General features: G+C 41.8%; 2 protein-coding genes across 6 annotated transcripts; one reads left to right on the forward strand and one right to left on the reverse strand.

The window, feature by feature from the left end:
- The first annotated feature begins 7,977 nt into the window (after positions 1–7,977).
- Positions 7,978–32,747, forward strand: MDM2 (MDM2 proto-oncogene). 2 transcript variants are annotated; one of them, XM_063447023.1, is made up of 11 exons: positions 7,978–8,085; positions 14,846–14,927; positions 15,060–15,134; positions 16,042–16,175; positions 16,398–16,447; positions 24,625–24,692; positions 25,431–25,524; positions 26,688–26,848; positions 28,119–28,283; positions 29,460–29,537; positions 29,945–32,747. In XM_063447023.1, the coding sequence occupies exons 1-11, from the start codon at positions 8,054–8,056 to the stop codon at positions 30,494–30,496; spliced, it is 1,491 nt and encodes a 496-aa protein (XP_063303093.1). In that variant the 5' UTR covers positions 7,978–8,053; the 3' UTR covers positions 30,497–32,747. The 2 variants fall into 2 exon arrangements, with proteins under 2 accessions (XP_063303093.1, XP_063303094.1); XM_063447024.1 differs by lacking the exon at positions 7,978–8,085 and adding an exon at positions 14,512–14,614.
- A 6,933-nt stretch (positions 32,748–39,680) lies between these two features.
- On the reverse strand, positions 39,681–119,784 carry CPM (carboxypeptidase M). Of its 4 annotated transcripts, XM_063447026.1 has the most exons (9): positions 119,705–119,784; positions 112,425–112,587; positions 47,350–47,447; positions 45,008–45,177; positions 44,252–44,436; positions 43,602–43,754; positions 42,349–42,501; positions 40,795–40,943; positions 39,681–40,383 (listed from the first exon to the last, which is right to left on the reverse strand). In XM_063447026.1, exons 1-9 carry the CDS (start codon positions 119,711–119,713, stop codon positions 40,126–40,128), a joined length of 1,338 nt encoding a protein of 445 aa, XP_063303096.1. In that variant the 5' UTR covers positions 119,714–119,784; the 3' UTR covers positions 39,681–40,125. The 4 variants fall into 4 exon arrangements, with proteins under 4 accessions (XP_063303096.1, XP_063303099.1, XP_063303098.1 ...); XM_063447029.1 differs by lacking the exon at positions 119,705–119,784 and having other exon boundaries at positions 47,350–47,443; positions 112,425–112,501; XM_063447028.1 differs by lacking the exons at positions 112,425–112,587; positions 119,705–119,784 and adding an exon at positions 62,787–62,852.
- Positions 119,785–144,179: the final 24,395 nt, after the last annotated feature.

Below are 144,179 nucleotides of genomic sequence, written 5' to 3' on the forward strand. Positions count from 1 at the left end.
GCATAAACAAACAAAATTGAATTAACGCTTAAATGGCAGAGAAAAGAATAGTAAGACTGCAGGGACATTATCTATACACCAAACCTGTTTGGGTGTTTAAAGTGTCCCTTCAAGGCCAAAGAAACTGAACTGGAAGAACTGCTGGAAAATGTTTACAATCTGGGTAGTGTGGCCTTACCTTTGAAATTCCTAGATTTTACTAGTAACATGACGTAAAGTCATGATTTTATTAAAGACACGGAGGCGAGTATTATGCATATCTCTTTCTTTATTTCCTCAGCAGCAAAGATAGAGGAATATAAATATTATCAAAATGAAAGAAAAAACTGTACAGGCATAACGAGTAGCCAATCACATAACAGAGGAAGTAGCTATATAAGTCCTGTGTCTCCCACAATCCCCCTCTTTCTTGCGCAACCGAAGACCAGGTAAGATAAACGATGTCCCACTTGATCCAAACAGGAAACGGGAAACAAAACGAGAACTTCAAGCTAAAAAAGATAGAAAAATATGGTAATTTCCAAACTCAAACTGTAGACTTACCAAACATAAACGTGAGGGATCTACATGAAACATGATTCTGAAATAGAATATACACATGATTAAAAATCAATATAAAACTGTCAAATCATCTAAGCATGATAAAAACTGCACAGTACAAAAAACATGAACTCAATACAGACCCAATTGCCCACGTACTTGTATTGCATCGAAGCATCTCCAATCCCAAATCCACACCGGGAGGGTGGGAGGGAATAATACTCGCCTCCGTGTCTTTAATAAAATCATGACTTTACGTCATGTTACTAGTAAAATCTAGGAATTTTATTAAAGACACGGAGGCTCCTATTATGCAAGTTTAAAGCTGTGCTATCACCTGAGATGCGACGTGTTCAATTGGTCTGAAATAGAAGTCTCTGAAGGTCGACTCTCGGGACCAGTCCGCTGCGCGCATGATGTCCTCTAGGCGGCAACCAACTGTGGATGCCTTCGAGGCCATAGCACCCCTTACAGAATGAGGCGTAAACACAGATGTGTCTATACCCGCTAGGGATAAAAGCCAACGAATCCAACGCGCCAGCGTCGGAGTCGATACTGGGCGATGAGGAGCCTTAAACGAAATGAATAGGGGATGGCGTTCAGATGAGCGCACCGCACGTGTAGCCTCTAGATAGGCCTTTAAACAATCCACCGGGCAGAGCGCCGGACACAACGGGAATCTAGGATATACGAAGGATTTGGACGCCGACTTAGTTCTCCTAGATATGGTGAAAGTAACGCCATCCGGCGTAAACACAAAGGCACCCCAGTCAAGAGCCCTAACATCGGAGACTCTCTTACAAGAGACCAGGCAAAACAGCATAACCATCTTGGAGGATAGTTGTTTAAGAGTCAAGTCCTGGTTAGGGTACCAATCCGACAGAAAACGCAACACAATGTTGACGTCCCAAAATGTCGAGAACCGCGACCTAGGCGGACGGACGAAGCGAATACCCTTGAGAAGACGGCATACAAAAGGATGTTTGCCGATGGGTGCACCTTCCAAACCACCATGACCGGCCGATAAGGCCGATCGAAAAACATTGATAGTCCTGTACGCCTTGCCTGAGTCGAACAGGTCTGTAAGAAACCCCAGTATCAAATGGAGAGGGGCAGATATGGGATCCACTGCCCGTTCCATGCACCAATCAGACCAAGATTTCCATGCAGCTCGGTAAGCTGATCGTGTGCCCGGAGCCCAGGCGTTATCGAGGAGCAAGAGAGTCGACTGTGGAACGTCAGGGACAAGCCAGCGTCCCCTGAAAGGAACCATGCTACCAGGGGCAACTGGTGCTGGAGCACCAATTCGTGCGAGTTCCCATCCGGATCCAGAAGGAGGTCCTGGAAGTTCGGCAACAGACGAGGGAAGTCTATGGACAACTCCATCAGACGAGGGAACCACGGCCGTGATCTCCACAGAGGGGTGATCAGGGTCAGACAACAGTCGTGACGAACCAGCTTCGAGATCGTACGAGCGATCATGTTGAATGGGGGAAAGGCATACAGGTGGCCTGGAGGCCATTCTTGAAGAAAGGCATCCGTCGCCACTGCCGCCGGGTCCGGTCTCCAACTGAAGAACCTCGGTAACTGAGTGTTCAGTCGGGATGCGAACAGGTCCATCTCGAACCGACCCCACAGCCTGTTTAAGCTTTGGAAGACCGAGGCGTGCAAATGCCAGTCTCCCGAGTCTCTCAAATGTCTGGAGTTCCAATCCGCACCTGAATTGTCCAGACCCGGAATGTGTTCCGCCGTCACCGAGACGTTGTTTAGGAGGCAGAACTGCCAAAAGTCCTTCGCCAGCAGAGCCAACATTTTGGACTTGGTTCCGCCCAAGTGATTTATGTATCGGACTGCCGATACGTTGTCCAATTTGAGGAGAACACAACAGTTCGCCTTTCCAGGGGTAAGGCTGCGAATCGCAAAGGCCCCCGCCAGGAGTTCTAGGCAGTTGATGTGTAACGACTTCTCTGCGTCGGACCATCTGCCCCCCGTGGAGATATCGCCACAACGAGCCCCCCAGCCGTGCAAGCTGGCATCTGATTCTATGACCACGTCCGGAACGGAACCGAAAATTGCTTTTCCGTTCCAAGCTTCCATGTGTGCCAACCACCATACCAGTTCGTCTCTGGACTCCTCGTCCAGACAAAGTCGGGATTCGTACGATCGACCCGAACGTAGGTGTGACCCCTTGAGCCGTTGGAGGGCCCGGTAATGTAAGGGGCCTGGGAATATTGCCTGAATGGAGGAGGCCAGTAGGCCGATGATCCTCGCCAACTGCCGGACTGACAAGTCCGAAGCGCGAAGAGCTCGACGGAGCTCTTTCTGGATGGCTTTTATCTTGGATTCTGGTAAGTACAGGAATTGCCGCACGGAATCCACCTGGAACCCCAGGAATTCCATAGACTGGGCGGGTGTCAGGACCGACTTGTCCCAATTTACCAGAAAACCTAGGTTCTGTAAGAGGTTGATCGTCCAGTCTAAATGCAGCTTCAGGCATTCCAACGACTGTGACATGATCAGGATGTCGTCCAGGTAAATAATTAGTCGAACCCCTCGGGTACGGAGGAACGACACCACCGGCTTCATAACCTTGGTGAAACACCAAGGAGCCGAGGAGAGGCCGAACGGAAGGCATGTAAAACGCCACCGTCGTCCGTGCCAGGTGAAGTGCAAGTAGTCCCTGGATTCTATCGCTATTGGAACCGTGAAGTACGCATCCTTCAGGTCCAATTTGGCCATCCAATCCGACTGTCTCAGAAGGTCTCTGAGACAATGGATGCCTTCCATCTGGAAATGTTGGTAGCGTAGGAAGGCGTTGAGAGGGCGAAGGTTTATCACTGGGCGGACACCGCCCCCTTTCTTGGGTACAAGGAAGAGATTGCTCGTAAAGCCTGGAGTGGCGAACGGCAATTCTTCGATGGCGCCCTTTGAGAACATCTCCGCGACTTCCGCGGAGATCATCGCGTCCTGCTCCCGTGGGAGGGACAATTCCCTGGGGGTATACGTTTGGAACGGCAGGGAAACAAAATCTAGTTGGTAACCCTTTACGCATTGCAGAACCCAAGCATCTGAGGTAATAACTGCCCACCTTGGGTAAAATAAGGCTAGCCTCCCCGCCACCCGAGCCTGATCGAGAAGGGAAGAAGGGGTACTCACCATAAGGGCGTCTGCCCGACGACCCACCACGGGGGTATCTAGAGCCCCACGATCTCCCTCTAGCCGGGAAGAAAGGAGGCGTTTTCGGGTCCTGGAGCCCTCGAGAGGGGAAAAAGGAACCTCTGTTGGCCCTGAATGAGCCTCGGAAACCACGGCCGGGAGGACGGTTCCTGCTACGCCCGGCCCCACCGAAAACCTTGGGCGCGAAGACGCGCTTCATATTAGCCTGCGCCTTGTCAATAGCCGTAAAGGTTTTTACATAGGACCCCATGTCCTTCACAAAGGATGTGCCGAACAACATCCCCTCATCGGCTGAGTCAGGTTCAGCTACGGTCATAGCAGCCAGTTTAGGGTCTATTTTCAAGAGAATAGCCTTGCGTCTCTCGGAAGACATAGCCGTGTTGGCATTTCCCACAAGGCATATAGCTCGCTGGACCCACCCGATGGCCACATCCATATCTAGAACTGAGTCGCCATTACGGGCTGCCTCAAGGAGCTCGTACAGCTTAGACAGGGGGCCCAGCGTATCCAGAATTTTATCCTGGCACCCTTTTAGGGAGTGATCCAGACCCTTTTTAGGTTTCCACCCAGACTTATTAAGAAATTGGGCAATCTGAGGGTCCACTTCAGGGGTCTTACAGGCAGCGCCAGGGAGGGAAGGTCGTGGGCATTCGGCACGCAATTTATTGCGGCCTTCCTTTGACAGAGGTGTGCGAATCCTCTTAGCCACATACTGGGCGATATGGTCCGGAGGGACCCATTCGGCAGACCGCGGGTGACGCAGGTCGTCCGGGTCAAACAGGGGGTTCCCCTGTGGGTCTAAAAGCCCTTTTCCATTATCCCCAGCGGGGTCTGGCACTTTTCTACGGGGGACGGCAGAGGACCCAGAAGGGGTTACACCCGCAAGGGGTTGATCCTCGCCAGACTCGTCCTCCCCATAGGAGTCATATTCCATAACATCGGAATCATTGTCCACACTCCGGTCGGTATCCGACCCATCATCCAGGGCTCTAGCCCGTTTCCACAATCTAGCCTTTTTAGCCCGGCCAGGGGCTCTTGTGCGCGTGGGATGCGCGCTATCTGCGACCGCCAGAGGCGTGTCAATCATGACAGGCAAAGCCTGCATCGAGGAGTGGGACCCGATATGTCTAGCTTTTGCCTTTGCCTTACGGGCACCCGGCACAGTTAGGGCAGGGGAGGGGGACCCCACACTCAGAGGGTTAGGGGCAGTCATAGAAGGCAAGAGCACAGACTGAAGGGACTGGGCAAAAGAGGATGAGACAGTCCCCATAGCGGAGGCAATAGCCTTTTCAAGGGAGGAAGCCATAGTAGCTTCTAACAGGGCCTGGAGCTCCTGGGAGGCCATAGCGCCCTCAGGATTATCTACTGGAAAATCCCCAGAGGGGACGGTAGGCCCATCCTTGCTATCCTGCATAATGAGGTCTAAGGGAAGCAAACCGAATACTAGAAATGGGTTGATTAACCCAGCAGAACAGAGAAAAAGCTAAACCTGATCGTTGGTGTAGTAAGGGGGCCCGTAGTAAAGGGACCGACCGCACGGCACAGCAGGGTGAAACGAATGAACGCCCAAAATGGCCGCCGCACGTGTCAGGGTGTGCCCGTGGACCGGCTCCAGGCGGGGGAAGGGGCGCGTGCACCTACCCGCGTGGGCAGCCTGTGAGAGGGGAAAACGAGCACACTCAGTCGCGTCCACAGAGAAAGGGGCACGCGGCTGAGATAGCGCCGAGAAGCGGCAACAGGGGCGGTATGGGGAAAAACAGCCCGCGGCGGCGGGTAAAGCCCCTAGGGGAAACCCCTAATACACCAACGATGTAGGTACTAGATAGTAATCAACAATAAATAAAAACGACAATAATGAAACAAGCATAAGCAAAACATGAATCACAAGTAAACAAAATGCAATGAGTAGGAGAGCTCAAGTAAAATACTTAGCTGTCTGAGGAAGCAGCAAAGAAAGAGGGGGATTGTGGGAGACACAGGACTTATATAGCTACTTCCTCTGTTATGTGATTGGCTACTCGTTATGCCTGTACAGTTTTTTCTTTCATTTTGATAATATTTATATTCCTCTATCTTTGCTGCTGAGGAAATAAAGAAAGAGATATGCATAATAGGAGCCTCCGTGTCTTTAATAAAATTCACATTGAATTACTGATAATTCTCCCTTGAATAACAATGCAAGTGCTTTATCCAGTTGAAAATGGACAAAATCAGCAATACATCAAAGTTCTAGGACGGTGTCAGGTCTAGCCAAATATTTGGTCAATACGCTTTAGATTGAGCAATAATAATAATAAAAAAAAAAGATATACCTGCCTTGCATCAGAACCAAAAATAACCATTTTCTTTTCACTTGCATCTCAATCCAAAAGTAACAGTTCCTTTAGAACTTGATTAAAAACGGAACCGATTCCACTTTAATTCAAGGTTTTATTTATTTTTATTTATTTTTTTAAGTCTTAGTCCTTTGATTAAGGAAAAGCTTATAGGCAAATTAACGTGTACTGTTCTGTGACTTCATTGTGTCACGCCACTATTAATTACACATCCATTAATCAGTGAATTTAGATAAAAAGATATAATTCACTATAATACTGAGATACCTAGAATATGGTCTTGGTTTTGACAAGTTTGAAATTTTCGATGTTCAATATTTGTATTATAATTACAAGTCTTTCACTGTAATCCATATTAGGGCATTTTGAAATTCCTTTTCATTTGTGGCCCAATGACGCCATACTGACTGACTGAAACTCTGACACTGCCACTGACTCAAGGAGGGCATGCTTCTTCAGCAGAAACCAAAATCTACCAGGTGTGGCCAATCCACGTCTCACAACACACTGCTCTATATTGATGGTATATTTGAAGCGGCAGAGATCTTTCACCAGTAGTTCACCATCAGTCACCAGTAGTTTCTCAATTTGCCGGATGGGGGAGCCTCCTATAGCGTTCACACTGAAGGCGCAGTTCCTAGAGATGGCCGCATGGGGCAGTGCGTTCACATTGATGGTGCAATAACCTAAGATCGCCACATGATGGATCCTACATAATGCTATGTCTGGCAGTGCACGCATATTGATGGGGCAGTTCCCCGAGTTGGCCAGGTGGGGGAGCCTGTGATAATGTGCGGCATGGCGATGTATTTATATTGATAGGTGCAGTTCCCCGAGTTGGCCGAGTGGGGGAGCCAGTGATATTGATAGGTGCAGTTTCCGAGTTGGCCGGGTGGGGGAGGCAGTGATAATGTGCGTCCTGGCGATGTATTTTTATTGATAGGTGCAGTTCCCGAGTTGGCCAGGTGGGGGAGCCTGTGACGTGTGGCCTGGCGATGTATTTATATTGATAGGTGCACTTCCCCAAGTTGGCCAGGTGGGGGAGCCAGTGATAACGTGCGGCCTGGCGATGTATTTATATTGATAGGTGTAGTTCCCCGAGTTTGCCGGGTGGGGGAGCCCGTGATAACGTGCGGCCTGGCGATGTATTTATATTGATGGTGCAGTTCCCGAGTTGGCCGGGTGGGGGAGCCAGTGATATTGATAGGTGCAGTTCCCGAGTTGGCCGGGTGGGGAGCCAGTGATAACGTGCGGCCTGGCGATGTATTTATATTGATAGGTGCAGTTCCCGAGTTGGCCGGGTGGGGGAGCCAGTGATATTGATAGGTGCAGTTCCCGAGTTGGCCGGGTGGGGGAGCCAGTGATAACGTGCGGCCTGGCGATGTATTTATATTGATAGGTGCAGTTCCCGAGTTGGCCGGGTGGGGGAGCCAGTGATAACGTGCGGCCTGGCGATGTATTTATATTGATAGGTGCAGTTCCCGAGTTGGCCGGGTGGGGGAGCCAGTGATATTGATAGGTGCAGTTCCCGAGTTGGCCGGGTGGGGGAGGGGAGCCAGTGATAACGTGCGGCCTGGCGATGTATTTATATTGATAGGTGCAGTTCCCCGAGTTGGCCAGGTGGGGAGCCAGTGATACTGATAGGTGCAGTTACCGAGTTGGCCGGGTGGGGGAGCCAGTGATAACGTGCGGCCTGGCGATGTATTTATATTGATAGGTGCAGTTCCCCGAGTTGGCCAGGTGGGGAGCCAGTGATACTGATAGGTGCAGTTACCGAGTTGGCCGGGTGGGGGAGCCAGTGATAACGTGCGGCCTGGCGATGTATTTATATTGATAGGTGCAGTTCCCCGAGTTGGCCAGGTGGGGAGCCAGTGATACTGATAGGTGCAGTTACCGAGTTGGCCGGGTGGGGGAGCCAGTGATAACGTGCGGCCTGGCGATGTGCTCACATTGATGATGTCTCCATTACAGGCGGAATAAAGGATTAGGCGGTTTACAAGATGGAGGAGGATGAGGGCTTCGCTGAACCGAGGTGAGTAGAGAGCTCGCGCTGAGCGACGCAGGAACGAGGGCCAGGATGGACGAGCATGAGGCCCCCAGTCAGAGCGAGGGGGGCCCGAGGTGCTGTGTCTGCATTGGAGGCTTCTATAATATTCCTAGTGATTTGCCCCTGGGGAGAGTGTAAGATGCCCCTGTTACCCCTCTCACCCCTCTCACCGTCTCAGCTCCCCGTTGCCGGGGGCCCCTGTAGTCCATGCTCGGGGCCGGGGTGGTTGTGGTAGTTGTAGTCCATGCTCGGGGCCGGGGTGGTTGTGGTGGTTGTAGTCCATGCTCGGGGCCGGGGTGGTTGTGGTGGTTGTAGTCCATGCTCGGGGCCGGGGTGGTTGTGGTGGTTGTAGTCCATGCTCGGGGCCGGGGTGGTTGTGGTGGTTGTAGTCCATGCTCGGGGCCGGGGTGGTTGTGGTGGTTGTAGTCCATGCTCGGGGCCGGGGTGGTTGTGGTGGTTGTAGTCCATGCTCGGGGCCGGGGTGGTTGTGGTGGTTGTAGTCCATGCTCGGGGCCGGGGTGGTTGTGGTGGTTGTAGTCCATGCTCGGGGCCGGGGTGGTTGTGGTGGTTGTAGTCCATGCTCGGGGCCGGGGTGGTTGTGGTGGTTGTAGTCCATGCTCGGGGCCGGGGTGGTTGTGGTGGTTGTAGTCCATGCTCGGGGCCGGGGTGGTTGTGGTGGTTGTAGTCCATGCTCGGGGCCGGGGTGGTTGTGGTGGTTGTAGTCCATGCTCGGGGCCGGGGTGGTTGTGGTGGTTGTAGTCCATGCTCGGGGCCGGGGTGGTTGTGGTGGTTGTAGTCCATGCTCGGGGCCGGGGTGGTTGTGGTGGTTGTAGTCCATGCTCGGGGCCGGGGTGGTTGTGGGGGTTGTAGTCCATGCTCGGGGCCGGGGTGGTTGTGGTGGTTGTAGTCCATGCTCGGGGCCGGGGTGGTTGTGGTAGTTGTAGCCCATGCTCGGTGCCGGGGTGGTTGTGGTAGTTGTAGTCCATGCTCGGGGCCGGGGCCCCTGTTGGCCCTATAGGTCTATCTGATCTCCTGTAAGGCAGGTTCATGGGGAATGAAGTTGTGCCATCAGGCCCTGGTAATGTGTTCATTCCTAGAATTTACTACACTGTGTTATTATACAAATTGTTACAAAGGTTTTCAGGCCAGGCTCTCTGTGTATTGTGCATATAATACAGGTTATTACAGTACCTTTACTGGATCTCTGTGTATTGTGCATATAATACAGGTTATTACAGTACCTTTACTGGACCTCTGTGTATTGTGCATATAATACAGGTTATTACAGTACCTGTACTGGATCTCTGTGTATTGTGCATATTATACAGGTTATTACAGTACCTGTACTGGATCTCTGTGTATTGTGCATACAGTATAATACAGGATATTACTTTACTGGATCTCTGTGTAATGTGCATATAATACAGGTTATTACAGTACCTGTACTGGATCTCTGTGTATTGTGCATGCAGTATAATACAGGTTATTACAGTCCCTTTACTGGATCTCTGTGTATTGTACATACAGTATAATAAAGGTTATTACAGTACCATTACTGGATCTCTGTGTATTGTGCATACAGTATAATACAGGTTATTACAGTACCTGTACTGGATCTCTGTGTATTGTGCATACAGTATAATACAGGTTATCACAGTACCTTTACTGGATCTCTGTGTATTGTGATTATAATACAGGTTATTACAGTCCCTTTACTGGGTCTCTGTGTATTGTGCATATAATACAGGTTATTACAGTACCTGTACTGGATCTGTGTATTGTGCATACAGTATAATACAGGTTATTACAGTAATTGTACTAGATCTCTGTGTATTGTACATACAGTATAATACAGGTCATTACAGTACAATTACTGGATCTCTGTGTATTGTGCATACAGTATAATACAGGTTATCACAGTACCTTTACTGGATCTGTGTATTGTGCATACAGTATAATACAGGTTATTACAGTAATTGTACTAGATCTCTGTGTATTGTACATACAGTATAATAAAGGTTATTACAGTACCATTACTGGATCTCTGTGTATTGTGCATACAGTATAATACAGGTTATTACAGTACCTTTACTGGATCTCTGTGTATTGTACATTAAGTATAATAAAGGTTATTACAGTACCTTTACTGGATCTCTGTGTATTGTACATACAGTATAATAAAGGTTATTACAGTACCATTACTGGATCTCTGTGTATTGTGCATACAGTATAATACAGGTTATTACAGTACCTTTACTGGATCTCTGTGTATTGTGCATATAATACAGGTTATTGCAGTACCTTTACTGGATCTCTGTGTATTGTGCATATAATACAGGTTATTACAGTACCTTTACTGGATCTCTGTGTATTGTGCATATAATGCAGAGTTTTACAGTACCTTTACTGGATCTCTGTGTATTGTGCATATAATGCAGAGTTTTACAGTACCTTTACTGGATCTCTGTGTATTGTGCATGCAGTATAATGCAGGTTATTACAGTACCTTTACTGGATCTCTGTGTATTGTGCATATAATGCAGAGTTTTACAGTACCATTACTGGATCTCTGTGTATTGTGCATATAATGCAGAGTTTTACAGTACCATTACTGGATCTCTGTGTATTGTGCATATAATACAGGTTATTACAGTACCTTTACTGGATCTCTGTGTATTGTGCATATAATGCAGAGTTTTACAGTACCTTTACTGGATCTCTGTGTATTGTGCATATAATGCAGAGTTTTACAGTACCTTTACTGGATCTCTGTGTATTGTGCATGCAGTATAATACAGGTTATTACAGTACATTTACTGGATCTCTGTGTATTGTGCATGCAGTATAATACAGGTTATTACAGTACATTTACTGGATCTCTGTGTATTGTGCATGCAGTATAATACAGGTTATTACAGTACCTTTACTGGATCTCTGTGTATTGTGCATATAATGCAGAGTTTTACAGTACCATTACTGGATCTCTGTGTATTGTGCATATAATACAGGTTATTACAGTGCCATTACTGGATCTCTGTGTATTGTGCATATAATACAGGTTATTACAGTACATTTACTGGATCTCTGTGTATTGTGCATATAATACAGGTTATTACAGTACCATTACTGGATCTCTGTGTATTGTGCATATAATACAGGTTATTACAGTACATTTACTGGATCTCTGTGTATAGTGCATATAATGCAGAGTTTTACAGTACCTTTACTGGCCAGCTCTCTGTGTATTCTACTTATAGAGTATCACAGTACCTTTACAGGATTATTTAGGCACTGACCTTGCATGCATGTGTTATTTATTTCTACAGTATTATTCACAAAACTCTGAAATGTAGGAAATGAAAGTAGATTTACAAAATTAAGACAAATTTAGTGGATTTTAAGAAATTCATTAGCTCTGCTATAATCTCCACTTGGTTAATTTATTCTACATTTAGTGAATAATGCCCAGTGTTGCTGTGCTTTACTTGTCACACCCCATGAGGGTATTTTTATTTATTTTTTGCATGTTTTGTGCTCCTGCTCCATTTTCTTATTTATAAAACAGATGGGCAACATTAAAAAAAAAATTCCATCGGTTTTTATTCCTTTTTTCGATTTTGATTCCTTTTTTGCTATTTTTTTATTCCTGATTTTACTGTTAATTACGTTTACAAAACATGACATATGTTTAAAGGGACACTATAGTCACCTGAACAACTTTAGCTTAATGAAGCAGTTTTGGTGTATAGAACATGCCCCTGCAGCCTCACTGCTCAATCCTCTGCCATTTAGGAGTTAAATCCCTTTGTTTGTGAACCCTAGTCACACCTCCCTGCATGTGACTTGCACAGCCTTCCATAAACACTTCCTGTAAAGAGAGCCCTATTTAGGCTTTCTTTATTGCAAGTTCTGTTTAATTAAGATTTTCTTATCCCTTGCTATGTTAATAGCTTACTAGACCCTGCAAGAGCCTCCTGTATGTGATTAAAGTTCAATTTAGAGATTGAGATACAATTATTTAAGGTAAATTACATCTGTTTGAAAGTGAAACCAGTTTTTTTCATGTAGGCTCAGTCAATCATAGCCAGGGGAGGTGTGGCTAGGGCTGCATAAACAGAAACAAAGTGATTTAACTCCTAAATGACAGTGAATTGAGCAGTGAAATTGCAAGGGAATGATCTATACACTAAAACTGCTTTATTTAGCTAAAGTAATTTAGGTGACTATAGTGTTCCTTTAATATGACTAGGAGAACACCTTTTGTAATTAAATCCTTTTTTTTTTTTCCTCCGCTTAAAGGAACACTATGGTGTTAGGAACCCCTTTCCCGCGCCCCCTCCCTCTCCATAGTGTCCCTTTAAACTGGGTTATCAGCCAGAACTGGGACACTATAGGCACTCAGACCATTTCATCTCATTGACATGGTCTGGGGACAGTGCCCCTGTCTTCTTAACCCTGCCAATAGATGCGCTTCCAGCATGTTCACAGGGTTTAACTCTGTGAAACAACATTGGACGTCCTCAGGCGGTGTACGAGGACGTTCAGCATCTTCAAAATGCAGATTGGAAAGTAATGCTTTCCTATTGGGAAGGTCTAATGCGCGGAGCCAGTTAGGTTCTCCCGTTACTGTGACGTCGCTGGAATAGGAGACAGAGACAGATCCAGATCCCTTAGCACTGGAATCATGTAAGTGGGGAGGGAAGGGTTATTTAACCCTTTCAAGTAAGGGGGCAGGCAGTTACATTATAGCGTTAGGAATAGTTTTGTTCCTTTAAACGTTACTCCCCTCTGCAGGCCTGAAAGGTTAATGTCACGCTCACCAGGGATACATTTCTGTTTGTAAGGGCTAAATTTTCACTCTCCAATGCCTAGTGTCAAAGGGAGATTTTGTGCCTGCCTGAAAGCAGATATTTGAGTTTTAGGGGGCCTTTGCAAAATGTGATACCTCCATTTAGGTACCAGTGGCCTTGGGGTGCTGTCAAAGGTACCTGAAGCTGCCCTTCACATCCACCACCATGTTCATCAGGGGAGCTCTCTTAATCTCTTGGTGCTTCATCTGTGGTGTACTCACAGAAGCCTCAAAGATGACATTTTGTGATGATAATGCTAGCTAGACCATGCCTGAATCCAACAACCAGCACTTGGACAAAAGTTGGTTATGTTGGAGCTCAGCCCTTTGTTAACATTAGACTTGTCCATAAGACAAAGGAATCCCTACTTTGTTATATGGAATATTTTTATTGCAATTGAAATCTCAATTAAACTCAACTCTGTCAGGATCCGGTGTTTATAAAAATGATATAATTATGGAATACTAAAAAGTAACAGAGCCGCTTTAAACATTGAGGAAACTTGTGGAAAATGTGGCTGAAATATTTACACACAAACTTCCCCGTGTATATTGTACTTTACATTGTGAGAGCAATGTGTTCATCCTTATCGACATTAGCCATGTACTGGATCACTTCCAGTTTCTGTATTGGTGTGACTAGTGGGGGGTTGGGGGAGATAATGAAGGTATATTCTGGAGTATTCCGGGAAGTGAGTAATTCCCAGGTCTTGTGATGGTTTGTTTTACCAGCTCATGGTGAGTCAGTCTGTCTGTCTGGTTACAGTGACACATGGCACAGCTCTGTATTACACCACAGATAGCTCTGCCACAGGGCAGGGTCCCCAGTGAGCTCGGCACTGAGCATGTGCAGTACACATTGGTAAACATCCCCGAGGGCAGGGCACAGCCTGCAGGCAGCCTTCCAGCTAGTGTAGGACTCCTGCTCCCAGGATGCTTTGCCAGCCAATAGGATGTCCAAGCAGCGTGGGAGGAATACTTACTGCTTGATCTTACTTTTAAGAGTGTACATTCGCTCCTGTTGTCCGCTTCTCCCCCCGGATCCCGTATTAACCCTTTAATGACAACTTATTCCCCTATCGTGCATTCCGAGCAAGTGGTCCCTTTATTATGTTAGGACATCGGTGTGTGAATAAATCTCCCGAGACTGAGAAATCACGACACCTCTCATTGACTTATGGCTGCCTGTGTATGATGGGAGTTGTAATGTATCAGAGGGGGTAGTTGAGGGGCGCTTGGTCCTGGTCATATTATAATCCTATAGAATAAATAGATCAAGGATTTATATTCCACACCTGCTGTCTGGTTACAATGTGTCAGCGTAGAACGTTGGTGACAGGTGAGGGTCTTTCTCTGTGGGGGGTTGCAGTGCCCCCTGGCTGCAGGGTGCAGTAGCTGCTGCCTGTGTCCGAGGTGTTCTAGCGGCTACAGGGTGATCCTGTAGAGCCGGCTCAGGCAGATTAGATGAGAGAGAGACAGGTGGTGAGTCAGCTTTACAGCCCGGTCATGCTCAGACATGCACCGTACTTGCTGAGGATCTAGCCTCGACTTGTCTGTCAGCTCTCATTTAAAGGGACTGGGAGCTGCAGAGCTGCACTTTAGGCAGGGAGCTGGGGAAGGCTCCTGGACAAAAGCACTTTATCATATTCTCTGTATTTAGTAAAGGTAAGATATATTGATGCTCAGCTACCCTCCTGTCAGTCTGACATGTCATTTCAGGATGATTTCTTACAGGGAGCTCTTGTTACTTATTATCAATGTTATTTCCAAGTATTTTATGTCTTGGCTTTTATTTGTGATTTGTCTGTATCCTAATACATTTAATGCATGTTTTATAATAATTTTTAACCTAAAAAAAATTGTAAGTTGATTGTAATAAACTGATGTCTGTTACAGGCAAACGTGCAATATGAATATTTCGTCCACTACAGATTGTTTAGAAAGCACTCAGATAATGGCTTCAGAGCAAGAAACATTGGTAAGTGTTATACTGACTTGTTTATCAGTTGACAGACCTGCATGCTTTATTTTTGTTTTTAAGGCCATCTTATGTCACTTTGTTGTCAGGAAAACCACCAGTCATCCTATAATAAATGCATTTTTCCCCTAGGTAAAACCAACACCACTTCTGCTAAAACTATTGAAATCTGCAGGTGCACAAACTGAGATATTTACAATGAAGGAGGTGAGCATTAGTACACATTTTATTAAAATCCTTAGTAATGCAACATACACCAGTGGTTCCCAGCCTGGAGCCCCAGCCCCTTGGGTTCACCAGTTAGTTCCCAAGTGTCAGGACATGTTGGGGGCTCTGATCTGATGAAAGATCTCTTCTGGCGAGCCATCTCAGGTAAGTGCTGTAAGGTAGTGAGCAGTGTTTCCCTTCTCTATTGGCAAATACTATTTTCATTCATCCTCTTCTAATTTGGCATTTGTGTCAGGTCATGAGCAATTGGTACACTATGACATCCCATCATTAACCCACACAGGAGTGTAGAACTGCCCAATGATAAGTTAAAACTTTCACTGCAAATAGCCCACTATTATAAATATCAAGCATGACACCATCTTTCTGAGCCTGAATTGTAGACAATCAGAAGAGAGGCTGAAATCCGAAATAAATGTTGAGGAAAATCTTCAGAAAAGCAGATTGTTTGTTTGAAAAAGCAGGCAGAGCAGTTCAAAAGAATGAGAAGAGAGGTGTGATGGAAGAGGTGCAGAGTGGAAAGAGAGAGGGTCTGCCTTTCGAAAAAGAAAAGATAACCTGTACGTAGAGGTGGAGAGCATGCGAGTGTTGAAAAAGATGTCGAGAGCGATGGACACATATTGGGTAGACAATGTGAGTGAAAGTGAGCACGTGGAAGAACAAAGGGTGGAGAGACAGCCGAGTGAGAGAACAAAGATCGGTGTTACAGATTGTAAGTGCCTGCTTACTGAGAGTAAGAGTCTGAGTCTAAAGTGACCTTTTATCACATGGGCCAATCCATATGTTCTTGAGACCTACTCAGGTTGGGAACCACTGAAATACACATTAATTTCAAAATGTACTGTCTTATTGTAGTTATTGCATTGTTTCCGTACTTGCGCTGTAGGTTATATACCATCTTGGTCAGTACATTAAGGCCAAGCAGTTGTATGACGAGAAGCAACAGCATATTGTCCACTGCTCCAATGATCCTCTAGGAGAACTATTTGGGGTACAAAGCTTTTCTGTAAAAGAACCCAGGTAATTAACATAATGAATGTGTACTATTTAATGTAACTCTATAGTGGGGTGCTTTTCTGTTTTATTTTTGTTTTGTTTTGTTTTTTCTATTGCTCAAATCCGTTTAAACGGTTTTTATGTCTTCTATCAGACTGTCATGATCTGTAAATTGTTAAAATCTTTGATGCTGTGTCTTAGTATTTTAAAAACATTATTTATTTTTTATTTACGTTTTTCCCCTAGGAGGCTGTATGCAATGATTTCTAAGAATCTGATAACCGCAGCTTCACAAGGCAAGTTATTAAGTATTTAATCGGCATTCTCTTATGCTCGGTATTTTTTTATTTTATTTTTTTCCTTTCCTAGAATTGCTAGCACAATAAAACTTATTTTTTTTCATAAAGGAGCCAGGTGTAGTAAAATGTTATCATAGTTTCAAAAAGGATGTAATTATTTGCTTGTAAGTTTTGCTTTCAGCCCTGTTTTTTCTATCCCCCCCCCCCCCCCCCCCCACACAGCTGCAGGGAAAATATTGCTGGTATAGGAATACTGATTTTAGTGTTTCACTCGCTGCATTTGTGGAGTATGTTAACCAGACTTCTGTGGGTATTATGACACAATACTTGATTTTTCATCAAACACTCCTATAAAAACTGTTGTTTTTTCAAAGTTGTTAGCCAGTCTGGAACCCTAAATCTCTGGACCTAAGTGGCTGAGCACCATGAGTTATATTTGGCACCTTTATTTACCAGACCATGTGTATTTGGAGACTGGCACCTCTCCTTGCATGTAAACCAAGTGAAACTTGCAATTATTTTAACAGTATTGGGGCGTGTCCGAAATCCTAACTATAATGGGCTTTAGGATGTACTACTAACATGTCCTTTAGTTGTGGTGTGAGCAGAGTTAAATCCCTGCTCATACCTTGGTATTAATTGATACCGGGGGCTCTCCTTTGTCAACTGGGGCCATTTTTAGTGCCCCCAGAGCTTTTGAGGAAATGCAAGCAGCTCTTTAAATGCGTAACAGTGTAGTATAGCAGAGTTAAAGTGTCTCTGGCACCTTAAACTTGCCTTTCTCCTATTTCATTGTCTCTTCCCATTTTCTTTATTTCTGATCTAGTTCTCTTTAAGACAAAGTGGGGAATACTTTATCTATTTTTTTTCTACACTTGGCAATCTTGACAAAGGGTGGAGCTTAAGGCACGTCACATTTGTTGTGTGTAGGTAAAATACATAAGACAAAGAAGTCCCTACTTTGTCTACTGTTTTTAAAGAGAAATAGATCAGACATTAAGAAAATAAGAATAGATTCTCAAAGAGAAGAGGAAACAATAGAAGAAAGGTGAGCTTAAGGTGACATACCCACTTTAAATTCCTGCATACATCAGAAACTGGTATTAATGGATACCTATGGCTGTTTTTACCCCAGACCGTGTGATGAGCTTTGTGCAGTGCTGGAAGTCAGCGCTCTGTAGAGCCCTTTAAATTTATTCAGCACACACACTGAGAGATTGCACTCAGTCGCTGTTTCTGGGCTGCAGGCTGCTGAAGGGAGACACCCACAGACTTTAAATAGACACAAACCGGGTCTCTCTGCTAGTCCCCAACCGGCTGTAATTGGGGCTGGGCTTTGCCAGCCGCCCTGCACTAATCACAGTGTAATCCTATGAGAAGCAAGTTCAATTCATAATAACATAGAATTCAATGCATTGTGCCAATCAGTATCTCCTCATTGATATGCATTAGATCAGTGCATCTCTACAGGGAGAGCTCTATGGCTTTTACCTGGTAGATGATGCCACAGCTTGCAATAAAAATCTATTGCACTATGGGATTGACCACATGCTTTTTGGGGGGAGGGGGGGGGGTGTTGCAGTCTATTGAGATTAGTGGGAGTGATATTATCAGGAAACAGCTGTTGTGTGCAGCTGCCACCAATAATCCCTCCTCTCTCCCATTACTGACATTCTATGTACTGTTTGGAAATACATGATTCTCTCTCTATTGCTCCTCTTTTCCTATGTTATTAGTATGAGAGGGACTAAATCTTAAAAAATGACAAAATGTGTCCCTGAAAACTTGGTGGATCTGGTAATCTTACAAATAGGTGACGTTTAGTAGAATAGCTATCTCAGACAGGCTGAGATGTATTCCCCTGCGCTTCCTTAAGAGTAAAGGAGCCCTAGGCCTGAACTTGAAAATTAACTTAACAGCAATGTGTAAATTATAAAATGCCAACTCGAGGTTTAGCAGTTGACTTCTCATGGTTTATTATTCGGTCTCCAGAGTTCTAAGTTATGCAAGTTGTAAAATGCGACATACAGTGACATACATGTCCAGGCCTGCCCCAGATTAGTGTGAATTACATTTGGGTGCTCGGGAGACATTCGTAATGTCTACCATTGTGCTTGTGGTTTATTGTGAAGTCTCCAGAACATCACTGTGACTTTATTTTTATTTGTGTTTTCTGCTTCTTTTTGTTCACGGATGGATTGATAAATTGACCTAAACACAGCACATTTACTGCAAGTGTCAATATGAAGTATAGCACTACAACACAGTAATTATTTTACTGATTTCATAGACGTCTCTTGCATTGCTAGTGACCTCCAGTGGCTAACGGAAGATCAAAGTGTCCTATTGTGTATTTGTTTTTGTTATTTGTAAATATGTTATGTTCAAGAAATGAAAGTCTAGTCAGCGAGTTGGCGAACTGCCTGGATTGGAGAATCTTTCAACAAATGTGATGTTTATCAGTCATATTACTGTGCTCACTGGAAAATATAATCTTAACAATCGACATGTTGAAACATCCAATGTCGAACATCATGTGTTCTCTTGTGTATCATGTAAGCTAGCAAATAGTTTATGAGACAACACATGATTATTCAATAAAAGGAATAGTCTGATCATGATAACAACTTTATCAGAATTAAGTGGTTATGGTGTGAAGATGTCCCTAGGTGCCAACTTATCTCAGGGGTTAAACCGTCAATGAACCGTTTAACCCTAAAGTCTTGGTGTACGTTGGCTCTTCCCACAAACTTCGGTTGCAGTCCCAGGCTTGAGTCGGGAAGTGTCAATTAGAACTTCTGCCAAGAGTAATTAACATTTCTGACAGACCAGGAATTGTATGTGCCTGAATTAAAAATAAAAATATACAGTGTGTGTATGTATATATTATATTGCTGACATGTGAATGTATTCAGAATTCGTCAATAGCCTTATTTTCCATTACTATATACATACAACACTGACCCATGCTCAGTATATGTGTATGGTTTATTTAAAATCAGCCCTGGAAAGAATTGAAAGCCCATCTAAGGTTATAGGTTCATGAATAACCTTGGTATTGAATCGTTCAGTCATTTTATGTTTAGATCTGGAGTAATGCAGGCCCCAAGGTAGTTGATGCTGAAAGTACCTCAACACCTTGCTGTAACTTTTGTAGTCCCGGAGCAGCTTTGCATTTTGCCCCCACTGCAGGGATAACCCATTTTGCCATCGCTTAGTCCTATCCTACATATTGGGATTTAAGAACAAACAGATCTGTGTAATCTATCACAAAAATGTCCGGCTAGCAGAAATTCACCCTTAGTGAGTATGATATGGCTTGCTCTGGTGAGGAACTTTTCTAAGGTCTGACTAGTAGCATATGCCTTTAAATTTTAAGTTCAGTGTGTTTATGTATATGTGTCTATTTAGTACATTCAGAAGGTATACAGACCCCTTCATTTCATTTACATTATTTTATCCTACAATTTTGTATGTATGTGTGTGTGTATGTATGTATGTATGTATGTGTGTGTGTATGTATGTGTATATATATATATATATATATATATATATATATATATATATATATATATTTATATACACATATATTTATTATTATTATTTTCTCCCCACATCAGTTACACTCAGCCCATAATTACAAGGTAAAAATCAAACTATTTTCTCAAGGACCACTCTTTTGTTGTCTTGATTGTGTACTTGGAGTCCTTGTTGGAAGGTTAACCTTTGGCCCAGTCTGAGGTTCTGGGTGCTGTGGAGTAGGTTTTCATGAAGGTTATCTCTGTATCTTGCAACATTCCGCAGTCTCTTAACCCTGACCAGTCTGATTGTCCCTGATGCTGAAAACAGCCCTAAACCTGATGCTACCACCTCCATGCCTCACTGTTGGTATTGTATTGCTCGGGTGATAAGTGGTGCCTGATTTTCCCCAGACATGACACTTATTTGAGGCCAAATTACTTCATCTTCGTTCCATCAGAATAGAAAATCTTGTTGTTTCTCACAGTCTAAGAATCCTTTAGGTGCTTTTATTTATTTTTTTTAATTTTCTTTTCTTCAAATTCCAAGTAGGCTTTTATGTCTCTTGCAGCAGGTAGAGACTTCCATCTGGCCAGTCTGCTGTAACTGCAACCGGTTCCCCTATTTACAACTAGAACGTCTTAAAGCATAGAATTTAGCAGGACTAACCGTACAGATATCTTAGCCATAATATTATATAGTTAGAATTCCTCTTTTTACAATATATAAATATTTGAGAATACAATAAAAAAATAGGGAGCAATAGTTTATTTTTTTCTAATTTAATTTAATTTTTTTTAAATATAAATAACTAATAATCCATTATACTTTATAGCAGAGTTTCAGATTAAAGTATATGCTTGCAATATCAGTAAAATATAATAACATACCCTCTTAAACATGTCAACGTCTCAGTCATGATAAAATGGAGCAGCATCTCAAAATTATCTCCTCTGTGCCCCAATATTAATAAGTACACATATTTATACCTTATATTTTCAATCAGGTCATGTTAGGACCTACTTTAACTTGGCAAAGATACAAGGCCATGAACATTAAATCCATTTTAACAAGAGAACATCTTAATCAGTGTGTTGTCATTAACTAGCCATCTTATCCATGTTTAGACTAAAACATAAGGGTACACATGACATGGGAAATTCCCTGACTTGTTACATTAACCTAGGACAAAATGGCGTCCTAAAGTCTGAACACCATATTTACTGAATATGGGTGAGAGGTCATTTATTAAAAAAACCTTGTATGAAAGACAATATGTTCCATTTCTAACAACTTGTTAGTTTGCAAAATCTCTTAAAGACAAAGTACTCAGTTTAAGAGAAAAGTTTCATGCTAAAAAAATCTATTCAGACTTTTAACACAGTTAAATTCCAATCATAGTGTAGAAATATCTCCGAAATCATCCAGAAAAATGGAATTCAAGTAATGTAGCAAAAGATGTTTGTGTGATCTACACTGCTCAAAAAAATAAAGGGAACACTTAAAACAACACAATGTAATTCCAAGTCAATCACATTTATGTGAAATCAAACTGTCCACTTAGGAAGCAACACTGAGTGACAATCAATTTCACATGCTGTTGTGCAAATGGGATAGACAACAGGTGGAAATTATAGGCAATTGTTAAGACACACCCAATAAAGGAGTGGTTCTGCAGGTGGTGACCATAGACCACTTCTCAGTTTCTATGCTTCCTGGCTGATGTTTTGGTCACTTTTGAATGCTAGTGGTGCTTTCACTCTAGTGGTAGCATGAGACAGAGTCTACAACCCACACAAGTGGCTCAGGTAGTGCAGCTCATCCAGGATGGCACATCAATGCGAGCAGTGGCAAGAAGGTTTGCTGTGTGTGTCAGCGTAGTGTCCAGAGCATGGAGGCGCAACCAGGAAACAGGCCAGTACATCAGGAGACGTGGAGGAGACCGTAGGAGGGCAACAACCCAGCAGCAGAACCGCTACCTCCACCTTTTTGCAAGGAGGGGCACTGCAAAATGACCTCCAGCAGGCCATAAATGTGCATGTGTCTGCTCAAACGGTCAGAAACAGACTCCATGAGGGTGGTATGAGGGCCCGACGTCAACAGATGGGAGTTGTGCTTACAACCCAACACCATGCAGGGCATTTGCCAGAGAACACCAAGATTGGCAAATTCGCCACTGGCGCCCTGTGCTCTTCATAGATGAAAGCAGGTTCACACTGAGCACATGTGACAGACGTGACAGAGTCTGGAGACGCTGTGGAGAAAGCTCTGCTGCCTGCAACATCCTCCAGCATGACCGGTTTGGCAGTGGGTCAGTAATGGTGTGGGGTGGCATTTCTTTGGAGGGCCGCACAGCCCTCCATGTGCTCGTCATAGGTAGCTGACTGCCATTAGGTACCGAGATAAGATCCTCAGAACCCTTGTGAGACCATATGCTAGTGCGGTTGGCCCTGGGTTTCTCCTAATGCAAGACAATGCTAGACCTCATGTGGCTGGAGTGTGCAGTTCCTGCAAGACGAAGGCATTGATGCTATGGACTGGCCCGCCCGTCCCCCAGACCTGAATCCAATTGAGCACATCTGGGACATCATGTCTCGCTCCATCCACCAACGTCATGTTGCACCACAAACTGTCCAGGAGTTGGCAGATGCTTAAGTCCAGGTCTGGGAGGAGATCCATCCGCGACCTCATCAGGAGCATGCACAGGCGTTGTAGGGAGGTCATACAGGCACGTGGAGGCCACACACACACTACTGAGCCTCATTTTGGCTTGTTTTAAGGACATTACATCAAAGTTGGATCAGCCTGTAGTGTGTTTTTCCACTTTATTTTTTAGTGTGACTTCAAATCCAAACTAAACTAATTTTTAAGGAATCTGTGTTTTGCTTTATTATGGAATATTTAGTGTAGATAGGAAATAAAGGTGATGGTACACATTTCATTTTTTTTTTTCTATCTTATATTACACTACTTGATGGCTATACACCAGATAAATTGCCTTTCTGCCAAAAAATACCATGAATGAAACACTCAAATAATAATAATAATAATGGAGCATGGTTCAGTGTCTCATATGTAGACTGTCTTCTAAATAGCTTCTATTAACCCTCATATAAAACTGTGTAATTACAACAATAAATTAAATGAAAAACCTAGTTACAAACAGAGTACAAACTGGGCTCTCAGTGGTCACACCTGGGGGTCATTAAAGGCTACCCCTCAATATAAAGTCAACCCTCAGTAGGATCTTTACTTTTAGATTTATTTAGTCAGGACACAGAGCAAAACTGCAAATAGTGCAAACCAAAAATGCCTCTGAATCACAAAGGATACTGGACAAGCAAGTAGGTATCCAGTAGTAATATAAATAATAGAAGCATAAAAAGTCCCCATCAATGGGGACTACGATGCATGCGAATACTGTTATAGCATTAGTGACAAAGTTCCTACTTCCAAATTAGTGATATGGAGTCCACTCATGTTTAGATGGAATTTATTAATTGAATTATTAAATGAGTGCATGAGCTCTCTCAGCCGATGCAGTTTGGCCAAATATGATTGAAATTTAAAATACCTTATGCCCAAATTAACTTTCCGACCTGGATTAAATTGTGGATTCAGATTGATCGGTTCCTTAGGCACAGGATAAAACGCATTTGATTTGTTCATAACAACTGAAACACATTTGTGTACAAGAAAACAGTTTGACTATTCATATCGAGATCGCACCAGGGAAGTCTCTGCAAAATAACCAATATAGGGGTTATATTGCATTGACTGTCCCTTTTTAAGTACAGTAGCTCATCGGATTTGTGAGAGATAATTAAAATCTTAAGTAAGTTCCCTTTAATCCCATTGCAGTTATAAATCTCCCTTGTTTTGGGGTAATTTGTGAGTTGGATTATGCTTTAAGTATTATATGCACACATTATATTGCCCCCACTCCTTTATTTCAGTGCGTTGCACACAAAAGTAGTTTTCCTTAAACTTGGAGAAATGGTAAAGGTGTCCTTCACTATTGGAATTAACATGTTTACTTACCATCCAAAAAGATAACTTGGGATTTGTATCAAGCCTAATAATATAGCATCACATACCTTCTACATAGGTTGTTTGTTATTTTTAAAATAAAGCTTGATAAAGATAATTTTGCGGTTGGTAACTAAAGACCAATTGTACATCTACTTGCGTATCGAATCCTGTCGGTGTGCTGTGTTACAAAGATTTTAAGAGAAGCTTGTTAAAAACTTATTTATCTGATTGCTGCTGTATACGTACATTCCTTTAACTTTATAGCAGCACTGTCACACCGGTCGTACCTTTCTCCTATTGTTTCCACTTCTCTTTCTCTCTCAAGCTCCTCCTTGTGTCAAAGAAAGTCAAGAGTAGGAAAAATACATACAATAAATTAGTCCCTACTTTGTCTTATGTTTTAAAGAAAGCTAGATCAGAAAAGAACATATTCTGAGAGTGGAAGAGAAATAGGAGAAAAGGAAGCTTGGTGTGAAAGTGCTGCTTTATTTCCTGTCTCTCAAAGTGTAAATCAGATAATTACAGCTACAATATGTCAGATGTTTACAGTTTTATCAGAGGATTTTTTTGATGCAGCTGTTTATGGCATTATGAATTAACTTGCGTTCTTTTTTTTCCTCCAGACTTTTCTGAATCTATATCACGTGAAAAGGAAGCATGCAGTGTCTCACACAAGCTTAATACACAAAAGGTATGAGTATTGTTATTATGATTTTTTTTGGGGGGGGGGGGGGGAGGGGGGTGGGCTATTGAAGCCACTTTCTCTAGTCATCAAATATAACCAATATGAAGAAACCATTTAAAAATTAATAATCACAAACAGGCTGCTTCTTGCATTGAAGGGACACTATAAGCACTGTATGTGCTTCATGCTATGGAAGTAGGTATAGTATCTGGTGGCCCCTGGCACAATTTTTTTCATTCAACGTTAAACCGTTTTTGATGGTTTAATGCTAAACGAGAGTCCTTGGCAGCCCATCCACTCTGTACTGCTAGAGCTAATGAGGAAGCAGTAGACTAAGCAGCAATGATTTTCTATCACAGCTGCTCATTGCTGGTATGACAAAAGAAGTGTGCAATCTCTGCCTTTGACATATCTCCAATGGGACCATGCTGTGGTTGGCCAGGAACATTTATTCATTGTTGGACTGCTGGAAAACGGGAGTAGAGGGACCGTACCCGGGGACTGCAGGCACTTTAGCCAGTTCAATTAGATGAAAGGGTATAGTGTCCTTTTAAGAAATCAAAATATGAACATATTCTGTTTTGCTCCTTTTTTTTTTATTATTTCATGTTAAGAAATTTCACTTCAGTTTTGGCACCATTAGTTTTAGTGTTGAAGCCAAGTTCAAAATATATTTTCTTACTTACACTAATGGAAAATTAAAACAGATACGCTGTTATTGAAATATTTATTTTTGATACACAGGAATTTACACAAGGTATACAAGAAAAACTAACATCTCCTGCATCTACAACAAGATCGAGTAGCTCATCTCAGCGAAAAATCAACAGTGAAACAGGTAGTTATTCAATTTCATGTTATGTTTGTGCATGGGAAGTTAATGTGATAATGAGTCTACAGTGTAGAGGTTCTGAAGAAACCATGTGTATTGTCACTTTTTTTTATTTTTAATCAATTGTGATGCGGATCTGGCGAGGTGAGTATGGGGCCGAGGGGTGGGGTTGCAAGGGACTTTGATTTTTGTTATGATGTCTGGACATCTTTAAGCCCATGCCGTTCAAGACATAATGACCGTTCTTAACGACGGCAAGAGGTTAAAGTGCAAGGGCTCAAAATGTTTACTCACCACTGGTGAGGAAATATAATCTCTGCTGCAGCCTCTGGTTACCAGACTTTAGCATCAGAGTTCCAGCTAGATGCTAACCCAGGTCAACTGGACTTATTCTGGTACACCAAGGCAATGCTAACCATTGACTTGCACAGTAGTGATGGTTGACTTCTCATGAGGATTTCCTATGTCAAGACAATGTAAAATGCTAAGTAGCTGTCCTTCTATATACTAACTCAAGTATAGTGTGGTGCCTCTGCACTCTCACAATATATCAGTGATGATGGACCCTCCAGGTAGTAATAAAGATTCATAAATTAGCACTTGTGTGACAATTTGCTATAGTGAAATACCAAAAAACACAACCTCTTTGTTCATACACACACAGCTCTCCAATCGACTCATTTTTGACACTGCATACAGGCACACATCCCTGCATTCACACAAGCTGCATCAAACAAAATGGCATTTGCGGTGTTTGTGGTAGAAAGTAGCCTTTATGCTTGGCTACTAAGCTTGCCAAATAAACTTCACATATTGGGGAAATTTATTAAGACAAAAATGGGTGATTTTTTTGGTGCAAAGAGACATTCTTTATCCATGGTGATTGCTTCTTATTTAGCATTTTGCCCTAGAATAGTATTTGTTTTTTCCATTGATAAATCTGCCTCGTAAGGTTCTGCTCTACCTGAAATATTAGTTTGGCAGAAGCATCTTGTTTACACTAGTTTGTGTTCCAATAGTATTTATTATACTTGTTAAAAGCCATACGACTTTGTACGAGTCAGGTTTTTTATTTTTCTTTAGGTGCGTCAACTGCAATATGGTCTTTTAATTGCCTGTATGAGACTTTAAATAAGTAATGTCAACACAATATTTTGTATTTTGTATAGAAGAGAATTTTGGAAACGATTCACCTACTGATCAACAAAGAAGGCGGCATAAATCCGATAGTATTTCACTAACATTTGATGAAAGTCTTTCGTGGTGGGTGATAAGCGGTTTACGCTGCGATAGAAATAATAGTGAATCCACAGATACTTCCTCTACTCCTGTAAGTAAAAGCTGGAACAGTACATGTTTAATGCACTAATTGTGTAATTATGAAAAATGTTTTTGAATACGGAATCTGAGAGCTCTTCTTGTGGGTCTTACGTGACATGCAAGAACTATGTGTTTGTCTGCCAAAAAATATGGAGAAATGCAAACCAAGTACTTAAAAATGTAGTGCGTTTTTCTCACTGAAGAAATGACCTCTCAAATCATTCTATAGCAGGTGTCTGTTGCGTGATGTGAGCCTTCCTTTGTAGATCCCTGTGAAATTTCTGAGTTTAATAACAAATTTGATTAATTTATGGGATAGTCATAAGGCTATCCTAGCTATAAGATAAGGCCAGGGACTAATGAAAGTATTTAAGTATTTTTGAAAATTGGGCAGACTAGATGGGCTGAATGGTTCTGATCTGCCGTCACATTCTATGTAATTTGCTCAAATTCTAATTCCATTCTAAATTAAGAATGCACATCAGTGGCCGCTCCTAGACTGTCAGGTTTGCATTGCTTTTTTTAGCAAGTTTAGCAGACTTGGCTGATTTGCAGGGCCAACCAGTCTGCAAAATACGTATGGGATGGAATGAAGTATTGCGCATTAGGTCTCCTCGGCCGGTGGGCGGGATCAGTCTTGCCCACTGGCCGATGGAAGCTCAGGGAGGAGCGTCGCGGGGGAGGAGACAGCGGCGAGGGACATCGCCGCTGCCTTGGGTAAGTGACTGAAGGGGTTTTCACCCCTTCAGTAACTGGGGATTGGTGGGTGGGAGGGAGAGGGACCCTCCAGTGCCAGGAAAACGGATCGTTTGCCTGGCACTGGAGTTTCCCTTTAAGTTCCCAATGCTATTTGTAATGTAATTTTTTATATACATAATATTGACTTGCTGCTTTTTCTTTCTGTTTCAACAAGGATTTGCAGTTATTGCATATTATATTTATATAATATATGTATTCTGTAGCTGATTTCAAATGCTACTTTTTTGTGCAGTTTGCAGGGCAAGTGTTTCATTCGTTTCATTCAATGTTCTACATCAGGGGTGGCCAAAGGTAGATCCACAGATGTTGTAGAACTACACCTCCCATGATGTTTTGCCAGCCTTAAGAATATCTAACTTTGGCCTCCCCTGCTCTACATCATTGCTACCAGTTGGCAAATTTCCTTCAGGTAATGTAGATCTTGCATGCCTTACTGCAGGACATTTGTTGATGTTGTGCTTGGGAGGTAATGTAAATATACCGTATGTGTGTTCAATAATGGTTTGTTTTTCTTCAATTAGGCAATTGATATACCACCTGCAAGTGAAAACTCTGAATATTTGGACTCTGATTCTGACCAATTCAGTGTTGAGTTTGAGGTTGAGTCTATATACTCGGATGATTACAGTCCTAGTGGAGATGAAAATGGACTTACAGATGAAGGTGATGATGACATGAATGATGAGGTATGATACAGCAGGTTCTGGATAATTTCATGTTCTGTATGAAGTGATTGCAGTATGTTTTACCTGAATAATAATTTATTCTACTCGTCATTCATGTCACAGTTGTCATGTGATGGCATGGTAATTATAGATCCAGTATAAATAAAAAGCCAGCCAACAGCCTGAGTTATCAGCAGCCAAAAAAACTCTCCACAAAACCTATAAAAATACTTAGAGAATCTTCACTCTCAATGCAGCTGTTTTGGGGGGCAGCAGTCACTGGGCATCTTCTTACCTTGAACTGTTTTCCGACTCTTTAATACCAGTTAGTTCTCTGGGTACCTGTTTGCACTGCCTCCTGGTCTTGCCGGTTGTCAGCACCGCTGATGGGATATGATTATCAGTTCCTTTAGTTAGGATCTCACTAGCTCATATTTCAACTGAAAGAAATGGGCTGTGTGGATTCCAGAACACAAAGTAATCAAGGAAGGCTGGGGTGTGGCCTTCCCTCATTCTGTAGAGGGACATTAAAGGCACCCAAACCACTTAATTTCAATAAATTGGTATGTTTGCTATGCCTCCCTCATTTATTCCCTACAGTGTAAACAATATTTAGTGTCACACTGACGGCCATTTCTGCTGAAGCACCTCTAGTGGCGAAGTAAAACTCTGCTATTTCTATCAGATGGTCTCTGATATTGGTGTTCCTTAAACCACTGTACTGAGGTAGCTGATGGGTTATTATACCAGGAGAAGCCAAACCGTGTTCCTCCTTCATCCTGAAGCAGTGAAGTATAATACTAAAAGATGGACAAGGCGGAAGAAATCTTCAGCACCATCAAGATATGGACTGTGATGATCTGAAAGTTTACAAAAGCATGTATATGTTCAGTGTTTGTCACATGATTCCGTGTCCTCATTCCTTCACTAGCAGTATATCCATTGGTTCTGTTCATGTCATGTCAGTGGAAGCACTTGTGGCTTGTTTGATCACCTGGGAGCTGATTCCAATTGTTTCCTGTAGAGAACCCAAAGCTCAGTGTATCTTAAGTAATTTCTTGTGTGTTCTTTTGTTTTTAAATTGGTGTCCAGTAAGGAAGCTGATCACTGTGCACCAATATTGTAAATTAACTGACACCCTTTATTGTATTGTTTATTGCTTTAGACAGCTTAATCATTTTGTTTTCTCTAACTTAGGTTTACCAAGTGACAATATATCAGGCTGAAGATAGCAACACTGACTCTTTCGATGAAGATACTGAAATTTCAGAAGCTGTAAGTAAAAGATTTTTGTTTAACGTCCAAACTATTCTTCTAATATCTTTAATAGTGCCCTTGTGGTAATTATGATTATCTGTGCTGTGTGTGCCTTTTCCACACCGTTCCCTTTCTGTTAGGTTCCATACCACAAAATATTTTGTCTGGTTAGCATGGGTTCCTACTTGGTACTATAAAGATGTACTGTAAGAAAGCCAGCAGCTGTATTCCAATAGTTTTGATATTTGGATGCTGAAATAACACATGAGATACACAAATAAAATATTTTGAAATTTGCTTGTGTATAAGTATGCTAGTGTATGCGTGTAGATATGTGTCGCATATTTCACCATTGTGTGTGTAAAAAATCTAATGCAAAAACAAGGAGAACAGGGATATAAATTAATTGTATTTATTTATTTCAGGATTACTGGAAGTGCCTAAAATGCAACGAGGTTAATCCTCCTCTTCCCAGTCATTGCCCCAGATGCTGGTCTCTCCGTAAGGATTGGCTTCCTGATCAAAATAAAAACCAAGATCAAATCTTGAAGAGGAAAACTATGGCAGGAACTGAAGAAAATGAAGGCTTTGATGTTCCTGACTGTAAAAAGGCAAAACTTTCAGGCTCTCTGGACTCAAGTGTTGGGAAACTGGAGGACGAAGGCATACAAAGTTCAGAATCGCAGGAAGCGGAGGACTTTTCTCAGCCATCCACGTCTGGCAGCATAGCGTCTTGCAGTCAAGAGGAATCCAAGGATGGTGAACGCGATGAAAGTGCGGAGTCAACACTTCCTTTATCAAGCGCCGAGCCATGTGTTATTTGTCAGACGAGACCCAAAAATGGCTGCATTATTCATGGAAGAACGGGCCATCTAATGGCATGCTTTTCTTGTGCAAGAAAGCTCAAAAGAAGAAACAAACCATGTCCAGTGTGCAGGCAACCAATTCAGATGATTGTGTTAACCTACTTCAGCTAGAAACCATTTGCCGACAGGACACTTTATACAGGAATTAAGGACAAATCTGCATATACAAAGTGTGTGTGTGCGTGTATATGTCTGTCTGTCTATTTTGCTACAACCCTACACACTGTTTTGTTTTATATTCACTGTATACAGGGCCCACAGTTAAACGTCATTACTGAAAATAGGACCCATTTGTGAATATTTAGCAAAAAGGTAAAATATAATCTGAGTTTTGCGCTATCACCTTTTTCATTCTGTCAATATGCACAGTGTATGAAGTGACAATACACTGAGGTGATTTTTAAGCTGCACTGGTTTATATTTTTGGATTTTAGCACATGTATCTCCCTTTTTATTGTTTGTATTTTTGCGCGTGTGTGTATATGTGTATATATTTTTAACTTATGGAAGATTACAAAAGTTATATTTGGCAAATGCAATGTTTGGACCTATGTTGTGTGTGGCACTTTAAATGGCTTTTCAAAAATTTGGAATACCGGATGATTGTTGGAACCTTAATGTACATACTTTTTTCACAGGTGGTGGAATCACACACAGGCCCAACTGAGCGAGCTATAGTTCCAATTGTTGTACATTGTATCAGAGAAACATGTTTCTTTATCTTTTTTTTTTTTTTTTTTTCTTTTATTCTTTTTATTTTCCTAATTTGCAGTAGAAATTTAATGAAATGAATTGAAGATGAGAGAAAATGTAGGAACTATGCTTAATTTGTCCAGTTAACTGTACATCTTTAATGAATATCCAATAAAAATAATATTTTGAGGATAAAGGCAATAATTTGGAGGAAGTTCTTTTTTAACAGATTCAGTGCTAAGCATTCTTTGTTGTAGCTTTACCAGCTAAGCTTTTCTCGAACTACAACTACATACTGGCCTCCCCTTGTATTTTAGGAGGGTTTAGTTTCATTTGCACCTCCTTTTGGCACAGATCCATTTTCACTGAGCTCCATAAATATTATTGCTACTGCAGTCGAACATGAGCGTAGTGACAGAAGGTAATCTGAAGCTCTGATTTTACTACATTGTTTCTTTCCACCGCTAGATAGTTGGATATTCCACCCACCATATTCATTAAAATCTTCAGGTCACTCGTATAAAGGGTTGTACCGGTCAAAGATGTGTATCATTCTTGGGGAGTAAATGTTTAATAGTTTCTAAATCCTGACAGAATATTGTGATTTTCAGATTTATTTTTTTCCAGGCATCTTAAGTTCCACCTTTTTGCAAAAGAAACATTTATTTGCTTTATCACCGAACTCTTGTTGGTGGTCATATTGAGCGTATTCACAAATCTATTATATAAGGAAAGTAAATTTCAGGCTTAAATTGAATAGTTGGGGAGTTTTTCAGGCCTGTCTATTTGGGCCAAAGTTTGCAATGACTTTGTCATTCCCCTTTAGTGAACAATCTCTATATATTCATATTCTTCTTTGATTTTCTAGAGTGCATATCTGTTCATCAAATATGAACAGACATGTCACTGACAATATAACAATTTCAGAACATATATTTATCAACATTAATCTGTCATTTTAGCCTTCTACATATGTCATTTAAAAGCTTGAATAAAGTGAAATTATGTCCTTAACAAATATATTGCATTGCCCATTAACCTGGTATTTGCTTCAGATTCACATTTTTCTCAATCTTTAGTTGAAGTTTTGCAATATTTATTTGCTACGCTTACTATGTAATGTGTTGCTCCAAGGTTTGGAGGCGTTATACTATATAACTGGAGTGAAAGTATTTGTTGTGTGCACTTCATAATGTATGTTTGTTTTTACTTGTATGTGTTGATAGTCATAAACGTTACCGTGCTTGTTTTCTACATGTCGGTTTGCCTTGATGGGTAGTGTGTCTCCTATGCAGATTATAATCTTTCAGTGCCTTATCGTAACCATTCCTGAAGACCCATTGGTTGCACCTGTTGATGGACTCAGTCTGGATACGGAAATGTCCTCTTAACACTTTTACGGATCGAATTACAGCTCCATGTGCCAATTACACTCCTTAAAAGACCTTTCTCTGATACTAAAATATGTGCCGTAGCTACCTCTGTTCCAGTTTGCATCCTTGTAATATGAAATGTGTCCTGTCTGGTAACAATGCAACTTATTTTACAAATTTCAATGTATTTACAAAATGTATGTAAACTGCTTATCACTCTCATTGTATTGTGCTCTTTTTTCTGTTTTTGTTTTTTTTTGCGTATGTGTAACAAGTATTCTATATTTTTTGGAAAATGCCACCTTAAGGTTTATTCTTATCAAACTTTCGTGCTACAGTTTTCCTTCTTATTACTCATTTTCAGTGGCTGTGTAGAAGTAGAGGCATGTATAGAAACATACAGGAGTACCTTTGATGTTTTTGTGTGTGTGTTTGTTATATACAATATATATATAATATACAGACACTCTTCATTTACCGACCGGGTTCCGTTCCTACGACCCGGTCGTAGAACAAATTGGTCGGTAAGTGAGGAGTTAAGGGATTCCCTGCTCTGGTGCGTTCGCCTGTGTTTGGGGAAACTTCCCCGATCATAGACGAATGCACCAGACCAGGGAACCCCTCTAATCTATGTTCGTGGAAATTTCCCTGAACGTAGATTAGACGGTTTCCCTGCTCTTGTGCGTTCGTCTATGTTCAGGAAGTTTCCCCGAACATAGACATGCGCACCAGAGCAGGGAATCCCCACGACAGCTCGCACTTACGCCTTGTCGTTGGTGCAAGCCGTCGTATAACAGGTTGTTAAAGCTTCACTTTACAGGCAGGGATTGCAGCAATATGACATTTTATCTCACCCACACACTGTACATAACTCCGCATGTGCCTACATTGGACAGGAAACCGTTTGCGTTGCCTTGTGCACAGATATCTTGCGCACACACAGGGTTCCAGGTTAGAAGGGCTTGCAGTGCTGATGGTCTTCTAGAGCTCACTGGCTGATTGCTCTGGCAACTTCATTTGATCCCTACCTTTCTCATGTTGGCAAACATTCCTTCTTAGCGAGAAAGGAAACTAGAATTACATCCAGCTTTTATTCTCAATTAATTTAAAAACAAAATCCAAATCAAACTTTCTTGCGCGTATAAAAGCTCTAAAGCTACTGGATATCGTTAGCTCCCTATTTATATATGATCCCCTGTTCCTTGAACATATAGCTAATCACTTGTCGGCTGTTAAAATTCAGATTATTGAAGCTACATGTAGTTCAGTATAGATATTCCTGCTTCCACTTAATTATTTTTTTTAAGTTAAGGGAATTAACTTATTTTTTGGAGTTGATGTGCTTCTTTTTGCAAAGTGTGGACATTTAAGTTAACTGGGTTGGGGGAAAAAAATGAATGTTGGTATTTTTTCACTGCCTCACATTTTCTGCCGTTTTCAGAGGTGGTTTAATTTTGAAGTTATGTAAAATCTTATGGCTATAATGTATATTGAAAATATACAATGAGTTAAAGGACCACTCTAGGCACCCAGACCACTTCAGCTTAATGAAGTGGTCTGGGTGCCAGGTCCAGCTAGGGTTAACTAATTGTTTTATAAACATAGCAGTTTCAGAGAACCTGCTATGTTTATCAATTAGTTAAGCCTTCCCCCTAATCCTCTAGTGGCTGTCTCACTGACAGCTGCTAGAGGCGCTTGCGTGATTCTCACTGTGAAAATCACAGTGAAAGCACGCAAGCGTCCATAGGAAAGCATTATGAATGCTTTCCTATGTGACCGGCTGAATGCGCGTGCAGCTCTTGCCGCGCGTGCGCATTCAGCCGACGAGGCGGAGAGGAGGAGGAGAGCTCCCCGCCCAGCGCTGGAAAATGGTACGTTTTTACCCCTTTCCAGAGCCGGGCGGGAGTGGGTCCCTGAGGGTGGGGGCACCCTCAGGGCACTCTAGTGCCAGGAAAACGAGTATGCTTTCCTGGCACTAGAGTGGTCCTTTAATGTCCAGTTTAGGCGTTAAACGCAAAGTTAGCCAAACATGCTAAAATTCAAAAACTTTAAATTATAGCGGCCTACTCACTACAGTCCATTGTTTAGTGAATAGACATCTACAGTGGTTTCTTATCCATTTTTTCCTTGTAGAAATATATAATCACTTTGTGAAATGAGGTGCCTTTAAATTGTGACTTTTAGTGCCCATGTTATGACTTATTTACGAACTATTGACTGTTGGAAAAAGGGGCTTGTTTAAGGCTTTTGTTTTGTTTTTCATCTAATCTGTTCTCGAACTCAAGCTTCAAGAAAGCAGAACGCCTAAAGGCCACCATTAGTTTCCATTTTAAATTTTTTGTTTTCCTTTATAATCCACATGTTTACACCATTTCTAGGACTATAACTTCTTAATCATTAATTAAAGGAACACATGGCACCATGATTACTTTTTCTCACCCAAATGGTTATGGTCCTGACCCCTTCCCACTTCTTGATTTTGTGTTTTTTGTTTTTTTGTGTTCATTAACAATTCACTAAAGACTTTTAGTAATGCATCTAATATCAGTCTTCTTTTCCATAAGTGAAAATCCAAAATGGCAATTTCCATAGATCATAATTTGGATTGTAGACATTTTGTTGATTTGGAAATTTATTTATTTGTTTTGGTTAACAGAAGTGAGTTGTGTCCGTTTGAAGTGCTTCATATTAATTATAAAAGTTAATAATTACCATATAATCGTTTTAGCCCAATTTGATGCCAACTATTTATAGTTTTACATAAATAACTATTTTTTTATTTTATTTGACATGTGGTTTTTGTTTTTTTGTAAATGTGTATGTACGGATATCTATTTTTTTCCCAGTGATATATCACCTGCTTGAGGGCCGCTTCAAACAGGATTTAAAAGAAAAGTGTACAATTCCTTAGACCATGGCACTTTATCTTCATTGTTGAGGTTTAAATTGTGAAAAAAATATCCAAGGATAATAAGAAAAAATAGACTCAAAGCCAACAACTACTCAAAACAATTAAGTGAAATGCACTGTATATAATTATCAAATATTGTAACATTTTGTGAATTATTTAATTCCAATAAAAAAATAAAAAGTTGTATGTTTTTTTTTCTGTTATGGTGAAGTGCTTCTTAAAAAGAAATCGGAGGAGGGTCTAGGACAGATGTAGGCAACTCCAGATTTTGAAGACTACATCTCCCCTCATGCTTTGCCAATATTATAGCTGTAAGAACATTTTTGAAGATGTAATTCATAACGTCTGGAGTGCTAAAGGTTGCCCTACCCCTGGTCTAGGGGACTAAGATCAGCTCTAAATAGACATACGAGTGCCGATAGCTCACCACAACCTATTTATTTTCAGCCCTGCACCTCTTCCCTCAATCTGTACACATAGGACTAGTCAACACATGGCAGATCCAATACGTAGAGATTGCATTTTGCCTGATAATTCACATTGCCATCTTCTGCAGTTTTGTTCTGTGTTTGCTGAAATATCAAAACAAATGGACACTACACTGCCCAAATACAAAGAGGTAAACTATCACTATTTAATAGATATGCCCTAATGAAAACATGCATTTAATTATGTAACTTTTATTCATATCTAAAAAATTATTACTTACAAAAGTATCCACTCTCTTCTCTGCAGCCTTGCAAGCCCCTGAACCAGTTCCCTGGCCCAGACTTTCTGTGGCTGTCCAATCACAGACTTCCCAATGCAGCTCAGAAGAAGTCTTTGCAAGGCAGGTTGTTGCACCCTATTCTGTCTGTGTTTTGAGGAATTAGCCTCATGTTAGATGCTACATTTGTTTTACGAACTATATTATTGGTTTCTGTTAAATAGTTTTTTTTATTTTTATTCCCTACATTGGTAGTATTGGCAGTTCATACCCGAGTATACAGTGGTTGAAATCACCTGCATATACCAGAGCCTGTCTGTGAGGCATTGGGTGCAGGGTTGGCTTATTGGTTAATAACTTAATGTAATTTGGCATGTTCATCTCATTACATCCATTCTGTTCCGTATTAACAAAAACATTTGCAAGAGGTGAACTGTTCACTATTTTTTTTCGTTTGCATTTGAGTGTATAGATAGATAGATTTTTGAATAAAGTTAGCAGCACGTTTTTTTTTTAATGGGTCCCCCCCCAATGTGTGAAAGTTATACAGCTCTCTAAACCGGGTTATTCACAAGTTAGAATTGTTCTCCGAAAGCAGTATTGACTTGGAGAACTTTTTCCAATTCAGCCATTTTGGCTTTCTATTTGAAATTCACTTTGAATTACCCACAAGTCCTACTTTAGTGGATAAACCTGAAAGTCTGTCCTTAAAACTGCTTTAACTGCCATCGGGCAGGTTTTGTGAGGAGTATACATCTCCGAGTGCAGTCCAAAGCCATGTATTACTGAAAATGTGAATTTTTATATCTTAAAAATAAAAATACCGGTAGATCTTAACGTCCTGCTGCCATTTGATTCAATATTCTGGAATGGCAAAACATCAAAGTACATGGTATGTATGATGAATAATTCCAATGTTACTGAAAGATACACATAGTATTTCCCTTATTTCCAGAAAATGTCAGACATTAAATTAAAAAAATTATATATATATATATACACATTAACAAAAAAAATAAAACGTGCTGAGAGCAGTATAAATATATTCTGAATGCTTCTTGTATTTACAAAGGGGAAAAAAAATCTTAACCATTAGTATTTTATTTTTTTTACATTGCACATTTAAGACAATGGTAGTTTACAGCACAAATTTAAATCTTTTTTTTTTTTTTTCGCACAGGATTTAGCAGTATCCTACATCAACAACTTCAAATATCAAATCTATTAAATATAAATCCTTTCATTTAAATGCAAGTGTCCATCCAATAAATTATCCTATAGTCACTTAAACAAAACAAAACATTTCACCACCTTTACAATGTTCTAGAAAATAATCTAGTGGCTCTGTGAATTGTTAAATAATTTATGAAATGATGCCTCTTACATTTTATTAATCAGTATAATAATTCTAGTGTATACATGATATTGGAGAAGCCAATAATGCCACACATGACGTTTCACCACTGAAACTGAGGAGTTTGCTAGTGGTAATAAGTCAAAAGGATAATCAAATGAACATTGGACTTTGAAAACTGCAGTTGAGAATACGGTCTTAGAATCTCTCCTAGATATTGAGACTTGTTAACTTGCTATTCTAAAATTCCTGTACACATACACCCTCTCCCCATTTGTGTACATTTGGCCTTTTAAAAAAAAAAATATTTTCTAATGTTTGATGGGTCATGTAGACGCTCACACAACAACGCCAACTCCAATTGACAGTCATGGTAACTCTATGATAAGTTTTAAATGAGAAGTGAATTAGTTGTATTCCCGTGTAGCTGTATGTATTGTACGCAAACATCTTGTACACTTTCTTTTTGCATAGTTTTAAAAAAATATATTTATGCATATTTTGCTAAGGCACTATTTATATTGGCTTTCCAAACAGGACAGCTCCATACACGTTTTTCTTTTTTGTTTTGTTATAAAAAGAGCAAGACACGCTTTGCAAGTTTTCAGCAACCGCACAAGATATCTCATAGATCTCTACAAGCTAGGCTGTCTGTGTTGTAGCAGATTTGTACGGAGAGAGAAGAATATCAGTCTGCCTATGATGTATTCGTGCAGAGTAGTTAGTTGGACATGTTGGCTCATTCCATCGCAATGTATGCAATGAGCAAGAATCATATGTAGCACTATATCAACAAGCTAATTCTTCTCTGAAGATTCTTGGACCTGATCTTGTAGCAAACAGGATATCGAAGCATTAATATGTTTAATTTACAGGTATTTCATTTTTATACAGAGCAAAATTAGTGGAGTACACCCCATATATTTAGTTGTAATGTAGTGCTTTATGGGAGGGAGTATTATTTACCAGCAGAATTGGAGACTCACAACCCTTTAAAAGATTTGGCTTCAGATGAGTCTTGAGGTTGACAACAAGGTATCACTAACTAATTTCACTTTTTTGTTGTGGGGCTGTGTTATCTTGGCACATTTACTGTACAAAAATACCCACCCATGCCACCACTGAGACATACAAAAAAAACTTTATTGTAGGTTTACTTTTAAACAGGTCACAGTCATGGAAACGATCAATTATTAATCTCCAAACTAAGCCATGAAAAGATCAGTGGCGGTGTCCCAGTAACTGACTGCTGGGAAGGGATTAGCTCTGTATGTTCTGAACACTGCGTTAACAGAGAAGGATTGGCAATAGAAATGCAACACATTTACTTAAAAGCAGTAAAGTTACCTCAAGTCCCTGAGTTACAATAATTAACAAAACCATAAAGATAAGAACGTAGACATAGGAAGAGCCAAAAGATTTAGAGAAAATATCATTATACACAACTGGTAAAATATGACCCCACGAGCCATATTAACATTATAGTTCACATCATCCTCGGATAGAAATATTCTGTAATAGTGATAATGGAAGTTGTACACCACTTGCTGACAGACTGACACATTTATTTTTGCATGAATCATCAGTGACCAATAGATGATAATCTTCCTATCTTCTCTAAAGGGACACTACAGGCACCCACACCACTTCAGCTCATTGAAGTGGTCAGGGTGCATATCCCCAGGTCCCTTAACCATGCAATTGTAATTATTGCAGTTATTGAGAAACTGCAATAATTACTATTCAGGATTAACGTCACCTCTAGTAGCTGTCTACCAGACAGCCACTAGAGGAACTTTCGGGTTGTTAGGTGACTTTTGATCACCTAACTGATGCTGGACGTCCTCAACCAAGCATGAGGATATCCAGCGTCCCCCAAAACCTCATAGGAAAGCATTGTATAATGTGTACCTATGAGGAATTCCGAATGCGAAGACTGCCATTGCCGTGTATGTGATTTAGGTTTCCCCCACCACCTGGTGGTGGTGTAGGAGCAGAGGTGGAGCCGAGCCAGGTAAGTGAGTTTTTTTTTTTTTTTTTTACCCCTTCTGCACCAAGGGGGAAGGGGGCATTATCGTGCCAGGAAAGCAACTTTGTTTTCCTGGCACTATTGATTCCCTTTAAGAAAGCAAGAGACAGGATGGTCTAAAAGTGAGGAGGGAGATTTATCTTCCTATCACCTGTCATTCAGTCTTCACATTAAATGCTTTCGACATAGGTTTCCCTGTAACAGGGAATACATAACATTTTCTCTAGTTTTTAACAACATTGTGTGTGCCATACTATAAACATGGGAACTAAAGTTCTACAATATCTGGCGCCTAATGTTTGGCCACTTATGTTACATTTTAAGTCCAGTTGTGTCTATATACAATGTGCATTGTGGCTACATAGTCACATGACAAAGAAAAAATAATAAATATCTTCCCTGATTGCTGTAGACGTTTGGCACTTTGTGGATTCTTTATAAAAATACGGCATATATATTTTAACATACCCAGCAAGCTGTGCAAAATGAGAAGCTAAAGGGCTGGCATAAGTGCACCAGTGATGTAGAAGACATCATAGATAAATCCTATATAAAAAGCAATACATTAATACATTCTATATAAAGGCAAATTTCATTTAAATATAAATATATATTGCTTTCTGTACAATTCTTCAAGTCTCAGTAGAACTTTACTGTTTTCCAAGTATGTGTTGCTATTGGTTTGTCAGTAATAGCATTATAACGGTACTCAGAAGGAATGGCAATAAGCCTGCATTCAGTGCAATGCCGCCGCCGTCGTCTGAATCAGGCGTGAAAGGCGACTGTATAAAAGCACGTGGACACATTGTATTCACGGATGATGCTGTACTGTTGACCGGAACACTCACGGTAAAGTTATATTGCATAGCAGAAAAATTTTGACTTTCTGGGATATAAATATTCTTTAATATAGATGTACCAGGCGCTGTGACCTAGAAAACGGAAAGGAGAAGAAAATGAACAGAGAGTATTTGATCCCCTGTTGATTTACCCAATGACAAAGAAATGATCAGTCTATAATTTTAATGGGATGTTATCGAATAAATTCAAAGTGAATTTCACATTTAAGGCCAGTGTATCAAAACTAGTATAGATGACTTAGATACATTTTCCAGTTGGTTAACTTGACCTTAAATTTAAAATTCACTGTGAATTCTTATAATTTTTCTTTAACCCCTTAAGGACCAAACTTCTGGAATAAAAGGGAATCATGACGTGTCACACACGTCATGTGTCCTTAAGGGGTTAATGAACTGTCCCATTCACAAATTGCACGCAGAGAGGGTCTCTATATTATAGATAATAATAGGTAAGACATTCCTTTCAGATGTACACATACTTACATTCAAGCTGTAGTTCCCAGGTAAAAGTAGAAGATAATACTCGCCATGCTGGTTGGTTAGGTATGGACAGATATGTTGTCTGTTTACAATCTCCACTATTGCATTTGGTACAGGTTTTCCTGTGATGTCAAACACCTGGCCCTTTATCCCTGCACACAAATTCAGAATAAACGGCTGGACCACTTGCGAAACATGGCATTATTCAAATTAACACTAATCAGCTACAGTGTGTAAAACAATGTATTACAAGCATTCCCTGAAGCTTTAGAATAGTGTTATAATAAATGACTTACGCCCTATTAGCATAAATAGCTTTTAGTTTAAATAAGTTCAGGTGAATTTGTATGGGAGACTTTGCTTTACCATACATATACACATTCACTCCCAGACTTCGCTTTACCATACATATACACATTCACTCCCAGACTTCGCTTTAACATACATATACACATTCACTCCCAGACTTCGCTTTAACATACATATACACATTCACTCCCAGACTTCGCTTTACCATACATATACACATTCACTCCCAGACTTCGCTTTACCATACATATACACATTCACTCCCAGACTTCGCTTTACCATACATACACACATTCACTCCCAGACTTCGCTTTACCATACATATACACATTCACTCCCAGACTTCGCTTTAACATACATATACACATTCACTCCCAGACTTCGCTTTAACATACATATACACATTCACTCCCAGACTTCGCTTTAACATACATATACACATTCACTCCCAGACTTCGCTTTAACATACATATACACATTCACTCCCAGACTTCGCTTTAACATACATATACACATTCACTCCCAGACTTCGCTTTACCATACATATACACATTCACTCCCAGACTTCGCTTTACCATACATATACACATTCACTCCCAGACTTCGCTTTACCATACATACACACATTCACTCCCAGACTTCGCTTTACCATACATATACACATTCACTCCCAGACTTCGCTTTAACATACATATACACATTCACTCCCAGACTTCGCTTTAACATACATATACACATTCACTCCCAGACTTCGCTTTAACATACATATACACATTCACTCCCAGACTTCGCTTTACAATACATATACACATTCACTCCCAGACTTCGCTTTACCATACATATACACATTCACTCCCAGACTTCGCTTTAACATACATATACACATTCACTCCCAGACTTCGCTTTACCATACATACACACATTCACTCCCAGACTTTGCTTTAACATACATATACACATTCACTCCCAGACTTCGCTTTACCATACATACACACATTCACTCCCAGACTTCGCTTTACCATACATATACACATTCACTCCCAGACTTCGCTTTAACATACATATACACATTCACTCCCAGACTTCACTTTAACATACATATACACATTCACTCCCAGACTTTGCTTTAACATACATACACACATTCACTCCCAGACTTCGCTTTGCATACACACACACATTCACTTCCAGACCTGGCTGCATTAAAGCCCTTTAGATCGGACTGATCCACTGTCTCCCAGTACATACCTATGTGCACTTGCTTCATGTATGCAATCATGGCTGCTTTATTATCGTTCCAGTAACCCTGTATGGTTGATGCGTCAGGATATTTACAGCAGGACACCTCCAGCGTAATTTCCATACACTGGGAATATATGTAGTTGTAATCTTGCATTCCACCTGAAAACACAACAGATAAAAATGGGTTAGATAATTTTACAGCAAAAATCAGGTAGGTATCTATCTAATCAGCTGCACAAGGTACAACGGAATGGTTTCAATAAGGATAAAACATTAGTATTTATTTATAACTCGTTTGTAATAGTAAATAAGGTTGAGACAGTCTATCAAGCCTTTAGATTGTGAGCTTATTTGGGTCCTTTTTACCTACTGTTCCCATATGTCACAGATGTTTTGTTAGAATTAAATGTTTCCTATTGTACTGCGCTACTGAATATGTCGGTGCTATATAAATCATGGTAAATGTAAGTTTACCCTTTCAGCTTACAAGACTAATTTTAAACTGCACATGCACGGCATATCACTACCACTAGATGGGGCTATTGTATCAGGTATGGAAGTAGGAATTCACCCAAAATCATTGTACATTTGCACGAAATGCCACTTATATATTGCAGTATTGATGTTTTTATCACGTTTGCTAGATATACTGAGATAGACAATCCAATAATATGAATATGCAGAGGTCTTATCATTATAAAAAAAAAAAATGGCTCATTGCATCTTCCTGCCAGGAACTTAATATTGACAAAACAGAAATCATCATTGACAGAGATGGATTCACTTATTGTCCTTGTTTCCTTGATAGGAAAACTCCGTCACCATTGGGCTGCCAAGTGAGTAAGACATTTTCACTTCCTGTTTCTTGAGTTTACGACAAGCTATTTCTCGGCGTGCACCTGGCCTCTTCTGCAAGGCACGATTGTTTTCTATTTTTATAACAGTTGATTAGTTTATTGTTAGCACAGATACTCGGAAAGAGAAACAAGGAGGAGTATAAATAAGTTCTGGAAAGGTACACTGCACTACCAGAAAAAAAAAATCTCTCTTGTCTGAAGACTTTGCAGGGCCTCCTTTTCTAACCCAGCACAGACCTTCTGTGGTTGTCCAATCACAGACTTCCCAATCATTACATTTCTGTAGTATTGTACTGTGTTGTTTCCAACTGTGCAAAGTAACAGAAGGATTGTCCTTGCCTTCTTTGCATTATCTTGAGTAAAACCAATGAGTTATCCAGTTTACTACTGAAAAATGCTCACCTTGTACTGGATACCACCGAAACCCATTAGTGATGCCATTTGTAAATGTATCAGTAGAGCAGACCGTACCCGTGTACATGGTGGCGTGTGTGTCAGCATATAGTTTCGCAAGGTAGATGAACACATCATTGTCTGGAGAAATTCCATTTGTAGCTGCATTAGAAAGAAAGATTTGAGGTTAGCTAACAGGAGACAATGAGAGTTTGTCATTATTCACATCCTTTACCAGGGCGTAGACATACATCCAAGGGTTTTGGGGCCAACCAGTTTGGTTTTCATTCCTTTAGCAAGCACTTCATTTAGTATGCACAAAGCCGATGTGAGGGTTTCTATTCTAACAATAATTTTGGATTCAATGTTTCTCTATATAAAGCATTCTGTAGGCACAGCGAGGCATTTGCTTCTAATGCGCAGTGGGGTACACAAGGCAAAAGATGTAGGCTGAATTTAAATCAACTTTTCAACACTGGAGCGCTAGAAATAAATGTATTTATTTGTAACGCTGGAGTGTTGGTTTTATTTAGCACTACATCATCTCTAAGATATAACGTTTCATAATTTGGTGATAAAGGAAAACTTTTTCACTTGTAATATTGAGAACCTTAAGACACTCACTCTGGAATCAATACCAAGGAATGCAAAGGACTTACATGAATTAGCATTATCGTATGGATAGCTGGCAACCATAGCACCACCGTGGAAATTAGCAGACAGGACAAAAGTCTCAGTCTGTAACCAGTCCATCACTGCCTGGGTCTCCGGCTGAATAGGAGCTAGATTTCTTTGAAACGCATCAGGAAAATTTCTGTTCAGGTCGTAATTATTTGTATTGTACCTTGTAATGAAAAGGAAAAAAAATGACAAAATTGCAATGATGGCAATGAATATCTATGGTTAAATTCTTAAAATGTATTTTATTTAAAAAAAATATACACACAGAGATATATTTATATGGATATACATTATATTTGCATACCTAGTAATCTAGATTGAAAACAGACCAACGTCCATCAAGTTCAACTGGCCACACATTTGTTTCTACAAATGACCCAAATGAAAAAAATTAATAAATAAAAGAGTGTGAAGCTTTTTTCAAATGGGCCACAAACAGGGATAGTCCTTCTAAATTCCAAAATGGAATCTCAGATATCTCCTTGGATCAACACACAACCTACGTTAAACATTGTACCCTTTAATATTCTGTTTTTCAACAACATCATCTGGATCTTGTTACTGCAAAGAACCCTTTAGTGTGCTGTAGGCCAAATTTCCTTTCTTCAAGTCTCAAAGGATGACTTTTTTGGTATTTATATCCTGAGATCAGATCATACACACCAAATTGAATTTAACAAACACAAAGTTTCTCTGCACTGTCTTCGGACATTGCTCAAACGAAGGTTCCTCACCTGCCAATTAACGAGTCACATGTTAAGGCACTTGATTCAAAGCCATCAGGGTTCATAGAAGGCATTATATGTATCCGGGTCTTGTTGATCAAATCTGAAATCACTGGATCAGATTTATAATTCGTTACCAGATAGTCGACCAGATGAAGCATTAATTCCCGACCCACAGCCTTTTAATGAAAGAAAAACAACATACATTTTTTAATGCTCTTTGAATGTGAAACAAATTATTATCAGTGTTTGGTTTTATTTCCAATCAGTTCAAGTATCACTAGCAAAAACAAGTCAGAAGGACCAATGCAGAACAAAGGTGAAATTAAAACGTAAAAACAATTAAAACGTAAAAACATGTATGCAACGCTCCACGGAGAAATCCATTGGATTTCCTACCAAAAGTAAAATATGAAAAAAATAAAAATAAATAATAAGATAAACAGATTTTTGAATCCAGATTAATTTGCCAAATCAATAATAGGTGGTTGGTCATCATTGTGTCTAACAGTGTTTGGTTTTAATCACTTTAACTAGGTCCCAATCCTGCAGTAACAAAGGCTTATAAAAAGTTTATCAATTTAAAAAATATAGATATGTTTAGAACCTGTCTCTTGAACACACAAAGAGTTATTCACTGAACTGAAAAGTCTAGTGTGTATATAAAACTTTGAACATATGCAATATATCAATGATATCCATTGTAATGCCTTGATAAATTAAAAATGCATTCCAATGGATATGTATGCGGTATACAAGTACTGTATTTATATTTAAAACGTGTGCTCAGTATAGTGCTTGTAATGTGTGTGTATAACCAGCAGATGGTGCTATTGGGATATTAAATATTGTGTTAATTATGTTTAAGTTTTGGTTTAGAAATACCTCAAATTTGTAATAAAACTAGTTATTGTTTGACTGTGACTCGGGCAGGACCCTTACTGTAGCATTAGTAATATACAATGAAAATTGTTTTATTGCATTATACTATGCAGCATAAATAGCACACAAGCTGCTCCGGAATCGGGGTAAATGTTCTGCCTGTGGTATGCTGGATGTAATACCTGTATGCTAATATTGTCTAACACATATTAAAGTACATTCAAAACATTGTCATCTGTGAATTTTAGAAAACTAGTTGTCTCCAGAGGTATAATATGTTCGTAAATCATTGTTTATTGAAAAAGAATAGGAAAATAATCTGTTAGAGGGAAATATCAAAAATAATAAATTGTGATTATATATAGTAATGGTTACCGTCAAATATTATCAATCAGAGGGAAATGGCACGTAAAACACCTGTCATACGAAACAGAACACTATAAAATCACAACCTGGTGCAGATAGTGAAAGATGGAAAAAGGGTTACTCCCAACAAAAAAACTGCATTTTGAGAAAATATTGTATTTGGTCACAATAATCCTTTCTATACTGGCCATACCCCACCATCACCCCCCCCCCCCCCCCCCCCCCCCCAAAAAGAGAGAACATCTAAAACATACCTCCCTTCCAGTGCCAAGGCCATGTTCTCCCTGCAGTCCAATCTTCCTCCACTGTCACCAATCCACTTTGCTGTAGGTAGATGGATGCAAGGGATGGCAGGCTGAAGGAATTACATGGGTGGCATGGAGGGAGGTCGTGTCTCCATTGACTGTCTGGCGCCAAATATAAAATTTGCTCAGCATTCACATTAGCTTCCGGGCTGGCTAATGAACCCCACTGATGTTGCCTGTAGTGGAGTTACCTCCAGCGGCAGAGGGGTTAATCTCCATAAGTGCAACATTTTATAGTGAAATGCTGCACATAAAGACTCCAGGCACCATGACTACTTAAAATAACTGAAGTGGTCATGGTGCTTTCATTAACCCAGCCCCACCCCAAACAAAAATATTCATATATAATGTTGGATGTATGGGAAATAGGAGAGAAAAAGAGAAGGGGGAGTTTTACCCATGTATAATTTAGAATCCATTTGAGTTCTAATTAGAATTTCAAAAACGTCTGAATGTAACATATTATAGGAACACCATTTTGCTGCCAGGCTCATATGGAGGATGTCAGAACTGCATTGCCATATGTTTTGAGATGATTGAAAACATGGACGAAACAAAGATATCAGCATTTGCTCTAGGCTAAAAGCACATTACCAAGCACACAGAAATTACAGATGCATAGCAACTACAAAATAGAATTATGGAAAGCAATTAGTGTTCTAAATCAATTCCCAGGCCATGACAAGAATACAGGCTCCGAGGAGTCATGTCAGATATGAGCATAGATGGATATAACACAGGATTCTAGAAGGTTGTAAATTCTCCAAATGTAGAGCTGGGTCTTTAAATGGTACATACCTCATTACCATGCATGTTTGCGACATACTTAAATTCTGGAATGCCAACGACGTGCGTCTTTGGGTTTCTCCCCACAATAATCACCCACAGATCTCTACCTAGAAGAAAATAAAGACATTTCAGAAACATTAAAACTAATTTTAATACTTAAATAGGAGCTACAGCTTCTCTGGCTTTTTAATAATACGTTTACTTATCCCTTATATTTGTCACTTCTTTATACTGCAACTGGGTGCCTCCATCTTAGCTCCCTGTTAATTACTGCTATCGGCACCTGCCATCAACATAGACACAATTTACAAAGAAGACAAGAAATTAAACAATGTTTCTATTTTTCCCTCTTCATTTGCAGTTTGTGCCTTGCAGCTTTGCCTTGTCTAAACTGGATTATGGTGTAATTTGCTAAATCTTTAATGTGCATTTAAATAAAAACACAGCATCTCGTGAAAAGATTCTGAAGGATCACTAAAGTCACCCAGTCTATGTTATCTCAATGAAGTGGTTTGGGTGCGTGCGGTGGTCATGTAGGTAGAACCACCTCCTGTGGCTGTCATAAGGAAATCTACTAGAGGCGTTTACTGTTGCAGCAACTGAGTAAAACTCGGTCATGTGACTGCAGCCCCCATGGGAAAGCACTGATTCAATGTTTTCTTACGGGGAAACTTGATGCACATGTGGCGTTGGTTCCCTAATGCTCCTCGCCTCCTCCATGATGTCACGGGAGGATTAGAGATAAGGAAGCGCTGGGAAAAAAATTATATAATAATTAGTGATCTGTTAGCACATGGTACATAGGGTGATCTACACAGACTGGTTCTACAGACTGAGGACGTTTCCGAGAAGCGACATTCTACATGTTAAAATACTGGTCCATTTGAATTCCGAGACCCATTGTGTATTTACATTAACTGTAACAACTGTATTAAAGGGACATTCCAGGCACCAAAACAACTTAATCTAAATTAAGTTGTTATAGTGCCAGGAGGCCCCCGGAGGCATTATTACCTCGATTAAGTTGTTTTGATGCTTGGAGTGTTCTTTCAGGACTGTAAATTCTAAGAGTACTTTATTGTCCAGATGTACAGAGAATAAAATTCATTTTAATGAAACACTGCAAAATGATGTTCTAGACCTGTGGGTAGGGTGAGGAAATAGTATATTGTAGCTATTCTGCTCCCCTTCCCCCTTTGTTTGACACCCATCTCCAGCATTTCTCTTTAAGGGCCACCGCAACGCGGGTGTGTGGTGGAGGTAGGTTTTATACAATAGAGAATGGCAGAACCACCACAATACGGATGATTAGCGAAGGTAAGTTTTATACTTACCTCAGCAGTTCTATTCACGCCGGTAAATGCTATTGGAACTGTGACATGTCTGCACGTGACGTTTCCTCTTTAAACTGCCATTTGACAAATGTATATATTCAGAAGTTCAATTAGTATGGTGGTAGTGGTGGCTCTTGGTAGGCTGTTGATAAATTACCATAGCAATTTATGTTATTTTAAAAGGGCTGGGTTAGTCACTATGAAGCTGCCGCAATACGGAATATTTTAAATTATTATTGTATGTAGTAACTTCATATTTGATTTAACCTTAATTACTGAAAATTAAAAATTATGGCAAAATAGCGAAATTTTAGGGACCTGGAAAAATTTTTTTATCAGTCCTTCAGCTATTTCAGCAAATCAGCTGTTGTTGCTTATATTGTCAAAATTGCCTAATATTCAGCACACGTTTTTGTTTAGAGGCTAATAATTACCATTTAGTAAGTACCCCCCACAAACTCTGTAGGTTATGGCACATGGAATCTTCCTTCTCAACACCACAACAGTCACTATGTACGAGTGTCATCTTTTATGCCTAGAGGTAGGAAGAATCCATGTGGGGAGGGGGGTAGAAAAAAAAGACAGACATGCATTTACATGTCTGTATTGAATTTAAAGGCACAGTATATAAATTGCTTTGGCTCTATTGTGCAGTTTACACATTTCAATGGTTGGTTACTAGTACGTGGAGGGTTACTGATTCTGCCAGAGAATTGATTATCCAGAAATACTTATTTAGAATATAACTGCTCTATAAACTGCACATAACTTGATGTAATTTTAATAAAAGTTTGTCTATATATTATGCTAAGTTACTAGGAACTAAATGAATGTATATAGCATTCTTTGTTGGCATGGCAGTAAAGGCTGTATGTAAGGTTGCCACGAGCAACTGCATGCTGGAAGCCTATAGCAGCCATAATTGTCTCAAAGTTAACTTACCAGCAGGGGGCACTGCAAACACACATCAAGGCAGTACTAGGCTGAGGTCACTGGCAAACTTTAATTTACTATCTTTATTGTCTATGTTTACTAATCTTTATCTCTTTCATTCTGTTAAGAAAAATCACTCAAATCTTATCTGTCTATCTTGCTGTCAACAACGTTTATTCAAGAATGTACCTTTCGTATTGTATTATATAAAAGGAGGCTACCCTAGCTCTACCAACACAGAGATAACTGTAAAGAAGATTAGGTCATTGTTGTTAACTGCTTTCATATTGTGTAAATCCTTCATGGACAGACGTTAAATCCCTTCAATTCATACAAAGTTTACCCAAGCCGTCTGCAGTGAAGGCAGTAAGTTAATAAAAAAAATAATCTTAAGAATAATATAGCAAAAAACATGCAATACAAACTATTATGATTTTCCACTAAGATGGAAAATGTGAAAAAGTGACACGATAATTGCAAATCCTTAGGCCTCATTAACTTAACCGGATCGACAGCCCTGTTTAACATCTTGCATCCTGATAATGTGCATTGCCTATTCACGTAGTGTGAGGGTGCACGTGTCCCTTCTGTTGGAACACTCCCACAAGTAAAACATATTACTGTAAATCATGTACCACAATAAAACAGGGCCATTTAAAAAAAAAAAAAAATACTTTACTTCCTCTTTAAACAAGACAGTGGGAACCTTCGAAACTAGGATTGCACAGGTGCACATATCATATACAACACCCACTGATCAATGTTCAGCTCCTCATAATGCGTATATGAGTAATTCTGAAGACAGTAAATATACTGTAGCTTTGTAGCGTTGCACCCTGGATGCCTTCAGTGACTTTGTTAAGAAACAATTGTTTGGTGAATAGTCAAAGGGATGGGTATATTAATAGTAAATAGTTGGAGCATGAAAATGTCTGTCTTTTGATGTGGATTCAGATGTGGAATAATCCACTCTAGTTTCAGAAGAGGTACGTTTACATCGTTGTGACATATAGTGAAAATTTGGGAATAATAAAAACATCTGGAGGTCTGTTCAACGAAGCACATAATTTCACAATTTCCACTTCCACAAAAAAAAAAAAAAAAAAAAAAAAATTAAGGGGTAATTAGTTAACTGGGGCATCACAAATAAATAAATAGTCGAAAACAAATGCGGTTCAGAAAAGATCAACGTTCTATAAGTATCTCTGCACTCCGAGTTGTGAATGTCTACGAAAGAGAACACTTTAGCGAAAGAAATGTTATGGGCTGATCAATTATGTGCTACTTACCTCCACAAGACAAGTATTGAGATTATTGTTAGAGAGGCATTTTTCTCACTGGTAAGAATATAATTCCACAGGGAAAACAATTATAAGGTAATATAAATGGCGAGGATTCTAGAGTTCCTGATTGTAAATACTATGTGTACAGTAATCTATGAGACTCAACTATTTGCCAAGCTGCCAAAAAAAAAAATAGTTGAAGTCTGTTAAAATTGTAAATTTACTCGGATTTCATGTTAAATTCCCCTCATTTCACAGTTCAGTGAATAATTCACAGAGTCAATGTAGCGGTCACACAGTGGCATCACCACAGGATAGGTAAAGATTACTATCTCAGACTGTTCTGCCACTTAAGACTTAAAGGGACACTATAGTATCCAGAACAACTACAGCTTGATGTATTTGTACTTGTGAATATAGACAGTCCCTGCTGGCTTCTTGCAGTAAACACTTTTTTTTTCAGAGAAAAGGTAGTGTTTACATTAAAGCCTAGGGACACCTCCAGTGGCCACTCCTCAGATTGCTGCTAGAGGTGCTTCCTCCAGTGACTCCACCTTGCTCTGCCTCCTTGGCTGAGATCATCAGAATTGACAATCTCAGCCAATCCAATACTTTTCTATGGGAAAGCATTGGATTGGCTGAGATCATTACTCCTGATGATGTCAGCCAAAAAGGCAGATCAGGGGGCACAGCCAGCACCAGCAGACTGGAATAAAGGTACGATTTTACTAAATTTAGGGAGGCAGGGGAGAGATCGGGGGGGCTAAATAGTGATTTTAACACTATAGGGTTAGGAATACATGTTTGTGTTCTGACCCTATAGTGTTTCTTTAAATTTACCTACCTAAATTATATGGGGGATTTGTTCACACCATATGGTTCAGCCGAGCAATATGACACAGTTATTCAACGGTGCTGGGTTACAACTTCATTTTAACATGAGTGCAAATCATGCATATAGCTTTTCAATTTTTAAAAGAATATGTTTGTTTGTGCGCACTGTTGCCTGTTTGTGTACTATGTATAAATTGAGGTCATTTTAGTAGCATTTTAGGAGTTTCTGTTTGGCATAATTAGTACATACTTTACTTAGTGGATGCCTTGACTCCTCTTTTGGCAGTAACATGTTTTAGAAGCATATTATATATTAATACAGAGCCACATTGGTGTTCATCTCATACAACCATAATCTGTTGAAACAATACATCATCATATATTCCTGTCCTCGGGGCATCCAAAGCCCCGTATTACTTCACTTGTTCTTTGTAGCAATCCATATTCTGTTGTAACATGCTAGAAAGCTGTTCAATACGTCCTATTGTCTTAGATGCACTCAAGTGTTGTAATCCATCATTCATGATGATCATGGTTCCTGGATAATTTTGGTATTATCACTGTGTGTGCATGTTTATTAAAGGAACACATTGTTTAAAATAAATGTAATATATATATATTTTTTTTTTGTTGTGCAGGTGAGTACAAAACAATTTCAAGACGCAACAACAGCGTACACGTTTATAAACAAGCAAGACAGTGGCAGGAAAGGGTATGCACATTTTTATATTATGAACAAGTTTAGTGTTTTATCATGTCGCAGAGTAAGACAAGTTGGGTATCAGGAGTAAAGAGACATGTGATCGTTTAGTGTTTGGTTGTTATGTGTAGTTTCGTAAGCGATTGGGTGAACAAACTGGCTATTATATGTAATGTACTTCCGTAGCATCTAAGCATGTTGTGCTGGCAGCCTACCCGAGGGCTGTGAGCTAATGACTGCGATTCAGTACCTGCTGGCAGGTTGTTAAAAAGTTGCAGCGTGACTGGGAAGCATGGTATGTAGGAACGAGAATGCGTGTTAGGCTGTGGTGTATGTGGCTTCTGGCATCATGCAAACGAGTTAGCGCATGTCATGTATATTGAGAAGCATCTGTATGACCTTTCAAACATGGCAATAAAAGACAGCAATAAAGGACATAGCAATAAAACCAACACAGGTGGGGTTCATACCAAATAGACAACTTTTTGAGAATACCAGACGTAATGTAGACCTCATATGGAGACAAACCACCAGGAAAATACTGACAATGTTAAAGGCGTTCGACAGGGTTAAATGGCCTTACTTATTTACAATGCTGGATCATTTTGGCTTCCCAGCTCAGTTTACAACGGCGGTGCGAGCCATGTATACCAACGTCAGGGCGCAAATTCGCATTTCGGGTGCAAGGATAAATCCATTCGATCTGAGCAACGGCACTAGACAGGGCTGCCCGTTGTCGCCCTTATTGTTCGCTTTATCGTTAGAACCACTCCTTCAGGCAATTCGCGCGGCCCCGGACATTAAAGGGGTAGACGTCGGAAGGCAAAGATATGTGGTGTCGACATTCGCAGATGACATCTTACTGACTCTGACTGAACCGAGGGAATCTATGGCGGCGCTAACAGATGTCTTGAAGGACTTTGGAGAATTGGCCGGGTACAAGGTAAATATGGACAAGTCCAGCGTACTACCTATAGGTATGCCAGAGCTGGACGTCGCTTACATAGGGATGACATATAACCTACGAATAACAAGAGATCACATAATATACTTAGGCATACAATTGACGGCAGACCCATCTAAATTATTTCAACAGAATTATACCCTGCTGATTAGGACATTGATGATGGACATGGAGAAATGGACAGATAAGGCAATTTCTTGGATAGGGAGGATTCATTCCGTGAAAATGAATGTGCTCCCTAGAATATTGTTCTTGTTTCAGGCACTCTTGATTAGAGTAACCAGATCTGACTTGGGACCGCTTCAACAAACAAAGCCTGGGCCTTCCACACCTACATTTTTATTATGAGGCAGCCCAACTGGCCCAGGTGGCACTGTGGCACTCTCCACCGGAGGAAATGAGATGGGTGGACCTGGAAGCGTCCCTTATGGGGTTGGATATGCCTCAGTTCTATATGTGGATGCCTAAGGAGCACAGACCAAACATCAAAGTGCCCTGTCCTGCGATTCTCAATTCCCTGAGAATATGGGACACGGCTGCTCGTAAGTATGGCTTGTAAAAAAGCCGCAGAAACACAGATGGCGTTCTTTGAAAGAATGTGCGCGAAGGAACTGAGCAGACTGATTTCACTTCTTTACTCACATTTGTGCAATAACACTTTAGAATGGGGAGGAATTACATATATAGACCAATGGGAGGCGGACTTGGGAGAGACACTGGAGGGAGTGGAGTGGCAGGAAATATGGGAGGCAGCCGCGCAGTCCTCTATGTGTGTCTCGCTGCAGGAACAATCATATAAGACGCTATTTCGATGGTATGCTTCGCCAGTAAAGTTAAGCCGTATGAACCAAACTACTACAGACCTATGCTGGCGGGGGTGCGGTCTCAAGGGCACATACGTTCACATGTGGTGGGAATGCCCAATAGCACAAGTTTTTTGGCGGCAAATTGCGCAGTTGTTGCGAGACATATTTGAGAGAGAGGTTAAGCTAGACCCATGGGTATTCTTGCAAGCTAGATCTATAGAGAACTGGACAAAAGCGGAACAGACCCTATTGCATAAGGTGAACCTAGCCGCTAGGAGAGCTTTGGCACAGGTATGGCTCCGGAGTGAGGCTCCGGAAATTGCTGTGGTAATCCGGAAGATTAAAGATAATTATCTCATGGATGACCTAACAGCCCAGGTTAGAGGCACGACGAAAAAGTTCGAAAAAGTTTGGGGCCCTTGGGTAGCCAGCACAGCCAGTGCTTGATGTACACACAAAAGAGACCTCCCTGGATGGGATTAGAACAATTAGATATGGGTTGGCCTGACTTCCCCCGCACCTCCCTCCCTTTCCCTTCCCTAATTCTCTCACTTCCTAAATTCCTACTTACCCCTCTTACTTCTTTTCCTATCTTTCTTTTTACCGTGAGAACTACTCACAATTGTTGCAACATAACCATGCAATATGTAAACAACTTGCATTACGAAAGGATATGGACTTGTGCTCACAGGAGCAAGCGGATAGCGATTTGAAAGATATTAAGATACAGATTTCTAGGATCCGCACATGAACGCATAGGAAAGGATGGGGCATGTCCTGTCAACAAAAGAAATGTCTGTATGGTAATTTGTAGCTTCTTCATTTTTTTTCTGATTTTCCTTTTACGTTATAAGTTAAAAATATACCAGGGAGCACAGGGAACCAACGTTGTATTGTATGTTATTCACACTCCAGGATGCATCGGTGAAGTAAAAGTTTGCAAGGAGTGTTAATCTACTGTTCTTAAAGATTTAATGGGGATATGTCATGCACAATGTTACAACATCTTACAATGTTTTGATATATTATGCTTTCAATGTAATGTTCTACCTTGGAATAAATAAAGAATAACAAAAAAAAAAAGAATACATTTCGAAAGTAATTATGTAACTTTCCAAGTTCAATAATATTGTTTTATTTGTTCAATATTTCATTAGAATTTTTTCTATATATAAGTTAAAAAAAATATACTAATTCTAATATTATTAAATATCTCCTGCTGTGGAATATTATAAGATTGCTGTAAATTTAGAAAGGTTTTAACCCCTTAAGGACACATGGCGGAAATATTCCGTCATAATTCCCTTTTATTCCAGACGTTGTGTCCTTAAGGCAGGGGTAGGCAACCTTTTAGCAGCACTGTGCCGATATAGGATTGTGATGTCCCTTAGCGTGCCGATCCTATTTTTTTAAATTGAGGTGTGTATGCTGCCGTATTCTGCTTGTGTTATTTTTACTGTAATTGCTTTGTATTGTTGTATTTGTGCGTGTATGAGCTATTATATTGTATATGTTCATTAGTACTTTATGGTATCGTGTAGGATACCTATGAATGTGGGCGGTGTATGGGGGCTGCTTGTGGAATTGTGGGTGGATGGATATGTCACATTGTGTGTTTGGTAGTGTGTGTATGTGTGGGGGCTGTTTGGGGTATTGCATGTGAGATGCTGCATGCGGGGTTGTGTGCATGTATGTGGATTGTTAGTGGTGTTGCGTTTGTGGGGATTGTGTATATGTTTGTGTGTAGGCTGTTCGTATTATTTGTATGAGGGGAGGGTTATTTCTGTGTATATCTAGCAGTATGGGTGGCTTCCCTAGGTTCCAGTGGGGACCAGGCCGGCCAGGTATAGCTCAAGTATAGGAGCTGCAACAGCAGCGGCAGGCTGCTCTGCTACAGTGTGGATTCCCATTCACAAGTGCTGGGAGGATGTGATCTGAGATCACTTCCTCTATGTGCTGCAATGCTTAAATTGAGGATTGTCCTTCACCACCTCTTCGTATTAGCAGATATTTGAAGTTTCACTGGGAATCCTGATAGGACAGAGCCTGTTTGGCTCTAGCAGCCTTGAGTGCCGTGCAAAGTCACCTTGAGTGCCGTGCATGGCACTAGTGCCGTAGGTTGCCTACCCCTGCCTTAAGGGGTTAAGGCTTTATTGATTCCAGAGCATGGTGATTTTGGTGATACCCTGCTGGACCCATAATGACAAATCCATATTTTCTAACATATTCATCAGGTGTGTAAGCGGGAGAGATGACAAGATTTTATTATCTAGACTTACATCTCTTTTGAAACGATTCTAGAAGTTAAAGAGGTTTTGCAGTATTCTATTTTCTACCTCGTTAGGACAATTTTTCTTCAAACATTTACTTGGCCAAAGGTAGTTTATCAAATTAAAAGGGGATTTAATACTATCTGCCTCTATCTCATACCATCCTTAGGATTTGTAGTTGTCAAGGTGCATAAGTGCTACGTGCATTAAGGAGGAGGCTCTGTAGTATAGATCGATGCTTGGGAAACCAATCCCTCCCTGTTTCTTATTAAGGTGTAATAGATTAACTTTTATACTAGTTTTTTGTTTAGCCAAATATATTTTGAGAAAGCCGTGTGTGCCATCTTAAGCCAAGGTTTGGGCACTTTTAGGGGAACCATTCTAAAAAGATATATAAATGTAGATACAACATAGGATTTTAAGGTGCTAACTCTTCCCCACTAGGAAATTTCCATATTCTTCCATGTTTTTAAAAGATGGTTAGTCTCTCTTAGCAGAGATAGACAATTTACTTGCATTAATTCATTAGGGTTAGCTGTTATTTTGATTCCTAAATATCTATATTTTTTCTTTACCCATTTAAAGCTAAACTTACTATTAAGATATTTTATTTCTTGTTTGTCCATATAAAATGGCATAGCTGTTGTTTTCTCCACATTTAGTTTATAGTTTGACAAGAGATTATCGTTCTGTATTACTGCCATTACATTATTGACTGAAAAGACAGGTTGGCCATCAAAAGGAGACTGTCATCCACATATTGGCATATTTACATTTTTAACTTAAAGCCCTATATATTTGGATTTGTCCTTATATCCATGGCCAAAGGTTCTGAGGCAATTACATAAAGCAACGGGGAAAGAGGGCATCCCTGACGGGTTTCCTTTGTTATTTCAAACCAGTCTGATTCAATTCCCTGACCCACTACTCTGCCAGAGGGAGAAGAATACATCGCTGAAATAGCTGAAATAATTTTCCATGAAAATCCATAAGCTTTTAATGTGTATTTAATAAAGTTCCAATTGACCCTATCAAAGGCTTTTTCTCCATCTAAAGCCAGACTTAGAAAAGGAATTTTAGACGCATGAATTCTTTGATATATATTTATAATTTTTCTAATGTGATTATTATTATTATTATTATTTATATAGCGCCATCAGATTCCGTAGCGCTGTACAATGGGTTGATAGAAGATTTGCCAGGGATGAATCCTACTTGGTCAGGAGCCATAAGTGTTGTAATTACTTTTTCAATTCTATTAGCTAATATAGTGCATATATTTTGTAGTCAATATTGAGTAATGCTATTGGGCGATAATTTACTAATTGCGTTGGGTTTTTATCTTGCTTGAGGATCGGAAACAAATTTGCCTTCAACATTTCTTTTGACATAGATCCTTTCTGCATTATATAGTTATATATTTCTGCTAATTGCTGGCTGAATTGATCTTTATATAATCTAAAAATAGATCAATATATTTATTGGGTGCGGGGGCTTTATTTCCTTTAAGATTAATAATGATGGCACTTACTTCTTCTGATGTTATAGGTTCATTAAGTTGTGTCAATTGTTGTAGATTTAAAGAGGGAAACAATTTATTTTGAAAATAAGCTTCCAATTCAGTATGAGAGGTATGATCTGGCAAATGTTACAGTTCTTGATAGTACGATTTGAATGCTGAGCCGATTTCTTTTGGTGCTAAAAAAAATCTGTTGCCCTATAATTATCTTATTTATAAGGTTTTTTGCACATCTGTCTTTAATTTTGTTGGTTAATAGTTTATCTGCCTTATTGCCTCTATAATAAAAGTGATAGTGCAGTGTTTTACAAGAGAGACAGCAACTAAGCACCAAAACTACTTCAAGATACTGCTCACTGGTTGCTTCCGTGGTTTTTATATTCTGTGTACAGCTTGCAATGCAGATGATCACATAACCATAAAGCCCTTTTTAGCAATATGAACACACTGACAACACAAATTAGAATCTCCAACAGTATAAATATTACGAATGCGGGTATTTCGGATACCCATTCGTTCGCTTTCTCCCGAACTGCTAGAGGCTGACTGATTATAGCTCGCAGTTCTGGTGTTGATTCAAACGTTCTCCAGACAAAAATACAGCATACAAGTAAATCCACCAAGTAATCAGACGCACACCCAAACATCAGCCTGAACTAGATGAAGGGTACAACAGGAATGTCTTTATTAAGGCCAAACAGACGGCTTTTATGCAAGACAGGGATACAGTATACACACAACACGCCCCTTACATACCTGAGTCAGAATGACACGACATAAAATATTTAATATCAAAAGTACATAATAAAACACATAAATATTATAGGGACCCCCATAAATGTCATATCCCCGGATAGCTTGGATCAGAGCACCCAAGTTGTCCAAATAGCGCTCAAATCCTATGAACAGATTTGACCGACCGTTCACGAGGAGCTTGCCCAAAATAGTTCCAGAGTTTTATGGGTAGCAGTCGGTCAATTTCGGGAGTGCTAAACCGAACAAATCCACAAACGGTGCCCCTGGCTCATAGGTAGCATTTGTTCCCTGGGTTCGTGAGAACAAACCTACCGAACAGTGCTCTCTCCTGGAAAAGAAGCAGGCGTTCACAAAGTTGACCGACGTTCGATAAGTCTAGTGTCCGATTTGGAGTTCCAGACACTCGACGACTACTAAGTCCCGCTGCCTCTTTTCGTGCGCCAAGATAAAAAATAACGACTGAGAACCAAAGTATGTCGTTTTCTTCACAATAAATATATAATTTTCCAAGAGCAATCCATAGCACATATTCATGGACATTTGAAACACAGGACAAGAGGAGGTGGCTGCCCATCCCTTAAATGTATTTATTTATTTAATAATGCTTGACCTGCAATATCCTGAGGAGTGAGGTAAGCTTAAGTTTGGCGCACAGTAACTAGATGCTTTGCCTTAAAGGGCCACTTCGAGTTAGTCATGGCTCTATGGTCTCTTATGGTCACTGCTTGCCCCAACATGCAAGCCTATACTTATGGAAAAGAGGGAAAGTATAAAGTGCAGGCCCATACTCACAACGAGGCCATTTCATTTTATTTTAATTATTGATTTATTTTTACTATGAATGGCCAGGTTCAGGAGACGTGCATTCCTGAGAAATTGTCAGCATTTTCGTAGTTTAAATATTATTTGTATTTTTATGCTCCGAGAGATTACAAACTTTTAAAAATATGTCTTCTACCCATAATACAGCAGAAATAACTAGTCGATAATGAAAGGGACAACCTAAACACCATAAACACTACAGCAATCTGTCAAACCATTTAAGAACACTTACCTTGCTGTATCGGTTCTCAAAGTTCTTGCAGTTCGAGGCAATCTAACAAAGTGTGATACTTCTCCATAATCACACCAATGCAACACATATAAGGTTTAAACAGTATTCATTGACTGTGAATGTTGACTGATGGCTCTCAGCCAACAATTTCTATCTAAGCTTCGTATGAGTTGTTTTTATAATACAGGAGAATAAATTTCTCCATCAGTTGTGCTCAGACCAGATTGACCACTGGTATCCAACATAGCGAGGTAACTGCCAAACCATTTGTAAACGTTTTAACAGATTACCAGCAGATAGCGCCTGTGTTCTAGTGGCACAATCTGTAGTGGTTATGGTGCCTACTGTGTCCCTTTAATGGAAGTTGCTCAAGTGCCCAGCCTCAAGTCTGTCATTGAAAAGTGACAACACACAACTTCCCTGACCATCAAGTGCCTGAGTCCCCAACACATTTCCCGTTTAAATGGTGTCATATTGACAAAAAATAATGTAAATTCAGCAATGTTAGCGTAAACTTGTCCTAGGTGTTTTCTACTTTTGTAGAAAGTATTTATATCTACACACACATAAAATGTTTTATATTGATCTTATTAAGCTGAACGATATGTTAATGCGCAACAACATATTCAAATCTCTTTTATAGCGATCATAAGATTAGCATGATTTTCTTTCTGCATAAAGGCAGGACATTTCTTTGACTTTCTAAGCTACGTGAAAAACGTGTGACTATAAACTACCCTTTCCTCTACTCAGAATCAATTCAAAGGCAGAAACCTACAAAACACTAGAATGTCTATTATGCCTGTTACAGTAAAATACATGATTGTGTCTAAATACATTCCAGAAAATCGAGGTGGAACAGGCCAGTTTGGCAATTTAATGATGTCACTGACAGTGTGATGGTTCTATTTATAGCAAAACCGTACAAAGTTCACAACAGCATAATAACAGATTTAAAACCAAACTAAGATATAATCGAGACTTCGAAGACAACAAAAGCATAACACAATCTGCATAGAAACCACTGCATTTTAGTTATTTAGATATTTTTAAATTGCATTTCCAGTATCACGTGTAAAGCATTTTATATTCTAACAAGCTATATGAATATTTTACACAGAAATGCACCGGGCACACAACTTTTATGAAAAATATTTATAGCATACAAAACACGTTTTACTAAACTAAGAAGCATTAAATGTAATGTCACAGGATGTGACTGTTTTGTATTTACACTGTTGTTAAGGAAGGATTACCTTTAACCCCTTAAGGACCAAATTTCTGGAATAAAAGGGAATCATGACGTGTCACACACGTCATGTGTCCTTAAGGGGTTAAAGAACTAAACGGATAAATTTCAAACGAGCATTCCAAGTGATTCAGCAAATATGGTAGAAAAGCAGATAATATAGATAAAATAACAAACATCAGTCTCAATTTAATATTTTGGGGTAACAATTTGAAATGAGTTTTTCAAAATATTAAAATATCAAAAAAAATATATCATATATAAAAATATATCAATATTTAAAAAATTTTTAAAATCTTTTTAAAAAGTTTAAAATCGTTTGAAAAGTTTATCCAAAAATATTAAATCTAGGCTATCTTTGGTTATTTTTTGTAATGCAAATTCCACAATGTCAGGAAAATGAAAAATAAATATGTTTGAAATACACATTTTATTGCACATAATTACAAAAGGCATTACAGGCTATGAATACGGAGTATTTTGTGTCACCTTCTCTCCCCGGCTGCAAAAATGGCTGCATTGTCAGCTACATTTAAATTTACAGGGCCTACACTGAAGAGTTCTAATATATATTCACAAAATTCCATTTTCTCAAGTCTGAATGGAAAAACTGAGGCACAAATAGCCAAGCCTATGACTATAGGTGGTTTGGACAAATAGACAAACTGAAAACAATTTACAGGGTAATTCATTAAACACTGGCTTTTGTTTGAGTGGATTAAATCTGGTGAAAATGGTCGGATTTCGGTTGGCCTGACTTAATCAAAATCAGTTCTTTTTGCATCTGAATCCCATACAAACTAAAGGATATGGAATATTTAGCAAGCAGAAATAAAAAAAATTAAAAAATGGCACTGGATGTATCCAGCAGGATGCGTGTTTGCAAATTATCGTAGATTTTTTGCAGGTGAAATATAATTCGAAGTACTATTTGCCAGATGGCAATGCTAACAGGAAGCGGGCAAATAGTTAAATAACCCTTGGCGATGCCAGGGTAACAGTGTGGAACGTGGCAAGCGTTTGCTGGCTAGCTGTCACCTTAAAATGAAGTTTTATTTTTTAAATAAGGGAGTCAATATGACCATTTCACTAAAAAAGGAGGTTTAAACCTGCTAGGCCCGAACCAGTGGCCCGAACCAGCCAAAATGGCGCCAGCGGAGGACTCAACCACAGTCTCATCGGATGAGAAAAGCTTGCTTGAAAGACTCTCTACATTCCCAAAAACACCTGTGGCACCCCAGGGGCGACCTGCAGAGGTAAACACGGCCCCTTCTACAAAGGCCGATATTAAAGCTCTTCTGCAGGAGATCATAGCAATGTTCCAGGCGGATGTGGTGGCGGTGAAGGAGGAAGTGGCCACACTGGCCAGCAAAATTGCCACGGCAGAGGAAGATTTGTCTCAAACAGCCAGACACGCGGCCCTTGGCTCACTGCATGTCGGTCTGCATTGCCGCATGGCAGCCCTGACCAAGGCTAGGATTATAAGACTGAGAGGAGTACCTGAGACAGTCACGGCAGATGAGTTGCCAAACTATATTAGATGGCTAATAGCTATGCTACTACCATCTAAACAAGCCAAGTTGGTGGTGATGGACTTTTGCTACCGCCTACCTAAACCCGCCAAGGCACCACTGGAGACCCTTAGATACGTTCTCATAAAATTTGTGCAGGACTCAGACCGAGGGATGATTATGGGGGCAACGAGAAACACTCCTTCAACGATCTTCGAAGGTAGTACACTTACCTTCTGCCAGGATATGTCCCGCCACACAGTCCTATGGCGACAGTCCCTTTGACAGCTCACCCAGTAGGATCAAACAGGAACAAAATGTGCCCAATAAGTGGGGAGTACATCGTCTTCTTGTGGACAGAGATGGCAGAACATGCTCACTGACACACCTCTCGGAAAGCGTCTTCCATGCTGCAGGAACTGGGCTAACCTGACAGAGCATTTCCTAAAGTACGCAGCCAACCGTGGTCTGTCAACCAGATACTCCCGTTTGTTCCTCGAGCAGCAGAATTGAGAACCAGAGATACTCCAACATGAAGAGTGTTATCACCCTATCTCCACTGCATGCATGCTTCCTGTTCTTTATGCTTATCTAGTACAACCATATTGATTTGTTTTCTGTTATGTTAGTTGTTTCTTTATTCTGGCTCCGTGAGCAGACACGCCATAAGTTTTAGCACACCCCCAAGAGTTTATTATTTTTTTTAATTCTTTATTTGTGTATAAGCATTCGGGTGGAGAGACAAACATCAAGCATTAACAAAATAGAACGTAGGCCCATATGGTATGTAGCACAATGTTACAATTTTAGGTGGACAATGTAGATATGTGTTGCACACAGGCAACATATTTGGTATCCTCTTATTGTGCTATCGTGCCTGCCCCCCTGATCCCCAGTTCACATTTCCTGTATTTTAATTTTTAATAACCATTCTTATTTCCTATGTAGGGCTCAGGAAGTGGGTGGTCTATCGTGAGTCTAAGTGTGGTTTCGACACCTCTTTTCATATGACGCTGCACTGAGTTGCCACATTCCCATCGGGCGTTGAGTCTATCTCGGCATCTCAAGTTATGGCTGCCATTAGTATAAGAGAAAGGTTAAGGAACCTTAGTATGCCATATTTTGGTCGCTTGCACAAGAGTGCAACTCCTATTACTGAGTATAAGAGAATGCATCGCCCTAGTTACTAATAGGTTTTGGGTCTAGGGGACCATCAGTGTAGCGATTATTGCTTGGATGTGTGTGTGTCCACTTCCTCAGGGTGTGTCTTGTGGAGAAGATGTCCCCTAAGTGTGGGGTAGAGTAGAATAGAATATGAGAGAAAAGAGAAGAGAAAGAGGAGTAGTTTGAGAATTTGGTTCCTGGCAGGAGAGTGGCGTGAGCGAATGATGAAGTGGAGGGACACGAGAGGGTAGGCCGGTGGCGTGCCGACGACGGAAGGGTCCTTTCCAGCCTGCCCCAGATTCCCGGGGTCCTCTCATGTGTGCTCAGTTTGTTAATTTTGTGTGATGTATTCCTCCCATAGTTCCCATGTCTTTGTGAAGGCCTTAGTGGTACCCCTTACTTGTGCCATCAACCTATCCACGAGATAATTGTCCTTCAGTTGGAGGAGTACCGTGTCTATGGGGGGTAAAATGGGTTTTAGCCAGGTTTGGGCTAAAGCTCGTCTGCCTGCTAGTGTGATTTTGTGGAGTAGTGCTTAGCCCAGCCCTCTATTGGTCTAGGGAGTAAGAACACCCAGGGATCCGGATCTAGTCGTTTGTGGAGGACCTGGTAAACCAGAGTACTCACATTTGTCCAAATCTCTTGCACCAGTGGGCAATTGTACCACATGTGGTGTATGTGCCTCTGGTTCCACACAGTCTCCAACAGAGATCCATTGGGGTCTTCTGCATACGGTATAGTTTGCAGGAGTGGTATATCAGCAGAACATGATCTTGTAAGACTGTTCCTGGAGGGTCATGCAGATAGAGGTTTTTCTATTGGCCTCCCATATATCCTGCCAGTCTATTCCTTCGAAGACTTCACCTAATTCTGCATATAAAGTGGTGATAAGCACTTTCTGGTATGTTTCTGCGTTACATAGGTACCATAAAGCTATGTGTCAGTTGTGTTACTAAGTAATAAAAGTACAGGTACAGCCCCTCCTGCTGTCTTGGGTCTGTACAATATGTTGCAAGCTACTCTGTGCCTCTTATTTTGCCAGATGAATTTGTCTATTGCTGTCTGTAATGGGGCTAGGTTTTTTTTCGCTATGTTAATAGGCACTGCTTGGTTCAGAAATAAAATGCGGGGGAGAAGGGTCCGAGGGGAGGTTAATCCCCAAGTATTTGATTTGTTTGTGTGCGATATGAATGTGGTATGTGTCTCTAATGCTGGTCGTGTCCGCCACCGACAGGCCCCCCGGGAGGGCACTAGATTTGCTAATGTTGACCTTATATCCTGACAGGGAGCCATATTCCGCCAGCAGCAGAACCAGGACTCGCATGGCCCCCCAAGAGGTATTTAAACAGTACACAGCTTAAACAGACACGTAATACTAGCCTCACATTGCAGCTGATTGTTGCACAGCTGACTGACAGTATTAAGACACGCTTAATCAAGCATCACCTGTAACCCTACCCCATACTGTCTTAGGTGTTTATATACATGGGTCCAATTGATGCCTAGGTCGACTTATTCTAAGCTGACTTTACCTACACATCCTACAAAACATATATCGTGCTGTACCTTTTGCCATGACATACGCATATCTCACTGCTGCTATTCAATATTGTTGTAGTCATGATGATGAAAACTATGTGTGTTGGTTTATAGCACAACAAAAATAAACAATATCAAAAAGGAGGTTTAAAGCATATACACAAACAGTAAAAACTAGTAGCTGGACAGCATTTGCTGCCCAGTCGCCACAAAGCAGTCCCCTCCAGCAGCATCATTAGGGAGTCAATAGCCAACCCAGAATATGAGTTTTGTGTAGTTACTAATGCCAGTTCTGGGCATATTAAACATCTGTTATCACCACGCACTGCATTTTGGTGACAAATGTCTTATTGCTGAATGCCCCCGCTTTGCCGCCCATGTCTGCCCATCAGCCCAACCTTCACCTATATTCCTGCCCATGCTGTAAAGGGGAATGATGTCAGCAAAGGAGGATCAGCCTGCAGGAGGCGCTGGAGAGTTAAAGCTAGGGTGGGGTGGTGGAAAGGGTTGGTGAAATCCTTTAGATCCCATTGAACGCACATAGTGTGCAATAAAAAGAACAGTAGCGTATGCAGGGCCAAATTATAATTAAATGAAAGCGTTTTAATGTCACATTGAAAGTATACATTTTTCCTTTGTAACAGCTCCAACATGGGTTTGCCTACCTCTGTTGTAGAGGAGCCAAGGAACAGAAAAAGTAAATATTTAATTACCGTATATACTCGAGTATAAGTCAAGTTTTTCAGCCGCGAGACTTACACTGGGTGCTGACAGGGGAGCTGACCGGACCGGTGCGGAGGAGAAGGGAGCTGACAGGAGCTGCTGGAGAGGTAAGTAAAGCTCTCTGCCAGTCCCCCTCCACTGAACTGCCAATGCCACTGGACCACCAGGGAGTGAGAGCCCCCCTCCCTGCCATGTATCAAGCAGGGAGGGGGGGGGGGGGGTGAATGAAAAAATATATAAATAATAATAACATAAATAATAATATAACCAAAAAAATTATTAAAATAATAATAAAAAAATTAATAATAAAAATGCCCACCCCCCACCAAGGCAACACATACACAAACACACACTGCATCACATACACACACACACACACACACTGCACTCACACACACACACACACACTGCACTCACACACACACACTGGACTCATACACACACATTGCACTCATACACACACACTGCACTCATACACACACACTGCACTCATACACACACACTGCCCTCATACACACACACTGCACTCATACACACACACTGCACTCATACACACACACTGCACTCATACACACTGCACTCATACACACACGGCACTCACACGGCACTCACACACACACTTCACTCATTATATACACACACACTGTAAATAAATATTCAATTAATATAATTTTTTTAGGATCTAATTTTATTTATAAATTTACCAGTAGCTGCTGCATTTCCCACCCTAGTCTTATACTCGAGTCAATAAGTTTTCCCAGTTTTTTGGGGTAAAATTAGGGGCCTCGGCTTATATTCGAGTATATACGGTATAAGAAATCTCCCTGCAGCATTTTCCTCTTACAGCCTCCATTCCCACACCTGTTGTGAAGGACAACGAGAGAAGTAAAGTTGGCTTTGTCCAGCTACGGCTATTCTACACCAAGTATTTGTGGCCAACATGGTGGTCCCATGATGCTCTGACAGCCTAGAGGAAGTGTTATCCCTCAATGATATAGTAGAAAATTTTAATTAAACAGTTCCATGTTAGCAATGACAACTGATGAAATAATAGGATTAAAGGAAAAAAAACCTGCACATTAGAAACGTCCTTGAATCCACCAGTTAGACCGGTCTTAGCTGCAATCATTGTCATGTGAAAGTGTCACTCATTGATGTATTCACATGACATGACAATAATGTATACATATTCTAAGAGACGGTTATTGTTGAAAAACATTTGGAAACTGCTTTTTTTGCAGCTTCTATAGAATGCGTTGTACTTCAACAAGCGGAATGTTCATAAAATGCCACCCCCTGACTCAGCGCTAAGACTAGACCAAAAAAAGCTGGAACCATTTGGTATCGGCTGTCGGAACGAAGAATTGTAATATTGAGAAATACCTTTCATATATTCGAAAACATACAAAAAAAAAAAAACCAATAGGTTCACACAAATGGCAGAACATTGTGTATATTCAGCAGTATATAATGAATTAAAAAAACAGTTAAATATATATCTGTCTACCAAACAGTTGCAGCATACAATATATATTGCTGATACAAATAAGATAATGATGCAATGATGTAATTTAAATATTGTTGTTACTAGTGTATAATTCAAATGTTTGTTTATGTAAGCAGATATGTATTTTACTTTTTTTTTAAATGTTTGATTTCATTTTATAATACTAAATACATGTTGTAAAATCTATAAATAAAAAAATAATAATAAGTTCAATAAAAAATATTTGAAAAGAACATCATGTATATATATTTTTTTCTGCACATTTTACATAAACACTTCATTTCCTAACCTGTGAACAAAAAAAGGGAAAGAGGGGCGGGGCCTGACTGCCAAAATGGACGGATGTGCTCCTTGAAAGCACTGGCACCAGCGGGCAATAAATCGACAATCGTATACAACCAAACCATGTATGAAGCACCCGGAAAACGATGCAGAACACCTTGCGGATTACAAAGATACCTGTCCCGCATCAACACGAGTGCTCAAACCGTCCATGAGGCCTAAACGGGAACGGAGACCAGTGCCTGGGGGAGGCGGCCGATCGCCCGGCACGGGAACCACCAGCAAGCCAGAATCACACACTGCCCTGCTACCCCCCCCCCCCCCCCCCTCTGGGCCAGCGGGGTATATCCCGGTCCTCGCAGGGGGTGACTACCCCAGCAAAGCAACATGATCAAACTATAAAACCAACAAAAAAGCGAAACTGCCAGGGCGCAGTTAAAATGGTGACATAGACACAGCCTGCAAAGCGGTGCACCTGTATCAAGCCGCCCAGGAATACCTTGGCATTCTTTGAGAGGATCTGTGCAAGCCTCTGGAGGGATTTCCGCGCCAAACACCGAGCCTTCAAGAAGGCGAGGAGAACGGTGGCGGCTTGGATACGCCCGGCAACCCGACGACACTAGGGCGGACTCCCGCCTAGATCTTTCAGAAAGGCCTCCCGACTGCAACGGAGCCGACAAACAGAATGGCGGGAAAGGCCAACATGGCCCTTGGGCGACAGCACTCACTCACACCAACACAAATCCAGCCAGCATTCCAGACCCTTCAGCCACTCAGGGACATCAGATACCTCCAACCTCCATGCTAAATACACCAACCTCCAAGCTCCAGCCCGCATCGGTGAGACTAATCTAACCAGAGAACATCACACACAGACCGACGGTAGGGTCCAGAGAGAGGGACAACTGAAGGCTTTATCCCTTGGAGCACTGACAACCAAGGAAGGAGGGTGCCTGTACACCGACAGCTACCCACTACAGGGCATCGGTTGAGCAATCTCCAGGAACACTCACAGCCAGCAAGGGACACAGGCGATCAACACACCACATAGAGCCATGTGGACACTCAGAGACCGAATCTGAGAACGCTGCCTTGCCTAACCCGGTATTGGACATCTTCCCACAGAGCACCTTGACCCACTCTGCCTACCTGCCCTTGAGGCCAGCTTACCCCGAACGGGCATGGGCTGAATGAGACTGGTTTGCTGACACATAACCCTCTTTAAATCTCCCCTCTCATTTTATGTCTTAAATGTTTAATTCTAAAAGGGTTGGTTTATTTTTAGTTTAAAAATGTGCTATCAGTGCCTTAAGCGCACACCCATAATCTTATAGGCTGGTCTCCAGGATACCTGCAATACACCACTGCTAGCATGTATCCAGCCTGTTCAATACAAGACACATTCTTATAATACCCTACAGCTAACGTGTACCCAACCTGTTACACACAAGACACAAACATGTTATATACTATTGCTAACATGTACCCAGTTTGTTTACCACAAGACACAAGCTTGTCATACACTACTGCTGGCAAGTCCCCAGCCTATCTACCACGAGACACAATCTTGTAATGCACTAATGCTAACATATACTCAGCCTGTACTTCATTAAGGTTTCTCAGTTAGACTAGAATACTTAATTGAACGCATCAGTTATATTAAGCTTGTTACAAAAAAAAAAAAAAAGGTGCAATTAATCATGCCACAGTCTAACCGGTCTACTTCTATGTACGCTGTTGTGGCATTTGACTATGTTATGTACCCACCTGCACAATAAAAAAAAGAATAAAAAAAAAAAAAAGAAAGAAAAAAAACGAAAAAAAAAAACCCACCCATTTTGTGCTAAAGTTTTAGTAATTGATACTATGTGATCCAATACATCTTCCAAGGTTATTCCACTTGACAAAGGCTTTTCAGGCAAAACGTTGTGAGTCTTTATATAATCTTCTAATTTCAGTACCAGAGCCATGGCAGCACAACTCTAAGGTCTAGGCTAGCACCTCCCCTCACTTCCATTGGACAGGAACAATTTTACCAATCCTATAAGACGCCTCTCCATCTGTATTTCCCACTCCCCATGGACTCGTTGTGTTAAAGCATGTTTTTTATTTTTTATTTTTATTCTTACTGTGGCTGTTAAGCTCCTGTGGGGAGTTCAGCCTCTTTCTTCATAAGCTTCAGTCAATTTAGTCCCAATAGCGACCAGGGGTGTATGCTGCAGTGACCCAAGGGAAGCAGCCTGGAAACCATAGAGGAAGAAAGGTAAATCAATTTTGTGCCTGCCATTCTGGGAAAGGGAATAGTTCCCGAATTATTTAGAATACTAGGGGGAGCCTAGTATGCCTGCAGGATAGTGAAGGCAGTTTTTGCGGTCCCCCTCTATCAATTCAGGAAAAAAAAACTACTGGGAGCAGGTTTAGGGTATCGCGTATGCTTGATCGGCGCATTTCTGATCTGGCATTGTTTCCACAGCAGTTAAATTAGTGCGTTTTCTATATATAAATTTGCGACCTTTAAACATCTTTATACATCTGCGTATATAGTTTTTTTGGATTCTATAGAATGAAAATCATTGCAGCTATCTTTTTAGTACCTACCTGTTGATGTGTATATTTTAGTGTAATTTGATATTTATTAATAAAGATGCAGGATTTCATTCCTTCACGGCGTAGTGTGTTACCAATTGTTTTCTTGGTAACTATGGTCCCAGCTGCCTTGAGATCATTAACAAGATCCTCCCATGCAGTTCTGGGCTGATTCCTCACCGTTCACTCCACAAGGTGAAATCTTGCATTAAGCCCCAGACCGAGGAAGACTGACAGTTATTTTGTGTTTCTTTCATTTGCGAATAATCGCACCAACTGTTGTCACCTTCTCACCAAGCTGCTTGGCGATGGTCTTGTAGCCCTTTCCAGCCTTGTCAAGGTCTACAATCTTGTCCCTGACATCTCTGGACAGCTCTTTCGTCTTGGCCATGGTGGAGAGTTTGGAATCTGATTGATTGATTGCTTTTGTGGACAGGTGTCTTTTATACAGGTAACAAGCTGAGATTAGGAACACTCCTTTTAAGAATGTGCTCCTAATCTTAGCTCGTTACCTGTATAAAAGACACCTGGGAGACAGAAATCTTGCGGATTGATAGGGGATTAAATACATTTCACTCATTGACATGCAAATCAATTTATAACTTTTTTGACAAACACGTTTTTCTGGATTTTTTGTTTGTTATTCTGTCTCTCACTGTTAAAATACACTTACCATTAAAATTATAGACTGATCATTTCTTTGTCAGTGGACAAACGTTCAAAATCAGCATGGGATCAAATGCTTTTTTCCCCTCACTGTATCTAAAATAAAACAGAACACACACACACACATATATATATATATATATATATATATGTATATATATATATATATATTGTTTTTTAAATTGTGTGTTCATTTAAGGGTTTTCAGTCGTGCTAATGAATTATAAGGTCTTCAGAGCAAGGACATACATAAAATAGTCTACATAACACAGATATAAAAAGAACTGGGGCGTGGTCTATTGGCGAAACGGAATGGCCGCATAAACGAACAACTCCTCCGACCTCACCCGCATATCGTGTGAAAGCAGCCACATCAAACTGTGATGGGGAAACACTCCAAACCCGGGAGCACCCCTAAGCCCTCGGGGTCACGGCAGGCGACCGTGCATGCCTCCATGCGGCAATTTTTGCCCGCGACGCCGGACCCGAACTCCCAGGTGGCATCTGAGGCCTACACGCAGTCTGAAGCATCCACTCCTGGCTCATACTCCCCAGAGAGGGAAGACCACATGGCTACCCCCCCCCCGGCGGACTGGCTTAGCCTACTGAAGGCATTACCAACTCGGGCAGACCTGACAACTGCTACCACAGCCCTTCAGACCTCCATCAGGGCTGATCTTCAATTGATGAGGGCAGACATTCAAGGTATGGCGGACCGCATGGCCCAACTTGAGGCTGACCACGACAACCTAACGGTGACGCAGACGGCTCAAGCAGTGACCCAAACTCACCAAATGACCCAAATGCAGGCTATGGCACGGCACATAGAGGACCTGGACAATAGGGGCCGCAGAAACAACTTAAGGATACGCGGCCTTTTGGAAGGGGAGGAAACCGCGTCCCAACTGATACACTTGCTCACAGCCATATTCAACGGCCTCCTGGGACGCCAGGTGGAGACCCCCATAGCATTTGTCAGGGGCCACAGAGCGTTGAGACCCAAAGGCCCGCCGGACGCCCCTCCCGGGACGTCATATGCTGCCTGGAATCTTACGCATTGAAGGAAGAGATCCTGCATGAGGCCCGCAACAAAGAAGAGATTGTGCACAACGGCGGAATGCTTCAGCTCTTCCCAGACCTCGCCCGGCCACACTAGGGTACCGCAGAGCTTTAAAACCACTCACTAGAGAGCTGGTCACCCAGAAGATACGATACAGGTGGACCTTCCCGACAGGCCTGATAGCCAACACAACAAATGGCCCCAGACAGGTGCGCACGGCACAGGATCTACAGGACTTCATGGAGGAACTCCAACTGCCCCCACTTCACCTGAGGTGGCCGGACCCGCTGGACTTCTACAACAGCCCACCAATGCCGCAAAGAGGTCAGCCACAATGACGACCCAGAACCCGGATGGAAACAGTGAGGCCAGCCGGGGTGACCCGCTAGCCGTGCCAGGCGATCCTGAGGACATGTCGGGACATCTGAAACACGTAACTATAACCATACACGTCTGGGCACTTGGCCCCACATGCACACGATTCATACACGATTGTCTCACGCACCAAAGTGACCCTTGGGGTGGACACTGGGTTGGGGGGAACGGAGGGGGGGTCAGCTGCCAAACGATGGGACCTTGAACCTTTGCTCGGATCCTCCACATATGGGACTATAAGGACTACGTACTGGTCCGAGTGCACAAATTCGCTTTGGGGGTGGGGGGGGGGGGGGACGGGTTGGGTGGGAAAGCAAGGGAACGATGCTTTGAGTTATGTATTGCCTGTTTAGAAACTAAGAGTGTATCCCTATTTGCCAATGACCTTATGCTTAGACCCCCCCAACACAGCAGGGGACCTAGAAGGTTAAGGGGTATCTCACGACCCGAGTCTTCACTAGGCAGATTGACTGAACGAGTAGGATGACCCCCCCTGAGCCCCACCCTGCACATCAAGACGATCAACTGGTTGGCCCATCATAGCGACAGGGGGGAAAGGACCCAGGATAACACGCACGGCCCACAGAGGTGGCCCCACCAGGACACCCACTAGACAGGGTCGCTCTTGTGCTGTAGACTGCTCTACCAGCAGTATGGAGGCTTAGATGAGACGGGAAATCTACCCACTGGGGTGGACCGGACCAGTCGTTGTGGCTGACCTCTTTGCGGCATTGGTGGGCTGTTGTAGAAGTCCAGCGGGTCCGGCCACCTCAGGTGAAGTGGGGGCAGTTGGAGTTCCTCCACGAAGCCTCCCGAGCTCTGGTGGACACCTAAGGCACGCTACGACGTTCGAGGCTAGGGCCTCCCAACTGACATATCTTCTGACAATGGCTGGACAGACTACCTGGCGGGTAGAGACGGGGGACACAGGTATCTCTAGACACACCACCCTCTACACCCAGGTTGCAGGAAAATAATTAGTCCAAAGGGAAGACGAGGAGATAGGCCCCGCTCCCACCGGACGGGGGTGTATAGTTTACGGCGGGGGGACTCGACTTGGCCGGCTGGTACGACCGGGCCGACTCCTGCCTTGCCCACCTTTACCATATTTGGTTACACGGTTAGTTTTTCAGTTAACTGTTTTTGGTTGAATTTGTTACTTCTCGCTGCGCTGCGCTCTCGCCCAAGGAGCCCCCAGAGGCGGGGAGGGAAAATTGCCCTTTACCCGCTGACCGACGATTGCGACTCCCACACCCATTCACCACCTGCCCCGTGCCTCCCATACCCCCCCCCCACCTGACTGTAACCGACCTAGCCGCACACCGACCATGCCTGCACCGGCCACCCACACGCGAGCTGAGATTAATCTCCTTACCATAAATGCCAAGGGCCTGAACGTACAAGAAAAACGCTCCACCGCGTTACGCAACTTCCACAGTCAAAGGGCACAAGTAGTGCTAATCCAAGAAACCCACTTTAAAGAGGGTCAGGCCCCGAAACTCACCGACAGCCGATACACCCAGTGCTTTCTTAGTAATAACCCTGAAGGGAAGACTAAAGGCACAGCAATACTGATACATAAATCGCTGCACTTTACTCCCACCGACACACTACGAGACAAACAGGGACGGTATGTCTGCGTTAAGGGAATAATAGCTGACCGACCTTACACGTTTGTGTGCCTTTATGCCCCCAATAGGCGACAACACCATTTCCTGCGCGTAGCGACCAGGGTCATAGCAAGGTTCGCCGAGGGTTGCCTGATCCTGGGGGGTGACCTGAATGTGGCCCTGAGGCCGACCATGGATATGTCCACAGGCACCTCCACACTACCCCACCACATCTTAACGGACATAGATAAGACCCTACGTGAAAATAGACGTGGACTGCTGGAGGGCAGCACACCCGGTGGACCGAGATTACACTTTCTACTCGACTCCCAACAAGACGTATTCCAGATTGGACTATTTTCTCATGCCACATTATTATCTGACGGAAATCCGACGGACGGTTATAGGCACGGCGACCTGGTCTGACCACGCCCCTGTTATGATGACTCTGACGTCCCCACTGTTTAAACCCACTTGCCCCAACTGGAGGCTCAATGACTCCCTCCTTAATGACACGGTCGTGATGACGGAGTCCAAACGCAGACTTGAGCAATATTTCGCTGACAACGACACACCTGACGTTACGCCCTTCTGCCTGTGGGAGGCCCAAAAATGTGTGATGAGGGGACACTTCATTGCGACGGGAGCGGCCAAACGCACAAAGGCCGCCAGACTTAAAACCCTACTGACTGAGATACGGACAATAGAAGACGAACACAAACAGACCCACCCACAGCCGATGGGGCGAAACTGACAGTACTCCGTAGAGAACTTTCTTCCATTCTCAACGCTAACTACCACAGGGCATACTTACACACCAAGGCATTCTTCTACACCAACGCTAACAAATGTGGTGCCCTCCTCGTCCGCATGATTGCCAAAAAAAGAGCATCAGCATACATTCCCAAAATTAGAGACAAACAGGGGAAGGTTCAAAGCATGCCACGAGTTGCCACGAGTTACAAAGCATGCCTACTGTTAAGTAATGGGACCTGTGAGTCCATTGCACGGTGGGTCATGATGATACACTGGGACCTGCGTGTCCCCAATGTCTGCATATATGTGTACTTATCTGTTCTCGCATACCTTCTGATGCCTTAAAAACCCCGGTAGGGGGGGCGGGGCCAGGCCGCCGAGCGAGATGGTCGCATGTCAGGCCAGCTCCTGTAACTTATAACGGAAAAAACAAGAAAACGCTTTATTTTGGCATAAAACGCTGACTAACATCGGTGAAACTCATCGGGTGGAGAGTACCGGACCCAGGGTGAGGCTGGCCGGACCGGTTCCAGTCCCCTGGGGGATGAATCCTCACTGGCGCCAACGAGGCCTACTCCGGCGGTGAGTGGGGCAGACGGCCGCTGCCCCGCTATCCTGCCCATCGGTGCTCAGACAGGAGCCAGACCCGTGGAGACGTGGCCCCGTTCCCCCCCCTATGGACCGGGGGGGTGATCCCGGTCCCCACCCCCACATGCCCCGACCATCCCGGGAGCAGTAGCAGGGCCGCCCGGATCCAGCACCAAGGCGCAGGGCGCAAGATGGCGGAGACTTCAGACGCGGGGCTCAGAAGCAGCCCACACTGCTCCCCCTGCAAGGAATGAACTGGCGGGCAGCACCGGCAACAAGCGGCACCTTCACGAGGGAACACGGAGCGCAGAGTCCACCTTTAAAATGGCGGAGATTGCAGGCCCAGCCATCCATGCTCGAGGGCTGACAGGTGCACCCTCCCTACCGACTTCTCGCGGACGGACTGCCGAGGTATGCCAAGCGGGAACGTGCGAGCACCTCCTTATACCCCACCAGCCTAAATACAGAGTGTCAACAACTCAACCTTACCTCCCATACCGCATGCAGGCTGACGAACACGGATTGACCACCTACAGCCACCATACTGCACGAGAGGACCGGCACGGCAACAGGGACTCCTTTCCCGCCTAAGACAGGCACTCGCTAAGATTGCCCATGCAGGGACTGCTACCTTACGACCATGACACACATCGGGACTATAACTACCATAGCAGTCCTTATATCCCCTTTTATTTAAATGCTTGGAGATATATTTTGGGGGGTCCCCTGGCAGGCGACCACTAAATGTCTATCAAAAGTGTACTCACAAGGGTAATCCCATCTACTGAAAGGGTGTCTATGTGGCTGTAAATATACATATATATGTGTACCTATCATTCTTGCAGAGCTCTGTATAATATCTAATCTAACATGCCCTCATCTTATTTCTTGGTAACGTGTGGGGAAATTTGCACATGACATAGATTCACATAAGCGTGTAACTTCCTAAGCGGTTCATACCCACTTAATTAAACATGCACAGCTCAGCTACATAGTCTTACCAACATGTACCAAACGTGCTAACTATTCTGCCATGTCTTAATATAAAGCTACTGTTCAACCTCTTACCACATAAAAATGTATGCATGCTCAACTTGCCACAATACTGTTATCATACGAGAATTGAGCCTGTCAACGCTGTTGTGGCGAAACAGGCACCGTTGTAATTACCTGCATACCAAAAATAAAGAATTAAAAAAAATAAAAAAAAAATAAAATAAAAAAACCCCGCTAGGACCTGCGAGTCCGCACAGCGGTTTCTTTCTTTTAAAAGTATTTTGTTTAAAACATAAAATAATTAATATTATGCTCAATAAAAATATATTTACAAAAAAAAAAAGAACTTGCAATGTCACTAGAGGGAAATAACGGATCATAAGGATTGTAGGAACTGTACGCCAAGTCAAATGAGCAATGATGGCTACATTGGAGTTGCAAATTACCCAATTCAATTCATCATTATCATTGCAGTACACGTGTTATTCTCTGCAGACAAATCTCTCAAGTTTACTGGTACACTAGTATTTTATAAATATACCCCAACTCAACTCAAAGACTCCAACTCCCCATTGTAAGTAATCAAACCATATTAGCTTGACTTTTTACCTGGGATCTACTGCCGGGAGGTCCTACTCAGCATTAGCTTATCACTTTCAGCCAATAAGTCCTGCTCTACCAGCCTTAGCTCAGAGAGATTTCAGATCTCTGAAGGCTGTAGAGAAGGAGTGAAGCAGCTTCCAGTGGACCCCAGGTGATTAGCCAAACCATTCTAAAATTAGTTTGACTACTTACAGTGCGGGAATGCGATAGTGGTTATGGTGCTTGCATTTTTCCTTTAACTATGTTTCTTTAATTTCATAATATATTAAACATGTGATGGGGGCGGAGCCGAACTGGCTACGAGACTAGTCGCACGCTGCATGAGCTCCCGCAGCGAGGGCCTAAAAACGCTGACTACAGCGAATTTGACGGAGGGCTCCTGACTCTGCGCCAAGCATCAGGCACGACAACCTCCCAACGCACTGTGGAGAAGGGGGCCGCCAAGATGGCGGATCATCTGGACACGAGAGTGTCGGACAAGCAACGAACGCAACATACTGTGACAGAAGCCGACGACCGCACCAAAGACTCTCTTGCAATCATCTTCGAATGCTTCTGGGCTAAACTAGAGGCTCTCATGCCGTCTGAAGCACCACACCAAAGAATCCCCGCGGGGGTCAGCGCCAGAAGCGGACGGAGGTCTGGGGATACTCACCAGGGCAACTCCAAGTCCCAAGCTCCGAACGATCGAGTCCAGAGCCCTCCCGGGCCGAGAGCAAATGGGGGCATACCCCAGAGGTGCCGGCCACATTGGTGGAGAGCAGCACACCGACATCGCAAGCGACCGACTAAAGCTCCCCACATCACCCCAAAAGGGCCGACCCTGGGCCGCTCAAGTCCCCAGGCTCGTGGCCTACGAGCACCAACCCTCCGGGGCCAGGGAGGATTCCCACCCCCAGGACGACGAAGCTCTACCCAGCTGAAACAGCCCTTAGGCGTGAGACCCGAATCCAGCAAGTGCTCGACACTCAAAGGACGCCGAACACGCAACAGCGGTACAGCAACCCCGTTCAAAGCGCTGAAGGTACCGGGGGAATCCCCCACACACTATGAGGCTACTGCTGCACTTGCTGGCCCACCGCTATACCTCCTATGGCGAGGCTCGGCAATGTTGGCGACTGGCATAGGTTGACCTGGGTTTCCAAACCCGCAGCCACCACACTGGACTATGCTATATAAGCGCTAGAAACTGTGCCTGGAACATAACTTTGAACCCATATATATAGTTATACCTGCAATCGTGACTCCAGACAAACATAGCACGTACACTTCAGATGTGCCTAACCTAATATCACAATGTGTTCCACACTCCTAGACTACAGCATGCAACTCACTAATACATACACACTAGTAGTGAGTACTGTTAACCTGTTAACTTTATCTTTATTTTTATTCTTGCTTAATCTTCTATGTACAGTCTCATGCACGCGCCATGCTCTCCTCCTATATCTCTTCTTTAACTATCGCTACATGACATGTGCAATACGCTGCTATATTCCAAACTAATGTGAAACTAAACTACTGTTCCAGAAATCACATAAATACAAAAAATGTGCCCGTATATCATATGCCATAACATGTTATACCAATGTTAACCTATTCTACCGGACAACGCTGTTGTGGCACAAACCGGCTGTTTGTTCATCCTGTGCACAACCAAAATAAAGAATTAAAAAAAAAAAAAACATGTGATAATACATTAAAGGGTTAGTCCAATCATCATATCCTCTACAGCCAATTGTAGTGGTTACGATGATGGGAGTACACTGGCCCGTTTTCCTGGTAATGTTTAGCAATGATGGCTGATGATATCCCCAATACGCTGCCAGAGGTGGAGTTACACCTCTGGCAGAAGAGGGATCAATCTCTGTACGTGCAGTGCTTTAAAGGGAAGCACTGCACATACAGACTACAAATCACTGAAGTGGTCATGGTGCTTGGAGTAACCCATTTAACATGAAAATACAATAAACGTCCAGTGTTGTTTCATGGAGTACCACTCATTAAAACTCCAGGAAGTGCCTCAAGTGGCTGTCTGGTTGATACCTTTAACCATGCACACCATTGGCTAAATCTATGCTATGCTGCTTAGCAATGGGTTATTAGCAAAGTGCTCATATGTGAATTTGATTTGAGATGGGTTCAACTTGGCTCGATCTCTCCATTTTTTTTATGTCCAAATCCCTCCCACCACCGGTCCCGTTTTTTTATTTTTTAAATAACATTTTTTTTTTTAAGTTATACATAAGGTAATGTAGGGACTACTTATAGTTTTGCATAACTGGACGTCATATGAACGCCAGTCTCCCTCCAGTGTCACATCACTTCCAACCGATCCTGAGTGATGACTCTGGCAGCATCACAAGAGTTAACTGAGGTCTGTGTAAGCACTTGGCATGCACGACAATCGACGAACATGCCTAGAGAAGGGCAGAGGACTGAATTACTGGGAGCTGCCATCTTTGACACATTAAGATTGCGTTGCCGTAAAAGAAGACACAGCCAGACTGCATATAAATAAAAAGGGTACATTGTATCAGTACTGGGCTCTATTAATTTTTTGGGAGTGGGAGCTGAGGGTTTCCCAAGGCTGGAGGCTGAGGGACCCAATAAGCACAGAGCCGCTTTAAGTTTGATCTACTTAACACCTTAGCTATAATTGCCTTTGATGCAGACCTTTTAAATCACATTGTGGTTAAAGGCTAAAACTGTCAAAACGTGTCATTGTGCCTTAATCCTGCTATTTCTTTAAGCTTCTTCTGAATCACAAGACTTTGAGAACCCCAGGCTGTGTTCTGGGACTGGTTTGATCATATTGAATGATGGCTACATTGGCGTTACAAACGACCTAATTCATCATTATCCTAGAACTACACATAGAATCACACATGGATAAGTAGCATAACACTAAAATAAAACTGGAGTATTGTCTAAAGACACATCTGTTAAAATTGAACAACCCATAATAAATATACCAAATCAACTCTTGAACTGCATTCAATTAAGCATGACTTTTTGTTTCATAACTGATTTCGATCGTATGTTATTAGCAAGAAAGTTCTGCCAACTAAAATTTGCATCAGATTATCACGTTGAAACAATGCCTCGAAGAATTATTACCAAACAAAGAACAACTCGAAAACTTCCTAGCATTTCAATCAAGTTACAAAGCTTGTTTTTTTCCCTTTTTTCCAGGTGAGGCCGTTCAGAAGTGGGTTACAGCACAAAGCTTACTTTGATGCATCGATCTTGGTAGCGGCGCAGGTCAGATTAATATCAGCCATCGTGAATGTGAACAAAGAGCTAGGATTTACCTCTCTCTGTGATTAAAGGGTAACTTATACGGCAGTGTGAATGCAGAGCGGAGAATTCAAGCGCTCTACAAGGTATCGCTATGTAGTTACCTTTGCAACCAGGAATATGTTTCAAGTAAAGTAGACAGAAGAGGGATCGTGTAGCCAGCTCACCGTACAGTATGTTATGTTCGTTGGACAGCGAAAATAGTGACAATAACAGTACAAAGGTTTACTGTAAAATCTTCGTACATTATCAGTACTCTGATGATGATCAAAGCCAATCCATCAAGAAGAGAGCTCTCTAAAAGCATTCGATACAGTATCACGAGTATGCTAAATGTAAATAATATTTATGTTACTGGTGCTTGTCCTCTCATAAAAAAGTTGCAAATAAATAGAACTATATATAATATAATATACATACATATATATATATATGGTCCTTTGTCGAGTTCATTTGCATATGCCCACCCACAGAAGCGTAACTAGAAACCAAGGGCCTCGGTGGAAAAATTGCCCTGGGGCCCCCCCATATGTCTATCCCCCCACCCCATATGTCCCCGCCCCCCCACACATGCAGCCAAACATACACACGCAGACAGAGACACATACACGGACACACATACATGTAGACACACACATACTCAGACACACATACAAACACATACATACAGACACACATACACACAAACACATACATACAAACACACACACATACATACAGAAACCCATACATACAGACACACACAGAGAGACACGTACATTGACACACATACATACACACACATATATATATATATATATACATACAGACACACACATACATACACACACACAAAGACACACATTCATACAGACACACACATACACACAGAGACACATACATACAGACACACACACACAGACATACAGACAGACACATACACACACACACTGATATACTGATACAGACATTCTCTATCACACACACACAGAAACACAAACTGTTAAAATAATTTAGTGACTTACCTGGGATCCAGTGGCTGCTTCATGCTGATGGGAGTCAGAGCTCCCACTCTGATTCCCTCCCCTCCTCCTGCGCGGCGCTCTGTTGGCTGGGAGGAAGTGACGGCTTCTTCCCAGCTCTGATATCATCACTGGGGCCCGGTTGCGCTCTTAAAGCACTGCAGTGCTGACCGGGCCCCAGGAAATCCATTGCCATCGGGTGGCTTCAAGAGCATGGGCCATCCAATGGGCTCCTTCAATGCGGCCCCGGCAGTTTTTCTGCGTGGTCGGGACGCACCAAAATGCTGGCAGGCACCCTGGTCGCAGGGGTCGACCGGGCTCCGTGAAATAAAGGGCCCAGTCGCAGCTACGACCCCTGCGACTGTGGTAGTTCCCGCAGTGCCCACCCAGAATCCTTTGCAGTAGTAGCAGCACAGTAAATGTGAGGTTTCTGTGGGAAAAGCAAGTCTTACGGCCTGTTTGGTGTGGATATCCCTGTTTAATAATGTGATGTAATATATATATATATATCTACACGTGGTACATTATATATGCAAAATGTTTTGATTCCAACTTTGAGATCCACACTTTTTGTACTGGCAGCTTGTATCAGATAGAGACAGAGTTGGGCTTTAAATTTTTGTAGAACAGTTTTTTCCTATAAGGTTAGCGTGGCTCTTATGTAATACTTTTAAAGGTCAAATCCAAAATGATATGTATCCTTGAGTTTTATATATTCTGTTTTTAAATGATCTGATAGATATCCATGCTTTAGATTTGAGGTCTATTCCTCTACCCCCCCTTCTCCTCATTCATTCAGATGGATGCCCAAAATAAGTCCCATTCACATTACCCTACAAAACATAGTTTTATGTTGTATTTTACCATTTGTTTTGAACTGTAACTTTCTTCTTCTTTTTTTTTTCATCTAAAAACAAAAACATAACGCCAATATACTATAAAGATTATCATCAAATAACACTATTGCCGTAATGGATAATTTTGTTTTTCTTTTATATGTATTTGATTATGTAGTATGTATAAAACAATTTATTTATTTTCTTATTCTTTATTTTTGATGTGCAACGTGATAACACGGATATTATACACAATCAAAGCAAGAAGTCACGAAGATAGTTATGCAGCAAATAGTGCAAGGAAACTGCACAACATTTTTTTTTAATTAAAGTAATGACAAGAGTAATTCAATTCATAGAGAGTGCCAAAGAGATAAGAATTAGATCAGGACATGGGCAGGGATGTTTAGACAGGCAATAGTATTTTTGCACAGGCTAGTTAAATGCAGATTAATAGTACAGTGCATCGGAGAGTGAGTCATAGAACTGTCACGGTGGTAGTCCGGTGCCTGGAACCCAGACACAGTGTCCAGGCGGCGGAGCATGGACCGGGACCCAATATGCCTGATGTTAAGTGGGAGTCTTCAGCGTGGAGGTGGATTAGCAAGGTCTGGTGCAGGGTAACCGCACGCCCCCTGCTTTTGAGCACCAGCGTTTGTGCAGCCACATACCAAGACCCTGAATCAGCTTCAGCGGATACCAGGAACTAGGAGCTTGGAAATTAAGAAGACCTCCCAGGAGCTGAATAGGGAGGCTCTGCAGCAAGATTGTATCCAGTACTAGAAACAAGGCAAGACTAGAGATAGACACCAAACATGAAAACAAGACAGAACTATCCAGAGAAGGATAGTAAGCTAAACCCAGAACATATACACAAGACATGAGGAAAACAAACATAACATGGGCATGACTAGACAGGACTGTACATGGACTGGGATACAAACTAAAACAAGACAAGACAACATAGGCAAAACAAGAGGAGAATTAACTAAGTACTACATATGGAAATCATGGGGATTTAGTCACACTATATGATCATACATTGCATAAGCCTGCCAACAACGCCAATGTACGCCATATCTGGCAGGTCCTACACTGCCTAATGTATGCTAAAACATCCTAAGTAGACATATATAGCACTTACCTGCAAGAAAGGGCAGAAGCTTTGAGCAGCTGCCTGCAGGACTCTGAAACAGAAAGGAATGATGGAAAACAAACGGGTGTGGCAACATAAAACAAACATTTAAAGGAAACCTGGAGACTGGGAAATCCAGGGACGAACTATAGGAATGAACCCAAAAATCCCAGCATAAAGAAAACCAGACATAGACTAGAAAACCAAAAAACCAAGGAAAACTAAGCAAGAATAGCAAAAAGAGTACTGGACACCAGAAGCCAAGTCCAGACATCAGAGCAGATCATGACAAGAACCTGAGACAAGCCAACTGAGGAAGCCAAAGAGGCGAAACGCGTTTTGGCCATTATATTTTCCTTATCTTTCTTATATTTTTATATGTATTAATAAATTACATTTCACTTCACATCCTATTGAATCCCTTGCTGTTTGTGGTGAAACAAGAAAGTACCCTTGGACATCCAGAAATACCTTCAGAGGGATTTGGATCACCCCAAAAAAGATCCTGAGGCCTTGATACCAGAGCCAGGTCCAATTGGCTCTAAGTTTGTGAGTGTTTCCATCTATTACCTAGCTACACTTGTATATGCCATCTGCACTATTGTGTGTACCCCTCTGTCTCCACAGACTTCCAAGTTGAGAAGAGAGGACTAATATTGCTCCATCCATTTTTTTCTTGTTCTGCATGACAAGAACCTACTTAAGAGGTCCTAGGAGTATAGCTTCCGGGGTAGGATCCAGCTTAATAGTACTACACCACTGTGATAATGATCAACAAAGTGTTATAAGGAAATTCAATAAAAAATAAAACAAGAACATGTAACAAGGTTCAAGGCATGGTAAGTGAGTGAGATGGTTATTGCCTGCCACTGTCAAACAGGGAGATAGCTGGAGCGGCAGTTCCCTGTTGTAGGTCAGCTGACTCCCATTAGTGGCAACGCAGCTTCACAGCCAGGAAAGGTTGTACAGAGTGCCCCTCCGGCCCTGAGCCTGCGCGAGGGCCAAAATCTGTGGACCGCAGACCAGGGAACTGAAGTCCAGATGGTAGTCTCCGCTTCTCCAGGGTAGTCTTCGCCTGCGTGGGCGATGTGAGACAGGTAAGCCTCGTTTGGCTCTCGGCCGAGGTGGGATAGCAACAGGTTCCTTGGATTGATGTACCCGCCGATTGCCCCCAAGGTGGCCCCTCCGGTTGTACGCGTCTCTGGTCTATTTGTATCTCAGGCAAGTATGTACAATGTGCTTTCTCCTCCAGACTGTGCCGGAACCGATCACATATGACTGTGAAAGCTTCCTCCCAGTGTTGCCGATTCGTCTCCCTAGTGTGCTTTGCCACATGGATGACGGCAGCTATCTTAGGTTGGTCGATGTTGGCAGCACATGCATCTTGCTCTGACACCAGTGTCCAGGGCATCTCAGCTATACTGCGGTGGACCGAGATGACCCCCACCGGTCCGGGGGAACGCCAACTTGAAGCATCAGCAGTATCAACAGCTCCAGGTCGGGTGATCGGCTGCATCTCCCGCCTCCAGGGTCCGCCAGGTTGCAGACAGGCTAGATAGACTGAAGTAAGACTCAGGGTAATTGCGAGAGGTCCTCTCTCCTTGCCAGGTTAGGTAAGTAGTCGCTATAGAGTCAGAGTGGGGCTGCTAACCATAATTTGAACCGTTTTTTGCAGGATTTGGTGAGGAGCACAACTCAAGCACGTCTGCTCAGTTCAGCAGCCATGCCCCGCCCCCTGTATAAAACAAATTTAAATGAAAAAGTATTTATAATGAAATTGCTGTTTTGTAATGAATTCGGTAGCTTTTGCTCTGTAATCCTCTTGAGACCAGTGTTGGAAATGGATTAGCATATTCTTCGTTCTAGAAAGTGAATTGTTAGAATTCCATTTAGAAGACGTGTTAGTCATTTCCCTTGGGTTCAAAATCTGTTCAACTCTGAAAAACCATTTCCATTTCGCAAGAAGCCAACATGAGTTTATAAAGCTTCAATTCACACTTGCCGAAATCAAACTGGGAAGTAGAATCTCAAAGCCTGATTATGCACGGCTTCAGTTCTTGAAATGACAGCAACACATTTGCCCCTAACAATCACACTATTATACAACTCCCATATCACAAGAATGCATTACTCTAATATCCACTGTCCTTAGCCTTCAAACACCCAAGTCCTCTATATTAGAACATAGCCAGCTTCGACCCTAGGAGGCTAAATATTACCACATCTTTAGCTCTAAGTACATGATGTTCGATCATACCATGCCTATATCTGTTACTGTGTCGTCACCTAATTTTTTAACTTCAATTCTTTATAAACATGACTACAATATCAAAATGAAAACTTGGTATTAAATGTTATTTTAAGGTAAATGAAATTATTTATGGTATTATTTCCTCAAGTCTATCAAGTCTAAAAAGTAATCTTCCATCTGGTACGTAATGCCATAATATTAACACAAATTAAAAATGTCGCAAAATATACTTTATCAAGAAGCAATTTGGATCTGATTTAATGAAATGTTTTTACATTATATATATATATATAATGTAATCCTTTGGATGTAGTGTGTATACATACAGTGATCAGCCATAACATTTAAACCACTGACAGGTAAAGTCAATAACACTGATTATATTGTTACAATGGCACCTGGGTGGGATATATTAAGCAGTAAGTGAACAGGCAGTTCTTGAATGCCATGTGTTGGAAGCAGGAAAAATGGGCAAGCAAAAAGATCTACGTAAGTAACTTTGACAGGGGCCAAATAGTGATGGCTAGACGACTGGGTCAGAGCATCTTCTAAATGACAAGTCTTGTGGTGTAGTTCTGCTGTGCAATGCGTGATATTATCTACTACAAGTGGTGCAAGGAAGGTAAATTGGATAATGTATAGGTATATTGAACATATTTTGCTTATTTTGATTAAGACGTGCAATAAACTGCGTATTGTCATAGTACTACAGCAAAAAAGAAGCAGATAAGAATGTGCAGGGCCCTTTCCATCACGATATTGTACGGGTTAATGTGTTTGTTATTGGGCTGATGGCCGCAATTGTAAAGATTATAAAAAGGAGGTTATAAAAGGATGGTTTACTCATAAAAAGAGGCATTTGTTTGGACTTGCCCTCCTTCCCATCCCCAGGCCAAACGTTACCAGCCCTCTCCTGGTTTACAGTAATGTAACAAAGGTAATGCATGTTACAAGAGATCAAATGCGTCAGAGTGAAAAGGTTGAGTCCGATGACTTAAGGCACATCACATACCTCTATTATTCTAACACCTGTATAATTCATTCTATGGCCAGACTGAGTTTCCTGAAACAGCATTCAGATTTACATTTTTGTGATTTTTTTTCTCCCACTGATTTTATGCAATTCAATAGAAAACGTTAATAGAATAACTATAGGCACTGAACTATAATCAGAGCAGGATAGTGATAGCAAGAGGATCTAGGTTTCAGTAATTATATCTTCTATTGCAATCTCAAAGGAAGTTAAAACAAAAAGCTCCCTGGCCTTGTAATGGCCTCATTGAGGCGTCCAGACAAAAAATAATGTCCATACACTGACTCACAGGTGTTGTAAAGTAAATAGCAAAGTGATGCTTTATTTAGGAAATATTACAAAAATCCATGTCGATGTGTCCATCCAGTTGGACTTTTATCAAGACAATACACAAAGTGAACTAGAACCGTTAAATGAGACACTCAGTGACTATCATTGGAGGGTGAAATAATGAGAACGAGACTAGTGATGTCAAGGATGAAGAAATACGTAATTCACCAAACTTAAGTCCTGAGGTGAATACTAAAAACATTCCATAGATGTATGATGCAAAAATAAAACAAGAGATAAGTATATTACCCAGGGTATACATATGAGATACAGAGGTATGTAGGTATCAAGGAAGGAAAGCAAAGATACAGAGAAAAAAATCGCAATAATTTAATAAATAAAATGGTAGCTCCCGTGCTCAGACTCTCACTCCCAAGACAGAGAGGAGAGGCAAAGGACTCCCACACAAAGGGAAAAGAGAAATATAATCACAAATGAGTAAATTGATAAGTTAGATACAAGAACTCTTAAGATATACATCTAAGATATAAATCTATTATGTAGCAATCGGTCTCAACAACATAACATTGCATCATAAGAAGATACAATTTAGCTAATTGGGTAGATAAAGTAATTTCCAATTATAAAATGCTATCAGCCACACGGAAAGGAGAACAGTGCGATAACATACTAGCAATTCGCAGGAGCGCCTTATCTCCTAGGGAGGAAACAATACAGAGGGTTTTTTTTTTTCATCTTGTCCATATGGAGCCAAAGTCCCCAAAGTGTAAATACAGTATTCTTCTCTTTTAAGAAATTGTGAATCCCGGCTTTATTTAGGAAATATTACAAAAATCCATGTCGATGTGTCCGTCCAGTTGGACTTTTATCAAGACAATACACAAAGTGAACTAGAACCGTTAAATGAGACACTCAGTGACTATCATTGGAGGGTGAAATAATGAGAACGAGACTAGTGATGTCAAGGATGAAGAAATACGTAATTCACCAAACTTAAGCCCTGAGGTGAATACTAAAAACATTCCATAGATGTATGATGCAAAAATAAAACAAGAGATAAGTATATTACCCAGGGTATACATATGAGATACAGAGGTATGTAGGTATCAAGGAAGGAAAGCAAAGATACAGAGAAAAAAATCGCAATAATTTAATAAATAAAATGGTAGCTCCCGTGCTCAGACTCTCACTCCCAAGACAGAGAGGAGAGGCAAAGGACTCCCACACAAAGGGAAAAGAGAAATATAATCACAAATGAGTAAATTGATAAGTTAGATACAAGAACTCTTAAGATATACATCTAAGATATAAATCTATTATGTAGCAATCGCTCTCAACATCATAACATTGCATCATAAGAAGATACAATTTAGCTAATTGGGTAGATAAAGTAATTTCCAATTATAAAATGCTATCAGCCACACGGAAAGGAGAACAGTGCGATAACATACTAGCAATTCGCAGGAGCGCCTTATCTCCTAGGGAGGAAACAATACAGAGTTTTTTTTGTTTTTTTTTTCATCTTGTCCATATGGAGCCAAAGTCCCCAAAGTGTAAATACAGTATTCTTCTCTTTTAAGAAATTGTGAATCCCTGTCACCCCGTTCAGGGAAATGGGGACATGATGTATCCCATGAACCACATTAATGGTAATGTATGACCTGCTTCCAGAAAATGCCTGTGACAAGGATCATTGAACACTCCAATAAACTGTTTGTTTGTGTCTTTTCAATTGTGAGAGGGATACAAATAAGAATGAGGGGTTCGGGTGTGGACACCAGGCTAAGGATGGACATGTGTCTCAACAAGACAGGACCACTAGGTGTCCTTTATCTACTTACTCAACTCTGACCTCCTACTTGACGTCAAGAAGCCAACTTTTTTTGTCCAAGGAAGCTGCTCTCGGCAAGCCTGTTGCCAACATATAAAAACTATTCACTAAGCAGCAGAACTAGATGTTACTGTAGTATAGTATGAGAAATCTATTTAAATATGCCCAGGCTGACAAACTGACTGACACCCAGGCTTTGGATGGGTGTACGTAATTATGTCACCATTTTTTGTATTTACTCATTACAGTTATTCCCAGAAGCGTTTCTGAGTCATGTTTCCCGAGGAACTGATATTGTCCTTTGTTTCTAATGCCCATATGAGGACTATTGCCTACTGATAATATAACTTGTGTCATGTTACAGAGTTTAAGGTAAATATGTTATTTTAAGGTAAATGTTAAGACCTTTTCTATGAATGGCAGCCTCAGGTTTTGCCGTTCCATTTTTTGCAGTTGTTGGTTTTAAACGAGTTACTTGTGTCAATATGAACCTGGCATAAAGATGAGTGGGTGGCAATGAATCTTTTCCATATTGACGTGTAATAAAAGGAGCAAACAGCCATAGGCAAACTTTCCTAAACGTTGCACAGTAAGTTCATACTTACACAACATACACAATTTAAGGCTCACTTCAAAGAGTTCTATGAACCAATTCTTTTTGGGGTGTATATTAAAGGGACACTCCAAACACCATGTGTGAAGAATGTGTCCTATTTTTCATATTACAAATCTATAAATTAACCTTGTTACACTCCTCCGAGAAATCAATCAGAGAACAGGTCCTGTTGCTTAGCTCACTGGAGTTAAACTGAAGAGGTAACAATTACCCAGAGCACCTACCTTGCAAAGACTTCTCATTGAGCTGCGTTGGGGAGACTGTGATTGGACAGCCACAGAAAGTTTGGACTGGGGAACAAGGGGACGTCTAACAAAGGCTGCAGAAAAGCGATCTGCAGCTTTTGCAAACTGTGTCAGATACATCCCCAAAGAAAAATGCATGTTTTCACTGAGAGTAGATCTACTACATAATAATAATACATAGTGAAAGGGGTTTTTCACGGAGCTCCAGTGCTATAAACCTCAGTTTGGTTATTTGTTGTTTGTTTTATTTAAAGATGATTTTAAATCAAACACTGAAATAATCTCTGGGGCAAACTGAATTGACAGGAGTATAGGGTTGCCTGGAATTGCTGGCCAATGGTGTAGGTGGGGGGAGGAGGGGCGGGTGTCTGGGTAACTGGACAGACTATAACAGTATCACCTCTTCGGGTGTCCTGGAACGCATCTGCCAAGGTTGCAGTCTTATAGATATGAGCAGTAGCTGGTCACCGTCCCGCACAGCAAGTGAAGAATGGTCAGAAATATTTGAGCAGGATATGCTGGATAGTGTCGGCTAGGGTGGTGGCCTGGCACCCCTGCATCCACCCTTTCACGGCCCACTTCAGCTGATGGGCCCATCCGTATATGTTAGTCCTATCACCTTTCTCAGCCCAGGAATCTTAAGCCAATGTGCTTCTGGGGTGATGGTAAACCAGACCAATATTTTCTCCTTGATCCGTAGTCCAGGCTGTCATCATCTGTTACAATTTCGTATGATTCTTCGACTTGATACCTTCCTGATAGCTTAATGGCAAGTATGGTGACTCAGTCCTGCAGGCTGATTCACTGGTGGGTGCACTGGTGTTCAAAGTCCTGTAGAAACCCAACAATATTGTCTTCTGTTTCATTTAAGGCTGCATAGGGAAGTTTTTTTAAGCCAATGTTGCCCTTTTGGGGTTCACAGCAGCTACCACCCCCATGTTCTATGCAACTCATATGGATTTCACTCCATCTAAATGGTGAATGATGTTGTGATCACCCAGATATTTTTGGATGATGGGTTCAGACTACCCATCGCCAGCCTGTCTCTCACCCTGTGCTGTAATTCTTTTCCGACGGCTCCGGCCTTGGTAGTAATCTGATCCTTGGCAATTAGTTCGGAGATCAACACGCCTTTCGCTTTCGCGCTGGTGGAGCTTCTGCCAGGTCAGACAGACGGTGAACAGTAAAGGGAGATATCTCGGTGGTGGTTTGGAAATGCCCTGTGAAGAGGAAACAGAACCACTGCTGCAAACATATGTAGCTGAGCTCCTGTACTCCAACTGAGTACCTTCCTTGCTGCAACCAGGACACATCTGCCTACACTGCCTCCAACTACTTCCTTTGCTATGTGACTTGTGACTCTCAGGTCTAGCTCTTTCTTAACACATCCCCAGGATCAGCGACCAGTGCAGCCAACCAACAGGTCCGAAAACTCTGTTACTGGAATCCCAATCAAACCAGACTGGGCACACAGTTCCCAATGGAACTAACACTACTGCATTATTTTGGACAATGACTAGCCATTAAACATATGGTGAAATTAATATAAATATAAACAAACACACATAGCTTAAAGAACAAACAACATAATAATGCATCAAATACATAATACCATCACAACTTTCTAACCTATAGAAAAAAAGGGATATACAATATATATACACATGGTTAGTTTTGTGCAAATTCCTAATTTGCATATTGCGATTATACAAATCAATGCTTTTTTTTCCAGTTTCACCAACAGAGGGCGCTGGAGAAACATCACATTCACTAAAACGTGAGCTGTTGAAAATTCAAAATAAGGTTCACATTTCAAGCCACAATAGCCAAGTTCACTTGCTGAATTCTTTTAAGTTAGCTATAATGGACTAATATTTGAGAATGAGGTTTCTTTTTCTTTATTTTGACATGCAATCTAACCACTTTTTTCTATTTACCAATAGGAGTTTCATGCCTCCACCGCTGATGGATTATAAGTGCTATTATAATCCTGTCATGTGTTCATTTGTTAGTTCTACACATTCCTTCTGCCTTCTAGAAAATATATTTTTAATGTCTCCGGGAATTCCTTGGCTCGTTCATCTTTCATGAAGTCAATTATTCTTAACAGTTTCTCTCTCTCTCATCATCTTAAAAACTACTAAGTACGGAACAAATTTCAAACAAGATTAGAAGTGTTGTGAATAGAATGTTTGAAATTTAATAGTAATGAATGTGAGCAGTGAACACTCTCAGGGTTGTAAAACAAACCAAAACCAAAGGTCTGGGAACCATGGGAGGCCTTTAACGAGAACTAATAGGGCAAAGGCCTGAGATGAACGAATAATGGGCCCCATTACCAGTGTCCTCCCCAGAAACCGACCGGAGTATACTTCCCCCTATCCCCACCCTACTCTTTTCTTTACTCTTCTTTTCCTACTATCCTGTCTCTATCCTTCCCTCTTCCTTAATCTCTCCCCGCTTTGTTGTTTAGATGGAGACCTCGATTAACTTGTTAAAAAAAACCTTGGTGAGTGGGTCGATTCACAGTTGTTTGTCACACATACATGACAATGGTTTCAACAACAAATGTGCCCCGACATTCTAAAGGTGCACACCGATTATCTATACATAGCATATTCAAACAACCCATAGGTTACCGGACCGGAATAGAATATTAGAATACCATTGCACTGGACAGAGCTAGGTTTATTTTTCTTGTTTTGTCATACCAATTCATAAATGCAATAGCATTGTGATAGGCTGAATGTGGTCAGCTGACACTCTCGCCCAATCACTGCTGCTCACTGGTGCACACAGTGGAGATGGGCTGCCGGGGATTCTTGTTTAGAATTAGAACATTAAAAAAGGTTTAATGCCGAATGGAAGGGGAGATGAAGGTTATGGTGCCAACAGTGTCCCTTTAAAATTTGAGGACCACACAGATTCAATGAAAACATTTTTTCAAACCAGCTATGCTTTCAAGTCGGCCACTAATTATGATGAGATTTTGAGAGATTACTTTAATACTTAAAATTAAGTCTTTTTCCATTACGACAATTATACATATAGACAGACAGAACAAGCATTATATTACTTATTATCAGATAGACAAAAAGATATAGCCTCACATTACTTATCAATAAATAGTAATTAGGGGGGCGGGGCCGGACCGCCGAGCTGAGCGGTCGCAAGAGAGAACAGCTCCTGCACACCACAAACCTTTAAGCTTGAAAAATATGAAAATTAAACTAAATACGGACCGACAACATTGGACCTTAGTGCTAAGGGGTCACTGGATCCAGGGCGAGGCTGGCTCCCCGAGCTTCAGTCCCCTGGAGGGGAGACCTACGACGACCCAGTTGAGGCCTACTCCGGCGGTGAGGGGGGTGGACGGCCGCTGCCCCTCTATCCTGCCTCACGGTGCCCAGCCTGAGACCCAGACCTGGGGGGACCCGGCCCCGTTCCCCCCCCTTTGGACCGGTGGGGGTGATCCCGGTCCTCACCCTGAGGCTATGAGTCCAAGACCCAACAACACCACCACCCCGCTCGAGGGCCCGGACGCAGCACATAAGATGGCGGACGCCATGTGCTCCAAAGTCAGCGGAAAGAACTGCTCTTCCACCGAGCTCTCAACTAACAGCGAGATGCCCAGGAGGACTGATGACTCCATGGCTTTCCCACCCCGCACCGCAGCCCTACAGTTGATCCCTTACCTGTCCACTACACAAGCCAAAACCACGGCGAGCAGCGGCAGCAACCAAGCCGGACCGATAGTGGCTGCGGGGCTAGAGGAATGGGTCACCACACGGCGATTGTCCCCGCCGGCGACTACCAAACCTGCCGCCAAGCGAGGTACCCCTACAGCAGGGCTTACCACACATGCACCCTACGTACATCCTGCAGAGCGGAGGCCCCAAAGAGGGAGTAAAAGTGGCACCCAGCAACAAGCGAGTTCACTGCATTATGCGAAGACTCGGCTCCTGGAGCCTGCGCCTGCTCACGGACTATAGACCAGCCAGGGTGAACAAGCTACATGATGCTTACGGTTTAGACCCAGCATGTTTCCATATTGAGCACATTGATATAGAATATAGTCCAAACCTTGTACTACACACACTAGGCATGCACTAAGCCCAACACTTAGATAGCAATGTTCTATCTTGTATAAATCGACTACTCAGCGACATTTGTTTTTCTCTGCATGTATAATCTTCTGTATACACCATATAGCTTATCGTTAAAACCCTGTACTACATAATTGTCTAAGCTAGTTAAAATTATAAGAAATGTACACATTCCCACTTTCTTACTGAATAGGCAAGCAAGCGAGATTTAACACTCATAAATCGATTGTTAGAATGCTCTTGTATCTACGTTCTCTGCACGAGCCATGTTTTTTCCTCCTTTGTCCCTCCTCTACCTATTTCTACATGGCATGTGCATTATGTTAACATATTGAAAACTAAGCGTCACCCTAAACTATTGTTCTACTATAAAAACTATAAAAATGTGCCTGTATAAATAGTAATTAGTTCCTATCTCTTTTTTTTATTGTCAATCTTTGTTTTTATTGAGGCGTAGATTAAGACAATACAGAATGCAAAACAGGAGGTTAGAGCGCATCAATGCATGGTATACAGGTCATATTCAGTGCCCTAACACCCACATGGGTCAGCCTCTTTTTATATGATTAGATAGCGATGCAGGTTTCACTACAGAATGCAAAGCAGGGGGTTAGAGCATACCAACGCATGGTACACAAGTCATATTACATAGTGAGGTTACTTGCTAAGCTGTGGTTTCAGGACTTTAAGCTGGTATTGAGGTAAGGGTTAATTATAAGTCGAGTTATTTGGCCACACAAGTGAGGAACAAGCAAAGCTCGCACGTCTAATGCTTGTGTACAGGAGTTAAAGTAAAGCAGAGTTACCAGACGTGGTGTGTAGTAGAGAGTTAGATGATTATAATTTGCTTGTATATTATGTTAGGTTGCTAAGCGTGGTGCCCTGTGTATCACATGTTAAATATAGATATAACTCAACTGTGCATCTGCGAGTCCCACCAGGTATACATATTAAGGTAAGTGTGCTGTTCACCATATGGTGATAGCTGGATTGGTGTAGCTAATATGGGGAGGCACGCCGTGCCCAAGCGAGTGCTGGTCATGCCCGCCGAACCAGGGAGTTTTCATGGCTAGCCTGTGAGATGGTCTAAGCAAATAGGAGTAAGACTACATAAGAGTAGACTGCAGGGGGGGTCGATAGTGTTGTGAAGCAATTAACCCCCTAGGATGAACGGTCTAGTGCATACGGATAGGTTAGGTAAGTTTAGTCAGCCCCCCCCTGCCTCTCCCCCATTGTACAACTGGCGTCTTTTAAGATTTTTGGCCCAAGTATGTGTCATTATGTTCGATATGCAATAGCCTGTATGTCCATCAATGTCCATGAAAGTACTCAGCCCACTCCGCAGGGTATGCTGTTGTGCCTTGGGATGGATGCCGCTTGTGTCACTGCCGGATTGGAGATCTGCTCCAGTTCACCGAGGTGCTGTTTCTTCCTGGGGTCATGGCGGCACTGCGTCCTGGGACCGCCTGTCTTCGGCCTGAGGCCTTAGTAGGTGCTCGTGCCCGTTCGCCATTGATCCCATCAGCAGGATCGTGGGCCAGCAGGATCGTGAACTTCTCCCTGGGGGTATGGCGGAGTTCCTATTTCTTTACATGCTCTATGTATCAAAACTACAAACCAATTCCCACACCACATGTCGGCAGTTTTTAATAAAGATTTGAAGCTTAGTAAAAATAAATAATTCAAGAGAAATTTTACCAAGTGTGCCTGTAAGACGGAAATTTTTACATTTACTTTTTTTTCTCTACTCTTTTTTTTTTTTACATAATCTTTCCAGGGCTCAATATAAATATTGTGTCTCTTCCATGTTCATTCTGTTCTGTCATGGCAGATGTGTAGGTTCCGGGATTTATTATTTTTCTTCTTTCACACTTGAGTTAATGTCCGCTCTCCTCTTCTCTCCCTGTCCTAGCTAGATCTGTTTATTTCTTCTTTTCCAGCAGTTTACATCTTATGTTATAGAACGGGGCTCAACATTTCAGCTCTGTTAGTAATTTCTTATCTTGGAGAGATGTTCTTATAAGCGTGTTATAATCTAGAATGTGCTGAGATTTTTTGCAGTCACTTTTCCTTCTTTAGTAACGTGAGTTAAGTCGGACATGTAGCCACATGCAAAGTATAGCCAAAAATATTTGCAGTTTTATTGAAAACCACATAATAACAGGGTCAGCGAAAGAAAGATCTATTCAGACGTTCAGCCCTCAATTCACTCTCCACTGCTGACCAAAGCTACCAGGACCTGTGTAGCTTCCTACCAGAGATCTAACTGCTCATCGTATGAGTGATGTCATTTTAAAATGTTTGCTTTTCAATCACCAATTGTCATTTTTTTGCAGTTCATTTTTCTTTAGTTTTTTTTTTTCTTAATTGTGGTACTTTGAAGTCTTCTTGTAAAACAGATTAACTAGGATTAGCTCATTTAGGAACTACTATTTGAATAGCTGCGCTGCACTTTTTGGACACTATTACATTGTGCCTTAAAACTACCCGGGGTACTAATGGAGTAATGGAAAGCGTACTGCTTCATCGACGTGTATTTATTTATTCATTCGCATTTATTCTCTTAATAGCCATATCTTTTATGCTGTTAGAAAGCCCCTACTCTAAATTATAGGCTTTACTATTGGTTCAAGTGATATTTGTATTTCTATATTCTCTATGGCTTAGGAGAGCTGGTTGAACCAATTATGTGGTTTTATATTTTACTTGAAATACACTAAGTCTTTTTCTTTTTTTCTTTTGCGCTTTGCTGTGTCGTGTAGGGTAGGGTTGTGCACCACTCCTTTTATTATTTTATGTTTTTAAATAAAAAAAAAAAAAAAAAAATTGTTACCTATATTGTGCATGTGCCTACGTTTTATGACTAAGTGTGAGCAGATTTTTTTTGATTTTTTTTACATTTTGTCTGGGAGAGACATTTTCAGAATTTCATCCCAGCCTCTCAAGGTGTGGTAAATGCTACAGTCAAAAAACATTGTTTGTTCAGCAAGAGATTCTGGATTAACTTGTATGACTTTTCCGATAACCCCCGATACAATTTATGTTAGCCTGTTCAAATAGAATCCTGTTGCTTTAAATATTTGCTACTTTTCTGTGCAGTAACAAGTTTGAAGTATTGTGTTCCTGTGACCTCCTTTAGAGCAATCTGGCTTTTAAAGGTCATTGTGCATCTTATCCATTCTGATCATATTTGAACACGCTGGGTCTACTGGGAATCTGAACTAGCATTGTAGAAAGTATGTCAGGTTCTGCGCTTCCACTATCTCATCAACTCTTTTTGTTCTGCCATTACGTCTTGTATTTGCTGTTATCCATCTCTGTTACGCGATCCTTTTAGGTGTGTCCCCTGTTCCTGTAACTCAAGTTATATTCAGTCAGTTGATTTCTTTCTTAATTATGCATGCCTTGTTCTTATTTCACTTTTGTAGCATGTGAGCCATTGTATTATATTTTGTATTATATGTTTGGGTGGGTACAGGTTTTTTGTTGTTTTTTGTAAGTTCATGGAAATGTACTTTCCTAGTTGTTGTGGATAATTCATCTCTATGGGGTTTTTCGTCACGCTTTCCCAACACTGACACGGGAGTTACCATTTTCTTTACAAAGGCCTTTGGCCACCGTGACTTCAGCCGTAGGTGCTTGTTTCAATAGGTAAGGATCAGAAACCTTTATTTTTTATTTTTTATATTCTTTATTTTGTTGTGCACAAGATAACAGGCATGCTTGTTATGTATAACAAGAGCAAGGATGATACAGAGTGTGTGACAGAGAACAGAAATAGCAGGTTACTAAATATTATCATAGAATTATGACCTCTCTGAGATAGCTATATGATTGGGAAGCACACACTGCAGAAAATACATATTAATAATAAAGCATTATAAGCTTCCTGTATGTGAAAATAAAGATAAAAGACAACCGGTCAAAATTAAACAAAACTATAGATCATGGTGATGGTCACTACGATTATGCAGCTAGTGAGTCTACAGCAAAAGGCCTATATGCAGTCAGTGTCCCCAGTCACCCAATTCCAGAAGTCGGCAGGCCAGTGGAATAAGCTTGAGGATAACGGAAGGCAGCTGCTGAACTAGAGCAAAGTAAGGCTTCCATTCTGCCCCAGGCTGGAGTGTAAGCCGGCATCTCACTGACACGGACTCGAATTCTTGCATAGTCCAAGTCCCTCTCGCACAAGGGAGAGCTCAAGGTCCTGGTCTTCACTCACCCCCTTGTGCAGGTGTACCTCAGCTGGTGTGGGTGATGCTTTGGGGCAGAGCCCCTAGAGGCCTTTAACCTGGGTGGGCGAACGTTGGGCCTGCCAAACATGTGCACAGATGCTGCACACGAATGGGGTCCACCTGCTCCACGTCGATCACTCCTCCGATCGCCTGTTGATGATGCGGGTGATGCTGCTGAGCGCTCCTTCAAGGCTGCCCAGAACCACTTGAAAATAGCTTGCAACTTTATGAGGGATTGCTCTATGGAGCCTGGGAGAGTCGCCTGTGTCATAGTTGGGCCTTTCCCACAGGTAGTGTGAGCGACCGCCATCTTGTGCATGCAGTGATCTGCTATTGGTGGGAGTTACACTTAACGGTGGGGGACCGTACATAGAACAGTCCAGAGGGGGCCGGGATAAGAGGAATTCCTTAGGGGTTGATGCTGCATAGACTAAGGAGAGCGGCCGCCTCTCCCGTCCGGCGATTCACCAGGTCTTTCAGGTATACCTGAGAGATCCGGCAGCAGGAACTGTTAGGTACTGATCCAAGGCACCTCGTCCGGTACAGACACTGGGCAGGGATGCCTTAGTGCCGATTTGAGATTGATAGGAGCTAGAAAACTTGTAGATTATTAATTTAAGAGTAGAAGCTCCAACAAGATGCATCCTGCAGCCATGAAGCACAGGCCACGCCCCACCAGAAACTTTTTGTTCTCTTTGTCATTTATTATTTTATCCATTGTTTGTTTTCTAGGGCACATAGAGCTCCTTTGTATTTCTTGCTTTGATTGTTTTAACATGAGCTTGTTATCCTGCATTGCATCTTTCTAGTCTTTGATCCTTCTAGTGCTCACTGTTCTTTAAAGACCAACAGATTTCTATAGTGGGACAGAACTAGGTTTATCTAATCTATTTTACACTTTATTCATGTTTATTAATATTCCTGACATACTCTGTCCTCATATTAGAGGATTGATACTATGGATCAGTATGAAGCACTAACCTGGAGATAACCACAGTAGGGCACTGAGCTATTCTTATCAACTAGTTGGGTGATACATGAGGCCCAGAGAATCCTTGGATTTACACAGCCCCGTTAGTCCAGCAATAGTCCTATGGCCAGGACCCTTGATCAGTGCTTCCTCCAATTCAGGAAAAAGAAATGGAGGAACACATAAAATGGACACATGGGCATTATAGATCACACAAAAAAACACAAAAAAACACACAGACAAAAACAGCACCTGGGACAAAGATCTATGGATTACCCTAAATACTCGACTATATGGATATAGGACAAGGAGGAGGCTGGACTGGAGGAGGCAACTGAGAATGTTGATGGTGACATTGTGGTCGGGTCATGCTCAGAAGGGGAGTGCAGCAGCTGGCATATATGGACATTTAGATCCACCATGGTCAGTGACGATGCACAGGCTCCTGCACTGCCAGTCTGCTATGTCAAGTCTAGTCTGCTTGAATGCCTTGTTTTATATAACCCCACAATGTACCCAAAAATGGCTAATCATGCAAATTACTTTAATCCCTTCAGTGCCACACATGTGCAAATGATTACACAGTTACATAGTTACATAGGCTGAAAAAGAGACGTGTCCACCCATATTATTAAAATAATGCCCCAGCACTTAAAAGGACACTGAAGTCACCCACACCATCTCAATGAAGTTGTCCGTGTGCAGTGGTCCTGTATATTTAACCCTTTACTTTGTAGGGTTAAATATGCCTCAAGTAGCTGTCAGCTACTAGAGGTGGTTCTATTGCACTGACAGAGTAATCACGTGATGCAGAGCTCATAGAAATGTATAGAATTCAAAAGTTCTTATTGGAAAGCCTGGATGAGTGCGTGGCGCTTGCCACACATGCGCATCATGTTCCCAACTCTCCTCTATGAGAAGAATTGGATTGGACCATCATTAAAGGATGCCATGAATCCTCAATGCTGTTGTGGGAAGTGGAGATTTGAGCAGCGCCAAGAGAGTCTTAGAGCTGCAAAACATAAATATATTTTTTTTAATTTCATCTTATGGCACAGGGGAAGGGGAGACTACCTTAAACTGCAACAGGGACCCTATAGCAATAGGAATACAGGTTCATATTTCTAACACCCTAGTGCTGCTTTCAAGGTCTGCATGGCATTGTTTAGCATATGCCCAAACTTTGTTTCATAAACAACAATTGGTTCTGATAATGGTCTACATTTAATGTGACAGAGGTGAATGGTTCTTATTGCTGAGCCTTATTCAAAGTTATTCACTAAAGAATGAATTGTCAGGAATTGAACTTGAATTTCACATTTTAAGCAAAATAGCTGAAATGAAAACATAGCAGACTAAAGAGAATTTGGTTACTTTCGGCACACATTTAAAGGTCACTTTAAACTCCCAACAATTCACAGTTAGAGAACAACCCTGATTGCGTTTACCCCTATATCAAGTAATATAAAGACAATAAGTCATGAAACTATATTACTGAATGCATGTCTCTCATCTAAATGGCTTACTTCAATCCATAACTGCTAGCAATCCGTGCTAACCACAGAATCCCATGACTTTCAATGACGAGCCTCCAGATTCATGTTTTGTTTACAGAGTCTCAGCGGCATAAAACATTATAAGTCATCTCTTTAGATGAAGATTAATGGTGTTCCCCCTTTCTATTACTTTCCAGGCAACGCTCATCATATTCATGTCTTTAAAAGCTCCCTAATGTTCTCCATTAATAACGAGATTTGGGCACAAATCCTTCTCACCTGCGAGCAATAAATTACATTTGTGTTAACATACGCCAGAACTAATCAATCCTTCCGGGATTTACACAGTGGTTCGATTTGTTCTGGCGTAGATTAACAAGAATTTGATTTGTGCGTCGCAAGGGAAAAGGATTTGCGTACAAGTATATTAGCAACACCTGTACTTTAATTTAACATACAACAATCCAAACACTTTCCTACATATGTAGAGTGCAGAGGAGAGGTTCCTATAATTTTTCTCTCTGGACTGGCCTGCGTCGTGTACCTGTCTGTTGTTATACCTGGAGGCTGGGTGGTGGCCTTCCATGTTTCCCTCAATATTGGGGGAATATTCCCTCAATATTGGAATATATTCCTCCTCTAAGATGTGCCTCAAGCCTAGTCCTCCTGACTCAGCATCTGTTAAGGGGTTAGTAACCCAGTACTGCTCCAAACTTTTATAGCAGGTCTTCACCCTGCACTCCTTCTCCATATGTCTGTTGATGCCTACTTTTGTTTTTATATTTTTCTTTGCTTTTGTTTTCTATGCATAATTGAGTTAATTGTAGGTTCATACCGGCATATTCCCTTTAATATATTTTTCTTAATTTGCTTTCATCACACTTGTGCACAGCAAATTGGTCAAATCTTATATTATACACACTGTGATGCTGGCACATTTGTCTTTGTCATCACATACCACTTTCTCATTTGTGGACTGAGTCAAAAATAAAGAATTTAAAAAAAGAAGATAATTTATTTGATGTGGTTGAAAACAGTGTTGGAATATATTCTGTCCGACGTCCATCACATTTAGAAAGTAAAATATTTTGTGCGCACTGTAACACAGACTGCCCTGCATTAAAGGAACACTATAGGGTCAGGAACACAAAAATGTATACCTGATCCTATAGTGTTAAAACCACCATCTAGCATCCTGGCACCCCCTCAACCTCCTGAATATAGTAATATCTTATCTTTATTCCAGTCTACTGCTGGCAGATCTGCCCCTGATCTGCCTGGTTGGCTGACATCACCGGAAGTGGTGTTCTGAGCCAATCACAATGCTTTTTCATAGGAAAGCATTGGATTGGCTGAGACTGTGAAGGAGGCAGGTGAGTGGCAGAGCCAGCACAAGCCACACACAGCCCTAGCCAATCAGCATCTCCTCATAGAGATGCATTGAAAAATGCATCTCTATTAGGAAAGTTCAGTGTCTCCATGCAGAGTGTGGAGACACTGAATGTCAGTGCTGCATACTGTACAGCAGTGCCCCAGGAAGCACCTCTAGTAGCCATCTGAGGAGTGTCCAGTGTAGGTATCCCTAGGCTTTAATGTAAACACTGCATTTTCTCAGAAAAGATAGTGTTCACTGCAAAAAGCCTGAAGGGAATGATTTTACTCACCAGAACAAATGCAATAAGCTGTAGTTGTTCTGGTGACTATAGTGTTCCTTTAAGTACTGGTCACACTTACTGAAATACTTACCTGAACAGGAGGTAATGTGAGAAGGAATAGCAACACTCAATTTCAAACCAAAATGAAGAGTGTTATGTTCACTTCTTGTGCATGTGCTCAGGTTGTGACCTCTGCCCTTAAAGCTTTCAAATGTAAAGAATCATAGAGAATCTGTAACACTGCTCTATTGTGGTGGAATCTCGGTAAAAATAAATTTAGTAGGCCGAGATTACCACGTGGCATGTGTACGTGCATATGCTGACGTATCGATCAGTTGGTTGCACGTGGCAAGATACGATCAGTAGTGTACGGAGCATGTGCAAGAATACAGGATATAGTATTCCCCCTCCTCCATTGTGCTGGACAAGCCATGCGGTCAAACAGGAAGTTAATTCTTATTTGTGTTGATTGGTTAAGAGAATGTGCGGGTGGAGCTTAATATGGGAGGAGTTATATGCCTATATAAGGAGCCTGCACTATTGTCCGGGGCTCAGACTTTGCTGTATTTTGGTGACGCTAGTCCCTCTGAGTCCCGATCGGTGATCCAATAAAGAATCTCTTCCTTCCTGAAGAAACCTGTGTCCATCTCTCTGTGCTTGGCTTCCGTCAGTTTCTCCGGTATCATTTGGTGCATTGGCCGGGAAGCTCATCGTTCAACGGTAGCTGAGAGGCAGAGGCGTGAGACGGTCTATCTTTGCCCACGTTCTCTACGGCTGCACCCCTGAACTTCTGCGTGGACCTCCCTTCGTCTCGGCGCCACTGGTCTGTTGTCCAGGAGATCATCGGCCTCTACGTAAGAAGTGCTGGGGTGTCCCCGTCGATGAGTGTGAACTCAGGTTCAGGAACGAGGAGGTAAGATAACTGCTGTTTTAGACGGCAGGACCCGCTAGGGGTATACCGATTGTGCGGTAGGCCCAAAGGGGTTTTTGAATCTGTATCTGCCCCCTCTGTCGGAGGGAAGGAGCGAAGGCGCACCGCTCGATCGAACGCTCTTTAGTCAGACCGTTTGATTTGGTTAGTCAGGCAGGGCGCTCTGGTGTAAAATAAGCCCTAGCCGGACACCGGTGTCTTGTCTAGACTAGCGTTCTAGGGTGTATATTTTGTTCGCTAGGTCGGAGGGACCGGGAGACTAAGCGGCGTCTGTGTAAATCCGGTTCGCTAGTTCTCATCCTATCTGGGCTAAGTGGGAAGGCGTGTAAATTTGGAACCCACTAGACTTTTGATAGTGCGACTAAGAGGCGTCTGTGTAAATTCGGTTCTCTAGCTCGCTATATATGTGGTGATTGGGCAGTGTGGCTAACCAAAACGTATGTAGATTGTTTTTAGGTAGTCCATTCAAGGTACTGGCCAATAGTTTAGTTGGGAATTGTAAATGTGTTAACGATTGTTTTAGTAAAGTGTATATCTTGTTAGATAGCGCGAGCTCAGCCGTCTAGCGAGAGTGTTAATAGTGTGTTGCTGTATTATAGTGCACGGTACCATAACCCTGTATATTTACTGACATTGTATAATAAGTACTAATCATTGTCGTCCATTGCATGTTTAACACCATAACCACTAATAATTGTATTGTGACCTTAACTTGTGCTTTGACCTATGCTAACCGTACTGTAACCGCTATTTGTAAAAGACGATGTTACTGGGGTGTGTTATAGACGGGTAATTCGTATATAGAGAATTATAGCGTGGGTGACTGTATAGTTACGCCAAAGGGCATAATATTGATTATATAGTGACTGGTGTAACAGCTGTGTGTGTACGGGAATTCCCTGGGTGATTATTGTTATTGTGTACGTTTCACTTGGTAACCGTACCACGTGGTGCTGTTGCCAGAGGAAACGGGTGTGACTGTTGAATAAGTACGCGTGTATAGTATTCGTTGTCGACGACGTTCCATTGTTAAATATGGGTGCGTCGCAGTCAACAATTCCGGATCCCTTAGGATGTATGGTTAAGAATTTTAAAAAGGGATTCAAAGTTTGTGATTTTGGGGTAAAGATGTCTCCTGTACGTTTGGTCACTTTGTGTACTAGGGAGTGGCCTACTTTGGTTGCGGCATGGCCGCCACGTGGCAGTTTGGATCCAACTCTGGTACAGCGCTTACACGTGGCTGTATCAGGTAGGCCTGAACTTTACGGCCAGTTTCCTTATATTGACTGTTGGAGACAGGCCGTAAATGACTCGCCAAAATGGCTCCAGACATGCCACGAGGAGCAGTGTCGCCTCATGGTAGCTAGGACTTGTTCGTCCACTAGGACTGGTGTTAGGCCCATTTTGGACACGCCCCCTGAGTCCGAGATCCCTTTGCCGCCCCCTTACTTTCCGTTAAGAAGAAGTGACGCAAACGCAGGAAGCCCTGCACCCCTCCCCTCATTACCCTCATCCACTTCCGCTTCCTCCTCCAGTACAGGATCCACCCCCCCTCGTACTAAATCTCCCCTTCCGGAACCAGAACCCACCCCCATTAAAAACGAATATCCTGATTTGGCGCCACTTCAGACTTCCGGTCAAGCTTCATCTAGCTCGGCCCGAAGTGTTCTATTCACTACCTTTTCCCAAAACCAACCTCCCACATCCCCATACCCTATCTCTCCCCGACCGGAACCCATGACTGACGCTTCCCTACGTAGCCCCATCCAAACCCGACAGTTGACTGGTGCCCAACAATTAAAGCACTATCAGATGCCTCTTCGCTTAAATCCCGGGTCAGCTTATATCGATGCCGCAGGACAAATGGCACACGCTGACCCAGTCTTCGTATATGTCCCATTTACCACTACCGACCTTTTAAACTGGAAGACCCATAATTCCTCGTATACTGAGAAACCACAAGCCATGACTGATCTGTTCACCTCAATAGTACAGACGCACAATCCGACATGGGCTGATTGCCAGCAGTTACTAATGACTTTATTTAACAATGAGGAAAGGACAAGAATAAATCAAGCAGCCATTAAAGCATTAGAAGATAGAGCCCGTGCTTTGAACCAAGCTAATCCAGCAGCATGGGCCGCAACACACTATCCCAACACTGATCCCGATTGGAACGTAAATGGTGCTGATATGGTTCAACTTAGAGCCTATAGAGACGCTATAATTGCTGGCATGAAAGCCGGAGGAAAGAAAGCCATTAACATGTCGAAGACAGTTGAGGTGATTCAGAAAAGCGATGAAGCGCCCAGTGTCTTTTATGACCGATTATTGGAGGCGTACCGCTTGTACACCCCCTTTAATCCGGAAGACGCAGACAATTCCCGAATGGTTAACTCCGCCTTTGTCAGCCAAGCATACGGAGATATTAAGCGCAAGCTACAAAAGTTAGAAGGGTTTGCAGGTATGTCCATCACCCAACTAATGGAGGTAGCAAATAAGGTCTATATGAACAGGGATACAGAAAGTAAGAAAGAGGAAGAGCGCAAGATGCGTAAAAAGGCTGATATGCTAGCGGTAGCGATCGCAGGCGTAGATAGACGGGGCCCAGATAGAGGCGATAGTAGATGGAATGAGGAACCTCTAAGTAGAAATCAGTGCGCTTACTGTAGGGAAGAAGGGCATTGGAGAAATGAGTGTCCGCGAAGGGAACAGTCTGAGAAAGACAGACCTAGGACAGGTTATGGAAACTTTAGAGGCAGAGCGAGAGGTAGAGGAGGCCCCGGAGGGAGTAATGGTTATAGAGGGAGTAATGGGAACAGAGGAAGTGTTAGGGAAGACAGGTATATTCCAGCAGCGCAAAGGTCCCGCGATAGAGAAGGTAGGGACTTCGTAGGATTGGCTGACACGGTCATGGAGGACTATTGATACCGACCGGGCTCCATCCCCCTTGGTCGAGCGGAGCCTATGGTCGATGTATCAATAGGGGGAAAAAGGAGCGCGTTCATGATCGACACTGGTGCTGAACATTCAGTGGTGACTAATCTAGTTGCTCCTCCATCTGGAAGGACTATTACTGTGATAGGAGCAACTGGAAGAAGTGCTGAAAGACCGGTTCTTAAAAGTCGACTCTGTACATTGGGAGGCCACGTAGTAAAACACCAATTCCTTTATATGCCTGAATGTCCAGTCCAATTGCTGGGACGTGATATGCTATCAAAATTACAAGCGCAGATTACGTTCCTACCAAATGGAACAACATCCTTAAAGTTTAATGGACCTTCAGGTATTATGACTTTATCCGTACCAAAGGAAGAAGAGTGGCGACTTTATACAGTGTTGACTAGCCAAAACCCTAGGAGTGATGAGACATTATTTAACATACCAGGAGTTTGGGCAGAGAACAACCCACCAGGACTGGCCCGCAATATTCCACCTATAAAAATTGAACTAAAACTTGGGGTTTATCCAGTAAGCCTAAGACAATACCACATCCCGCAGAAGGCTAAGAAGAACATCCAATCCTATCTGGATAAGTTCATACGGTATGGTATCCTAAAATTCTGTACTTCCCCCTGGAACACCCCATTGCTGCCTGTTCAAAAGCCCGGTACAGATGAGTATCGACCTGTGCAGGACTTGAGAGCAGTCAATGATGCGGTTGTTAGCATACATCCAGTTGTACCCAATCCATATAACCTGCTTGCTTTAATTCCGGGCGGGGCTACTTACTTCACAGTCTTAGATCTCAAAGATGCCTTCTTTTGCCTCCGAATTGCCGCAGAAAGTCAATGTATTTTCGCTTTCCAATGGGAGAACGCTGTAACGGGCTCAAAACGCCAAATGACTTGGACAAGACTGCCCCAAGGGTTTAAAAATTCACCTACCCTATTTGGTTCAGCCCTAAGTCAAGATCTATTGGATTTCGAGTCCATCCCAGGAGAGTGTGTCTTGTTACAATATGTAGATGACTTGTTGATAGCAGCAGTTACAAAAGAAATCTGTCAGCAAGCAACGCATGATCTACTACACATTCTCTGGAAGGCAGGATACAAGGTGTCCAGAAAGAAGGCTCAGTTGTGTTTGCCAACTGTCAAGTATCTGGGATTCCATATCTCTGAAGGTCAAAGGATTATGGGGCCAGAGAGAAAAGAAGCTGTCTGCCAAATACCAATACCCAAGAATAGAAGACAAGTGCGAGAATTCTTGGGGGCAGCAGGCTTCTGTAGGATATGGATTCCCAGCTATGCGATACTAGCAAAACCTCTGTACGCAGCTATCAAAGGTACAGAGCACGACCCCTTCTTATGGACCCAAGAACAGCAAACGGCATTTGAAGATGTGAAGAAGGCTTTGATGAGTGCCCCAGCATTAGGTCTACCTGATCACACACGACCATTCTACTTATATGTACACGAGCAAAGAAGAATGGCTGTGGGAGTATTGACACAGTACTTGGGATCATGGCAAAGACCTGTTGCCTACATGTCTAAGCAACTGGATGCAGTGGCCAGCGGACTTCCACCTTGTCTAAGAGCCGTAGCTGCAGCCGCCCTGCTAGTAGCTGAAGCCGATAAACTCACTCTGGGTCAAGAACTTTATGTACGAGTCCCACATGCAGTACAGACGTTGTTGGATTACAAAGGAAATCATTGGTTTAGTAACAGCCGTATGACCAAGTATCAAGCAATGTTGTGTGAAAACCCAAGAGTGCATTTAGAGACTGTAAACACCTTAAATCCAGCTACCCTTTTGCCACAACCTACTGAAAGTCAACATGATTGTTTGGAAGTAATGGATGAAGTATTTTCAAGTAGACCAGATCTTCGTGATTTTCCCATCCAGAACCCCGATGTTCAATATTACACCGACGGCAGTAGTTATGTGAAAGAAGGGATCCGCTATGCAGGATATGCAGTAACAACAATAGACAAGGTGATAGAAGCTCGGCCACTGGCGAAAGGAACATCAGCACAAAAGGCAGAATTGATAGCACTAACACGAGCGTTACAATTGGCTGAAGGTTTAAGAGTAAATATCTATACGGACTCTAAGTATGCGTTTTTAACCACTCATGCCCACGGAGCTTTGTATAAAGAAAGAGGACTACTGAATTCAGAAGGCAAAGAAATCAAGTACGCAGCTGAAATCCTACAACTATTGGAAGCAGTGTGGGAGCCGAAAGAAGTCGGTATCATACATTGTCGAGCGCATCTGAGAGGAGATGGTGATGTAACCAAAGGAAATCGGATGGCAGATAGTGCAGCTAAGCGTGCTGCTGAATCAGGAAGACAGGAGTATGTGGGGCATATAGCTGCTCTAATACCAACTCCACTGTCCCAATGGACTCCAGTTTATACAGCTCAAGAAGAGGAGTGGTTAAAGACTGAACCGGGAAAGTATTTGGAGAACAAGTGGTATCAGCTAGAAGATGGAAGAATAGTCATACCAGCATCACTAGCGGTAGAAATTGTCCAAAATTATCACAACGGGACACATTCTGGGAGAGACAGTACTGAAGAATCTCTCAGGAAACATTTCTACATACCAAGATTGTCCAACTTGACTCAGGCCATTGTACGCAGATGTGTAACGTGTGCTAAGAATAATGCAAGACAAGGACCAGTAAAGCCACCAGGAGTCCAGTTTATGGGGGGACTCCCCATGTCCGATCTACAAATAGACTTTACAGTGATGCCTAAATCGGGTGGACATCGTTACCTGCTGGTAATTGTGTGCACCTATTCAGGCTGGGTAGAAGCATGTCCTACTCGTACAGAGAAAGCAGGAGAAGTTGTAAGATTCCTGCTACGAGAAATAATACCTCGATATGGACTACCCTGTTCTATAGGATCGGACAATGGTCCAGCTTTTGTTCACCAGTGCCTACAACAACTGACTCATATGCTTGGTATAAAGTGGAGGCTTCATACTGCATATAGACCCCAGAGTTCTGGTAAGGTAGAGAGAATGAATAGAACTATTAAGAACCAGTTGGCTAAAATGTGTCAGGAAACCCAACTTAAGTGGAACGTTCTCTTACCTATAGCTCTATTGCGAATCCGCAGTACCCCTACCAGAAGGATGGGCCTCTCTCCTTTTGAAATTATGTATGGACGACCACCTCCCGTACTTGGTAACTTAAGGGGGGATTTGAGTCAGTTGGGAGAAGGAATTACTCGGCAGCAGGTTGTAGAATTGGGTAAGACTATGGAGGAGGTACAGAAATGGGTACAAGATAGATTACCTGTGAATATTTATCCCCCTGTTCATAGTTATCATCCAGGAGACCAAGTGTGGATTAAAGAGTGGAATAATGTACCGTTAGGGCCCAAGTGGAGAGGTCCTTATGTTGTTCTTTTGTCTACCCCTACAGCGATAAAAGTAGCCGAAGTGACTCCGTGGATACATCACTCCAGGGTTAAACCAGCAGCAGTCGATTCTTGGCAAGTTACAGCAGATCCAGAGAATCCCTGCAAGATCCGGTTGAAACGCACTACTCAGTCGGAGTAACGAGGAATTATTGTGGATTACAAATTTTATTGTTACAGGTGTGAGTGAGAAGGCCATAATAAAGCCTGTCCTCTTACCAACACATAGTGTATAAGCCAGGAAAGTCTCGAAGGGACACCTGTGAAGACGAGCAGGACTCCATTCCCTGCAGCCCTCACATCCTGGAAGCTGAGGTTCCATCGCACGGACGAAGACTGAGGATGACGGCGAAAGATGTGCTTTTGATTGTGTTTATTTACATGTGTTTTTATATTCAGGAAGGTAGAGGTACCGACACTCCTAGCTGTGAGGTATGCATTAAGACTACGAGAACAGGTAACCATATTTCCCAAACCCTAATTTGGCATTCACAATACGAGTGTAAAGGAGATGTATCGAGATGTAGATACTTAAATATAGACTATAGTGTGTGCCATTTAGGAGTAGGAGAACCTAAGTGCTTCAGTCCGGAGTATCAACCTCGTACAATTTGGTTGACTCTCAGGAATGGAGATCCTCAGGGGACCCTAATTAACAAGACGGTGTTAGAATCCGTACATTCTTCGGGTGTTCTGCTATTTGATGCGTGCAAAGCGATATCGAGTGGTAGAAAGCCGTGGAATGTATGTGGGGATCTTAGATGGGAGAGGACGTATGGGTCTAATGATAAATATATTTGTCCCAGTAGTAAAAATAAATATGTGAGTCCTAGATGCCCAAATAAAGACTATAACTTTTGCCCATATTGGTCTTGTGTGGGGTGGGCGACTTGGGGACAGACAGTAGACAAAGACATGATAGTGACTAAGTTGCCGACTAGCCCTTATTGTAAGTCTATGGAATGCAACCCAGTCCATATACTTATTAATAACCCCGACAAGTTCCTAGATAAGTATGGCAATTTATTTGGGTTTCAGATATACGGGACGGGTTTAGATCCTGGGACATTATTGTTTATAGGAATAGAGACTGATACGGTATCCTCCCAGACTCATCAAGTATACCATTCCTTTTATGAAGAGATGAGTATAGATAATAAGATCCCCCATAACGCTAAAAACCTGTTCATTGATCTAGCTGAAAGTATTGCCGGTAGTCTTAATGTTACCAACTGCTATGTGTGTGGAGGTACTAACATGGGAGACCAATGGCCTTGGGAAGCAAAGGAGGTAATGTCCGGTTCTGAGGCAGTTGACCAATTAATATCTACACAAGCCGATTATCATATGAGTGTTAGAGGTAAATCTGAGTGGAGATTAAAGACCTCCATCATAGGTTATGTTTGCATAGCAAGGAAAGGAATAATGTATAATACTTCTGTAGGAGAATTAACTTGTCTAGGGCAAAAAGCTTATGATGATGATACAAAGAATACAACTTGGTGGTCGGCTTCAAATGTCTCAGAACCATCAAACCCGTTTGCTAGATACGCCAATTTAAAGGATGTGTGGTTTGATCTATCTATCACATCTACCTGGAGAGCCCCAGCAAATTTGTACTGGATCTGTGGTAAGAAAGCCTATTCGGAGCTGCCACAGGACTGGGAAGGGGCATGTGTGTTGGGTATGCTCAAACCATCCTTCTTCTTGTTACCGATTGAAACAGGTGAGACTTTAGGTGTTAAAGTGTATGATGTGAATCATAGGAAGAAAAGGGGACCCATAGAGATAGGCACCTGGGAAGATAATGAATGGCCTCCCCAGCGTATTATAGATTATTATGGGCCAGCCACGTGGGCTGAGGATGGTACCTTTGGTTATAGAACCCCTATTTATATGCTCAACCGTATTATAAGATTACAGGCGGTGGTTGAGATTATCACAAATGAGACATCACAAGCGCTCAATCTTCTAGCGAAGCATAACACCAGGATGAGGACAGCAGTCTACCAAAATAGATTAGCCTTGGATTACCTTTTGGCAGTAGAGGGAGGTGTATGTGGGAAGTTTAACCTAAGCAATTGCTGTCTTCAAATAGACGACGAAGGGCAAGCAATAGCTGAGCTTACTAGCCATATGGTTAAACTAGCGCATGTGCCTACTCAAGTATGGAAAGGGTACAATCCAAGTAGTTGGTTTGGTAGCTGGTATGAGTGGTTTGGAGGGCTTAAGGCAGTGGTAGGTGGAGTCCTACTGATTTTACTGTTGTGTCTACTCCTACCGTGTCTTATACCCTTAGTAGTTAGGTCTGTGCAAAGCCTGATAGGAAGTATAGCAGAGAGGAAGGCTGCTGCACAGATAATGGCGATATATAAGTATAAGGCTCTAGATCAAGGAGAACCAATGCAGGAAGATGAGTGTTAAAAGATTCACATCATAAGATAAGTCTGGTCTGGTTCAAGGTAACTTGCGGTGTAAGCAAAACTAAGGTTATGTGATGCCTCAAGTAATTGTAAAATATCAAGAGGCATCAAAGGGGGGAATGTGGTGGAATCTCGGTAAAAATAAATTTAGTAGGCCGAGATTACCACGTGGCATGTGTACGTGCATATGCTGACGTATCGATCAGTTGGTTGCACGTGGCAAGATACGATCAGTAGTGTACGGAGCATGTGCAAGAATACAGGATATAGTATTCCCCCTCCTCCATTGTGCTGGACAAGCCATGCGGTCAAACAGGAAGTTAATTCTTATTTGTGTTGATTGGTTAAGAGAATGTGCGGGTGGAGCTTAATATGGGAGGAGTTATATGCCTATATAAGGAGCCTGCACTATTGTCCGGGGCTCAGACTTTGCTGTATTTTGGTGACGCTAGTCCCTCTGAGTCCCGATCGGTGATCCAATAAAGAATCTCTTCCTTCCTGAAGAAACCTGTGTCCATCTCTCTGTGCTTGGCTTCCGTCAGTTTCTCCGGTATCACTATAATATTTGCAATGTTGCCAAGTCCACTCTGTTGGTTGTGAGGCTCTAATTTGTCTACACGTGTCATGCTGCCACTTCCATAATGTAAAGTAAAATAAGGGTATAAATATCTAAAATGTCAGTGCACTTACCTTCCACCGACTTCCCGATGCTGTGGAGATACGTTATATCCGGGTATGCCGCATTAATGTTTTTTAAGTATGCTTCCAAAAGTTGGGTATTATGGTAGCCAAAATCCAGGCTTGATGTGACAAAGATGGGCAGCACTCCCAAGAACAAACAGCATGTCACCACCTGATGAGAAAAAACAACAACAACAAAAAACAACATGAAAAATGATCTATAATAAAGAAATGATCAGCTCATCACTCTGACATGCGACTACTGCCAGGCAAGTGTGATCCAGAATAGGATCTCCAAATTATCCCCTTAATTTCTGCAGGATAAAAATCAGGGAATACATTCATTTTTTTTAGTTTTGCCTTAAACTTGCAAAGCTCCTGGCAATCTGTTTCATGTAGTAATAGACACGTTGCTCACAGAATACTGATTCCAGACCGTCTTAACAGAGTGTAGTGCATCGAAGCCATCACAGTTATGCACAGCCATAAATAGTGCCTGAGGATGCTGTTTTGGAACTTTTCCAATGTGTGTGTTCTACCGTTATTTCACTCTTCCTTATAGTGAACACCTATTTTTAAGGACAGAAAGGACTTTCTTCTGATACATTATATCAGGGCCTAAAATGTGATGTTCTAAACTACTAGAGCTTAGTTTAGAATAGTATCTACACAACTAGTAATAATTAAGAAAATTCTCTAAAAATAGAATCTTTTTTTTTTTTTTTAGATAAATCTATGAGAAAAAACAAACATATCACAGTTGTTAGTATTGGTGGCCTGCCCCATTATTAACCTGCAGTACGGCACTGTTGTTGTCCACAGGTGATGCTTGACAAATGCAATGAGCTGAATGAGTTGACACTTTATTCTTTTACCCCGTTGCGATCTGGCAACTTCCATTTTGTCCTGACTTTTGCAGGAGGAGAACGTGCTCTCGGCATGGGTTGTTTAAGACTGTCATTATATCCGTTATGGTCAGTGACGGAACTAGAGAGGCCCTGATGCAAGAATTCTTTTGGGTCAGCCTATCACCAGTATGACCAAAAGGTACAAGTCCCACAATGCTTTGCCAGCTGGGGATCTACCATTTGCCCATCCTTGCAGGGTTGTATTTAGCACTCAGCAGTGTTTGGGTGTTTGAATGTAAACATGTGTTTGTATGGAATATGTGTGTGTGAATGTATGTGTGTTTATGTGTGAAGTGTTGTGTGTTTTTATGTCCTGTTGCCATTATTACTTTACTGAGAGGGTAGTGGATGCATGGAATAGCCTTCCAGCTGAAGTGGTAAAGGTTAACACAGTAAAGGAGTTTAACCCCTTAAGGACCAAACTTCTGGAATAAAAGGGAATCCTGACATGTCACACATGTCATGTGTCCTTAAGGGGTTAAGCATGCGTGGGATACGATAAGGCTATCCTAACTATAAGATAAGGCCAGGGACTAATGAAAGTATTTAGAAAATTGGGCAAACTAGATGGGCCGAATGGTTCTTATCTGCCGTCACATTCTATGGTTCTATGTTTCTATTTGAAAGCAATGGTTAACTTTTGTGTAGCATTTGCCTTTGAATGTAGGGGTGTGTCTGCATGCAGTGTTGACGCTTGAATACAGGGGTGTATTTGTGTGTAGTGTTGGTATTTGAATGCGGAGATTTATGCACATATACATATACTCTGCCATACACACAAACACTGATACACATTCAAATATGCAGATACAGCCGCACACTGACAAACATACAGATAGAGACACACAGATACACTTCCAAATACACAGACACACACTGACACACATACAGATACAAACTCAGGTACCCACATGCAGGTACACAGATACACATAAATACACAGACACAAAGGAGAAAACACTGACACACATGCAGTTTCACATTAACACAAATACAGATACACATAGACACATGCACTGACACAAATGCACATACACAGACACACACACTAATACACATATAGATATGCACACACACACACACATATACAAGCACACAGATACACACATAATAACACACATACAGTTACACAGACACACACACATACGCAATTACACTCATACAGATACAAACACTGACACACAGGGTTGCTGCTTTTGAACGTTTGCCCACTGACAAAGAAATGATGAGTCTATAATTTTAATGGTAGGTGTATTTTAACAGTGAGAGACAGAATAATAAAAAAAAAAAAACAACCAAAAAATGCATGTCAAAAAAGTTATAAATTGCTTTGCAGGTCAATGAGTGAAATAAGTTTATGACCCCCTATAAATCAGCAGGATTTCTGTCTCCCAGGTGTCTTTTATGCAGGTAACGAGTTGAGATTGCGAGCACACTATTAAAGGGAGTGTTCCTAATCTCAGCTTGTTACCTGTATAAAAGACACCTGTCCACAGAAGCAATCAATCAGTCAGATTCCAAACTCTCCACCGTGGCCAAGACCAAAGAGCTGTCCAGAGATGTCAGGGACAAGATTGTAGACCTACACAAGGCTGAAATGGGCTACAAGACCATCGCCAAGCAGCTTGGTGAGAAGGTGACAACAGTTGCTACGATTATTCACAAATGGAAGAAACACAAAATAACTGTCAGTCTCCCTCGGTCTGGTGCTCCATACAAGATCTCACCTTATGGAGTTTCAATAATCATGAGAACGGTAAGGCATCAGCCCAGAACTACACGGGATGATCTTGTTAATGATCTAAAGGCTGCTGGGACCATAGTCACCAAGTGTCATAACTCACCAAGACTCTGTTCCCCCGAGGTTACTTCCGCATTTGGAAGTAAGCTCCTCCCATCTATATAATGCTCCACTCACCTGCCTTAAAGGGAAGCCGCGCCAAACTCAAAATTGCTGAGTGATTCTGTCCTTACCTCGGACTCCACGCTGAATTACCTCTTACTGGTTAGAATACTGCAATCTCAGACTCCACGCAGCTTTCCCCGCTTGCTTACTTTTTATAACATAAACCTCGCTGTCTTCAACTACTTCCAGATCAGAACAAACTCCAGAGTCCATTCACTCTCACACAAGTTGGACTGTTACAACTAAAATAATTGGATACATATTCATCTCTTCAAATTCTACTAAGAACTTCGTCCTTAGGATTCTCACGGAAAAACCCAAGTATCACTAATTATTTCCTAATCGGTTTACTTAATAATCAAATGATTATCTGCATAATTCTTGTTGTAATTCTACAAATATGTCTTATCAATTCCCATGGGCCGTTTATTAACTACTAATCAAGAAATTAAGAACTTTGTTACTACTTAATAATTGTCACATTTCTACAATCAAATCCAATCACATTCCTATGCAACTATCTACTATTTCGTATAAATAAGGGCTTGTTACTTTCTCTTCAAAATTGTTGCAACCATAACCAAGGCAAAGTCTTTTTCTTAATGCATACTAATCTGCAATTAAGCAAGTTATAATTGTCTGCAACTTAAATTCGTTGAAGCTAAATAAAATCTCTCAAGGGATTCAAAGCATTTTCTTTTTGTTTTTCTTAAAGGTATAGTACTACCTATTAATTCTGCAGTTGTGTTCCTCCATCTTGTCTAAGCATTCTTGAAGCATAACACCAAGAAAACAATTGGCAACACACTACGCCGTAAAGGATTGAAATCCTGCAGCGCCCGCAAGGTCCTCCTGCTTATGAAAGCACATGCACAGGCCCGTCTGAAGTTTGCCAATGAACATCTTAATGATTCAGTGGAAAACTGGGTGAAAATGCTGTGGTCAGATGAGAACAAAATCGAGCTCTTTGGCATCAATTCAACTTGCTGTGTTTGGAGGAGGAGAAATGCTGCCTATGACCCCAAGAACACCATCCCCACCGTCAAACACGTAAGTGGAAACATTTTGCTTTGTGGGGGGGTTTCTGCTAAGTGGATAGGACAACTGCACCGCATCAAAGGGACGATGGATGGGGCCATGTACCATCAAATCTTGGGCGAGAACCTCTTTCACTCAGCCAGGGCATTGAAAATGGGTTGTGGATGGGTATTCCAGCATGACAATGACCCAAAACACACGGTCAAGGCAACAAAGGAGTGGCTCAAGAAGAATTACATTAAAGTCCTGGAATGGCCTTGCCAGTCTCCAGACTTTAATCCCATAGAAAATCTGTGGAGGGAGCTGAAGGATTGAGTTGCCAAACGTCAGCCTTGAAACCTTAATGATTTGGAGAGGATCTGCAAAGAGGAGTGGGACAAAATCCCTCCTGAGATGTGTGCAAACCTGGTGGCCAACTACCAGAAACGTCTGACCTTTCTGATTGCCAACAAGGGTTTTGCCACCAAGAACTAAGTTGAAGGGGTCAAACACTTATTTCACTCATTGACATGCAAATCAATTTATAACTTTTTTGACATGTGTTTTTCTAGATTTTTGTTGTTGTTGTTATTCTGTCTCTCATGGTTAAAATACACCTACCATTAAAATTAGAGACTGCTCATTTCTTTGTCAGTGGGCATACATTCAAAATCAGCAGGGGATCAAAAACTTTTCCACCTCACTGTATAGATACACAGACGCTCACAGAAACACAGGGGCACACACTGAAACACATGCAGATACAGAAAAACATACAGACACACACACAGATACACAGAAATACAGATACACATATAGGCTGAAACAAACGCATGTGTCCATCAAGTTCAGCCTTTCTCACATCTGATTTTTGATGTTGATCCAAAGAAGGAAAAAAAAACAGCTTGAATCACTTCCGATTTTGCAAGAAATATGCAGATACACAGATACGCAAACAGACACACACGCATATTCACAGATACGCATACAAACACAGAGATAGATACACAGACACACAAGGGCTGTACACTGCATTAAAATCCAGGTAACAATGGAGAACAGAAGACAAAATTACAGAGAAGCAGATGGCCCGTACGTTAAGTTGCCTGCTCTGCCTATATCTGATGTTAAGCTGCAACAAAAAAGGAAGTTCTCCCGGAATAAGAAGATCCCATCTCAATGCCATATCCATACCTCCCAATGTTGGGGACATTGTGACATCTTTGGGGTAATGGAAACAATTCATAAACATTCCACCTTTTACTCATATATTATGGCTACAGGACGCTTCCAAGGCTTTCATTTCCCCGTAATACAGGTTGTGGTCTGTCTATAATTAGTGGTAATTACACTAATGGGCAGCTCCTGATATAATTCAGACCCACCCTTGAAATTGGTATGATTATAGAGGGCCTGGGGAGCAACAATCTTACTGTTTCCCCAGCTCCTCTCCCAACTTATCACTAAAATGATTAGTGCTGAATTATAGACATCCAAGAATCTCAGGCAAGCTGGCCGAAGATTAAAGGAACATTAGCTTTAAATCATATAACATAACAGATACATAAAATAATGCCACCCTTGGGTTTGGTCATATAGCCTAATATGATCGTAGAACCACATGCTGGAATTATTACCCCCATAATACACACTTCATTGTTACGTATCATCTACCTCTCTCTATTTTTTTTTTTTTATTAAGTCACAACACCCGACGTTGTGCTATGTTAGAGAATTAGTCACAGATTAAAAAAACTATATGCTTCTATGAAACATAACAAAGTAGTCCATTGAATACCAGTTACAGTTTTCAGGATTAATTAGTGGTAGGCATTTAAAAGACCAGTACCCATTACTTTATAAATAAATTATGTAAATAAAATAATCTGTCCTTTTAAATCAATTCTCTCCACAGTCCCTAAGCCACAAGAGCCACAGTCATTTACAGCAGAGATATTATCCACTAACTGCTAGTGGTGTGTTCTGCAAATTACCGGTCACTACATTAAACCATGTTTTAGTATAATTATCAGATTATATACGCCTTCAGGCAGGGGTAGTCAATCTGGTCCCTACCCCCCACTAGTGGGCGGTTTGGGATTTCAGGTGGGCGGTGGTGGGTAATGGAGAAAATGCCCAGTGGTCCTCGATGGCCACAGACCAAGGCCAGCAGGGGAGATGAAAGGACACCCATGCAGAGCCAGCCTTGCTGTAAACCCTCAAGGGCTCAAAGATCTCCCTCACTGGCCCGCTGGCACTTTCTCTCGCGAACAGGCTGGTCGGAGCTTTGCCATGCGTTACAATGGCAACATTCCGATACAGCGCTGTGCTAGCAGGAGGACAGTAGAGTCAGCCTGCAGCCAGAGGAGCTGCAGCCTAAAGTGAACATGCCACCACTGGACCACCAGGGCTTGCAGCATTAGCTCCCCCTTCCTGTTAAAAGGTAAGAAGAAGGGAGGGGGAAGACATTAAGATAGATTTTTACATCTCACCCACCTACACACAGCATAGACCCTATGCACCCTTCACACACAAACACACACTACATCCCTCACATAACAACACAGCCCCCTCACACACACATACTGTCCCCTTACACACACTACACCCCCACACACACAGACAGCCCTCCTCACACACATTACACCCCTCACACACACACTGCCCCTCACACACATTACACCCCTCACACATGTACTGCCTCTCACACACATTACACCTCTCACACACATACAGCACCCTTCACACACACACACACACAGCACCTCTCACACACACACAGTACCCTTCACAGCAGCCGTCAAACACATACTGCACCCTTCACACATACACTGCACCTCTCACACACACTGCACCTCTCACACACTACACCCTTCACACACAAAGCACCTCACAGACACACATAGAAAAAAAGTAGAATAGAAAATAGAAAAAAAGGGGGGGAAATTTTAAATTACACTACATATTTAAAAAAAAAAAAATTTCTAAAAAATTGTACTTGATCTATAAAATTAGTTACTGTAGCACTTGTGACATTTTATCATCCAAAAAGATACAAAAGTGGATGGTAGGTATAAAAAGGTTGACTAACCCTGTTTTCGGGCATTGATATCATATATACATATTTTTGATGTAACAACAAAAATAGCAAAATATCAATAAATTAAAAAGTGATATCCGATTTTCTTTTTGTAAAACAAATTAATTAATTAAAAAAATAGTATTTCAACTATAGGCAATAGTTGCCAAAAAAGAAATACATTTTTAGTAAATCTGGAGTAAAATCAAACAGTAAAAGTATCACAAAGTTGAATAAACCTGGTGAGCTTGTTACTGCAGTGATATTGAAATAGAACCTTCAGACGTCAAAGGTTCTATCTGTATCTGATGGTAAGTTATATGCAGTAAACCAATGATCACAGTCTATATAAGGGATTAGTTACAGATTGTCTCGTTACCCAGTGCATGTTAGGTCCTCTGCAAGCTCACTGTGATCTCCAACTGCTCAGCAGAAAGCACACCGTCCCAGTTTTTCCAAAGAGCTGCTTCCAAATCCCAACTGCCTGAGCTCTCACTGCTGTACCACCTCCCAGGCAGACCTTGTCCTGACTCCCCGCACCCAGCATGAGGCAGACCTTTACACTCCCTGCTGCCTGACACCCACAGACCAAGGCTCCCTGCGCCGACTAGTGGCGGTTATGCTTGCTGCAGGCTCATTCCTGGAACTTAAATGTATGTAGTTTTACACAGAGTCTGCCTGTGGGTTCTGACATGCAATACATTAGCCTCATGTTAAAATTAAGGACATTTTATGTAAGAGTTAAATTGTTTTATAAATGCAACTGGTTGAAGGACTCCGTATTAGATTTGAACCGTAGACTTGAAACAGGTCCTGGTGAGATACATTTATTTGGACTCCCCCCCTAGAGCACAAAAGGGGAAAAGATAGTGGGGAAAGATAGGGGGGGAAAATCCTAGGAGGGTTTTATTTATGAGCATTTTTTTTGTGGTTTTGAATGTAAGCACGTTTATGTATGAAGTGTGTGTGTGTACCATTTGTGTGTAGTGTTAGCATTTGAATAGAGTTGTTTGTTTTTAGTGTTGCCACTTGAAATAAGTGGTGTACTTGTGTGTACATACAGACAGACACACATACAGACACATACATACAGTATGATACAGACACATACACACACATACATACAAACAAACAAACACATATACAAAATGTTTAAGTCACCCTCCTGTTTTGTGCAGGAGGGTGACTTTCCCTGGGGTCCAGTGGTGGCTCAGGTTGATGGGAGTCAGAGTTCCCACTCTGACTCCCTCTCCATCCTCCCGCGCGGCTCTCTGTTATCTGGGAGGAGTGACCGGGGCAGTCACTTCCTCCCAGCAGTGATCTCATCACAGGGGACCCGGTCGCGCTGACCGGGGCCCCTTGAAAATCCATAGCCATCGGGTGGCGCTAACAGCATGGGCCACCCAATGGGCCCCTTGAACGTGCGGCCCCGGTGGTTTGCAGCGCGGGCCAGGGCCGCAAAACATGGAGGCTGGTACCCAGTCGCAGGGGCCTGCAGGGCGGCCGGGCCCCTGAAGTGACGTGCCCGGTCGCAGCTGTGACCCCTATATGTACGCCACTGGGTGTATTTGAATGTAGTGCTGGTGTTTGAATGCAGGGGGTGTTTGTATATAATGATGCCATTTTAATTTGAGGTGTGTTTGTATGTAGTGTTGGCATTTGATTGCATGTAGGGTTGGCATTTGATTGTAGGGGGGTGTTTGCATGCAGTGTTGGAATTTGATTTTATGGTGTGTTTGTATGTAGTGTTGGCATTTGATTGCATGTAGGGTTGGCATTTGATTGTAGGGGGGTGTTTGCATGCAGTGTTGGAATTTGATTTTATGGTGTGTTTGTATGTAGTGTTGAATGCTGCGATGTATACATGACATGTACACTTATGTGGCCATACACAATGACACTGACACACACTAATACACAGATACCCACACTGACACACACAAATACAAAGGGGTGGCATGCCTGGGCTGGCTGAGGCTGATGGAAGTCTGATGCTTTCCAGGATGTCTGTCTGCAGTGCTCCTTCCACCCCTCTCTGTGTCTCCCCCTTCCTCCTAGCCCGTGCAGTCTGTAAGGCAGAGCCCCTGGTAAAACCTGCCTGACTATAGGGTCTACCCTAAGTAGGCGAACTGAAACTAATAACTAATTTTTTATATTTCTGCTACTTTTGAAGAAAAAAAACTCACACTTTAGGGGTTTACTCCCTAAACTACAAATGTCTGCATAAATTAAGGAGAGTCTCTGGAAGTAGTCTATCTGAGCAGACTGCGGATCACTGACAAAGCCAGGTTCCAGGTTTGAAGTTTGGGGAGTTACACCTCACAAATTGGCACCAAGCCCTATAACCTCAGAGCCAGGGAGGTCATTTTTCGATTTGTTTTTACCTTAAGAGTGAAAATTTATTGAAGCAAGGTGTGGTGCTGAAGAGCACAATTGTGTGAATATTGAGCCATATATTTATGCTCTAACCCATGTGAGTGAATCCACAGCATACGCTTAACGTTACTGTTTGTTATTACCATACGATTCTTTCTGTTTTATATGAAGTTGCACTGAAATTTCTATTTAACTCCATTGTATAAAGGGTAAGATAACACTTTTTACAGCACTCCACTATCTTTATAAGGTTTCACTTGTAACACATTTTTAGACTATCGGAATATCCATTTATTGGTGCAACAAAAATCCACCAAAATTGAAACTGCGGAAACTGAAATTACTGACTGCTGACCGAGTGGGAGAGAGAAGCACGGTAACACCTATTATCAGGGACCTTTTGGTCTCCAGTGTTCACGGGGAGAATCCTGCTCCACTTGGTGAAAAATACTATCTGGCTTTTGTGAGTAGCGGTGTCTCTAAACCGCAGATGCTCACTTACTTGCATTTTGTAAGCAGCTTCATATCTATTGTTTTTAATATTATGTATTATATTTGTATTAGTAAAGTTTTGTACTAGTTACAGTAATATTTGCTTTTTATATTTAATATTTGTTATACAGACTATGCTATTATTTGCTGTTTTTCTTTTTATATTTTTATGTGACTCCATATGGAATTCTACCTAAGCCACTACTAAAGTATACAAATTTAATCTTTTTCATTTCTGCACAACCATTATACACATTATGGGTTTATAATTGTTCTATTTTTTTTGCGCTCCACTTACACTTCTACATAGGGACCTGACACAATTTGAGGTTCTATGTACTAGCTCAACCCATCTATTGAGAGGTATACATACCCTTTACTTACTACGTTTGGGGGCAGACACAGGAGCCCCATCTAAGTTCATACACTCTGGGAGGAGGATATGGGGGTAACCCTAACAAAGCAACAATGGGACCAAGGGACGATAGCCTCCAAATTCCAAGAACTAAACTATAAACTGCTTACGTAATGGTATTGAACCCCAGTAGTATTGCATAAGATCTATGAATTGGCTTCAGACCCTTATTTAAGGTGTTAGATAGGGGTTGGGACCAGCTTGCATATCTGGTGGCCATGTTCAGCCATTACACCTTATTGGAAAGCTGTTCTACATGCAGTCATGAAGAGAATGGTGGACATAGACTTACCTTTCCAACCCTTACCTATACTATTACACCAAATCACCCTAACATTAAAACTCTATAATAAATCTCTCACAAAAGACCTATTGACTGCAGTGAAATCTTTGATTCCTGCTATGTGGAAAAAAACAATCCTCACCAACTCTCCAGCAGTGGATGGATAAGGGTGAGGAAATTTACAGGATGGTCATGCAAGGCATGTTTGACAAATGCACATAAATGTGGACCTCTTGGTTGGGACATATTTCTCATGATGTATTGGACCCTAGTTCAGGGAATTAATATTAGTCCCATGTAATGGATGTAGAGGGAGAGAATGATGGCAGGAACCACCACATGTATAGATACCGCCACCCTCACCTTTTTTTCCTCTCTATTCCTTAGCTATGTTACCACCTTCCTTGACCCTACACTCCCACATAATTTAAACATTTTTTTTACAGTTGAACACCACCTATGGCCTTCACAATACAAACTGGAGAACAAGGTCTGATGTAACCGGCTAAAGTTACACTTATGTTCCGAGAATACTTTAATGTATGATTAGATTGGATTGATTTGACATTCACAACTAGATATGTATTTATACGTTATTACACTATTTATATGCAATGTGATGATCCATGACCAACTGATAATAATAAATAAAGATTGTAAAAAAAAAATAATATATATATATATATATATATATATATATATAGATATAGATATATAAAAATTGCATCATTTGGGCTGGGATAGCCAAGCTGTGTCTATAGGTGATTTGGAAAATTATGAGTGAAGTTTAACAATCGAAAAGGGTCCTCGGTTTTCAATTTGGGCCTCCCTTCATTTTAACTTTTAACAATGGAGACCAAGCTTAGCCAAGTATCCTTATATTGCCAGAGTAACCCCGGGTCATAACAGGCATAATAGTCACTTTATGGTTGATCTGGCTAGGCTTTGCTTTGTTTCATGTTGACCGATCACTAAGTACAGACAGAGCGGATTTACTGTAGAATTCAACTATAACAGCCCATGCTAATACTTAAGGAAGTCTAATGGTTCTCTTAACACTCACAATGACTTTGAAAAATTCGCCCAGACAGCTGTGCATCCAGTTCTAAAACTTTGGCCCTAAATATGCCATTCAAACGATAGTGACTATCCTCGTGGGGGTCAATGGTGAAATAGGAGTGGGGAATGTGTGCAATGTTCTCATTATGTGTTACCAGTTTTATGAGTAATGTTACGAGGAGCACTGATTCTGAAAGAATGTTTTATTTAGGTTCACACTCTTAGCACTAATAATAACCCCCTTTAAACGCATTATATCAATTTATTTACTTTTTAAAAAAAAAATAAAATACACATTAAAAAGTTCAAATAATAAATAAACTCACATTTGAAGATCCAGCATTTTGAAGTTGTGACTATAGTATCTGGTCTCTCTCACTGCACCCTCCTCCATTGATTTATGCTAACTCCATCCGGAGAGCCTGCTTATTGAGGTCATGGAAACATAATGCCATATCCCATACCACACAGGACCTTCTCTGGAGACCTTGTGAGGCCACAAGAGGAACAAACCTTTTACTGCATGCACAAGATTACAGCTATAGCTATAGAATGATGTAATGTCTACAGATACATTGTTGCTCCTTCTTGTCAACATTCCACCAATGGAAGCCAGCCTATGCATTGTGAATTAAAAAGTGTGATTTGTGCAAACGTGTATGTGCAACGCATGGTCAGCAGCTATTTTCAAGGTTGTTCACTAAAGTGAGAAGTGTGGGGAATTCAAAGTGTAACCAATGTAGATTTCAAATCTAAGGTCAAAATAGCCAAACTGGAAACATCCTCCAAGTCTTTTGTGCTCCCTGTTTGGCTACATTGGCCTTAAATTTGAAATTCACTTTGAATTCATTTTCTCTGGCCTTTTTCACTGAAGCCGCAGACATTTCCAGAAACCAGGGGTATGAGTAGATAGGCTCGATCTTCACAACTTTGTAAACAGTTCAACCAAAAAAGATAAGATGGCACCCAGACCGTCCTAGAAGCATAACAACAAGTTGCTATGGTTCTTGGAGTGTTCCCTAAAAATAAATATATATATTTTTTTCATTTTTAAAGATCCAATTAGTAGTAGAAGTAATGATAACACAATTAGCCTTCTTGTATTTTGATTATAATTTTTTTAGTTGTCTCTTGGGTGATATTTAGAATTTTGGTGAATTTGGTATATGTTTTAATTGTTAACAGATTTCATCTACCATCGTATATTTGGTTGACGAGGTTAGTATCTTGCTTGAAAATAAGAAAAAAAAAAACTGAAATCACATGTGTGATGAAGTGCTCCCTGGATATCAATAAACCAATAAGTTATTTGTCATTTTATTTGGAGCAATGGCTTGTCTTAATAAAGCCTATTTGTTTTGCTCTTATGCTCCCACTTCATTACTATTTATAGTTTTTATCTATTGAGGTGGGAATCACAGGATAAGGATAAGCCTGATAGGGCTTGGTTGTTTTATGAATGACTAGAATCCTCATGCGATTTCTACATGAGGAAATGTATATCTGTATGAGGTCATATTAATGTCCAGGCAGCCCTTCCTCACACTTTTTAGTGCTTTTTTTTTCTAATTTTTTAAAATTTATTTTTGTGCCAACTTTTTTTTGCCAGGTTTTTTATCTAATAAGTCCTATATTAACTCTTGGTGTTCAGATGTAGGCTCAGTCTTCTCGGATCAAAATCTAACATATTCCTCGTTAAATCTTGATATTACATCCTCTTTCAATAGCCTTACAAATTTATTTAAACAAGTAAAAACAGGATGTGAGACAGCTTCACTTGTGAGAGGACTGAGGGCGCAAAACATACCTGCTTCTTACATTGAAGAACAGGAGTTTATTGCAGAATTGGAGGAAGCAGCAGGAAATTGCTCTAAAAGAATGATGGAAATCATATGTAAATCCGAAAAAAAGCCACCTGAATAACTTTAAAAGAAATAAAGGAGGAGGTTGATAAAATACAAAGGTTTAAAGGGTACCCGAATTTTGAGTTAAAAAAATCAATTGGACAAATTCCAAACTACAATTAAAATACGAAACATTCTAAGTTTGGGAGAGATGTCCAGGATTCTAAATCCGGGAATATTTATAGGAGATTTAAGAGAAATCGACGGGTTGACTCGAACCAACTGACTACCTCGGAATACTAAAGGAGTGGATCTGAATCTGAGACTAACATATAAATTCCCTCTTCCTTTGCTGACCTCAACTCTAAAAGCATCCTGAAAAAGGCTGTGTCTTTTTAGGAAGACCAAACCTGGAAGATACCCCACCTCCTACGACAAGGAGACGTTCAAGAACCCAATGCAATCGACGAAGAAGATGTTAGCAACCCTTCACCATTAAGTGGTGAATTTGCCCACATACTAGCTATCCCCTCCTGAACTCCAAATCTTACATAAGGGGTTGTCATTTGTACCAATAACAGAATGTAACTTTAATTTAAGTTCTGCTGAGCAAAGGGCATGCACCATTTTGCAAGACAATTAGCCCTTTATAAATATCCCAGAATATGCAATGAAAAAAGGTTTGAAAACTTGGGTCTCGACAATAGTGATATTACTCTCCTAAACACTCCTGTGGACCTACTGCTTAGTAACGAAAGGCCTGGTAATACCGAATCACCGTTTACTAACCTAAAGAAAAAGAGTGAATTTCCACCTCACTTAGCAGAATTTAAACTTATTGACTTTTTCATAGAGCTAATTTTCAGAGAGGTTGATAAAGTTACCTCTAAGGACTTGACTTTAAAACCCAATAGTAACATTACAAGAATGAAACTCTCGCAGACAACTAAGTAGCAATGATTCAATTGTAATAAAACTATCCGATAAAGGGGAAAATGTGGTAGTGATGAGTAATGAGAGCACTCAGTATATTGAGATGGCTGAAAGACTAACAGGGGTTAGTGAGTCATATCAAATTTTGAATACAGACCCCACTAAGAGATATCAGTTGGAACTTAAATCCATTTTAAATGAAGCTACAGAATGAAAGTTAATAACACGGGTAGAATACGACTTTAAGTTAATTAAGAACCCAAAGATAGCTATATTTTTTTTACTACCTAAGATCCACAAACAGCAATTGACATTAACAGGGAGACATATAGTTTCTGGGAGGAACAACTTGACCCAGAATGCAAGTATGTATGTAAATCACATCCTGAGGGATATAGTAAATACACTGCCATCATACTTGAGGGATACCAAGCAGACCCTTAGACTATTGGAATCTATCCATATCCATGAGGATACACTTTTATGCAGCCTTGTTGTTGTAAATCTTTCTTTTATTATGGCATATGCGTCATGGGGTACAGAATAGAAAAAGGAGGCATTGTGGGGTAACATGAGTTAATAATATCAAGATGGTGTGCAATGCACCTCAAAGAAAGATTGCCATGGGTTTTTTGTGTTTTTTTGTGAAACAATCATGCAAACAGAGTGATACAAGCTTGGTTGAGAAACAAAAGTAATACAGATAGGCTTCATATACATGTCTGGTGTTCATAGCTAAACAAGATATGACAAATTGGTCTAAAGTGTGATAATGCTTATGCCTATACTTTAAATTGAAGCGAGTAGTAGTCTAGAAGTATATCATCCTATGTGCTTAAAGTAAACCCAAGATTAGTAACGAGTGGGAACTAGTGAACCAGTGAACTGCACACAACTATACTGGAGGAAAAGTTTATCTTGCAACAGAGATGCTAGTGTGGCATGTGGGTTAGGGCACAGTAAAGTGTCAATCAGTATGTAGTGGCGTGTGCTTATGTAGCGAGGTCTCAGGAATGGTCGTTTTTAGGCAGTCATGTTTTAGTTGTAATTCTGACCTTAGAGCCCGAATGTGTTAGTGGCGTTATGGACAGGCCAACATATCTTGACCCTGATCAAAATGAGTTCAGTGTGAAAGGGCTGCCTCGCTCATCGGCATTTATGCCGGTCAAACCGACTGTAAGTGGCTAGGTCCCATATTTGCGTCCCTAGGTCGTGATATAAATGATAAGGTGCAAAAACTAAATATGGTTTCATCAGAATAAGGGCAATGAGTACATGCAAAGCGTTAAACATAACTATTACACGTATTAACTATATGCAATCACTAGATAATACCATTAAGCCATGCATTGTGTGCATCTGCGGGCGGGAGTCCAGGAAGGGGAGTTCATGCCTGCCATTAAGGTCAGGTCCCCGATAGTCCATGGTAGTGCGCGGTATAAACCGGCCTGCCAGTCCCAGAAGTGAGTTTAGCCGATGCCGCTGCTAGGTAGGGTCAGTGGGGTGGAATGTACGTTATCAAGGGAAATCCTCGAGGCTGCAGCATGGTGCGGGTTGATGGTGGCCGCCTTCCGGCCCCGGGTCTTCACAAAGGCCTGCACCTGTATGCCACCGACTCGGTTGCTCGTAGGGCGCCATATGAGGCCATCGTTGGGCGCCGTACGAGGCCTGGGTGTTCAGCCGCCGCCAGCGGCGGGCAGGCCTCCGGCGGTGTGGTCGGCGCTTCGGAGTTTGACTCCCTGTGGCCTTCAACCCGGGAAGGCATTGTGGGCGGCCCACAGTAGTGACCTCCGGTAAATGTCGGAGGTGTTGGGCGATCCGTCTTGGCAGTTTAATGCCGCTTCTCTGCCGCTGTGCGTGCAGCTTTGGGCCTGTAAGTATACCTCTGGGTCTGGGTTGGTGAGTAGGAACCGGGCTTCGTTGACCGTTCCAAGGTAGGGATGCCGTCGTATCTAGGCTTGTTGTACCCTTCGTGTGGTCGGGGCCCGCAGTAGCCGGGGGTGTGCCCGCTGGTGTAGGCCGCAAGGTGTTAGCTGTGTCCTGTGCCCTCTCCGAAATCCGAGCCCAGAATGTTCCAAGGATTTCGTCCAGCTTAGTTAACATGTTGCTTGTTAGTTCGCCATCTGCATCTGTGTTTGCTGACTGGCGCGAGGCATCCGCCATTTTGGTGTCAGGGATTCCTGATGTGCGCAGTCCCTGGGACGTGAGTGTCCACGGTGGGTATGCTGCTGGTGCCGGGATAACCCCCACCGGCGGGGGGGGAGGGAGGAAGGCTAGTGGATGGTTCCCCGCATAGGACATGTCGGGTTCAGGGCTGGGTGGTCGGCCGCCTCACCCGTTCCCATACCTCCGTTTAGGCCAGTCGTTTTTGCAGTAGGCCCCGTCCTTGCAGTCAACGTTCGCGGTGGCTCAGCGTTTCAAGAGTGGTCTCATTTCGTGCTCTTTCGCTTCCCCGTTGTGAGTATTGTATTTGTAGTCGATTTTGTAATCGGGGAGCAACGATTAAGTCGAAGTAAGTAGATTTCCAGGCGGGAGCTCGTGCTGCACGCGTCCGTTCAGCTCCACAGCCAGGCTCCGCCCCCCGCAGCCTTGTTGTTGAAGGCCTATACAGTTCGATCCCCATGAAGTAGGCCTCACACATGTAGATGCCTTTCTGGATAGATGAGATCCATCACTATAAGTATACAACTAATTTGTCAAGAAACTATTACATTTTACCTTGACACATAATAATATTTTGTTCCAAGGCAGATAATATCACCAAATGTGAGGGAATGCTATGGGGACGGCTTTTCCCATCTCATATGCTAAAATCCACCTTGGTTAATACGCAACAGGCAGCGATCAGAGGAAGCCCCGGAGAACGATCTAATGCCCAGTCCAGGACTTACCCCGACTTAACAAGCAGGAACATCGAGCTAACCACTGGACCGACAGGTCATGATATACCCACCTTAGGTAACTCAAAGTCTAACATAAGAACGTGTACGGTGGCAGGTGGACTCCCCCGCCCCCCCTCCCCTCTTCCACACACGCATACAACACCCTCCTACTTCCCCCCAAACATATCAATCCCCGAACTACCCCCTCCCTGACCAAGCATGACAGATCATATGACTGCATCTCATGCCCGTTAACCCAGACACACGGGACCATATCGACAATACTGTGCACTGGGGACCAGACCCGGACAATACACTACAAGATAAAGTCCAGACTAGGACCGCCACCAAAGAAGGTCCATGGCCCGCATCAATCACTCATAATGGCCTCCACAGGCCATGAGGGGCCCAATTCCCCTCCCTCCCCCCCCCCCACACCCACTAACCCCACGCTACATTAGGGTCACAACACACCATGATTCACTCCTGCTACCCTGCAGGACTCACCACACAACCCCACTCTCCACCTCAAACACTCACCATAAGACGATAGTAATGTGAAAGAATACCACATCTGTATTCACACTCTCCAAAGATTTCCACACGCTACCACGCCCGCAATCTCATGTATATTGAGTAGATGTATATATGCATAGGGTTCCTTACAATACTCACGAAAAGCTTTTACTTGAAGGAAACAATTATGGTTTATGTTTCTTATCACCGGATGTAAACTGACATTGCATGGTACTTAGAAAAGTATGTAAATAAGCCCAACATATGTATTTGCATTGTTTCTCTGTTATGCCTGTTTTATATAACGATGTCGAGAAGGGCCTGCGTGCCCAAAATGTGCTCCATCATTTTGACAAAACCCAAATAAAAAGATTAACAAACAAAAAAAAAAAATCCACCTTGGTTAGTGGGAAGACTCCATCATATTTGCAGGGAGCCATATTATAAGAACTGTGGGGGGACCATTATAATTTATACTTAGGTATATATTCCATATAGGCCATCCGATGGTGGGGCCACAGAACATATGAAGTGAGAAGAATTATGTTATATTAGGTCTAGTATTATGAGAACCCCTACTATCCCTTAGGACCATTTTCACCATATGCATCTATATAGAGCCTTCTTGCATGCCGTTGCCTTTAATATTATTGTAGAGGCTAGGTATGCTACACGTAGGACAACACGCTGAATGAGCAAGCACAATCTGACTGAATATGTTTCTGCAGATCCAGCAAAAGTCTGTGCTACTAAGTATGTAGTAGAGATGGTCTGATTTATGACTGGCCTTACAAGGAATGGTACACGAACATAGTGAGGATTTTGAACGGAGTTAGTCTCTGTCCTTATTGTAATCCAACCAGTCCCTGCTTACTAGTATGGACTTATTACTCTGGGTTACTTGACAGGGATTTTGTAAGGTGGGACTTTGTGAGGTCCCTAAGGATCAGCCTGACATCTCTTGGTTGTTTTATGTATGACTAGATACTTATGCAATTTTCACATGAGGAAATGTATATCTGTATGATGTTGATTGAGTTCAGTGCTTCCCTCCCCCCCCCCCCCCCTGCCAACTTTAGGGTCAAGCCCTTGGACACCACTGGAGTGTCCCACTGGTGTGCTGGTTCTGTGGTTCCTCTGACCACCATTTTGTTCTTTCCTTGGTTAGTATCTTGCTTTAGTTTATTGTGTGTATCAAAGAAGCTTCAATATGAACTCGTAGGTAGGTAAAATGTATTTATAAAAAAATTGACAAGGAAAGATTCATAAAGATTTCTCTCGTTTTAATGTATGTCCTGCAGAGCAAGCACAAATACATTGTTACACACGTGATAACGCTGTATGCAGTATAAATATAGTTAACATTGTTATTCATATAATAGAACAGATGAATTATAGATTATAAATATTAATACATAGTTATACACACAATAGACACATACACATAATTATAAATGAACAAGGAGTGCAGATATGTTTTGATTGACGGTAGATACCTCTCGATCTTGCTTTTATTGTGTCATTGTTGAGCTCATTAGATATATATGCAAGAACCTGATCTTGATTAGCATTAAACCTTAGTAATAATTATAGGACGGAGTTGTAGGTGCAAATCAGCTTTAACATAATCAAAAATGTTTTTTTTGTGCTAGTCAGACGTATCTGGTCACAACCGCCTTCTCAGGATCTAGGCTCTGTCACAAAATAATAAATCAGAATTTAGTTATTATAAATCTGATAATTGTGTTAAATCGTGTATATCAGTTTGCTGCTGTAATACCATACAGTGTTTTAGAAGATTGATACCATGTCAATATTGAGCTGATCTTTTATTTGCTTACCTTTTTTGTAATGGTAATATTTTTGGCAGATAATATGAGCTTTGTCAAATTTTGTCCAAGCACTTTACATACAGAACTTGTCAACTTTTTTCCACTGTTTGGTTTCAGAATCTTAGAAGGTACATTTTTACTTTTTTTCGTCTTTTCAAGAGATCTTTCCCTTGTGAGTTTTTCAGAATGATAGATTTTTTATGAATAACTCATAATGATTACTTTGGAATTTGACAGAATTTCTTGCACAATCAAAGCTATATAAATACAAGACAAAGTAGGGACCTATTATTTGACATTCTTCCATATCACATCATTCATCATTCGTGATGACTAATGAAACAGTCATCATCTTGCATGATGCTCAGTAAATATCTACAGCAAGCAAGATTATCTTCCACAGTAGTGGACGCTGGTCCATAGGAACAGGTCAGAAGGCAACCCCCCATTTTTGTTAAAAAAAAATTGCAAAAAAAATTACATAAATTTATTTACATTTTAAGAACTACTTATAAGGCTTTGTTAAGAAAAAAAAACACATCTATCATGATTATATATGCAGTTTCTATTCTCTCCTTAATTGATGACTGGTTGCAGGTAGTTTTGAACAGGGCATAGTATCTCATGGGGTTAAGTGGGTAGAGCGGAGCCCTACAAGATAAGGGTGGTAGGGGACACCTCACCATCTTTAAACTTCACCAGCCACTATTGTTGGATGTCTTGGACTCCACAACACGACAACTGGGACACATTAACAAATGGGCAGAGCCTATCCATAGCGAACCCCACATTTAACATTCGTCCGTGGACACAAAATGGTTGTTCAAAAGTGGACCAACTATTCTGTGAGGGTAAAATAAAACAGTATTCTGATTTGCGACAGAAATACAACCTACCTAATAGCACACTGTTCTCCTTCCTCCAAATGAAATCTCTCTTAGAGAACAACATAAATAAAACTTCCTCCCAACCCCTAGAGCTGTTGTATAAAATATGCGAAACAGGCACCATGCTAAAAAAACTGCTATCCATACTATACGCAACTCTAAATGATAGTCCACCCAACGATACACTAGATATATTTAGAGAGCACTGGCAGAAGGACATACACAAACGGTTTACAATGGCAGAAGGCATTTATGGCACACAAAGGAAGGTCAAGGTGTTCTTCACATGTAGAATTGATGAGCAAAATCCAATATAGATGATATATGGTACCGACCAGGTTAGCGAATATCTATCCAAACACACCAAAATTATGCTGGAGGTGTGGGTAAGATGAAGGCAGTATGTACCACATATGGTGGACATGCCCAAAGATAAAGGGATACTGGGAGCTGGTGGAGGGGCTTATCAACGGTTCCTCACACACAAAAATCGCACTGCAGCCGGAGAATGCGCTGCTTTTCATGATTCCAGATACTCTCAACAAAGCACAAAAGACACTCTTGTTTCACATACTGATAGCTGCAAACACACTGATAGCACGGACATGGAAGCAAACCACTTGCCCTAAACAAACCGAGCTTCTATCTCAGATCTCCTTGAACTTACTGTATGAAACAAAGCTTACGACAAGCTATACACCCCCAGGCCATATCTTAGAGGCCAGACACAACTGGGAACTGTTTACAATAGAGAGGGAACAAACAGAGCCCGCATCCTAATACACAAGAATAAAATGCATAAGAGCAAGGCCATACAAAAGGGGAACATGACCGACGTTACAGGTGTGGTACCATAACCGCTAAGAAGGCTCTGTGAAGCCAACAATGTTGAAATTCTGCTTGTATATAGCATGTTGATGTGAACAGCAGATGTTTAGATACCACTGGTTGAACTTGCCCTACTGTAAGCTGTTTAAGATAACATGTTATGTAATACATTGTAGCGGAGGCCTGATATTTCACAGGTTAACTCCACTATAGATCCCAGTGAGGCTCACAAACAAGTATTATAGATCCATAGAGTAGTAATTCCAGCAGACAAAATTATCCAATAATATCCCAACAGCATCAGTATTTTGAATTGCTCCTTTATAAATTAGTTGAGTATCATGAATTACAAGCGCATAGGTTGAACCCTCCCACAGCTTGTCTCCATCGTAGGAGTCTCCATCGAGTCTAGTGAGTCAATAACTTCTTTCAATGAAAAAAATGTGTATTTACACGAATGACTACCTAGAACTAGTTTAATGATATAGGACCCCTCCTTAAGAGCATCTAGTTAAGTGGATACTACAATGATTCTCACCTTAAGAATAATTAACTTAAATGAGTTCTTTAAAACTGATTGCCTTTAACATCTTTTTAAGGTCTTATATTTATGAATGCAGCAAGTAATAGTAGTGCAGCTTTGTAATATTTTCATTGTTTAAAGGTTTACGTATTTTTATTTGAAAGTAAAATAATACGTCGGTTACACCCTTTCTTATTGTTAGGGTGGGTCGACAACTTTAATGAGGAACTCTTGTGAAAAGTTAATGTATTTTAACTTAATAAATGAATCTATTTTAATTAGAATATTAGTGCATTATTATAATTATCATTATGTACAGTGTATTAGTAAATTCATAAACGCTACTTTGAAAAGTTGTAATATGGCCATAACTATAAAGTTGAAAAGATATGAGGATATTTTGTTCAGGGTAATTATCTTCCCTCCACTATGTGCTCCCCCCCCCCCTCCCCCCAGCTGCATGATATATAAATACACTCCACAGAGAATACAAATTAATGTAATCAGGTGAAGATTAAGATGCAAAAATAGAAATATATTTTAATCTAAGGGTCACGGGTCATTACAAGTTTGCAAAGTAATATATATTAAGGTATGCCACAATAAATGCAAAGTTATGCCATGAGATATAAAATAGACTCTCCGGAAATGATGAGAAAAATCTTTGTCTCCAGTCAAACACTGTAGGCAATGTAACAGTCATCTCATTGAAGTGGTTATAGTGTTCGGAGTCTCCTGCCATCCGTCTTTTCAGTGTTAAACATTTTTAATGGTTTGATGCTAAACAAGAGTCTCCAGCAGCCCATCTCATATGTGCTGTGTGGGCTAACGATGAAGCATTAGCCAGAGCAGTAATGGGCGGTAGTGATTGGCTGAGCATGGGAGCTGCTCAGTGCTGGAATGAATTGGTATAAATAAGGAAAAGTATAATTTCTGTCTTAGCCATACAGCAATAACGCAGCCATGACCTAACCATCCAGTGGGTGACAAGGAATTCTCATTCAATGTGAAACTGCTTGAAAATGGTTTAACATTGAATGGAAGGACAGCGGCAGGGGAAGCCAGGTACCATAAGCAATTCAATCTGATCTTGCACATACCCATCCATAATAAGTCCCCATTGAATCCAAAATTGGACATAGTACCCATCAAATATGTGGTAGAACCACTGTTCATTCGTGTATTTTCCCCTTGTGTTGTGTTTCCCCTGGTGTTTCGTGTACTGTGCCCTGTTTCCACCCATTAGAATGTTCACACCCAATTAATTAACCACAAGGGAAGCAATTAATTAGTGCTCCTCTGGGTGGCCACCATTTCATAAAGACGAACGCCAACCAGGGGGAGCATTCATATCCTGAAAGGAGACGCTTCCCTTGCCCGGGGTTCACACAGGAGCCTTACGAATGGAGACCAGTTGGGGATATGCACGGTGTGGGAGTTCTTGAGGTTGGTGGGGCACTTTTGGGGCACTGGCCAGTTTGACGGGCTTTCTGTGCCTGGGAGACAAAGAGACTAGGTCCCTTTTCCCCACGTCCGGGCTCCCAGGCACAGAGGATCCTGGGATGAAGACCCCTGTCATTTGGAGTGGGAGACCCCTTGTATGTGGGGCGGGCTTTCTGTACCTGGGAGACAAAGAGACTAGTTCCCTTTTCCCGTGCCTGGGCTCCCTGTACAGAGGATCCTGGGATGGAAACCCATAGGCGACCCCTTGCAAGGGGTCATGCATAAAAGCCGAGAGTGGCACAATAAAATTGTGTTGTACTCCCAGAGCTGTTTCTCTTCCAGTTGCTGGGGGGAAATGGGTCTCTTGATGAAGTGGTTCCTGAGCGGCTGAAGGAAGACAATAGTGGGTTACCTGGGGTTACTGCTACAAAATACATCATACCTAAAATACAAGGTAAAGAACAAAGGTTTGTAAAGTTCTAAACTTTGTAATTTAAAAAAACAAACTAATCTCTTAATTTTTTGACAGGGTTCACTCTCCCCCAATTCTTAAACACTTTTTCACAGCAAAAAACCTTAAACCCTTTGGGTTTCTATTATGCATCTTCCTATAGTTCAACCCATATACTGCACAATGCATGGGCAAGATAATGCATCTATTACGATTTGTGTGTAACACATTATGGGTTGCATAGTTTTAACTTTTTCCTGTCCTACAGCTTCTTATAAAACCCTTAACTTGGGGGGCGGAGCCAGCGACAGAGACAGCAAGACGCACACTACCACAGCTCTGTCTGCTTAACCCGCAATTGACCGAAATTGGACACGAAAACGGCATATTGCCCGACTATAAACAGCTCCACAGGAGCCTTAAAGCATGGGGAAGAAAAACAAGAAGTCTCGAGCGGACCCCGGCCTGGGCTCCCAGGATATTGGGACTTTCATGCGCTCGGCCATGCGGCCTGACATCCCCAAGATGGCGCGAGCTGAGGCCTACTCCTCTCCCTCGTCGGACGACGACGGCCTGATGAGCGACTTACCTGCTCCTGCTCGGATGAAGCCCACGGCACACATGGATCTGGGGGACACTGCCCCGGCCACAAAAGCACCTGATGAAGGACATTCAAGCTATGTTCCAGGCCGATATGGCGCAGGTACGTGGGGAGGTCTCCACACTTACAAACAAAGTAAACGCGGTAGAAGCAACTGTCCAAACCATTGGAACAACACAAATGGCCGCAGATACTGCCATGCATTCCTTGCAGCAGCAATGTACCTTACTAACGGCACAAGTAGCCGACATAGAAGACAGGTCTAAAGCACGCAATTTGAGAATCCGGGGAATCCCCGAAGATATCACTGAGGCTGAGCTGCCACATTACTGCAGACGGCTCATAGCCACCCTCCTCTTGCCTAAACAAGTAAAATATCTGGGAATTGACTCCTGCTTTCGCCTACCCAAAGCCAGCAAAGCACCAAAAGACACCCCGAGCGATGTCTTACTTAAACTTGTGAGAGACTCTGACCGAGGGGTGATCATGGGGGCGGCTAGAGGCTCTCCAACAATCCCCTTTGAAGGGGCTCACCTGGCATTCTTCAGGGATTACTCCAGACACACACTTACATGGAGGAGATCCTTTAAACAAATCACGCAGCAGCTCCGGGACAACTCCATACCATACAAGTGGGGACCCCATCGCCTGATAGCGGAGAAAGGAGGCAAGAAGCACCCTCTTTTTCACGTCTCGGACGCTCCGACTTTCCTCGAAGCTCTCGGGGTGCCGACTACAGCTCCACAAGCAGCGCAAAGCCAAATCTGGAATATGGCCGATATTAGACCTTTTGTACCAAGGGACTTAAACCGAACACATCCGCACCTCCTGCCTGAAGCTGACGGCAGTTGCTCAACTGGGACTCTGTGGTTATACATTTATGTTTAGTTTATATTACTCGGTATCTATAGTTACACTGCCGGGAGGTCCATTTAATTTCAAGTTTGCATTTACTTTGTGTTTTATGATTTGTATATATCTTTCAACTGGCTCCGTAAGCGTAAAACCAGACACCGAGCCTAAATTGCACCCCCCCTACACCATTTAACGGGTCGTACGAAGCTCCCATCCATGCTGGTGCAAACCATTACTAGCACGCCCCGAGGCAGACCTAATACAGCCTGCTTTTATACCAGCTATCATGACACACATCTTAGGTCACTGACCGCTCCTTAGGCTGAGCGACACCTCTTAAATACAAGCGCCTTAGGTAACTATTCAAAAAGCCCTACACCGCCTGAAATCAGGGCGCATCCCGCTCTTACCAAGCACCCTCCAGTACTAGTAACATGCGCTGTGGCGCAGACATGAGGGAATTTAGCAAACGAACCCCAAAATACTCACAAAAAAGGGGTTAACATGATGCATGTGTTGTTGTACTATAACCTGAAACCGTACTATTGTCTGTTCAACGTCTCTTTAACTTCAACTGAAATGCTTTGTCAATATAAACCCGCAAAAATAAAGAATTTAAAAAAAAAAATAAAACCCTTAACTTGTATTTCCTTTAAGCCTGTCTCTTTGCATGCAACGTAATTTCCACCAGAGACCTGGTGTCCGGGTGGGGAAAATCTGTCTGGAGTGCCAGATCGAAGCTTATGTGCTGTGCTTGGGGTTCGTCTGTGCCTCCACTTCTGTGATCTTATGCGGTGGAAGCTCAGAAGAGACCCTGTTCTGCAGCGGTGTTCAGCAGTTGTGGTCCGAAAATCCGTGGCTAGACACAGGTGAGTTTTATGTAGCTTTTGATTGGGTAGATTTGCCCAGAATTGTGTGCACAAGTGGTCATAGGCTCGCAGCAGCAGGTCCACATAGGAAGGAGGCTGCAGGAATGCCCGAGGTGCAGTCGGCCCTGGTACAACAGCCATCTTGAAAGGTAGGCCTTAATCCTCAAAGCTGATGTAAATTGCATGACCTTGCCGAGCAGACCACAAGATTAATCCAGTGGGGACCAGGATATCCCCCACCGGTCCAAAGGGGGGAGGACAGGGCTCAGGAACAAGCTCTTGGTAGCCCCAGACAGAGGATTGGCTGCCTCCCCCGCCTCAGGCAAGTCTACAGGCCACCAGGTCATCAAACATGGGTCAAGCTCGTTGGAGCCAGGCAGAAGCAGGTTGTACTTTCAGCTGAGTGCCCTCTAGGGTAATGGTTTGTGCCAGAAGCTGAAAGTTAAGATTAGTTATCAGGTTTATTAAATAATTTTCTCAGAGGAGCTCCAGCCACATGTGACTACCTCGGTGGCTGTGAGGCCACGCCCCCATTTTTCTATATATTTTTTTAATGAATTTTCAAAATATTAAAATATCATAAAGCATATCATATATAAAAAAATATCAATATATCAAAAATCTGAAAACATTTTTTAAAGTATTAAATTATTTGAAAAGTTTATCCAAAAATATTGTCATTTAAAAAAAGTCCCTATACATTCAGCAATGTAAGAGTCAACAACTGGTCATTTTTAAAGAGAAAACAAAAAACTGTACTTAACATGCATTATTTGGTTGAATAGATCATTTACTTGATCCATTCATTGTTGGGTACACACCCTTTGTACGTGCACATTAATACTACCATTGAGCTAGGTACAGTTTTGAGTTTATTGAGTAGAACCTTTCATTATATTTGTGCTATCTAATATGCGTTGTGTAATGCTATATTCCAGAAACACTTCTAATAAAAGATTTCTTGTACGTGGATCTACATTTAGAACATCCAACAGGGTGTCAGCACACTATGATATTGCATTCTGAACTAGTTAATGACAGAACAAACATCTTGGATTGCGATGTAATTTGGTTTATAGTGTGATTTTGTTTATTATTTAATTGTTGGGCTAACATTCATTAACTTAAATTTCATCCTCACCATGAGGGGGAAAAAACCTATAAAGTGGGTAAAACAAAATTATATTTTGCACCACATTTATGCTTCTTTTATTTAGAAAAGTGGATCACAAAAAAACAAACTCTTCCTAAACACTGACAAAACGGTCACAATGATCTTTGGAACAGTACCTAAATTACACAAATTACAAAATTCCCATCTATGCATCAAAACAAAATTAAATAGCACACGGATCGCAGTCCGTTCTTTCAAATACCTGGATATGTTGTTAGACCTCAATCTATCTTTTGGCCTCCACATAGAAAAACTTGCATCAAAACTTTATCCAAAACTAGGTGCCCTGTACAGAAACAAATCCTGTGTAAGCCCTACAGTAAAGGAAAAGATTGTACAGCAAATGCTGATGCCAATCATTGTATTATGGGTATGTAGTATATGCACCTGCACCGCAAACCCACCTTAAAGGGATCCTACAGTGCCAGGAAAACAAACTGGCTATCGACGGACTCCCGACTCTCTTCATCTTGTGTGCAGGTAGTGGTTATTGTGTGGTGCGACCCATTATACCCCCCAACCCGCTCCCCCCCCTTTTGCCAATTAAGACCAAGAAACATAAATGTGGTATAAACAGGCCACAGCTTTATTTATAGATAACAAGCATAAATATAAACCAATTCTAACTATCCTTTTTAATATGAGCATGATATAACTCAAACCCGTCCTTGTCAACCGGACCATAATAACTTAGGAGTACCCTCCCCCCCCTCCAGGGCACCTGCCCTCCCCCCTCGTCAAAGATATCTGGCCTTCACCTTGGCCTTCCAATTCCCCATGCCAACCCCTAGCCGCCTTTCCTGGCACGGAGGGCACGCCCAAATACCAAAAAATTTCCCGAGGTTAGGGGAGGGTCCAGACCCAGCATTCCTTCGTCCAGTGAACTCCTTTTCCCAACTGGTTCAGCAAGGACCATACCCGCCGGCTGTGACAAGAAAATAAATTAGTAATACGCAATAAGATAACAACACCAACAACAAAGGGAGGGACGGAAGTTGATACCGCGCCGTTATTTCTAAGATGGCTGAGGTAAGGGGACAAAATTACTGTTATTTATATGACCCCACCCTACCTCTAACATAAGTGACACCCCTACTCATGACACCTACACCCACCACACCCACAAATGCCTCCTATCCGGCTAGCTTTCTGCCCGCCTCCTCTGGGCCTTTCCATTCTTGTGTTTAAGAGCTTTTATGGGAATCTCCCACCCTACCTGAGCAGAATGCTCTCCTCAGCTGTTCCCACCTCCTACAACCTCCGATCCAGTACCCGTACTTTATTTAGGCTACCTCAATACAAAAAGAAAGCGTCCCGATCCTCATTTTCCTACAGAGCACCGCAATTGTGGAACGACCTACCGCACACTTCATAAAATCCTTTAAGAGATCCTCTCTACATATATCAAAACAGAATGCACCTATATATTTCTTACCTATACTATGTTGAATTTTGTATATATGTTGTGTTTTTTATTTTATTGTACCCTATTGTAATGATGCAATGTTTAGTAGACCCAGGACATACTTGAAAATGAGAGAAATCTCAATGTATCCTTCATGATACTATTGATTTATTATTATTATTTTGGTTACCATTTTTTTTAGTTAAAAGGAAACTATAGGCTAGGAATACATAATTGTATTCTTAGCTTATATACCATAGTATAGGACTTACTGTCTCAGTCGGAGTCCATCAAGGTTCAGTTCTTGGTCCCCTTTTGTTCTCTCTCTATACTGCCTCTCTTGGCAAACTCATTAATTCATTTGGATTCCACTACCATCTGTACGCTGACGCCACCCAGATATATCTCTCCTACAACGTGTCACTGCTTGCCTTTCTACTATCTCTGATTGGATGTCCTCCTGCTTTCTGAAACTCAATCTCTCTAAAACTGAGTTTCTTATTTTTCCTCCTCATAATGCTGATCCTCCTCCTTCACTCTCCCTGCAGGTTGACGATACCTGCCTCACCCCATCCTTTCAAGCTCGCTGTTTTGGTGTAATTTTTTTTATCCTGGCCTCACCTTTGCGCCTCATGTCCAGTCTGTTGCTAAAACCTATCGATTCCAACTTAAAAACATTGCCCGCATACGCCCCTTTCTTACGCAAGATACTGCCAAGGAGCTTGTTCACGGCTCTTTCACACCGATTACTGCAATTCTCTCCTAATTGGTCTCCCCAGAAGCTGTACTGCCCCTCTACACTCTATGATGAATGCTGCTGCCAGGCTGATCTTGTCTCCTGTCGCTCCTCTTACACCTCACGCCTCTGATCCTTACACTTGCTTCCTGTACCCTACAGGTGTCAATTTAAAACACTAACCCTTACCTGTAAAGCTCTAACCAACTCTAGCCCAGTCTTACATTTCTTCACTGATTCATAGGTATGCCCCCTCTCGGTCTCTCTGCTCTACTGGTGACCTTCTCCTGTATGCTGCTATTACCCTTACTGCAAATTCACGCCTGCAATTTCACAGGAAGCTCCTTTGCTTTGGTCAGCCTGCCTACCACTGTCACACTCTCCTGTAGTCTTCAATCTTTTAGGAAGTTCCTCAAAACTCATCTTTTCAGGAATGCTTATGGCCTCCAAGAGTAACTTCTATCTCTTAAACCTTCCTCTCGCTCTCTCCTATAGGGCCACACTCCACTCTCACCTCTAGTTCTGCCACTTTCCCACCATGTCTATTTGCTGTCTCTCTTAATACCCTTCCTATTGTGTTTTTATACCCCACCTCCTCTATACTGTAAGCTTGTTTGAGCAGGGTCCTCAACTACCTATTGCTCCTGTTACATTTTGTTATTGTCTCATCTATATGGGCGCTATATAAATATCAATAATAATAATATAGTGCCCCCCTCGCTCATGTGACGGCCTCCGCCCTACTGCCGTGCAGAACCCTTTTGTAATTTGCCTGAATCCAGGGTCTCCACTCCTTCACCGACGTCGGCCTAATGTGCATGCATGGCATGGCACCCTTGCATTAGGACAACCCCATAGGAAAGCATTAAATCAATGCTTTCCTGTGGAGTTTTAGCTGACGCTGGATGCCCTCATGCACATTGTAAGGATGTCCAGCGTCAGTTAGTCGACCAAAAGACGTTGAGTTAACCCTGAAATGTAATTATTGCAGTTTATCAATAACTGCAATAATTATACTTGCAGGATTAAATTGACAAGGGCACTGCACCTGGACTACTTCAATGACCTTAAGTGGTGCCTATAGTTTCCCTTTCATTATATATCGTACAGTTCTTCATCATACACATGTCCATGGGTGTTTTTTGGTTATTTTATATACTATATTTGTGGATTAGTGTGTACTATTCGACTTCACCTTCATTTTAAGTATTCTTTAAAAAAAAAAATTCTGCGCATCTTGATTTAACATTATTTTAAAATCATTTTAAAATAATTTGATTTTCTGATTGAATATTTTTTTATGTATTGATTTTTTATTTTAATATGTTTAATATTTTAATATGTTGACCAAATCATTTAAAATATTTATTTAAACATTTTAAATAATTTGAAAAGTTTATCCAAAAGTATTAAATCAAGGAATTTGTCCTTGATTTTATATTTTTGGATAAGCGATTCAAATTATTTAATATTATTGGATTAACCTTTTTAAGTATGTTTTTCAAAATAATAAAATATTGCAAAATGAATATATTGTTTATAAATATTAAATAATTTTAAAAATGTAACCTGAAAAATATTAAAATATAGCGTTGTAAGTATTGATGTCACAAAAGTCAAGATCTATTTGTCAATGGCTACTGATAAGTTTAAAGATGGTGGGGCATTAGACGCCACTTGGTGAAACTGCACCTGACTTGTTGGCCACTGACAATTTTAACTCCATGTACTTAACCCCTGACCTAATGAGAGCTCATGCCTTATTAAATACCATAAACCCATAGATACACATATTTGGGAAAGAGGCCCAACTCCAACCCTTGATGCCTGCACCCAATGACAGCTTTATAAGACAGGACAAAACAGGTCTGTTTTTTTGGGTATCCTGGATCTGAAGATCTGATGTTGTCACGGCTCCCGGCTCCTCTGCCGGTGTGGCTGCACAAAAGCTAAGCAGCCACGTCGAAAGAGATATTTCTGACTTACCTCCCTCCGTTCCGGTCCCCAGCGTGTGCAATGTTCTTAGGAATGCCGGCCGCTGGTTCGGACTTTTATAGGAAAATTACCTTCGCCCACGTCATAGACGTGCACGCACATTTTGGGGTCAGTGGTCAGAGACAGTCAATTACAGCCTAAGGAGGGTTATTTAAACCCAAATTACCTTTTTCTCAGTGCCCTGTCATGGTTTCCACCAACTGGTTATCCGAGAGTGTGTACCAGATTGCGTTTTTCTGGTATTAGGCCCTGGGGAGATAGCGCAGCTAAGCGGACAAGGGCACATGTAGGAGTGTGGGGATAGATGCATGGGATTGGTTGGGAAGAGTCTGTGGGTGTGATTATGTTCTGTGTAAGACAGTGTGGGGGAGGTCTTACCTCAGTGCCACTTGGGATTCGGGCCAGCAAACAGCTTCCCTCCCGCCCACCCTATAGTATATTTTGTCGCAGCTAGC

The sequence above is a fragment of the Pelobates fuscus genome, chromosome 3, assembly GCF_036172605.1.
Source record: "Pelobates fuscus isolate aPelFus1 chromosome 3, aPelFus1.pri, whole genome shotgun sequence".
Classification (NCBI taxonomy): Eukaryota; Metazoa; Chordata; class Amphibia; order Anura; family Pelobatidae; genus Pelobates; species Pelobates fuscus.

Excerpts from the sequence above, each read along its gene's own strand:
- MDM2 (XM_063447023.1), top strand. The coding sequence starts at position 8,054 with ATGGAGGAGGATGAGGGCTTCGCTGAACCGAG. Across the intron at positions 16,448-24,624 it reads GATAACCGCAGCTTCACAAG|ACTTTTCTGAATCTATATCA; the intron begins GCAAGTTATTAA and ends TTTTTCCTCCAG. Across the intron at positions 29,538-29,944 it reads ATACTGAAATTTCAGAAGCT|GATTACTGGAAGTGCCTAAA; the intron begins GTAAGTAAAAGA and ends TATTTATTTCAG.
- CPM (XM_063447026.1), bottom strand. Across the intron at positions 40,944-42,348 it reads CATGAAGCAAGTGCACATAG|GGATAAAGGGCCAGGTGTTT; the intron begins GTATGTACTGGG and ends ATTTGTGTGCAG. Across the intron at positions 40,384-40,794 it reads CTGGGAACTACAGCTTGAAT|GTCACAGCGCCTGGTACATC; the intron begins GTAAGTATGTGT and ends TCCGTTTTCTAG.